The sequence below is a fragment of the Passer montanus genome, unplaced genomic scaffold (genome assembly GCF_014805655.1).
Source record: "Passer montanus isolate IOZ18808 unplaced genomic scaffold, ASM1480565v1 scaffold45, whole genome shotgun sequence".
Classification (NCBI taxonomy): Eukaryota; Metazoa; Chordata; class Aves; order Passeriformes; family Passeridae; genus Passer; species Passer montanus.
The window spans coordinates 10,099,303-10,243,481 of NW_024369373.1; the positions used below are offsets into that span (position 1 = coordinate 10,099,303).

At 39.9% G+C, this 144,179-nt stretch overlaps 4 protein-coding genes across 15 annotated transcripts in view; 1 reads left to right on the forward strand and 3 right to left on the reverse strand.

Annotated features, from left to right (window-relative positions):
• Positions 1 to 2,477: 2,477 nt before the first annotated feature.
• On the forward strand, positions 2,478 to 16,169 carry BRD7 (bromodomain containing 7). The gene is made up of 17 exons (XM_039721419.1): positions 2,478 to 2,601; positions 2,916 to 3,124; positions 3,533 to 3,662; positions 4,117 to 4,174; positions 5,302 to 5,446; positions 6,617 to 6,727; positions 7,061 to 7,245; positions 7,971 to 8,094; positions 8,701 to 8,776; positions 9,290 to 9,397; positions 10,095 to 10,227; positions 10,995 to 11,106; positions 12,219 to 12,275; positions 13,103 to 13,214; positions 13,356 to 13,499; positions 14,586 to 14,729; positions 15,668 to 16,169. The coding sequence occupies exons 1-17, from the start codon at positions 2,553 to 2,555 to the stop codon at positions 15,730 to 15,732; spliced, it is 1,962 nt and encodes a 653-aa protein (XP_039577353.1). The 5' UTR covers positions 2,478 to 2,552; the 3' UTR covers positions 15,733 to 16,169.
• A 1,182-nt stretch (positions 16,170 to 17,351) lies between these two features.
• On the reverse strand, positions 17,352 to 75,804 carry ADCY7 (adenylate cyclase 7). 11 transcript variants are annotated; one of them, XM_039721193.1, is made up of 30 exons: positions 63,007 to 63,125; positions 62,325 to 62,530; positions 61,812 to 61,899; positions 58,045 to 58,197; positions 49,911 to 50,445; positions 48,225 to 48,425; positions 45,962 to 46,123; positions 45,052 to 45,201; positions 42,629 to 42,777; positions 42,197 to 42,308; positions 39,743 to 39,870; positions 39,377 to 39,535; positions 35,898 to 36,030; positions 34,482 to 34,667; positions 33,434 to 33,477; positions 32,721 to 32,801; positions 31,755 to 31,827; positions 30,854 to 30,951; positions 30,147 to 30,231; positions 28,431 to 28,568; positions 27,231 to 27,293; positions 26,520 to 26,558; positions 24,993 to 25,150; positions 23,799 to 23,880; positions 23,088 to 23,243; positions 22,348 to 22,494; positions 21,812 to 21,919; positions 20,886 to 21,000; positions 20,262 to 20,386; positions 19,990 to 20,136 (listed from the first exon to the last, which is right to left on the reverse strand). In XM_039721193.1, exons 5-30 carry the CDS (start codon positions 50,079 to 50,081, stop codon positions 19,990 to 19,992), a joined length of 3,210 nt encoding a protein of 1,069 aa, XP_039577127.1. In that variant the 5' UTR covers positions 50,082 to 50,445; positions 58,045 to 58,197; positions 61,812 to 61,899; positions 62,325 to 62,530; positions 63,007 to 63,125. The 11 variants fall into 11 exon arrangements, with proteins under 11 accessions (XP_039577135.1, XP_039577127.1, XP_039577131.1 ...); XM_039721197.1 differs by lacking the exons at positions 61,812 to 61,899; positions 62,325 to 62,530; positions 63,007 to 63,125 and adding exons at positions 74,178 to 74,291; positions 75,672 to 75,733; XM_039721194.1 differs by lacking the exons at positions 61,812 to 61,899; positions 62,325 to 62,530; positions 63,007 to 63,125 and adding exons at positions 74,178 to 74,352; positions 75,672 to 75,711.
• Positions 75,805 to 88,830: 13,026 nt separating this feature from the next.
• TENT4B (terminal nucleotidyltransferase 4B) lies at positions 88,831 to 127,997 on the reverse strand. Its single transcript, XM_039721351.1, is given in 13 exon segments — positions 88,831 to 89,224; positions 90,426 to 90,590; positions 91,166 to 91,353; positions 92,997 to 93,100; positions 93,224 to 93,350; positions 93,707 to 93,920; positions 95,186 to 95,314; positions 97,252 to 97,359; positions 98,362 to 98,482; positions 101,231 to 101,277; positions 106,405 to 106,528; positions 127,402 to 127,590; positions 127,592 to 127,997. Coding segments are annotated over 13 exon segments (1,950 nt in total). The 5' UTR covers positions 127,846 to 127,997; the 3' UTR covers positions 88,831 to 89,044.
• Positions 127,998 to 131,500: 3,503 nt separating this feature from the next.
• HEATR3 (HEAT repeat containing 3) overlaps positions 131,501 to 144,179 on the reverse strand; it is a 19,790-nt gene continuing 7,111 nt past the window's right edge. Inside the window, exons 8-16 of one of the 2 annotated variants that reach the window (XM_039721127.1) lie at positions 143,880 to 143,970; positions 140,743 to 140,900; positions 139,678 to 139,760; positions 139,284 to 139,420; positions 136,548 to 136,636; positions 135,599 to 135,742; positions 135,320 to 135,496; positions 134,307 to 134,446; positions 131,501 to 132,474 (exon numbers count right to left, since the gene is read on the reverse strand). In XM_039721127.1, coding sequence (XP_039577061.1) covers positions 134,327 to 134,446; positions 135,320 to 135,496; positions 135,599 to 135,742; positions 136,548 to 136,636; positions 139,284 to 139,420; positions 139,678 to 139,760; positions 140,743 to 140,900; positions 143,880 to 143,970 — 999 coding nt within the window. In that variant the 3' untranslated portion in view covers positions 131,501 to 132,474; positions 134,307 to 134,326. Of the gene's footprint in view, positions 132,475 to 134,247; positions 134,447 to 135,319; positions 135,497 to 135,598; positions 135,743 to 136,547; positions 136,637 to 139,283; positions 139,421 to 139,677; positions 139,761 to 140,742; positions 140,901 to 143,879; positions 143,971 to 144,179 lie in introns of those variants that run through there. The other variant, XM_039721126.1, reaches the window with a different exon arrangement.

The following is a 144,179-nucleotide window of genomic DNA, read 5'->3' on the forward strand; positions in this document are numbered from 1 at the left end:
GGCTATAAGGGGTTTGGAGCAGCCAGAAATACTGATCTTCTAATGGGAAAGCAGAGCTAGAGACAGGGATGGCAAAGCCAGTGTCTATTCCAGGTGTGTGTGAGCACTAACTGTTCAGAAATATCCTTCTCTGACCCGGAGGATGCTATTGAAGGACACAGCTAGAAGCTCTCAATATTGGCCAGATCTCACATTCCTCGCTTGTGTGTAATTCTCTGAGATTTTATTAAATTTAGGACAAGATTAGTCAGGAAATTTCAGAATAACAATTGAACAAATGATCTTACCATATGACATCTGAAAGAAAAACCTTAGAAAGTCTGCCAATTTTCTTGTGGGAACAGAGGATATAGCAACATTTTTTCATTCTATAAAACATGTCCTTTAAATATTTACTAGTCTTGTATTTTCTACATGTGGCCATATCCCAAGCAAAAGCCCTCTACCTCTCACTAAAGTATGCTTAAGAACATTCACTGCATATGCAATAAGAGTTTTAAAGGATCCAGATGTGAATTAGAAAAACAACCGTGTCCATTATAACTGAATTTCAAACTACTGGAGTAAGATCAAGCAGGAAAGCTGTGGTTTATTCCAGAGCACCACCCACACAATTCTCTGAGTAGGATACCAAATGACAGTAATGTAACCAGCAAAATGCAAAACAAAGCTGTCACATCTGATTACACTCCCACTGCCTGAATGGACAACAGACTAGAGATTTTTCTCGATCTTCACAACCTCTCAAAATAAACCTTGTATCACTATACAGCCATACATATCATAAATTTCTAATTAACAACTTTTTTTTTCTTTTTGGCTATAAAACATCACTTATGAGTCAACAAACTCGAGGAACACTTACAGGACTATTGTGTGGGAATAAATTAAAGCTTCTCTTTTGAAATAGGAACAGTTTATTTTTGCACTCCAGACTTCAGAGTACTGAAATTTCAAGATGCACTATTGAAGAGGTCTTGGCAGAAAACAATACCTACACAGTGCTGTTGAAACAGCAATGGCTGCAGCTTAAGCAATAGCAACAAATACACTATTAACTTTGAAAGACTATACAATCAGCGTTGCATTTAATTTTAAAAACCAGTTGCTTGCTTTGGGAACACTCTCATGCAAGGCAAATGGGCGGCTCTCAGCATTTCTAGGAGAACATAATTTCTTATTTTTTTACCAATAATGGACAATATACATACTTTCCTTAGAGTTTTACCTGATTGTAAAGCATTTCCTTTCAAAACTAGTGAGCAGGTTTAGGCACTCAGCAAGGCAGAGCCTGTCCCAGCCTGTGCAGGACAGGCACAGCCGTCACTGCTGTTTGCCAGGGCGCAGGAGAGACGTGTCCCTGGCATGGCTACAGACTCGGCACACCTCTGCCAGCCCTTCCTCGGGTGGACGCATCCTCTGCCCTTCTCACTGGAACAAATTTAGGCCCAGGTGCTCACACTCCGGAACAGCAAGCCTTTGTCCCGGGCCGAGGGTCTGTGGCCAGCCGGAGCTCTCGCCGGGCCGGCAGCGGCAGCCAGGTCGTGGCACATCGCCGGCAAACCTTGCAGACCCCTTGGCATCCAGCCGGGAACAGAGTAAACTCTGCTGTCAGAAGGACAGACTGCCACAGCCCCCGCCCGCTGCTGTCACCTTCGGCCCCTGGCGCACACATGGGGGACATTCAGTGGCACCGGGTTCTGCCGACACAGCGGGACTCAGGCTGGGTACGCGGGTGGTGGAGTCACCGTCCCTGGGGGTGTTCAGGGACAGACTGGACATGACCCTCAGTGCCAGCGTCTGTTGGCACGGTGGTGACCGGTCACAGGAGTGACTCTATGGCCGCAGAGGTCCCTTCCAGCCTCAGGGACTCTGTGACTCCGTGAATCCTGCCAGAATCTCCGAAGCGCGGCACTGCCCCGGCTTCCCAAGGTGGGATAGGAGGGGCAGGACGCGGGCCCGCCTCAGGCCGGGAGCGGGGGGCACCGCCGCGGGAGCAGCGAGGAGCTGCCGCCGGCTGCGTGAGGGGAGAGGGCGCGGAGGGCTGCGGGCAGCCGTTGGACAGGCGAGATCAGATTAGATATCAAAAAAAAAAAAAAAAAAAAAATCACTATTCGGGTGATGTGGCCTTGGAACAGGCTGCCCAGGGAGGTGGTGGAGTCACCATCCCTAGAGGTGTTAAAGGGGTGCGTGGATCTGGCTCAGAGTGATGTGGTTTAGGGGTAGTGCTGGTTTGACAGCGGGACTGGATGATTTTAAAGGTCTCTTCCAGCCCTGAACATTCTATGGTTCGGCAGGATGCCGCGAGGGCTCTGGAGAGGCGGCGCTGCCCGGGGAGCGGAGGGCGCTGCTCGCAAGGGGAAATGCCGGAGCGCGGAGCGCGGCTCGGGGACGGCGGCTCCCGATCCCGCCGCTCGCCCGCCTGTGCACAGCTGCGCCTGCGCCAGACCTCCGGCGCGCCAGGGGGCGCTGCGGTCCGCATCGCCCGCTGCGGGGCCGGGCCGGCTCCGCCTCAGCAGCGCGGCCTGTCCCGGGCGGGCCGCGCCGGGGCCATGGGGAAGAAGCACAAGAAGCACAAGTCGGACAAACATCCCTACGAGGGTGGGTCCCTGCGGGGGTGGGCGGGCAGAGGCCGTTGGCAGCGCGGCCCGGAGCGGACGCGGGCCCCGGAGCCCCCAGCGGCGGCCGCCCCGCCCCGCCGGGCCCGGCCCGGGGAGGTTTGAACGCTCCGGGCTGAGGTGCGGGGAGCCGGGCCCGCAGATGGGCGGGGGGCTCGGCTCCGCGCGGGGAGACCCAGCTGCAGGGACTGGACATGAGGAAATGGTGCCGTGAGGAAGAGGAGCGATCGCGCGGGTTACTGAGGGCGGGAGCGTGTTTTGTCTGGTACTCAGAGTCTGTTTCTCTGCTGGTTTAAGAATACGTAGAAAAGCCGTTGAAGCTGGTGCTGAAAGTTGGAGGAAACGAAGTTGCTGAGCTTTCCACTGGAAATGCTGGACTTGATTCCAGCCTCTACGAAGACAAATCTGAACATGAAAAACACAAGGACAGAAAAAGGAAAAAGAGGAAGAAAGGAGAAAAACAAGTTCCTGGCGAAGAAAAGGAGAAAAGAAGGAGAAAAGTTAAGGTATGTGTTCATGCTACTGCATTATTTAGCAAAAAAGAATGTTTGGACTTTCTCTAGGTTTCACATCAAAAGGTCAGCAGATATGACTGTAACTTGTATCCTTAAACTGGAGTACATTCAGCCTCGGTGTGTGAGGCATTCCTGTCTCATTTGTAAAGGATACACACCAGCTAGCTGTCACATTTTCTAAACAACTAATTCAGTGACAATAATGCATTGTGTGGCTGAATTATTTCAGTGTCCAGCAGATGGAGACAGTACATAAAGAATACAGAATTTTTAAGCGCTTACAAACTATTCTTATTTTCTAAACTTTGTGAATACGTTTTGAAAAATCTAGAGATCATTATGTACATTAATAATGCAGGGTTTGCAGGTGCTCTTACATTTCCATAACAATCTTTCCAGGAGGATAAAAAGAAACGAGATCGAGACCATGGAGACAGTGAGGGAGAGCAGGAAATGAAATGTCAGACCCCCGTCAGAATGGAATTGTCACCAGAGAAACCACTGACAAGCTCTTTATCCAAGCACGAGGGTAGGGAACAAAGACATTTCTTTTGCTAATTCATGTTTTCTGTAATTGACCAATGTTTTATTGTTCTTTGTTTCTGTAGCAAGTGACTTGGCATTTTGTGCCATCTGTTTTTCTCCATACTGTACAAAGTTTGGAATTAGGTTGCTGTACACTTGCTTTGCAGAGTGGTGTCTGGTACTTCTGTCAGAGTGAGCAGAATTCTTTCCTTTACACCGAATTTTCAGGGTGCATCAGTTTTGTTTGGTTGATTTGTAATACCTTGGAAGTGCAGTCCGTTGCGTCAAGTAAGGGCAATGAGAAAAGTAGTAGGGATTGTGGGGTTTGCCATGGTATTCTTTCCTTTACACCGAATTCTCAGGGTGCATCCGTTTTGTTTGGTTGATTTGTAATACCTTGGAAGTGCAGTCCGTTGTGCCTCACACTGCTTCTCCCCCTCTCCTTGTTTTTGCTCTAGAGGTGGAGCAGACCCCACTTCAGGAAGCTCTGAATCAACTCATGAGGCAGCTGCAGAGGTAATGTCTGTGCTACAGGCTTGCAGAGCTGAAGTGAAAATAACGTCCAGTAAGGGAAGGGGCACACACAAAGCTCAGTGAAAATATTATTGGTAAATATATTGCTAAGAGGCCTATCTTGGGAGTTTAAGTGCTAGTTTAAGAAAGTGTACTTAGAACTTCTCTTCAGCTTAGGCTTCTTGTGAACACCTCCACACTCAAGTTCATTGTAGTTTTAAAAAGCTTTCAAAATCAGAAAAGTTTCCCAATAATGCGATGCTTTCTTTAGAGGAAGCTTTTAAGGAAAGCACAAGAGATTATAATTAACTTGCCAAAGTTTCTTTCACCTTGAGTTCTCCTATTTTAGCATTATTTATTGTGAAAAGGAAGTATGCACTTGAAAACTTCAACCGTGTTCTCTTACTGTTTTACTAACCACATGTCTTTGGTTAAAACCATCAAGTCTGCAGTTCTTTCAAGTAGTCTCGTATTTAAGATAATCTTTCTTGACTTTAAGAGTATCTGCATCTTGTGCAAGAGTGGTTGAAAGATCTTTCCCTTTAGCTGTCTCACCAGACTGAGCTTGAAACTTTGTTTGCAAGTTTTCTCTTGCCTGTAAATTTTCAAGACCTAGGTGTGGTGTCAGTTTCAAGAAACTTAAACTATCAAAAGATGCCTGTGTTCGTTTTGGCCCCCTTTCTGTGCATACAAAAAGCAGCACTTTGATTTTGAATCCTGTTTCTTCCCTTCTGATAATTTCTGAGTAAGCAATAAATGACAAGAATATTCTTATATTCTGTATATTTCTCCTATTTTTAAATTATTTCTAATATGGTATAAAATGCCTTTGTTAAAATGTAAAACCTTTAAAAAAATTTAGGTTATTTTCATCTTCTGGGGAACACAGATAATTATCAAAATATAGAAAGAACTTCTGAAATACATTTGTAGTACTTTTTTGGTACATGGGTTTGCATGTGAGATCTTTTCAACCTTGAAAGGGAAAGATTATGCTGACACAAGCTATTTCTCTCTTTATAGTTCTGATTTCTTTTTAGCTTAGTTATTTCCTTTCTATTTAATTCCAAACTCAGTATGTTCTTTGTTATAAGTTGAAACATTAAAAAACATCTTTCATTTCTTAACAGAAAGGATCCAAGTTCTTTCTTTTCATTTCCTGTGACTGACTTTATTGCCCCTGGCTATTCCATGATCATTAAAAACCCAATGGATTTCAGTACCATGAAAGAGAAGATCAAGAACAATGGGTACCAGTCCATAGAAGAATTAAAGGTAATGTTTTGAATTTTGTTTTGACTACAGAGATGTATTGTGCTCAACTGACTTGAAGGCTAGTATTTTATGGGAATAGAAAGATGGCAAAATGAATCAGTACTTCTGCCTCAAGAAATGTTTCTTCTTGAATTTTTGTGAGCAAGTAAGTTCTGCCTGTAAAAGAGAAAACACTTCTGGTTTGTCAGTATGCACCTCAAAAAGATGCAGATGGTTTCAGGTTTTGTGCAGGATTACATGGAGTCTGTCAGTTTGTCCTTCAGCCTGTTTTAGATCTCTTACTTTCCCAGGCTAGTCTGGTCATGGAGATCAAGGAGTGAAGGCACTGTGAGCTTGGTCCTGTTGACAGCAACCACATGTCCTGGGGCTGTGGTGTTCCTAATGGATTCAAGGGCCTGGTTTGGAAGCCTCCTTGAACTTTTAAAAGATGTGGGACCTAGTTTTGTTTTGTTTTCTTCATCAGAAATACTCTGGTTCTTCACTGTGCTAGATGAGGGCCTGTGAGGTGTAATTTGTGTGTAATTAACAATTAGGTAGATGTTAGTTAATAGTATTGGTTGTATTTTCTTACACATTCTTCTTTAGATTTCCAAAACGTAGGAGAGCATTCCCTGTTGTAATAGCTGATTCTGGTTAGTTTTTAATTTTAACTTTGTAAATAAATGAGAATGTGATAAAATATATTCACCTGTAGAGGCTACAGTGAGCATAGAAGTGCAGTTTCTAGCTCACTTGAATTTCAAACAAGCATACATTTCTTCATTGTAACTAAATCTTTGGGATAATTTAACTTTGTAATAATTTAACTTTGCACTGCAGCTTTTCTTTGTCTTTGTTATGTTGCTTCACTTTGTTTTAATGCCTCCTGATTGGCCAGGAGGTGTGTAGCTGTAGTCAAGAGGGCTTCCCTGAAAGCTTTAAAAACTACAAAGACTACACTTTAGAGTATTTAGAGGATGTTTCTTGGGTTGATAAATTCAAGTCTTAAAACAGAGTTACATACTTATCCCTGTTTCCATTTTTAATAGATTTCTTAAATTCATTCATTAAAAGTATTTGTCTAATTTTTTTTTTTTACCTGAAGCTCAAGACACTCCATTTGCAACAAGAATATCAGTATAGTACACTGGAAAAATAACTTTCATTCCAAAATTATTCTTACTTGAACAGGATAACTTCAAACTGATGTGTAATAATGCAATGATTTACAACAAACCAGACACCGTTTACTACAAAGCTGCAAAAAAACTGCTGCACTCAGGGATGAAGATACTTAGCCAGGTAACAAAAAACACCAACCAAAATATTGAAAAAAGTATACTGCTTTTTTTTTGATCCCTGTTTATCCCCTTTACAGGGATCTCTTGAAAATTAATAAGACCTTGCTTGGTATTTGTCAAATGCTTGTATATTGGGATATAAATAGTACATTGTTTTAGTAATGCTGCCAGATAAGTCATTGTAGAAACAGTTGAATTTAGTATTTCACCTTCTAGACTCTGTTTGTGTTTGCTAGTGTAAGAAAGAAAGAACTCCGATAAAATTAGTCTCTATGGGTAGGTTACAAAAAAGATTCATTGAAGCAGCAAATAAAAATATTTTCATGTTATTCAGGAGAGAATTCAGAGCCTGAAACAAAGTATAGAATTCATGGCTGACCTACAGAAGACAAGGAAGCAGAAGGACAAGACAGAACTGCAACAAACTGGAGAAGAGGAAAATGGTCCTGGGAAAGACAGAGGAGAACCTATGGATGGTGACACCAAAGCATTCAAAACACCTAGCAAGGAGCACAAAAAGTGAAGTATTGTCTGAGTCATTGTAGGATACACCTTTTAAATGCTACAGAAACAAGATGACTTAGGGTCTAGGGGATGTGGGTTTCTCTCTGGTACTGCTTAGACATTTTACACTTACATAAAGCATCCTTATCTACTAAAACCAAATAAGTTTAGAATTGTTTATGATGCAATCATTTTTGAGTGTAGGTAACCATGTACTGTTCATCTGCAATTATTTTCTGGTTTAGTGTCCATTTCACAGACACTGTGTAGTTTTGCAGGTTTGCAAACATGTGCTTTTAAACATTTTGGTACAAAAAGCTACATAGCCAATTTTGATTTCTTTTTGTTTGTTTACATAGTAGTTGTATTTGAAACATACAGCTACCTAGCTACAGAAAGTGTACTTTCTGAAATAGCTATTCATCTCTAGAAATACCACATATGAAGATGGTAAATATTTAGGTAGGTAAATGCTGGATACTAAAATTAAGAGTATCTTAGTTTTGTGGGAGACCTTTACAGTTATTAACTGTAAAAGTTTACTGGTGTAAACCTTTGTCACATGCCTTCCCCAGCTGTATTGCATACAGTCGTATTCAATAGCACTCTTTTTTGTTGTTAGTTGTTTTGTCTGCAAAACCAGGTACAGAGTAGGCTACGACTATTGTCACAGTGTCCTGTTGTGTTATTTAGCCAGTTGGTGTCCAGCTAGTCCCTGAGTTGTGTGGGTACATTCACAGGAAGGATAAAGAGCTGCTTGAAGACAAGTTACGAAGCACTAGCTTGGAAAGGGAGCAGGAGCAGATTGATCGGATTGTTAAGGAGTCCGGAGGGAAGTTAACCAGGCGCCTTGCAAACAGCCAGGTAAGCTCTGGGGGCTTTGGTAGCTCCTTTCCCTTTTCCATAAATCAGGTTTCCTTGGCCTCTTATACCAGTTGAAACCTCATATCTGTTTCTACTGCAGCTTACACCATTGATCATCTATGTAACATCATAAGGTTAAAAAAAAAGTGCTATTTGAATGCATGCTGAATTTTATCAGCAGAGCAAGTTGAGCTAAAATTTTCAATAAAGTAATAGAAGAGGATGAATAGTAGAAAGCTCAAGAAAATAAATCTGACCTGCAAAATCTCATAGTTCTGAAACAGACACATACCTGATCAAAGGTTATTAATATTACAGGAGAAGAAACTCAGATTGGTAGTACTATGCCTGTTTAATTTTCTACATTTTTTGTCACTTGGCCTCTGCAGAAACATTAATATTTATTATAATATCTTAATTCTTTGTGCCTATACCAATAATAAAATTATCTAGTGAAAGTAAAAATTTAGAGCAGCACTCGATTCTGAGTGACTAATTTCCGTTCTTATTCCTGCAGATAGGACAGTTTCATTAAATGTTTTCATTAGTTTAAGGACCAGGAATTTCAAGTACTGTGCAAATTAAAATAGTCTAATCTTATTTCAGTGTGAATTTGAAAGAAGAAAACCAGATGGTACAACAACTCTGGGCCTTCTTAATCCTGTTGACCTCGCTGCAGGAGGTAAGTTGGCATGGTTCAGGTAACAAGTGACTTCCACGTACCTGGCAGCTTTGCAGGAGCAGATGAGCAAATCCTGGCCAAGAACTGAATGCCTCTTTCCAGTCTGATAAAGATCTGGATTGGAAAAGCTGCAGCTGAGGGATCACGTAGATGGGCCTCAGCTGTGGCTGTTGTTAGCAGCAGCTGGTGGGAGCCCTCAGTGCTGTTGCTTCTCTGATTTGTGTCAGCTGTTTGTGGAAGCTGCAAAAGAACACTTTTGCTGCTGGAGAATTTCCTGGGATCCTCTTATTTGTGGTCCATCTATGTACAGAGTGCAGTGTCTGCTGACCCAGAAGGTCACAAGATGTTTTAGAATTGGGAACTGTCTGGGTCCCAGATCATTAGCATGAAGCATTTGGATAGGAAAGCACACTTTGAGAGCCATGTCCTATTTGAGTTCTTAGCTGTGAGTATGACTAAATGAATTAGTCATCTTCCTATGCCTTCTCTGTATTTTGATATGTCCTATTGCAGAACCAGGTTACTGCCCTGTGAAGCTGGGAATGACAGCAGGAAGGCTTCAGTCAGGAGTCAATACATTACAGGGGTTCAAAGAAGACAAAAGAAATAAGGTTACTCCAGGTAAGTGCTGATTTTTTTTAAATACAAATCCTTCTTCTTATATAAACAAAGTGTATCTTGTTACTAGCACACAAATTTGGAACTAACAATTTCTAAAGGAAAAGCACATTATTAGGCATCCTTGCCCATGGCAGGGTGTTGTATTTAGTTGTTGTTTTTGCACTGGGTGTTTGGTAATTTGCACTGATCACATGGTTTGACCCATTCTCCCCTTTTCCCCCTTTACAGCCCAGGGACTGGAACTAGATGATCTTTAAGGTCTCTCCCAACCCAAACCATTCTATGATTCTTTATATCAATTAGACAATTAAACAGCACATCACAGAGTGCTGCTTAAGTTACACACAGAAAAGGGGCAAGTTATTTACTTTTTTATCTACTCTGAGGAGAGAAACGATTGTGGTGGCTTTAAAAGAGCAGGGGTGAGCCTGAGAACCTTTTTCCAGCATCAGACTCTTCATGTAGTGCTAGGCACACAGTGGTGTTAATGACATATTTGCAAATACAAATGCATTTGATTTAGATCTTACTATATATTGTTACATTGTGAACAGATGGTGTTCTGTGAAGGCTTGTTTTCACCTTAAGAAATACATTCCTTTAAAGTTTCTTCTTGGGGGTTGTTTTAGAGCCCCTTCTCATTTCTATCTGAAGCATCCAAAGCAGGGTAGTAATTAGTGCTGTTGTTATTCATTAGTGACATACTTGAATTATGGACCCTTCAGTTCCTATGCACCAACATATGATTCGACATTTGCCAACATAAGCAAAGAAGATTCTGACCTAATCTACTCAACTTATGGGGAAGACTCTAATCAAGGATCTTCCAGGTAATCCAGCAGGCAGGATGCACAGCACAGCTCCCATGGCAGGCAGTTATGTGAAACTCTGCAGGATGGGCTGGCTTTGCTCTGGAGTGATGGCCCCGCTGTCTTTACAGCTCACAGGGGTTTGTTTGTGTAAGAAACAAATACTTCAGTAGAAGAACCTGCCTCTAAAGTAAAATTAGAGGAAGAATTGTGATGCTGCTGATTCCTAGGAGTACACACACTGTCTAAACTTAGATATATTTATAACTTAAGGACTCATGGTTAAAGCCAGAAGAATTTTGAGTTGTACAAATGTTTATAGAAACTGGTGGAGTTTTTTTCACATTAATTACTGCCTTGAATGAGATAGAGCTTTAAAATTATTATTAAAAATAATTCTGTTGGTCTGTTATTCTTGATTGTAAAAATTTCAAAGCTCTTTTGTTTTATGAGAGTGTCACAAGGAGCAGGCACAGTGATACAAATTTTTGGGAAAGGGAGGAATACTTTAGTACAGTGTAAATGTGAAGGGCCTGTGCAAGTTTGCTTTCGTGTTGATGCAGCTGCCTCAGACACTACACTTTTCCAAGTGTTCCAGTGTCCCATTCAGAATGGATTCCTCAGCTGCAGAAGGCAGGCATGATTAAACTGAAGCAGTCCATTTGGATCAGATACTGTGCTATTTCTTGTGTTTTCTGTGCTGTACATATTGGTTTGACCTTACGTAACATTTTTACATTAAATGTTTGATATGAAAGTAGTTACCTGAACTATCTTTATTCTTTCAGTATTCAAGATTTTTTTATGAAATCCCAGGATTATCCTCTCCTAATGGCTGATAGTTTGCTGGATGTTCTGACTAAAGGAGGACATTCTAGAGCTCTCAGAGAACTAGAAATGGTAAGGGTGGATTTGTGTCCTATCTGGCCTTTGGTTTTAGCACACAAGCTCTAAAGCAAGAGAAAGATGATGCTGATCCTATTGATGGGCTTCCTTTCAATTGATAGAATTGGAAAGTAAAGACTGATCTTTGCCTTCAGTAGCAGGCTTTTCTGGAAAGCAATTATTATATTGTTAATTAGTGGAATATATTGTACATAGAATAGAATTACCCATTCTTAGTCCGTTATCCCATTCCCATTATCACTAACTCCTGTTTCAAGACCAATAAGTAGTTGTTTAAAATTGAGGTAATCATTGACAGACTTTTTTTTTTCCATGAAAATGTTATCACATTCCTAGCTGCCACTGTTTAGTTCAGGTGAATTAATATGTAATTTTTCCATTTACTTGGTACCACGCTTTTAAACTCACACATATGCTATGCAAAAATACTGAGCAGTCACTTTAAATTCTTAGGAAATTCCAGTCCTGTCCATGCTAAACATAACTAGAATCAAAGAGTCTCATTGGATAACCTTAATTGACAATCCAAGAATTATTTGAGAATCTCCTCAGAACAGTTTCTGTTAACTAAAAGTCTTGCTTTGAGTTTCAAATCAATGCCAGCTATTGAAATAAACAGATTGTAGCCTTAATGGGTCAAATATTACCTAAATTAATACTAGAAATAGTCCATGGACCTTTTTGCCTCAGCTCACACCTTTCCTCAGCATTACACATTTAGCTCTTTTCTTGTACCCAGTAGTGGCACTGACTGTCAGGGTCTGGCCTCTTACTCTGGGCAGTATGGAGAGAAATACAATTGCATACAGAAACAGAAAACATTTCAGCCTCTAATAACCACCCTTCCTCTTCTTCCTGCATCAGTCTCTGATGTGACATTGCTGTGAACTTTGCAAAGAGAAATAAAACCTGAGCTGAAAAAATGTATTCAGTAAACATTAGTACCCCAAGAAAGACCCTAAAAATAGCTGCATTATAACTTGCTTTACAGTGAAAGCACATTAGGACATTGCATACTTACCTAGAATATGGCGTCTTGTAAGATTTTACTTTGAATTTTAAAGAGTAATTTTAAAACTTTCTTTAAAAATCCTTTCTTTATTCAGCCATGTGAGGAAGCTGAAGGCCCACAGGAAAGAAGTGATGCAATGAAAGATGTAAAGGTAAAATTTTTCTTTATTAACTAACTTCTCCAACCAACCTGTCCAAGCTCACAGTTATAAAACGGCCTAAAATTTCATGGCTGTACTGAGACTTTGACAAGCTGTAAATCTTGTGAAAATGGTGTCCTTTTGTAGGCATGAGGAGATTAAGGTACTCCAAAAAATTAAGTCTTAACTATATGTTAAGAGAACTGGAAGAAAATGCTTATGTATTTTTGTTTGTGGCTGTTCAGAACTACAGCTTTGTTTCTATTTTAATGTGGTTTCATTTAACATGAATTTGTAATGTCAATGTAAGATGCCACACAATATGTAGCAGTCTTTGAGAAGTTCTCACTTTGTGCCCTTATAGGCAATACATTATAGATGTCAAATCATTCCACCCAAACTTTGCTCAATTAGAGAAAGCACTTCTAAGGCCAGGGGTGCTCTCCTGAAAAATTTCTTCATCTGCAGCCAGTGCCCAGATTCCTTTTGAATTTTGGCCTCATATCTTTGATAAAATCCCCTTTAGGTGAGCTGAAGGAATTCTTAAACTGCTTTTTAATTAGGATGTTGGTCTTAAGTTACCACATCGTTTGTGTATATCCCCAATGATTTTGGCAGATGCTGGTTTCTATTTGCATATGAAATAGAATGAGTAAACAATAACTGTAGAACAGTACAGTTATACAGGGTGTCTTTTCAGCTTTCCCTCTGTATGTTCACTTACTTTTGTAGAGCAGGCTAACCTTACCTTTGCGTTCTGATCTTCCCCAGACAATTTTGTTGTTTCAAGGCTGAGCTAAGGATTATTTACATTATTACTTGCTGGGTTTTTTTTTCAGAGTATGGAAATTGATATTGCTGCCAGGTTGGAGGCTGCTAATAGCGACAGACTTACAGCTCTGAAAGCAGTTACAAACTTTGGCATGCCTATAGAAGAGTTTGATTCTGAGGGTGAGTTTTTGTGGCAGTAAAAGTTCTGATATATGTCTGTAAGTCCTTTAGTTTCTCAGTCCCTTACAATATTTTGTATCATAAAGTAAGTAAATAGACTTAGATCTTACTAGTCAGGACTTTCTTTTTTGCTTTAAACAGAGGCTGAAATCTTCCAGAGGAAACTTGATGAAACAACAAAGCTGCTCAGAGAACTCCAGGATGCTCAAAATGAACGACTGAGTACAAAACCACCCCCTAATATGATTTGTCTTCTGGGTCCATCTTACAGAGAAATACACTTGGGTAAACACACTTTTTTCTGATCATTCTTGCAGAATTGATGAAGTCCCAACTGGTATCAACTCCAATTAAAAAAATAATCCCAAGGGCTATAGTGTAGATTATATGCTCTGTTAGGCCTAGAGGAGTAACTTAAACTTCTTTGGATGTAAAGCCAGATGAAACTCTTGAATAGTAATTTACAAGTATTTTCTCTTTATTCCTAAATGTCCCTAGAACTGATTAAAGCTTCTGTGTGCCATGGGGCAGACAATAGCCAAATAGCAATAACTCCATGAGTTTTGCAGTGTCTTTGAACAGGTCTGCTTAAGTATTACCAAGTCATTATTGCAAGGCCAGCTTTGGTCCAGGATGGATCTGGTGATCAGTCTGTTGAGTTACACTAATTAATACCAGTCATACATTCTTTAGTTATTTGAGCAAACCTGCTTGTCTCACAGATCAACTACACAGCTTTTGTTAATGGCAGCCCTCTAAGATATGACCGTGTGCAGGGTGCCTGTTTGGCAAGTAAAACTGACTTGTGCAAGACTATTCATGGTCTAAACTAAACCACATTGATGTGATTAGATAAATTCCCCATTACTGAAGTAATATGACCAAGTCAGTACCACATCAAGTCTAAACCAGACCAAATACTATCTTTTTTTATGGTTCACTACTTATGGCTTCCTTCTTGAGGGAAAACCACATTTGTAGCAACAAGAACAGTCTCTCTTTATATCCGAAGCTTTGTGCTGAATCCCAAAATCCAGCTATTACTAACACCAGTGCTGTGTGGGTGCCATCAGCCCTCTCCCAGCTGCTGCATGTGTGGCCCAAGTTTCATTAACTTACTCTTTAACTTCTGGTGTTTCCTGATGGCAGCAGGCCTTGGGCAGCAGCTGTTCATTCCTCCTGTTCCTCTTACTTTGTTTCTTGGTTCCCAGGATGTCCTTATGGCTGCACGCAGCACAAGACAGCTCTTCTGTTCTAGAAATATTCTTTAACATAGTTGCCTTTGTACTAAATAAGTGAACTGTTTGCAGGGTGATTCAGCAGTTTGGTGTCTATATATAGCATATAAACACATCCTCCTATCTTTTCCAGCGGAGAGAGTAACCAATAACCTGAAAGAACTTGCCCAGCAAGTGACTCCAGGTGACATCGTCAGTACCTACGGAATCCGGAAAGCAATGGGAATCTCGGTCCCTCTACCTGAGACAGAAGACAGCTGGGTAGATTTGACAGAGGGTGAGTATATGAAAACATCTTGTAGCATCTGTTCAACTGGAACAAAACCACATCTGCAAATCCTTAGACTGGCTTGTGGTAAAACTTTGCAGTAGTGTGGTTCCAATTTTCATTTCTTCTCTCCTTTTTAAATTCTGTTTCAAATGGAAAGTTGCTGCCTTTGGTCTCAGTCCAAAATGAATCTTTTGTGTGTATGGAACTTTGGTTCAGCTACATGGTTACTTTACAATCCATCTTACAGCACTGCCAGATTTTAAATCTCAGTAATTCATTTAATTTTGATTTTTCCATTTTGCGTGAGGTTGCAAGAGAGGAGTTAAAATTCCTCACTTGCTAAAATGAGTACATCGTGATTCCTTCTTCTCCAGGTTTTTGGCTGTGCAGGCCTTTTGCTTAGTTTGGCAAGCTGTCATGCTTTGGAACTTGACAGTGAGTTCAACTTACCCTCTCCAGCCAAAAGCAGCGGCTGTTTTTGCTGGATTAGGGAGTCTGGACAGTGGAGTCTCAGTGCCAGACCCTGTCCTCCCCCATTTGTAACATGCACAGCAAAAGAGCACCCAGAATTAGGGTAGGGCAGGAAGAATTTCCTCTCATAAAACATAATTCACACAACAAATTTAGTCAATCTGTGGCTTACGAAAGTCTTCATTAAATAACTGAAAGAGCAGGATTAATTCAGGAACTCATTCCTGTTTTTTAAGGAAACAGCTCAAGAAATTTCAAAATTATTGAGCCTTTTCTTTTCCATAACATTACACAGAGGCTTTGCAACAGAACCAAATGAAACATAGGATTTTCTGGGACTGTTGAAGAGCAAACAGCTAACACAGGACTGTCTGCATAAATAGCAAATGACCTGATGCATGCTCTGCTGTATATGCATGTCTTCACTTGAGCATTTTGTGGTCAGTAACTTGCTGTCTGTTGTAAACTTTCAGACTTTGAAGAGCCTAAAAAGACCATCACTGTCTCTGAAAATGAGTGTGGTGCAGTTACAAGCTGAAGATTGTGTTCAGTTTACAGCTGTTTGTTTGATTCTGTTTAAGAACCAGGTAAAAGTCCTTCAGGTGCATTCACCATGTGTGTTTCTTGTGTGTTAAACTACTTTTGTTTATTAAATTTTGGAGCTGATGGCTTTTGAAGGGTTTGTATTAGTTACTTCTGCTGTGTAAATGCACTAAATTATTCTTTTTGCATTCTCTAATATTTTTAAGCTCCTCTGCCGCATTTAAGTTTTCCTAAATTACCAAGTGTCTGGAAAAGTCAAAGCATAATGAAAATGTGCCTATATATGGTGTAGGGACTCAACCAAAAGTTTCTAGAAGCAATGTAGAGACTTGTCTCTGAGTCTGGTTAGTGCAAACATCATTAGTGTTTGAACATGCAGCTCCCCCTTTTTAAAATGGACATGAGGAAGAGAAATAAACTTTTTATACAAAACTGATGCAGTGTGATGAATTAACAAAAGCTCAGCTTTGTGACACGTTGAATGTGGATTGATCTCCTCTTAGAGAAACCTTGCTGTGTACTTAGAGTATCTTAAAACTGGAGGGCAAGCTCAGACCCATGACCAACATTGTCAGCAAGTGCAAGTACCCTATGGTTGTGGTACAGTCATCTCAGACACTCGGGCAGTTCTTCATATTATGCAGAGATCTTAGCAGATACTGCCTGGGTATTCTAGGCTTGTTTGTCAGAAAGCCTTCTCCCATTAAGACAGTTCCCTGTTCACCAAAGGTGCAGAGCACCAGCACAGCCCTCAGGCACAGAGACCTCGAGCATGGCCTGGGTGCAGGTGCAGCCAGTGGCACACCCAAGCAGCCTTTCCCTGTGCTCCCCATTTGCCCTCACACCATCACACAGTGCTGCACCTGGCTTCTACCATAGGCATCCTTCATTGTTATTAAATGTTGCTTTTTTAAATCCCTGATTCCAGTATAACCCTGGAGTCAGGAGGAACAAGCTGTAGGGTTCCAGCCATTGCTGATGTGTGCAGTGGCAGGGAACTGAACTAAGAGGTAACTTACAGGCCAAACAGCATTGTGAATTCCACCCTCTGCCCTCAGTCTTCTGGCCAACATCATCCTTGCTTCCTCTCTTCCTTCCTTCCTCTGAAAATGCTGCACAAAGATTTCACAATTACTAAAATACATAGCAAAATTTTTAACTGTCACCCTGGCTTTTTCTCCAGTAGTTTCATTTGTCCCAGAAGAATTAACAGTCACACTGGAGTTTTTTCAGTTCTAGGTAATAGCAGCTGAATTATTACTCCAGGGAATGAATTCTTCCATTACTATATAAATCATTTTCATGCCACAAGAAAAAGACAAGATTCAGGGCAAATGTGCCAGCCAAATCCTTACTGGCTCCTTCCATAGCATCTTATTGCCCATCACTCACCTTCTAGATGGGGCAAGAGGTGGCTGCCAGTGACAGAAGTATTTCTCATCAGCTGTTGAACACGTGGATGTCACTCTAAGCATTTTCTACTGGCAACGTTTTTTAAAAAGATAAATACTGAGTTTAGTTTATGAGTAAAAACAGTTCCGTTAAGTCTGCAGCACTATAAAAAATATACCTCCTTTTCATGGGTATCTCCATCAAAATAATTGCAAAACCAGACATGTTTCAATAAGCTTTTTATTTCATAGTAAAAACAAAGTTTGTTCTTTAAACCAGATTCCTAGTTCCAGATGTTATTAGCTCTTCAAATTAGATACAGTGCCATTTTTTCCATTTAAGAAAAAAAAATAATGCTGCAAGGAAGATCTTTCCAACAAGATTGTTAAGTTTCACAGTTCAATCTCAGAAGGACTGCTGAAAACAATTATTTCAATACAGTTGCTTGTTAAGTTGAACTTATTCTGTGGTTGAATATAGCTCTCATACAGTTCCAGTTCTGGTGAGAAATTAGTCATCCTCTTTTTCATTACACACAGTTTCTAACTTCCCCAAGAAGGCTGTGCACAGCACACCAAGTGAGCATTCTTTTTAAACCTGCAACCAAACCCAACTCCTTCCCCCTTTGGAAGCTGCAGCTCTTCCTGCCACTTCTGCAAATGAGGTTGAGTCAAAGTTACACCCAAATAAGTTACCAGCCTGACAGGCAACATCATGTAAACAAAAGCATTTCAAAATGCTGTTACAGACAGCAAATGTTCTTTCATTGATAACTTACATCTACAGTCTCCTAGTTCTGTGAACAGAAGCACTTCAGAGCCAGCTCTATTTATAGGCATAATGCACTTTTCAAAATAGATTCATGAGACAAATGGTCACTTTACCTAACATGACATCAAAGACTGCTGAAAGGAGCCTCTGACACATGCATGGTCCTGTAAAACAATAAATATCTCTAAAGAAATGCTTGCTGAGCACCTGTAACTACAAATACACAACATACAAGAGTAGCAAAAGCTGTTTGAAGGTTTATTCAACTACAACACTGACTTCACTAACACAACAGCGAGTATGTCACTTCCTTCTTCAGCAGAGCCCATGAACTTACCACCTCAAATTCAGGTTTTCTTACATGCTGTTTTCTCTTGGAGACCTACTACACACACAGATTTGATCTACAAAATTGACAAAGACTACAAGTACAATTTTTAATCCACAGTTGGACAATATTTATGTTTGTTCCTGTCTTGAAATATAGTCACTTCCTCTTCTAAAGAAATTACACAGTAATTAGAAAGCGGCAGTGAAGCACAGGACTGCTTGAACACCTGTCCAGGATGGGCTGGTAGTAAACCCAGAAGCATTAGGAAATGCTGTTTGTGGAGGAGTAAGGCTCAACCAAATAGGTGTTGTACTCACTAATGACTGTGCTGTCCAGCCCTAACGTGGTATATGGGGAAAGGGGGAACCCATCCTTAGTAAGGGGCAGAACAGGGCACAAGATGCTAGCCTTACAAACTACTGTCATCTGCACCAACGGCAAATAAATTAAGAGATTGCAGTAAGTAAAAAATACCAATGTGGAAATCAGCAAAGGACACTAACAGCTTAAAAACCTTAGTAATAAAACTAATTTACACCATGTCCACAATGATCTTATGAATGCTCTACTCATCTTTCCAGTATTTGGGGCTCTGCTGAAACATTTAATTATGAACACATTTTTTCCATATGTCCTTTTGTAACCTTCAAACCCAGTTTATGAAAAAAACTGCACTGCCTTTGAAAGGCATAGTGACCAGCCAGTGGCTAGTCAAACTGTAGAAATAAGAACAGGAAAAAAAAAAAAAAACCCACCACAGACACAGTTCTGTTTATACAGTATCTGCTACTGTTTCTAATACTATTTTAGTAATTCTGTTCTTCAACTTCCCAGCAATTCAGAACAGATTTTTTTTTTCTTCCTTAAGTGCCCTCAAGAACACAGCACAGAATCAGAATTCCTGCTGGGATCAGCAACACCAACTGCTGCCAGAGCCTGATCCCTGTGCTCCTCACCATCACTTGTACTTTTTGAAATATAAAGTAAAAAATTTAAGACTTACCATGACAGAACAAAATGCACATACAGATACTAATTACAGAGAAATACAACGGAGAACATGTAATATAATGTAAACATGCTGAACTAGATTAAAGTTATTTCTGACCAGCTCTTGGTCATGAAAACATCTGCATAACACAGGGTACTGCTGTGGAGGAGGCGAGGGTGGTGAAGTGACCCCATACTGTGCAATTCAGGTTTCTTCCCAAAAGAGCTCAGCACAGTTAACATGTGACACACTTGAGTTGCCTTGCATTCCTCTTCCCATCATTCAGCTGTCCTCTGCTGTGCAGTCTGTTCAGCATTAAAGCCGGATATGCAGTGCCCTCAGTTTCAGCACACGTGTCAGGACAAACACAATACTGTAAGCAGGTGTGTGTCAAGCAGGCAATGAATGTTTTAGCATGGGAATGAGTTCTACAGTGCATCCACACTGGCTGCCACCAGAGCTGTTAAGACTCCCAGTGCAGGTAAGGAAAGCAACTAACTGAGAATGCCTCATGGCAGTTCCAGGTAAATCCTCAAATTACTTCAGGAAAAAGTAGTCTTTTTCAGACTGACATTTGTATATCTTCTAGGAATGTCTCAGAATTCTTCTTTATTTAAAAAAAAAAATCTCTCATCTTGAGATGTAGAAGAGATAAGAACAGTATATACATGTTTTTAGAATAAAGTCCTTCACATAAGGAGGGAAATTCTACGTCTTCACAGAAGGGAGGCAGATCTAAGTCTATTTTGATTAACTCCATTGTAGCCTCAGTTCAGTCCCATGCCTTGGAATTTGGCTGTCTCAGTGCAAACAAAGTAAGTCCTCAGTTCTCCCTTGCCTTTGACATTAATGAGTCCCCTACATTCACATGAGTATCCCAGCTCCTGTAGTATTTTGCTTGTTTCTTCAGTGACCTTTGTGTGAAAAGAATAAGAAACTCTTGTGAAATTCTTCTGATTATTCACATTAAAGCAAAATTGCACAACCAATTAGAAATAATGCTTTGGACATTGCAAGGCTCATAGGCTCATAGTTTTACCTGGATCTTGCCAAGCTCCCCTGTGCTCTCCATTCGGCTGGCAACGTTAACAGTGTTGCCCCAAATGTCATACTGAGGCTTCCTGGCACCAATCACACCAGCAATCACAGGGCCATGATTGATCCCTGCAGAAACACAAGCAGCTGTCATTACTGAGGTAGAAAGAGATGTGATTGTGTTAGCTGTAGCTTCAGGGATAAAAAAAACATCCCAAAACTTAACTCTGCAGCACCTGTCTAGCAATCAGTATTAGTGCTGTTCTATAAATATTCATACTGAGGCTCAGGAAATGTGAAGTGACTCACTCATTGCAAAAGGGGAAGTCTAGGGCACAAAGAAAATTCTTCCTCTTCTACTTTTAATATATAGAAATGAGCACTGTAATGACAATACTGTCTTTAGTCCACAGTCACCAACAGGGTACTTCACTCTTCATCTGGATCTTTCATTTCCTCCAAAGTCATCCAGGGATGAGAAGAAGCCCATCCGTGGAGGAGCTTGGCCTGCCTGAAAAGCTGACCAGACAATACTGCCTGTGGCTATTCAGCACTTGGACCTACCTCATCCTGCCTGTTTGTCCCTGCGTGAGCTGTGCAGTTCACATTCCCCACACACAGAACTCACCAACACGCAGGCGGAAGTTGTTGAAGGAATGTCGGTTGATGCCATCCAGTTTACTCATCAGGGCAATTCCATACTCCACCATAATCCCAATGTGAGCGTGCTGCCTTTCCCTGTCCTGTGCAAGTCATAACACATATTAATGACCAAACACATAACACATTAACACATATTAATGACCAAATTACAACACGAAAGGCTGTGTCAGGCTGCTACTCCAAAGCAGTCCTAGAAGTGACTGGAGTGTTTATAGGGATGAGACCACTCATCCTTGTAAATGCAGAACTGCAGAATTTCAAAACTCCATTAAATACATCTGGGATGTATATGAGACAACAAGCATGAAACGATTAAATTTTATAACAAATTATTGTCTGTCCTTTATGGTTTCACCCTCAATTTTACATATTTTGGGTATATAATTATTATATGCATATATTAGTATATGCATCTTAATGTCTTACACAAACCTGCTATACTGAAAATGAGCCAGAGAAATTAGTGTTAATTCTTCCAGGTAACAGTTTAAGACCTAATGTGGCACTTGAGGATTCTCTTTCTGTGCCAGTTCTCAGGTATCAGAAAAAGCTGACTGTCCAGTTCTGAGATGGCCTTTTCTTTGGCTGCCATTCTTTGTTAACTCCCCTGTTATTAGAGTCCTTCTGTTATGCATCTAGCAATGTTAAACTACTGGAATCAAAGATGAAAGATATAAAAAGTATTCTGGGATTACAGACTGAATAACTTAATTCAGAAATAAAATGGAACTAAGTGATAGTGAAATCAGCAGGGGACAATACAATTTTGTCATCATTTTCCACATTTCAGGAAGTCACTGTTCATTATATACTTTTTTGTATCATATTTTGTAACTTTAAGCACACCTATGCACCCACAGAATACTGAAGGCAGATTCAGAGCCAACATACCTGGTTGTTCTCCTGGCCTGGTGTTACACTGAGACCAGCTGCTGCCATGTAAGTGCTTCCAATTGTTTTTATTTTTTCAACACCACTAAATTTAGGCTTCAACAAGAGCTGTTTGAATGGAAAGAAAATAAAAACTTGACACTTTAATACCATATTTCAGTGTAGTATTTAACCAGAAATCTTATACTGTCTACCATAAGCATTAAACATCTCTAGCAATACTATCACTCACATGAAGATTACTGAGGATTAGTTTCACAATTTTGCTCTAACCACTCATAGGAGAAATGAAAGCACTGAAGTACTGAAATAAAGTCCTTAAAGTCAGGACTTTCAAACCATACTTCTAATGGATTAGATGAAGTACTTGAAAATCCCAACCAGACAGGAAAATATCCTTCAAGATTGCAGGGCTGAAGCCAGAATATTACTACAGCATAAAAATGGTTTTCCCCCCTCTAATGCTCACAGATCTGTGGAACATTTATTTTGCAGTAAATATGTAATCCAGTGAGTTTTTGACAGAAGTTAATTACCTCATCAAAATCAGCAATGATTTCATTTAACAGCCTCAAGCATTCCAAGCCTTCTTTATTGACATCACATTCGGTGTAAAACACCTTAAAATCTGGTACTGATGCAAACATGACACAGACACAGTCGTAGGATTGATGGTACCAGTCCTAAAGGAAAGCAATAAACCCACACGTTGTCAGCAGCCACACTCCCCCACAGGTACTCACACTCATGATACTTGTTGTAACCAGAAATCAAATTACAGCTTTCCTATGAAGTCAACCACATCTCTTATTCTATCAGAAACATTAACAAAATGGATTTGCCTAAGGAAAAGCTGAGATTCCTTAAAGATACCTTAAACATTTCAATCTACTTGGACATTGTCACTCTTCTGAGAGTTCTCTCTGATGACTTGCTGGCAGAATGAGATTTCTTTAAAAAATCATTATTAATGAACTTCTCTCTGGGAGATACTATCTGCTCCTCAACTCATTTCCTAAAAATTATGACCTATCCTCTCTGACAAAATACAGTCTTTGGAAAGCAGTAAATCTCATTTAAATATTTGCCAAACTAAAACTTTTCATTTTTTTGAGGGCATCTGGTTAACAGGTTCTTGGGTTGACAAAGGTGTTGGAATAAAAACAAGAGGCAAAGACTGCAGAAGTTTACAGTCTGTGCTCTTTTTCACATCATGTGTAATATATATCACAAAAATCCAATTTGCTGTCCTTCACATAGGAGAGGCTCAACACACCTCATTTCGTTTCTCTCCAATGAAATATGCAGCAACATGTGCTGGAAGTACATTTTCCAGCAAAAGCCTGTTAACATTCTCCATAGTTTCAAATTGTTCATGTTCTTTTTTAAACTTATTCTTCCACAGACAATCCAGTCGACAGTAATAGTCAATCTGCAAAGAGATCAAATGTGATAAATTAAATCCATAAAATAACTCACTGAAAAATATTAGGCAATTTTCTCAAGAAGTGTAGTAGCAACAGTTTCTTCAAGTCCTTTTGAGTCTATGTAGTTATGAAAAATATGCTTTGAGAGCAAAGGTCAGAAAAATATGAAGCAGCCACTAAGACAAAATGTCATTTGATACCATCAGGTGTATTTACCAAAATGACACTTTAGTAATATAATTATTTTTATCTTGAATTGCTATGTTGATTTAGAATGAATACTGATATATAAATACAGATAGCTCAAAACTGGAAGAACCAGGATGTTCTCACATCTGTGATGCAAACAATGTTGAAAACTAGAAATATGTCCCCATTCTTTCACAGTAATAATTCTTTCATTACCAAAAACTAATTACAAGTGTGTTATCTGCAAGACCAGAATATTAAAAAAAGATAAAAATATATACTAGTGTAAAGCACAATTTCAACTTTTGCATTTTATCTAAGTCAAGTTGCTGCAAGTAAAGGAACTAGGTGATTGTGTTTTAAATACATACCTGTTTTGCAAGTAAAACTAGGGTTATGTAAAACAGAACCAGATATAAATTAGTCATTATCCTTGGCTCTTTGATGAAAAACCTGAAAATAAGAAAGCAATACAAAGTCATCTGTATGCTTTAAGAAAATCTGCACTCTGGGGGGTTGTGGTGGGAGGTGAGGGGAAGAGGGTGTCTGCCCAGACTTGCACCACAGTGTCACTGCTCATTTGTGCACAGCTCCTGCCCAAGCAACGACAAAGGACGATCAGCCAGTCCAACTCATGGAATGATGCATTTCACACCACAACACACTGGCTGTTGAAACCTTGTTCAGTAGCTGTTGTAGTGAGATGCTCAAGTAAACAGGGCTTTATCTTAATGGAGCCATCTAATTTCCACCAGACTGAGTTTCAGCTCCCACCCCACACCACCCTACAAAAACACAGCCAACAAAACATTGAGATAGGAAAACAGACTCTTATTTGTGGAAGGAAAGACAATAACAAATTAAAAACCTGAATTCCTAAGACAAAGACAGCAATTAAATCATATCTGTATCTGAATCACCATTCATATTTCATAGTAAGATCAGTCTTACCACACCTATTACTTTTTACAAATGCAAATTAAATTCTCATCACATGAATGATTAAGTTCACTCAAGGTTTTTTAAGGTGTACTGACAGGTTACAGCCCCTGTAAAATAAATTTATTTTAAATTTTCAGCGCTGAGATTATGCTGAGGAATCTGAGAAAGACTTGAAAATTAACAGTAAAGACTTTGCATGTGATTTCTCTTCAGTATTTTCAGTTTCTGCAATTAGATCAGGTAAATTGCTGTTACTTTTCAAAATACCTGTAAGAGTTCATCATCCTATTGACACCAAGCTTGAGCCTCAGAATTTAGCAAGGCTTTTCTTCATAACATAAGATCAACCTTACATTAATATTCTACTCCCTAGTCCTTAATGTAGTCCAAGGCTTCTAGGGATCTCAGAAGCCACATTACAGATTTTTTCCAGAGAACATATACTTTGTTTAAAAAGTGTATGTAAAAAAAGTGACATAGTCTAATAGGATTTCCATGTTATTAACTTTACAGAAAGGTTTGCAGTGTCTGGCTTATGTGATTTTGATATTTCAATATTCCAGTACAAAAATCTAATACCTCCTTAAATGAAACATAAAAGGATGAGAAACTTTACAGTGCACCTGGTACTGTTGCCATAGTTGTCTTTGTGCTGAAGGGTATTAAAAATGATGAGGTAGACAGTCACAGCAATGGAGAGGAGGAGCACTTTGAGTTCGAAGCTCATTTGAAGAAACACCGAGCAGGCAATGAACCCCAATATACAGCAGTAAGCATAATACTGTAAAAGAGGAAGGTAAAGGTAAAGAGCCTTTGCATTATTCAGAACTTATGTCTAAGAAATGTTCAAACCACAGCAAATGCTCTGAGTTCATGGTCACTGCAATTTAAAGCAAAAAAATTGCAATGACTTAAAGCTTTATTTTTAATGGCACTAAAAGGATGAACTTAATATTGATTTTCATTTACTTTTAGAATTTGTTATGGGTAAACAAAAATATTTAAACAAAAGAAAATCAACATAAGTAAACAATGCCAGATAGAAACTGAAGTGTCGAAAATGTATCTCCTGAAGTTTATTAATTTAAGCAATTATTTATTCAAACTTCAAGAGTAACCTAAAGTAGGTTCATAGTCCATAGAACCAGCAAGTGCAGTGCTCTAATCCTATTCTGACTGCTTTCCCATTGTAACCTAGAGCAGATTCCCCATTCCCAGCTCCCACAGCAGTAACACGTGGACACTGACTGGTTATCCAGCCTGAGGCACAGCTCCTTAGAAGAACTGTGATTGATGCTAATAAGCATTATCAAGCTATGGCCACTGTCCCCACTGTGGAATTACTGAGCAGGGGAGCCCCAGCTCAGGCAGGGTGTCCAAGGCCAGCCTGCAGCTGGCAGCACCAAACACGGTACCAAGTGTGTGCTGCAGACAGGACTGCTGCCTGCAGCCACGGGCACAGCTGTGAGGGGCTCAGCTGGCTGCTTCAGTCTACAAGCAGCTCCAAAATTATCTCAGCTTCGGCTCCTCAAGCATTCATTTCACTTTATGCACAAAGCACTGTTTTCCCACCTGTAATAGCACAGGCCTACCACAGAACTGTGAGATTCTTGGCTAAATAATTAACATTTCTACTGAAGTGAATGAAGCCAGAACAATTTATGAGGCAGGTCCTAATCAGAGCCCATATATCACACATTATACCAACTCTGTCAGCCCAAAGACACTGAGTCTACCTCCAAAAGATATTGAACACTCTACCTCAAGCCAAACCTCTGAAAAAGGAACCACTATGTAGAGAATGGCAAGAGAGGTCTGTCAGCCACTTAAGCCCTTTCACTCTGTAAACATTTTACTGGGACACTTGTAAGTTCAGCTCTCATTTTTTGGACTGAAACATTATCATCACCCTGTTTTGCTGGTTTTTTCCTTAAAGATTTAGACCTACTTCTAAGTCTGAAATTTCTAAAAATTGCAAAGCCATACTTAGTGCAACAACAGCAGCTGAATTATCTTGATTTCATGAACAATTTTTCTGCGTCAAATATCTAAAAAAAGCTTCCTTGCATACATCAATAGAACCTGCCATTTGTCAGTAATATACACCACATTCAAAGATCAGGCCTAAGTAAAATGCATTCACTACTTACAGTTTCCTCTACGCAGGAATGAGTTGTGTTTCCAAAAGCCTGATTTACAAACATGCAAGAACAAAAAATTACCAGGTGAGCACAATGTGCATTTCATATGTGTAACTTATCATTTTTCATAAGCATCTGAATGAAAGGCTCCTCACACAACTTGCTGCACATAATTCAAAAATATGTCCGTCATCTAAAGGTGACAAAGGAGCATCCCAAACATTTGGATGAACTCAAAATAGAACACTACTCTGGCATTAAAGACATAAAAAGTGAAACCCTGAGAAATACTCTTGTGTCACTAGTAAGTGCTGAATTTACGCTTACAGAAATGCTAGAGAATACCTTTCAAATATTCTGAGAGACCAAAATAAACCAAAACTTCAGTTTTATACATGAATACCCCAGACTTCTGAACATCCCTAAAGGATGCACAAGAAAGCTATATACAGAAATACAAAATATTCCTTAAAACTGCCTTGTGTCATGAACAAGTCTTCATGTTCAACAATTAAAAAAACCCATAACCCTATCTTTATAAATAAGAAGAAAAAAATATAAAAATGTTGCCATCCATCATGACATCATCCTACACGACAGAAGTTGGCCTTTGATGATCCTTGTGGGTGCCTTCCAATTCAGGATGTGCTATGATTCAATACCCACCATCCAAGACTCATTTCATTTCAATCCTAGAAATTAGGATGGTACTCTACTCACATAGGTGGTAGCACTCAGGTCATTTGATCCAGTAAAGTTGGCAGGTTTGCTCTTTTCAGTAGTCTTGATTTATTTGAGAGGAAGAAAAAAAAAAAAAAAACAAAACAAAACAAAACACATCAATAAAACCATCATACAAACTTATTAGCAGGTAATCACTGATTTTTTCCCCTATGTATTTTAAAAAGAGTGTTGATCTGGTTGTCTTTTCACTGCTGCTGAATAAATGTTGAAATACAAATGCATCCCATGTAGTTGTATTAAACATATATGCACACACAAGCTGCAAGAAGGTTAGAATTTACTTATTTTCTAACTGGGGGTAAAGGTTTACATTATGGCTATGTTAATTTAGCAGCTACCTGGCACAAATATGTGGTTTTGTCTCACCCCCCAGTTTCACAGCTGCTGTTCCTGTTTCCTTTCAGTCTGTCTCTGGTGGTGTTCACATGACACCACTGTGAGCCAATTCAAGGACCTAAGCCAGCAGAAAAAACACCCTATGAAAGAAAATTAAGCATTTTCTGCAGTATTGCTTTCAGAAGGAACTCCCCATGGAATCAGAAGAACGGCAAGGCAAAGGAACACATGGGAACAGGAGGACATCAGTTTTAGTAGTTAACTATCAGCTAAGTGGAACTGATTACACACAGAGCTTGTTTAAATAAAAAACCAGCACAGTTATTCAAAAGCACATGCCCCAGGTGCAATATAATATTCAAACTAAATTTAAAAGACAGATGCCATTTCCACTTCACTCCAGCTGTACCTATCCCCAGTGCCTTTGCTTTTAGAAGAGAGCCAAGCTGTATTCTTCCCCCACCCACATTACTATCAGTGAGTGCAAATACGAGCTTCAAGTGCTGCCTGCCACTGCCAAACATTTCAAACCACTTTAAAACAGGAAAATATCTTAGTGAGGAGGGTTACAATCAAGAGCAGTTATAAGTGCCATCTTGAAAACAAGAAAAGTTTGTAGAACTGAAGTCTATCAAGTGTACTTTCAGTTCCACAAACTAGGACCTTTTATTTTTAATAAAATTTTACTTGGCATCATGCACTATCCCTGTGCAAATCAACTCGTGTTGCAAATCAGGCATTAGAAAAAGCAGCAAAAACTGGTACTTGATAAAAAGAAAGCAGGAAGTTATTGTGAAACTCACAGTTTAAGTAAGTTCATTAATTAATGTGATTACCTACCAAATTAAAAATGGCTATAATCAGCAAGGCAGCTATAGTGATGACTGCTAAAGGCAGCCTGAGTAAAGGCATTGTTTCCACCTTCTCTGAGACAGCACACAGACGGCGCAGGAGAGGCCACTGATCTGAGCAGCACTTCTGTAAACACAATTAATTAGTTTCAGTAACAGATAACACTTTGATACAGGGGAAGAAATATTTCTAAATATAAAGTTGACCTTTGTTCTGCAGGAGAGTGTTGAGAGCCTTCTCTGGAATTCTAATTTAGAACTTTGAATCTCCTTGTTCTGAGTCAATGTCTAACACCTTTCCCCAACTGAAAACAGAAACAATGCTTCCTTTCTTCAAAGGAGCTGGATGCTAAAATTTTCTGAATTCATGCTTTAAAAATACAGAATTATGGTTTGAAAATTCTAGAGAAAAGTTAATAAAAATGCAGCAAATTTTTTTTTATTTTTTTAGTTATAGAGCTATAATGTTATATTTGGAACTACATTTTTAGATTAATAAAACAAAACCAACCCTAGGCAGTCCCCATTCCCCCTATGTCCTCCAGTTGTTGCTATAGACAAAAAAAAAAATCCAGTAAAGCATATAATTTTAATGACTGCAAGCATTATTACATTATTTGCCTACTCCAAAACACTCCCAAGCATAAAACTCAAGTCTCATGTAAGTGCAGTCCTGGAATTTTCTGTTTTCTCCATATGTTTCTACACATGTAGAACAAACACATGAATGCATATACACGCACACCTCTCTCTCTCTACAGGCATGTATACAAAAATTCTTGTTTATACGTATATAAATACCATACATACATAAAATCCATAAATCTGTCTAACCATACAATTAAATGAGTCATAGATCTTTATCCCATGTTCTGAGTGCAATTTTTTCCTTTCTTTTTCTTTCCCCCTTGCACAGCTTGACCGTGGCTCTGTAAGAGACTCTTTCCCTTGGAGAGCTCCATCCCCTCACTGGGTGCTGCACGTCCTTGCTCTGGCACAGTGCAGGTTTCATGAGTGCAAGTAATATTCTAGAATCCCTTCCCTAAAATCCCTTCCCTCTCCCCACTCTACTCCCTGGCACTTCTTGAGCTGAAAAGCACTTTTTTTTTTTCTCTGTGTCATTGAACTCTCCATCACTAGGGGCTCTCTCTGTCACTATATATTTTTAAACAGTAATTGCATGTGTTTAATAATGCAAAGAAAAAGGAACTACAAGTGCAAAGTGTCCCAATTGATGTAATGGTGAATTTGGAATTCTAACAGCCATGAAATTGTTGCCAATAAATTATTCATATGTTTGTAATTTTCATTACACTTCATAAATTATTATGAAAACTGATCTTCTGCTCCAACTTATTTCAATATTGTTTCCAGCAGAGAGAATAACAGTATTTACAACCAAAATTACTATTAATGACAAACATAAAAATACATTTTAGAAAACCAACCCCATGTCCTCCCTCCTAACCATCTATTCTTGTACTCAAATAATTCTGAATTATTATTTAAATAATTATGAATCTGAGAATTTTCAGACATGAAAAGCTGTTTCAGGCAATGGAATCTTCTGGTAATCTGAGGTTCAAGGCTCCTGTAACTCCTACTGAAATTACTAAAATTTCCTCAGCCTAAAAGACAGACCAAGTTGCTGAAATATATCCATCCACTTTTGAAAACAGGAAGTGTTTTTTAAAAGTAAACTTACCAGACACTTCTCAGCAAAGCACACAAACAAAACAAGCGCAATGATGACTGCAACAACTCCAAAGGAAATTCCCAGTTCTGCAGTTCTAAACAGAAGAAGAAAGCACTAAAAAAACCAAGTTTAAATATGATTTTTCTTCAAATAGCCCTGAATAACCGTAGCATCACACAGGTTATGGTTGCTCTGTTGCACAATCGCTGCTTTGAGATTCTGCTCCTGATGGCCTGAGCCACTGCCTGTGCATAAACCACATGGAAACTGCACTGCAACAGCCACAAAAAACAAACGTGCCATACACTTCAGAATTATCCATCATCTGCTTTCTTGGGACTGTGACGAGCAGCTCAAAGTTGCCTCCCTGTAGCTCTACAGAAAAGGATCACTGAGCACAGTTTAACAGCTAAATCCCATTTTCCTACTGCTCAATGTCCTTACAGCCTTACAATGTTCTCATAAAACTGACCTCCTCCCTGTATGTACTAAGCAAACAAAATATTAAAGAAATATTTGTATTTTATTTTCATACTAATATCTTAGCTCTTATGCCAACAACATTATGTAATCCTTTATCATAGGGTAAATTAATGTATGTTTCTTAAATTTAACCCTTCAGGAACTCCAAAAAGTTCTGAAAAGAGCCTTCACATGCACTTCACTTTAGCTGTTGGTTCATTTGAATTATAAATAATTAAAATACCAGCACTTACTTTGGCATGATAAGCATCTGGATCACAAATATACAGAGGAACACAAAACTGGCACACACAAAGTAACTCTTGAGTTTCAGAATGGGAATGGTGCGATACTGAAACACAGAGAGAACAAAGCATCAGGGTCATTTCAGGGGTGTTTTTTCTTCTTTTTATTACATTCTTGTGATGACACATATATAAAAGTTCATACTGTATTATTAAAAATATATTAAACAGAACAAAAGAAGACCACCACCAAAAAAAAAAACCCCAGTCACTTGAACATCTTTCAAGAAAAACTGCCCAAGCCAAAGGATAATTTCCAAATTTCCAGCCTAGAGGAAAATCCAGGCAGTATGCAAAACAGCTCTCCACAGATTCCCATGGTCAAAATCCTTATCAAGAAAGGACATACACAGAAGTAAACCTAAAGTGTACGTACAGATCCACACCAGTAACTACATCCACAGCACAGTAAATTTAACAGCAGTTATTCAAACAGAAAAACTACAGTGCACCTAACAAATATCAGCGTTGATATCTACAATAATACAGCCACAGCAAACAAAGTGTTTTCATTATGGATACAGAATTTTTTTTTCTTTCCTTCTTTAAATCTCATTACTTTTAAGGGAAGTAGTTTATATAAAAATTATCAAACTCCCACTAACTGCCTTATGGCAAGAATTTGACCACAGATTAGAGACAATCTTGTTTAAGCTCAGAATTTGTGTTCTCAGGGAATAATGACCAGTTTAAACACTCCTGAAATCTACTTTCCATTAGTTACCAAAAACCTCCAGGACGTGCAGTCACCTCCAGAATCCAGTTTCAGAATGCAAAGTTTCAAACATACTCTTATGCTGCTCTGAAGGGCAAATCAAAGACCAGGAAGGATTATTGTGCTCTTACCAACCTCTTTTTCAAGGCCAGGTTCTGCAAAGATCAGCGAGAATCCACAGAAGTCATCTGACCTGCCACACCACGGACTGCAGCCAGAGAGAGACAGGGGTTACCAGGAGCACACAGGGCCAAGGACAGGACACAAAATCATCCCTGCACCTGAGGCCCCACAGGGATCTTAACACACTGATGCTTCTGCAAGGGCTCGATGTTTCATGGCAGAACAAAGCAGTAAGAACAATGTTTTTACTCATCTGACAGGCAGATCCACAACACTCACAGACAGCAACATCTGCCAGCTACATGAAAAATGCAGCTCCAAACCTTCCTGAAGGCTGATGAATAGGAAAGTGTAACAGCAGATGTTAGAAAAGGCTCACAGCCTCCAAAAACTTCCCTTAAATAATATCAGACTCCTATTAGGAATACCTGAGGTACAGCCTTCCTAGCATTTAGATGGAAGAAAGAGTTTTTCTTCAATTCGGTGTTTTAAAAATTTGTTAGGAATTTAAGTATTGTATTTTAAATAAAAACAAAACAAAAAAAAGAAAACCCAAACCACCACCACTGCCTGTTTGCCTGCTTTTAAATGCAAATGCACTGCCAAAGGAATTACCCATCCAGACAGACCATTTGCCTTCAGTGGACCAGGCACTAAAGCAACTTTATTACCCACAAAACTGTTTTGATTTTATATGTAGGTTTTTTTGTTCAGGACAGCACCCCATCTCAAGATAGTTCTTGTTTTAATAAAGAAAACATTGAACAGCAAGAGTGATCACTGGCTTCCTGCAAAATAATGCAGTAACACTCATATTCAAATTAAAAAATAAAACAGAAACTAAATAAAAACAAAGATAAAAAAAGGGCAAGACAAAAATCCTGATAACTGTATACATGTATTTTATATCTAGGCTTAAATTGAGAATGCAGGTTAATCTTAAAGAAAAGATGAAGAACAAATTAAAATACTACATACGTAGTTGAACTGAGGCCTTCAATGGTTGACATCATTTCATCATAAATATCTTCCTCCATCCTTCCCTTCTGAGATGAATTTCTGAGGATGAAAAGAAGTCTGTGTGACAAATGCTACTCAGAAACATGTAATGTGTACAGAGTACACTTTCTCAGCACACAGTGGGGCAAGCCTCCAGGCAAAAGTTAAACCAGAATGCTCCAAACTGATTAAAAAACACACCCATGAGCACTTTAGTAAACATTTCTCTAGTCACCCAAATCATGCATTTTTCAAGACAGTATTTTGACAAACTGAGGGAATGTTCCAAAAGCAAAAATCAGTTCCTCATTTAACTCAGTACTACTGGTACCATTGATAATTCTTATCACATTGTAATGACAAACATTAATGACACTAACTGAATCCATAACTTTCCACTTTAGGGCTCTCCCTTCCCAATTCCCTCCCACCCTGCTGCAGCCCAGCAAGCAAAATGCAATCTGAGTGACTGGGGGGACAGTGAGACAAGAAGCTCCTTTTAGAGTCTGCTAAAAATAACAAACATAAGCTGAGAAATCTTCCAAAGGCCAAAGATTTAGCTTAACCTTTCTAAGGCAGGACTACCATACACACAGTGATTAATCAACCAAATGATCACATCCTTACAGCACACTGAACTGCAAGAGGAGCACCAAAAACAAAGGAAAAAGAAAAAAAAGTACTTGACAAACCTATCAGAAGTTCTCTGGCGCCCAGTAGAACACAAAGGTATTTCCTAAATAAAATATAAATTCAGAATAAATTACACATTCTTTGAATAGCAAACAACTATAGGAAACAAACATCAAGAAACTGCCCAAACAATTTTTTATTCAGAAATAAAAGAAATCAAGAACCATTCTCAAACAGAAATGTTTCTAAAAATCAATCCTTTCCACCAACGTTTGCTGCTTTAACAGTGAGTGTTTTCTGACAAAAAAAAAAGGTTGTTGGAAAATAATTAAACATCTTCCCTCACATCTTCCTTCTCAGATATTCCCTCTCATTTTTCTCTACAAAACAAAATAACTAAGCAAGCACCAGCACAGGCAATCAGACTGGAAACTACTTTGGATGGATGGATGGATGGATGGATGGATGGATGGATGGATGGATGGATGCAGACTGGAAACTACTGCCACACGATGGATGGATGGATGGATGGATGGATGGATGGATGGATGGATGGATGCTTAAATTAAAATTTCCTACAGCTGTGGCTCCAGGACAACATCTGAAAGCGTGCACACCTCCTACTTCCAGCCTTCAGGAAGAGGAGATGGAAGGAAAAATTAGTTTTCTTATATTAAAAATCTTAAAAACCTTAAGAATTCTTGATCTTAAAAATTCTTTACTGATAAAATCCAGTTGCTGAGAGAGCATGTAGAGGGACTTACTTATTTTCTATATATTTCAACTAAGTATTGAGTATATCTATCTGGGTTTTTTTACGAAACCACATCCACAGTCAGGATTTCAAGATGGAAAAATAATAGGGAAAATATAGTTTTGTTATGAGGATATACTACGAATACAGTATGCTAGAGAGATTGGCAGTCTGAGAGTGGTGAAGGTCTGACAGAAGGAGGTGTCGCACAGACACCCCCTCAGCTGTGCACACACTGAGCGCCAAGGGTAAGAGCAGAGGCGCAGCCACTAAAGTCAGGTGAAGAGTTTCAGAGTGCAGCTGCTGGCTGCCCATGGCCCTCGCTGGCTGCCCGTGGCCCTTTTCTGTCTGACCTTCCTGCGGCGGCCCTGCGAGCCCGAGGAGTCGCTGCTGACGCTCTCGCGGTGGCTCAGGTGCGCGAAGGGCCGCGCCGCGCCCCAGGACTCCAGGTACCGCGTCATCCGCACGGACGCGCGCATCTTCAGCCCGTCGTTCACTCGGGTTTTGGGGAGGTGATTGTTTGAGAGGCATTGCTTGGACTAACAGAAAGAAAACACGCTCATGTACAAAACAAATTCAGACAAATTACAAAATACCGAAGCGCTGTGCGTTGAGTAGTTTAAGACTACAAAAATCTCGCAGTTTTGTAGGGCTCTGAACACATCAGCAACATGTCAGCCAACCTCAATTCGTTTATCTCATTTAATTAAGGTGAGCTAAAGCAAATCACAGCACACACAATTAATTGCTTCAGCTGCCTTTACCAGACTTGGCTTGCAACACTGCAACAGTCAAACGTCCAGGTTTATGTACAGTGACGCAAGGGCTCACAGGATCTATGAACAGATAGAGTTCCCTTGAAGTCAGCACTAAAGCAGGGAAAAAGGTGCCAAACTCCTGAGCTGGGGTGTATCAAAACAGTGGTTAGAAGGTCCCACAAATTACAGACTCCACATTAGATTATATCTCTGTGTCACAGGTGCTGAGGCAGGCAGTACAGACACTGCATACAGCAATACCTTTGCAGAACTACAGGGTAGCTAAAACTACAGAATAAACCAAGACATCAATGACTGATAACTCTCTAACATTTCACAAGTATCTTCAAGGGAGCAGAGACCTTTTTAATAGGCACAGGTCCTCATTCTGAAAATATGTGCTGGGTGGGAGTTCTTGCTAATTAAAAGTGCTGTTCCTTCCTGTAGAGATCAGGAAGGAAAGAAGTTTCTCATCTGCATTCTTTTTTCATTTGAAACATTTTCCTCATCAACCACAAGCCAGTTCAAAATAGCAATACTCAAGTGTTTGTAGTTACCAAGCTCTAAAGGAGAAACGCATAGTTGCTAAATTCACACCCTGAACAGAAGGTGAATCTTACTTTTCAGATAGTGAGGAAGATGTCTGACGCTATTTTACAAAGAATATTTTAGGTGGAAGTGACCACATAGTACAGGTATTCTTTCATTCCTTCATCCTCATCTTTTGACCTGGGTTTTTGAGACAATTTTGAGTCAAATATGTGTTTTTACTCTAAGTGGGTCACATAAGAGGTTTCAGCATAACACCTTATTACCTTCAATGTAATAGGCATGTCATAAAAAAGCAGGATGTGCTTTCAGATCTGAACTCTCAAATCCAAGCTACTCAGGTGACTCACACCATGCTCTAATTCTGTTCCTGAATGAAAAAGCTCTATGCACCACAGAAACTTATGTACTTATGTGTGTATACAGTTGAATAAATATACGTGTTTAAAAACAAATACATACCCTTGGATCGACCACTAAGTACGTTTTGATATTCATGGATTCAAGGTAAGGATCCCTCAGGTGTCCATTCCCTTCTTCCACTTCATAAGCTTTGCCTAGGTGATTTAATGTTGCTTCAGTGATGTGCACACGGCTGAGAACAGGAGAAAGAACAAGAGACCCAAACACTCACAGAAAGGTCACATTAAGCATTTCATTTACATTTCAATGGCCGCTGCTGACATTTCTGCTTTTCAGACATCCCCTGCTTTGGCAGCCAACTGAAAAATCCTGCCAGTGCTTAAAATTATATTTGCAATCTCTTACTATAGTACATCATTCATAGCAAATGTCCTAAAAAACACTTCCCGTAATGAGATAGTATTGGTATAAAATTAAATTGGAATGAGCAGGGAAGTAAATGAAACAAGAAGAAATGTGATCAAAGGAAATCTGATGACTCACAAGACAGGCAGGCTCACAGGCAGGTTGGGAGAGCTGCGGGGAAAACTCATGAACAAAACCCAAGCAAGGACTGCTTTGTGCTAGAAATGCATGAGGGTGGGGGAGACACAGAGTCTGGGAAAAGAAAGCTGGGGAAGGTTTTTTGTTAACTCTGAGGAGAATTCTGAAAGTCTGCCTTTTCTGACTGAAACAATCCGAGGAAAAGGCAACACAGCAACAACAGCAATGCACTTCTGAGGAGAGCAGCCCCTATTTTTCTGTACCTATTCACACTTCCCCTTAAATGTTATTTCACTTAGTATCTTAAATTGTGTATTTCCACATAAGTTATGAGAAGTATCTTTCCATATAATTTCTCAACAAGAGACTGGAGGGAGTTCATAAAATTGCATTTCTTAAGTTCTACTTTTTCATTGTTCATCTTCCCATGCTTTTCTTACTTTTCTTTGGCACAGAGGGGTTAGACACTGTCCTAGAATCCATTAGCTCAGGGCTGGGAAAAGCACAATTCCAGAATGGAAACTGGCAGTGTGCAGCACTGCTGCCTAACTACAGAGAGCAAGGGAATCACTGCTCGATCCAGCTCTCCTTCCTAAAGATGGACATAGGTTTGCATGAAGGTAATGTGTCCAAGACCTGAAAACTACTGGCTGTAGCTTCTAAGAAGGAAGAATAAAAACTTCCTCAGTACTTTTCAAGACAACAGTAACAGCGAAATTGCAGAGGGAGCCTGCTTTTATCTGTGTACTGGTAATTTTCTCAAAAACAGTTTAATTGTTACCCTGACTATATACTTTTGCAATTAATCTGAATCGTCAAATCTGAAATTTTAAAGTTTGCTCTAAAGCATAATTTTCTTCCACAGAGAATGGGGCTGTTCACTACCCACCATTTTGCATTTTTCCAAGCTTCCTCTCCCTCAAATCACACACTGCGTAGGACATTTCTGATCTTACTGCAAACTTCTCTTCCAGTTAGATGCCAGTGATCTCTCAGCAGTTACTAATTGCTCCCTGGATTCCAGGATAAGCACACAACCAAGAGCTGCTCTCCCAGGCAAGCTGGAGCACGCACTGCTGCCCTTGCCATGCCAGGACAGTACACCCAGCACAGCATGCCCAGTTTCCTGTGCTGACAGCAGAATAACACGTGCTGAGCTTTCAGGCATTTACACATCAGACAGAATTGGCCATAAATGCATTTTTAGTTTTATGCTACTCCTTTCTGTTTCAGCAATGTATTACGCTGTTACGAATGTAAGTAATTTTTAAAATCACAAGGAGGATGAACAAGATTACTCTGACACTGGACAGAAAATACTTCAAAAGCTAGAAGTTTTCCTGCGTCACTTAAAAAGTCTTTAGAATTCCTTCATTTACAGAAACTTAAAATAGATATGCTTCCTATTTTAAACAAAACCTCTGGCTGGCTCCTGATGACAGAACTGCTTCCAAAGAAGCAGGAATAGCTAACATTGGAATGAGGAATCTCCAACAAATAATTCCTTGCAGAGCAGGGAAAAAAATACAACGTAACATTTGCATGGCTAATAATACCCCTTCCACCCTGTCAGGCTCAGTCTTCCACAAGTGGAAGATGTTTCCTCTGGCCAGTTTTGAAACCCAAGATGAGTGAGCACTACACAGCTATACCTAGAGGAAGTAATAAGAAAAGTGTTTCCAGATCAGCATGACAGACTAAACCAGTTTAATTCCTCACCAGCTTATCAACTATAAACCTGACAGCCATACAGGAATAATCACAGTTTTCAAGATTAGGCAAAGGTCCTAAACGTGACTAACAAAGTGTGGTTTTGTCATGCTGTTTGTTTTACCAACAAAAGAAACTTTACAACTCTGTATTCTTGTTTAATCATGCTGAATCAACACACTAAACCCTTCAGCCCCGCTGGTGGTGTAACTGTTAACCTAGCTCCGAGTTTTCTTTCTGTTTCAGTCACCAATGCAAAAAAGTATTTTGATATTCATAACCCCCTTTATCAAGATAAATCACTTTAATTTTTAAGTTACAAGCATATACCTAAAAGTTGTCTGAGGTACAGAAATAATAAGAAAAGCTATAGCTTTTCATGCCCTGCATGTCACTGGTTTGAAACACTTACCGAAAGAAACCAATTTGTACAGACTACCATGACCAAAAAAAAAACAAAAACAAAAAAACCCACCATGGTCTGATTTGGAAATGAAAAAATAAAGTCTTATAACAGCCTTTCTCGTGTAAACTACCAAAATAAGAAAGAAAAAAAAAGAAGGTTTCTTAGATGAATTCTAATCCTTAAATTTAACTTAGAAAGCAGGAAAAGAATATACTTTCCTAAACAAGGAAAATGCAAATATTGGTGTTTTCAAAAAACATTTATATTTGTTCTGTTCAATGAGCATCTTAAAAAGGCTACAAGAGACCAACCTCAGCCCCAATGCTTGCATCACTGAGCAGCACATGGCAAGTTATATTCCTGCTCAGCCTCAACCCTCCCATTCAGCACCACTCCCTTCCCTTCCCTTCCTTTTGCCCATGGCAACCGCACAACAAACAACAGCTCCAGACTCTCCTTGCGGGAATACTCCCCATCAGGATGCATTTTAATTTCTGAGCTGCTTGTAGGGTTTGAGTGCTGGGGGTGGTGAACATAGAGCTGATATAAATCAAGTGGAGCTGATCAATGCATTAGCAGAAACACTGAATGAAGACAGCTTGGCCTTGTTGACCTAAGGAGCACAACTGTTCTCTAACTAAACTCACAAACGTAGAATTATCCCTGTACAGCATGGATTAACTAAGTCAACACAACACACATGTTTCTCCCATGATGGGAAGTCAAGAAGCAGCCTCTTGCCTAAGAATAGAATTTTATAGCTCATTGAAAACGCAATCAGAAAATATGAGCATTTTACAGCTCTGCTAAGTACACAGTGGTGGAAATCTGTCGTATTTGCAGCACGCCAGGTGAGGATGTGTGCCACGGCACAGCGACAGACCCCGGGCCGTGCCCGCCCGGCTCGGCCCCGGCTCACCCCGGCACTCCGGCGGACTCCATGCGGTTGGCCAGGGACACGTCGTGGGACCACACGTCGTACTGCCACTTCCTGAGGCCGATCACCCCGCACAGCACGTTCCCGGAGTGGATCCCAACCCTCATGTTGATGTCCACGCCCGTGGCTTCTCTCACCTGCCTGGGGAGCATCAGGGGTTAGAGCAGACTTGTCATTTCATCTCCTCCTGCTGTTTCATCATGGGGCAAAACTTATCAAAACTATGCAAGTACAGCTAATAAATACACTTTGAATGTTGACAAGAAAACTAATTACTTAATTCAATATCTCAAATCTGAATATCTACACAGTATCTATATTTTAAACAGCCTTCTGTGTGACACTTACTTTATCGCTTCGCACATGTCGAGCCCCATTTTAACACAGTTCCTGGCATGAACCGGTAAGGACACAGGCAGGCCTGACACACAGTAGTAACAGTCTCCCAGGATTTTTATTCTCATGCATTCATTCTCCTGCAAAATTACACCAAATATTTTTAACAGGAAAAAATGAACTACAAGTAGGCTAGCAGCTCCAAAGGTTCTGGTTTGAGAAAGTCAGGCTTTGTTCAATCCATGTTGAAACATAACTTACTTATTTTGCCCCACATCTGAATGCCTGGACAGAACAAAAATGACCACTTCAAACATTTCTGAAATAACATTATCTTGTTAGTTTCTCTCCTTTTTCTTGGAACTGTGTGAAATTGAAAAAAATTATAAATAAAATAAAACTGTCACAGAATTTACCATCTAAAAGATGAAATCTACTTATCAATCTTTTAATCTTCATCTGAATTATGGGCAGTTTTCCTCTATTTTTATATGGCAGCCTCATAAGTAACAGTGTGAGGTGTCAGAAAACTTCCCAGTACTGAGAAAAAACTTAGAAATTCAGATGCCCAACCTGGTAGTTGTGCAGATGCAAAATGGGTTTGTTTTTGTTATTTCAAACATGACTGAAGAGGAAGCTGGTACAACTACAGTTTGCTATTGCTAATAAAAGAAACACGATACTAAATGGTAGCAAAATATTTTTCCTAACTGTGCTACAGAGGATACTGCTGCCAGTGACTGGCAGGAGAGAGCAAAAAGTCTCTGATACTGTCTTTTGTGAACACTTTACTGAAGAATTTTGACTGCAAAGGTTGCAAGGAAGCCAGGACTAATTCTGCAAGGCTGTGTAACGTTTGACTGATGAGCAGAGATGGCTTCATTTGGGCCAGCCGATAGCTCCAGCTGTTCAACACTACCTGCTGTGGGAACACAGTTCCTAAATCAACTCCAAAATCAGCCCAAATATGCGGCAATTTCCCAAACTGAGCTGTTCTCCCTCATCAGTTAAAGCCTTTAGGGAACATCCATCATTCTCTACATCTTAATCCATCCCAGTGGGTTCTGAGCAGTGTCACAAGTGACAAGCTCAGAGGGATCAGCAGGGAAAGCCAGCCCTGGATTAGAGCTGCTGCACTTCAGCATCCAGCTCAGTGTCCAGCTTAGCCATCCATTTTTATTAGGTAAACTGGAGCTTGCAATATTTGTACATTATGGAAAAGATGACAGAATACTCCCTGGCAGAACAAAAATAGCACAAAAAGCAGGAACTTCTTCTCACAGTTCAACCACAGAGTTGCAAAAGACCTTGACTCACTAAATCCAGACATTTCAGTGCAATTTGCATAAGTGAGAAATTAAAACTCATCACTCAAAATCTAGATTTTCCTATTTTTGTATCTGCAAAACAGTTACAAAACCTTACCAAATGTGTTTAACCTCAGCTTCTGCTTCACCATTAAAAGAAATTTTGCCATTTGGCAATTAAGATGACATAACTTACTCTGTCTTTATAGCTGCTTCACAACAATACAATTGCAATAGATATAGTATAACTTATTTGTCACTACCTAAACTCAACAACTGAATTCAGATAAATGCAAAAAATTAGTCGTGCCATGAAACCACGATATTTCAATGCCATGTAGTCAAAAATATTTTTAGCATCTTAGTCTTAGCATCAGGTTTTAATCAGTGGTATACTTAAGAATTTATTCAATGATATCCACAAGGGTTTAATTACAGCAATTTCACTCCTCTGCTACATTAATGATTTTAGAGTTTCCAACTTTTTCTGACAAATTTTTAGGATTTCACAAGCACAACACACAAACATGTAGGTGATACAGTCCCTGTAATGTGAGAGATAAAAACCTGAGTTTGTGATTACTGCTGCAAAAAATTAACCTTGAGCAGCACCTGGAAGTGGTAACAATTCCTGCCAGGCTGAGGGGTCAGTATTGAGGGTATGCCTTAACAGGGACCATTTTAAACTACTCCCCAATTTTACACTTTTTGTAAGTAGCCATTAGTAAAGGGAAGCTTTATTTAGTTCGCTCCTGAGCTAAAGAACTCTCTGCCTGATGCCTCTGAGTTTATGAATTTAATAAGTGTGTGTCTGAGAGTTCTCCATTTGTGGAGTTAAACCTTTGAGCTGAACACAGCAAAGCTCCTCAGTGGAGTTTGCACACAGAACCTCCCACAGCCCTGCTGCAATCACTTACCATCATCAGACAATTTCCTAAATGATACAGATAAACCTCCACACCCAAGAACTGGAATTACAGTAGCAACTTGCTACATTTCCCATTTTTGATTTACATTTTGTTTTAATGTTATTTTGCCAGTTAGCTTTAATGCAAAGGAAGTCTTGCCTCCCTGACTTGAGGGCTAACACCCCCACTATCCTGTTGTGCAAAAAAACTTTTTCTAAAGGCCTTTAGCCTACAGGATACTGTAAACCCACCTTTGCAATCTGATCAAACTTTCCAAAGAGTTCATTCAGCATCACTACAAGTTCCTTAGGAGAGCAGTCACTGGCAAGGCGAGTGAATCCTACAATGTCTGCATAAAGAATGCTAGACAAGAGCAAAAGGAAAAAGCAGGGAAAGTGAAATATGAAGATACATCAATTCCACAGTCAGCATAACTATTGAAATGCTTTTAACAGAAAACACCTCTCTCCTCTTTGGGAAACAACTCCAGCAAAAAAGGTTCAAGTATCTCTCCTGATTTAAAAGACAGCACATCAGTGCAGCACACGTTATCTTCCCATAGCAGGAAAGAAGCTCACTTCAGCCTCAAAGTCTGCCTTCAAATTTTCATTTCACCAGACCATATGTATTGATAAGAATCAGAAGTATATAACAATACAATTATTTCTAGGGTTTCCACTTACCTAACATTTTGATGCCTCTTTACATACAGGCTGTGGAAGTTATTGTCATGCATCTGCCTGTTATCATTAGTTTCCTTCAGCCGCTCAATGATTGCCAGCTTCATTTCCATAGAGATATGAGCAGGCAGGATGGATAAAAGCAAATTTTCCTAAAAAGTGGGAGGAGGAATAATTGTGCAAAATTATTAACACAGGAAGTCTGAAACTGAAGAATTCTACTGACTGTAAGAAGGCATAAAAAAACCAAAACAAAAATTCCTTTATTCAAATAGTTTGAGTAACGCACGTCAGGTTTTCCAGAAAATATTTTTACATTGCTGTTCTCCAATTGTTGATTCCACAATTATGCTGCATATTTTTTCTTTTGTTCCATGTGGCCTAGGTGTGACATTCCATTGTAACCGTGAAACACACACCAAAAAAATGTCAGTATTCAGTACTACATTTTCTGGATAAATCGCATTTTATTTTGTGCCCTCATGTCTGTGTTATGTTGGCATTGATTCTTTAATTCTTTATTTTATTTCTTCTTTATTATTAATTTATTATTAATTCTTCTTTAAAAGCTTATGTTTTGCACCTAACAATCTGTTCAGTATTAAAAATATCTGCAAATTCTCAAATACTGGAAAAGCAACAACAGATACAAAAGTGTCAGCTGCATGCTGCTACAGTTAACCTGAAGATGCTCCACTGAAATGAAGCCTTTTGAACTGAACGAGCAAGAGAAACAGACCCATCCAAACCCACTCCCATTGTTTGACTGCTCAGGGCACCGTTTTACACCGGCACTCAGTCGAAAGCCCATTCTTCAAAAAAGACCCTGGTAAGTTGCTGGGCAGAAGAGGATGACAAAAAGAATACTTTGAGTGAGGAAGGGCTCTCCCACCGCAGAGATGGAAGAGGAAGTGTTATGTGGAGCAGCTACAAGCAGGAACTTTTTCAGACGACATCAACAGCAAGATTAACACATTGTGCAGCCAAGTAAAACACTAAATGCTGTCCCCTGGGACCAAGTCCTGTCCCCTTTCCCTGGCTACCCAACGCAGCAGTGAGCTGCCAGGGTCATTTAACCAGTGCCTGCCCCAGGGAGAAATACCCTGGGATCACAGTGGGAAGAGACAGTTCTTGAGCACCAAGTACTCGTCTAGGCAAGGTGTGGGCTGCAGTTTAACTTGAGACTGATCCCAGAACTAGAAACACCTCCCTTGCCTCACCTACTGTCTTGGTACTGGGAGAGTCATCCCTGGGAAAGAACTGAAACTGACAGCCGAATCCCAGGGAATGTAACGGGGCCTTTGGGAGGCTGACATATCAGGCAGGTTTCAAGGAGCAGTGAGGAACCCTGAACTTCAGTTCTCACATCTCTTTCACAGAGAAGTGGGTGGCAGAAAGGATACTCAGAATTACCTGACAAATTGCAGCATGGATGAAAAGAAAGCCCTGCATAGACTTAAGCACATTTACACTTCAAACAAGCAACCACTAAAAAAAAACAATCCCAAAACCAAAATCCTGAACACCCATGGAAGTGAGCACATTGCCCAGGAAATTGGAGCACACTGCCTGCGTAAGAAGATCAGAGGCTTCCCTGGAGGCTGCGTGGGGAAATTCTGGCAGGGCTCTCATGCAGATTTGTCATCTCATCTCACACGATTAGCATCAGAGAACAGACCGCACTAGCAGTGTGGCATTTTCTTCCCAGTTTCATCAGGTCAGTCACTTTTCAGCCCCTTCTTTTTTATCTAATAACTGGTGGGCAGAGAACACGATACACATCAGCCTTGTAGAGCACTTCTTTTTATACCAGGAAAGGTGCCCCAGTTTCAGCTCTGGTATCTCCCAACAAACCTTCCTCAGTAAGAAATCCATGCTTGTTTATTATTTGAATACCACTGGAGTTTATGGAAATAAATATTTTAATCTATTATGTGATTTTTTTTTTCCTTCACATCCATTTTTCTCCTTCTAGCAAAGGAGAAACAGTTGGTGAGACAATAAAATATAAGAACAAATAATACCTTAGAATTCAATGCAAAAAAATGTGACCAAGGGAACTATAAAACTAACTGCGAAAATTACCTTACAAGAAATTTCAGGGCATTAGGGGTATGTTCTTTTAAGTTATCTTAGGCCAGTCCCAGGAACAGTTTATTCTAGGAAAAAAAGGAACTAAAAATTACTGGCAATTACATTCCTGTTACAAATACTGTGATTTTCATGTAGACAAGCCCCAGAAAGCAGCTTCCTCCCTTTAACTTCCTTCTTTTGTTACAAATGGCACAACTTTTATTTTTGACACTAGGAGGGTATCTCAAAGATTGGACCAAGCCTTTCAACATGGATTAGTCACCAACCTTATGAATTTATGCAGACTTTGGCAATGAAAACAAGCAATTTTTAACATGAAGTAGCTCACTCACTTGCTGCCTCTTCTCAATCTTCAGTTTCATTCGGACCTGAATGCACTTTAAGGTGTATCTGTACAAATCCCACGAAGCAACCTGCATTTGGCGTTTGTGAAACGCACCCATGAAGTTGCCACAAAGGAAAATTACAGCATTGGCAAGGAGCTGCACAAGAAGAAAAATATTTACCTACTGCAGGGCAGTAGTCATTGATACTTCATTCACACACATATTAGTCCCACAAAACACAGTAAATCCCAGACCATGTCTCATTTCCTCTTACCCCATCCCATAACAAATCCTTGTTGCTATTACCCAGGATGGACCTGGCAGATGCAATCCAACTTTCACAGTCACAATAACAAAACAGAAAATGTTATCATTTGACATTTCTTTGCAGGCACCAGTGTTTGGTTTGAGGAGAACCAGTGCACAAACTCCTGCATCAGCAGGCTGTGTGGAGCCTGGCACACGCCTGCCCGGACTGAGCTGGGCTGCTGCTGTGAACACACCCTGTTAATGAGTGCTGGGAGCCCTGGACACAGCAGGCTGCACTCCCAGCCCCTCTGACAGCCCAGGGCCCTTTTGATCCACCCTGTGGGCAGTACCTGATGAAGGCAGGTACACCCACCTGAAGGAGCACAGTTGGGAAGAGTGACTGTGACTAAGCTAGGCATATTTTTAACAGCTTAGTTTAAAAATTAATTTAAACAACCCTGCTTTTTCCACTTAGGTCAGAAAAACAAAATTGCACTATAGATTTAAAAATTTGCTATTTTACAAAGAGACCAAGGGTTTTTGGGCCCAAGCTCCTAATCCACAAACTTGAAACATCAATGGAACTTTTCTTAATAGAGTAGTTATGCCAAAAGCAAAGGGTAGCTTGACTAGAGTATTTCATTATGTAACCAAGTTATTTCCTTACCTGAAATGGAATGGGTTCCTTATTTCCTTGAGAAGTCACACTTACCACGGTTAAAACAACAATATGGGAGAGAGCAGAAACAACACTAATTATGACAGCACCTCTCATCCCAAAGGGTAGCATGGTATAAACTGTGAAGATTATGAACAGAAAGAATGGCACCTTTGGAAAGAAAAATAAAAAAATAAAAAATAATCACACATACATGTTATTAGCTAAATGCCAAGATTCACTAAGAAACAGGAGCAAAGCACTAGGATTCTTACTCAATTTCAGGCTGAACAATTAGATACTAATGTTTCAAAATTAACAGTTAAAACCATAAGGACAGTGGTAGTTTAAGAGTTTTGAGCAAATAACAGCTATAGGTTCATAGACAAGATGGGTTAATGTGACATATCACCTACAATTTTTTCACTTGTCCTTCCCCTTTATCCTGAACTTATCCTTTACAGCTGGAGATGCACTTTGTACCCACACATCAGGAACAGTGTGTTGCAAGGCTAGCAATACTGAATAGAATCAGATTTCTCACCTGTTGGAAGATATTTTTCTAATTTTAACATCACCTAGTCACATGTGTATGTTTGCTTCATGTTTGATAAAAACCAAAAATCTAACCAATACTTCCTGGTCCTCCCACAGGAGAATAACCTTTATTACCACTAACCACACACTTAGCTGTACACATTTTATAAAATGCAGAACTGAACTGCTCCAGATCAGTGGGAAGGGTTTTAAAACTTAAATTCATATTTATAGACTTGTTACAATTGTCAGCTTATATATATGGAAATTAACAGCCCTGATCAGAGGAATATATTGCAGCATTCCTGGCTCAGTTCCATCTCATCACAGCAACTAAATTGTGCCATTCCAGACAAGAGCTTCCTTCGAGGAAGTCTCAAGGTCCAGTCTGCCCTTAAATATTTTCCCAGAATAGATAGTTTGACTGGGACAGCAATAATCAGACAAACAGGTAAATAAAATTTTTCATTCAATGAAAATATTTTTCTGTGTATATCTTACTACTTTAGCTGGAGTAAAAACATTTTTTCTGCCTTATTTTCAACCTCCATCTCACAATGTTCTGAATGCTCTGTGACAGTTTTATAAGCACAAGCAAAGGCTATACCTGCATTTAAACAGCAGCTTTAATTAATGATAAATTCATAAAATAAGGTGAAAGTCTGAAATAAATCTATTCACTTTCAGAGTAGGGCATCCTTATATTTTAGACTTAAAATAGATATGAATGAATTATTACCACATGACAACACCACATTGGCTTGCAGCACTGAAAGCAGCAAAACCAAATCTTACTTTGTTACATATTTGCATTTATAGTTAAGAACAACAATACATGTGGGGGGATGTTTCTATGGGAATAGGCACTTCCTCAGGCTAAAAAATACTGAGCAACAACTCTAAATGTAGAGTGCTGGATCCAGGCCATAATGCAAATGAGATTTTCGTTGTTTAACTGATAATTTATAGCTTTATTCAAATAAAGAAGGGAAGGGGCAGAGTTCATAAAACGAGATAAAAAGTAATTTTTATGGTTGTTTAACTGATAATTTATAGCTTTCTTTATTCAAATAAAGAAGGGAAGGGGCAGAGTTCATAAAACGAGATAAAAAGTAATTTTTATTTAATTAAAACTCTTCTGCTTGCATTATGAGATCTTAGGAGGAGTTTCCTACAAATTATGACATTTTTGGCTTCATGAAATCACCCATCTTCTGATCAGAGATAGCAAGCAACAAAGTTTAGCCACACCCAGCAATGCCAGGATGTGTCATTAATCCTTATTGTTCACTTCACCTCTCCCACTGACTTAAAAACCTGCTCCCTAGGGCACACCCAGCTCTGGAGTACTTTATACGTTTCTTGAACACCTTTTTGACCCAAATAAATTAACAAAGCAAGTATTATTAAGAAAAAAAATCAGATATGAATTCATAGTAATTAAGATTTGGTAAAAATCCTACATAAAAATCCAATTCAATTACAACTTAAAGATGCAATTCCCACATAGGTTTATGCAATTATCCAATTTTTTCACTGAAATGTATTTTCACTATAATCCAGAATACCAACTAAAATTTACTGCAACAAATCAGTCAAGCCAGTTTCCAAAAGTCAACCTAAATCTCAGAAGATTTATTGCAGTTACAACATTCTGGAAGACTAAAGCACACAAGCCCATCCACAGCTGACCACCAGCCCTGCGTGGGTACCTGCATGAACACAGCATACACACCTGCTCCCACAGCTGATAGTCACCTCCTGCTTCAAAGAGGGAAACGTAGCCCACCGTGAGGAAGCAGAGCCAGGCCACGGCCCCAAAGAGCGCCAGCCACCTGCGGAACAGGGACTCCATGCACAGCAGCAGGTACATGACGGCAAACACGGCCAGCTCCGCGCACACCGCCGCCACGAAGGCAAGGTGGGAATGAGCCTCCTGCAAGGGCAAACACAGGGAATCAGCTTCCTGCAAAGGGAAAACCGGGTTACAGCTGGTGCAAATGTCCCTTCAGGAAAGTGAAAGGTGCATCTATACAGCCCTGGGAACAGCGTGGATACCTCTGAAATAAGTTAACCTGGGTTTTTAAGTAGACTAACTGTGGCAGCACAAACACTTCCTGATATTCACACATACAGAGCTAATATGATAAATACTATTATAGATACTCCTTCTACCCCAGTTCCACCATTATTATTTTCCAAACTAGCTTAAAAGACAGACTCCAAACCCCTAAGTTCTAACTACACTGTATCTATAATGCAGATATACCCAAAGAAATGGATTTAGAGCTCAAACTTCGCTAAAGAGGAGTAACAGTGCTCTAAGTTTCACAGAAGACAAATTGTTAAAAATAATGTTGCTATTTTTTTCCCCTTCCTAAGAAATAAAAGGTAAAAGAGATACAAGTGCAATTGGTAACATTTGATTTGCTGCTAAAGAGGGACTTGAAGACCCTTTATCATGAAGCACAGTGTTTGGAAAGCAGAGTTAAAAGGCAATGAAGGATTATAATAGCTACTTCACTACCTTTTTACAACATTACCTTTAAATCAAGTCCCTTTCCTACCAGCTGCCAACTGGGCTTGCAAAACACCAAATTTCTTTTCAGAAAATCAAATTATACTACATAACAAAAAAATCTTTAAGCTGCATCTTTTGTATGCCTATAGGATCACCACTCTTTGCTAACTAAACATTGATTTCACCAATCACCCATTGTACTGGGAGGTTCTACTATCTTTTTACAACATTATCTTTAAATCAACTCCTTTTCTTACCAGCTCCCAGCTGGGGCTTGTAAAACACCAAATTTCTTTACAGAAAATCAAATTACACTACGTAACAAAAAAAAATCTTTAACCTGCATCTTTTGTATGCCTATAGGATCACCACTCTTTGCTAACTAAACATTGATTTCACCAATCACCCATTGTACTGGGAGGTTCCTGTTGTGTTTTCATTAACTAAAAAATGAAAAAGATTTTTAAAAAGGAAATTAACATCTACAAATCTTTTAAGAAAAAAATCACCTCAGGAATAACCTGATGAAAAACAAGCAAGTCACCATAATATGAGAAATGCAAGACATTTTAACTGCTGTTCTTGTTCCTTCCTTGGCCCTTTTTGTACTTAATATCATAGCTAGCATTCAATAGAGATCAGGATTTGTTCCTAATGTATAGAAAGGAAAAACAATCCTTATAGTAATTGTGCAGGTGCCTAACAATCTCTCCTCGCTTCCCATCCTTTCAAAAACATACACAGTCATACATGCACATTCACTTGATATCTTTCAGCACTGCAACTTTGACACCATGTGGCTCAAAATAATGTATAGCCAAAAAGGTTTATTGTGCTGTCAGAGTGACTCCTTATCCTCTCTGCAAACACTGAACACACACACACAAGAAGTTTACTCACAGCAGTAACAAAGAAGATTATGATTAGAGTAGTCCAGAGGAGGATGGCAATGAAGAGCAGCAGCAGCAGGAGGGGATGCTGCTGGCTGGTGTAGCGGTACTTCTCGTAGAGCGGGTCGGAGATGCGGCCGTCATCGCTCTCGTTGAAGAAGTATTTCCCTTTAGCTGGCATCTTCTCCCAGCCTGGCTGCTACTTCTCTCAGTTCCCAGTGCACACAATGACACAGCTGAAGCCACTGCTTCAAAGAGAGGTTCTGTCGTTTTGCTGCTGCCTCTGTGTCTTCAGGCACACCGAGTAACCCACGTTCCCTGATTTTACTTCTCATGAGCATCAACTTCAGATTTCCAATGCAATCAAAAGCAAGAATTAGCCTCCCCAAACCCACAGGCAATTCATCATCAGCACTAAGCATGAAGCTCCAGATCAACTCGCATTGGTGCAGACAGGTGTTTTTGGCATTAGGTTTTTTTAATTATTACTTTGCAAGTCTCAAACTCCTTTCCATAAGCTTGAATCTCACTTCCTGGGATGAATCCTGCAGAGAGACAGGATTAGTAAATTCATAGTTAATCATACACAGTGTTCCCCAGGGGGGAGAGAATAAAAAGAGTTGATTCCTTAAACTTTCCTTGAACTTTCTACCTGCATGCTGTGAGCAGTGAGCAAGGGCTGTGTGCTGCTGGTGGGTGGGAGCCCAGGAGCCTCGTGCGTGGGCAGCGGAGCCCGGCAGTGCTCACCAAGAGCTGCTCTGCTCACCTTGCCCTGGCAGCTCAAACATTTCCATACACAGTGTACTAGATGGGGATTTTCCTTTTGAGCAAATGGCACAGCTCCTGGGAGTGTGTTGTGTAACTGAATGCTCACAACTCTTTGGAAGTTGTGTGCATCTGTGTGTGTGTAATCTTCAATCACAATACACTTGGCATTCTTTCTCAAAGTATGCATCTTAAAAATTAAGAAATCCTATTTTATTAATTTCACACTTTAATGAAGGCATAGAAAAATGAGAAAAGAATATAGCTGTCCAAGGCCAAAATGCATTAAACTATTTTTTTGTTAAAGATACTTAACATCTAGTTCTGTACATTTCATTCCACTTTAAGTAATACTGTTTCCAAGACAATACATGTGTTCTGCTAGCAATGAACATTAAGGAATAAACTGTATTGTTTATTTCGAATTACCAGTGTTTTTCAAATAGGTTCATTCATATAGTTCATTCAGTGCCAAGGCCATAAGAAAGAAGCACAGGGATGTGATGGAGGGAAGCATGAAAAACAGGATTTTGTAAGTCTTATTAAAACTTGATAACAGGACCACAGCTTCTTTGCCACTTGACTGCCATCACCATGGTGCCCAAGGCCACTGCTCCAGGGAGAAATAACCCACTAAACCTCACTTCTTTTTTCTCCTCAGAAAAGCCAAATTCCAGCCAGTTACTTTCAAAAACCAGATGCTCAACTGCACACACACATTCAGACTGCTTTCACACTAAAAGCAGGAAAAATTTTCAGAAACCATAGTGAGCAATTCTGCCTCTGGTAAACAGAGCCAAACACTAACATCCTCTCCAATTATTGATGATCAAATAGGCAAAACCAGATATATCAACAGTGACACTGGAACATAAAAAAAAGTGTACTTCTGCAAAATGAGAAACTAGAACTTTCCTGAGTACCCCACAAACTTGGATTAATCACAAAAAAACCCCATACTGCATCACTCTTATTCAGTAATATCCAGAATAAACTGGCATATGTATTTGGAGAGGGAACTTTATTCTTCCAGTTAGCAGAATCCATTTTCAAAAAATAACTATTAATTGCTAAGCAGCAATACATTCACAATTATGTGGAACAAATTATCCTATCTTGGGCTACTTAATATTAAAATCCAGGAAAAATTACTTCACAGCTGGCTTTCTGTAACTTCTCCTGACTATGTCAATGAAAAAACAGTATCAAGAACTGTCTATTCTACAGGATCATACTTTGTGGCTGTGGTTCAGTTATCTGATGCTCAAAAAATGAAAAATGGGTGCAGTGTCAGCTTGGAACTCTCTCTGAATATTATTGAAGAGTTTTACAGGACATCAGATTGAAGAGACATGTCTTTTCAATAGCCTAACCCATTTTAATTAAAAAGAGATTGATATCTCATTGATTTGTTTCTTCCTGGCTGATCTCTGTAGATACGAACTGCAAGTAATTATGAATAACCCCTGGGTCATACCATTTTCCTCTCAGAACTTTACTAGGCAAAGAAACTCCCCAACAGTACTTTATTGATTTACCCAGAATCCATAATGCACCACATAAATGTTACTTCGAGGTGAATAATTCAACTCCGAATTAGTTTCAATTTCCATCCCATGTCCCACTGCCACTACCACCTCCCTTCTTAACAGTCTCCACTTTTTGTGTCTTTCCTCTTTTGAATTTTTTCCAACAACCTTCTGGAATTGTACAAGGTAGATTTGAGAGAGAGAAAAAGATTCTATCATGGGTGGTATCACACAGTTGAAAAAAGACCAACTCAACATGTTCCTGTTTATACATTTAAGCATCATGTGAGCACTGTGCACCACAGCATCACATTTACTCTTTTTGGTCATTGTTACTTGAAGATTTCTTGTTATGACACACCAAGAGAGGTGTAACCCTGAAACAGCAGCAGGCCACAAAAACCAAAGAACACTCCCAGAAGCCCCAGTGGCAAACACACTACGCCAAATGGGGACTGGATCTGGGCTGGTGCCATAAAGCCACAGAGCTCTGATCAGCAGCTTATCACAAAAAGCCTAATTTCTTTAGAAGCCTTAATTGTGTTTGGATGGAAAAAAAAGGAATTGTCACCCAGGTCAGGATATAGAAGAAGCAACCCTGGCAATGTGAGTTAGAAACTGCACTGAGAGTCTACAGGAGCAGCCACCAAACACACGAATATGATTAGTCACATCTGTGTGAGCTCCATAGCCACTTGCAAGCCAATAAACATGAAGAATTTTTGCCCAGTGAATATGTAAGAACACTGGACATGTGAGAGGTATAAAAAAACTGGACAACAGAATACCTTCCAGAGCATGAACTCTTGGGATGGCTTCTTTCACTCTCTGCACCCTCCTGCCCACCCTCTCACTCACACACCAGGATGGACAGACAGCCAGTGATCACATCTTATTCCTTCTCTCGGGAGAATTATTCACAGCAGCTCCTGACTGAGTTGAAGCCCTTCCAAACAGAATCCAAGTATGCTGGAGTTCTGTTTTTAATTTCAAAGTCCCTGATATATGCACAAGTGAACACAGCCACAGTCACCCCCTGGATAATCTAGAAAGTATTTTTTCTCTTAGTTGTTCATTTGCCAAGAACTCAAGACTTGATCACCCAGAGCTGCCTGATTACCAAAGAGCAGTGTCTGAAATACTAAAACAAACCCTAATAGCAAGAACCAAATGAATCAATATAAATTGCCTTATTCCTCTTAATAACTTCTGTATAAGAGCAAGCAGAACCACTTTTTTCATCTTTAACTACTACAGCACCAGACAGAAAGTACAGTTTTGGTTTCCATTCCATCTTTTGTTTCACACAAATAACAACAGTGTTTCTGAAATTACTTTAGCAATTTTGATGACAAGAATGATGGCTGACCATAATTACCCATTAGCAGATACTAAAAGGGAATCAGGAATTTATAAACATGCAATAGAATAATTGAAGGAGATTAGTGGATGAATTATGAATCTCAAGCAAAAATAATCTCTAGTCTAGTCATCACTAGTTCAGTCTAGGAAATGAACTTTAGCAATCCAAACAGACACCACAGGAAATACCATTCACGTTAAAGACAACACTTCTTCCTTTTAGACTTTGCTTTCAAATGCTGGCCTGCAGCCACCTTAGCTTCTTCACCCACACAAAAGTACTGAGTGGAGAACAGCTGTGTTTTTAATGACCTGTCTGCTAGCAGTGAGTTTCTTTCAAAGGCAAACCTTTTTTTATACATATTTTGGAGTTTTCATGTGAAATTTCACCTTCCTCAGTTACTTTTAATTGTTGAAAGGCCTCTTTTGCAATACAGAAAAAAACCACTTACTTATATTCACCTTCTATTTTCTCACAAAAAGTGAGCATACCCACTCCAACATGTCAGCACTCAGAACTATATTTACGTTAAAAAGTCAAATCAACACAAAAAGTCTGTCATTTAAAAAAAATACCCCATGACATATCAGAGCAATCAGTGACATTACATCTCTTAGGGTTTGCCCTTGAACTTTGAAAGCCACAACAACGATAGTGTTAAATGTGCTGCAAAGAAAGCAGTGAAACTGAACTTATTAATTCACATTCTTATTTCAGTAGATTGCTTCTTCCATAATGTTTGTTCTCCAATGCTATTTAAAGTAGGGATAAGTAACAAGTTGTTTGATTTGGAAACAGTTTTTCAGTCTCTTGTACAAGTGGAAGATGTGAAATAACAGAGGCTGTGGTTTCATATGCACAGACAGCCAGCTCTGGCCAGCCAGAGCAGGAGGAGGAGGACTCACCCACCCAGAGCCCCCATCCTGCACCAGGCACTGCCCCAGGCTCCTGCTGGGCTCCCTGCAGAGCCCACTCACCAAACACAGCATGGAAAGCCAGATTGGGCAGGTCACTTCCTCGTCAGGGTGGGGGAGTGCAGCAGGTAGCAGAGGTACAGACAGGCTCCACAGCTGGCCCGGGGTTTGGAAAGGAAAAGCAAACCACAAGTAGGAAAGCAAGCACAGCAGTGAGCTCTTAAACTGACTCATCACTTCTCACAGGTCCACAGCCTAAGGAACAGAATACAAAGAATACCACTGCTAAAGCTGGGGGCAGGGGGAGGGTGCTTGTTGCTCATTTTTAAATACCCCTATCATTACAGGATGTGCTTTGAAGAAAAAGATTACAGTCACAGAAAGAAATTTCTGTGCTACTGATTCAGGTAGGACAGAAAATGGTGAGAGAATATGGTTCAGAAAACCTATTGGTAATTTAAGACAAGCTCACAAACTAAGTCAGTAAAACAGAATAAGAGTACATATAACCAGACTGCTGCAATTGAACTACACAGGAGAGTTTACTACTGTTCTAAGGTACTTTTTATTGTGAAAACACATAATGGTTCAGCCAACAAATCTATTAAGCCTTATAATTAAGTGCTGGGTCTGGCTCAGCAGGACGGGGGAGGAAGCAGCCCTTTTATAACACTGGTTCTCATAAGCAGCAAACTCCAGGGTGTAAAAAGATACATCACACCAGAAGGGAATTGAGCTGTGCTTTGCATCTTTCAAAACCAAGGTGTGTGATTATTTCTTGACTTCCCGACCCCCTGTCACATCTTACAGATAGACTTTTTGACTTTAGCTGATCTAAAATTGAACTTACCACTGCAAAAGTCAATATTCCCCTTACACTTTCAGTTTTCAGACCTATTTAAAATTCATGTCTTTGAACACAGTGTCCTCAGAAGCCAGAGCAGTTTTTCACTGAGTAATTTCAGTTTAGTTATATCAAAAGCAGAGTGCTTGTGCCATTACTGAAAGTAATGAAACCTGTAAAATTGATCTATAAAAACTTCAGAAAAAACCCTGAAACACAGAACATTAAACTTCAACAACATACTGAAACATATTTTTGGATAAGACAGGAACAGGAGCAGAATCTCTGTCTTAGTCCCAGTAATTTCTACAAGAATATCCCTGATTTTCACAGAAAGTAAAACTCCGGACATTTTCAGAGGATCTGTTTTTTAGGAAAGAAAAAAAAAAGTGCATCACGCTAGGTAATACTGAGCCTTTACTGAAATCAGCAATAAAACAAAAATTCAAAAAAGGTGTGCTTGAACACTTTTTTTTTTTCCAGGCATTATCTTATTTAGGTTACAGAATTACAATAAAGAGCAAACAAAAAGCTCAGGCTGACAAGATTTCTAAGCTCAATATAATTAACTACATGTAGAATGAATTCTCTGTCACCTGTGTTGCAAAATTTTGAATATGCCTCAGATAATCTCTTTCAATAAAGCAGTCAAGAAGCAGAGATGTGGCAGAGTCAGACTACCAGGGTGTAACTGGGCTCTTCTGTCACTAGATATAACAGATGTGCAAAAAGTAAAAAACTACAAAATATTTTTAAAAATCACTGTAAACAAGAGTATAATGGGCATCACACATTACTCTCATTTTTTTTCCTGTCCCACAAAGTTATTTAAGGGGAATGTTCAGTTCAACACAGAAATGAGTCTTGCCCACATCTAGGGTAAATAGTGTATTTGCACAGAGCAGGTGCAATCACAATATGGCAGGGAGAAGGCAGGAAAAAGATAACACCTGCCCTGAGTAAGATAAAAAATCACTTCCCATTTCAGTTGAGTCCATCTCAAACCAGTACAACAGGGAAGAAGGCTCCTCTCCCTCCTACCTACAATATTCCCACCCCACTGAATGAACAGAAATACAAACTGGCAGCTGAAATTCAAACAATGCATTGATATCAACAACTTTGCTTTCCTTGATTTTTCTTTGTCCCAGCATCAAATTTTTACAGATCCAAGTATTGTTTTTAAAGGTTTTTATGAAATATGGTTGTTTCTAGCTGAATTTCTGCTTACTCAGCTCTTCCCTAAGCAATCTCACTTTGGAAGTAAAACTCAGCCTAAGGCTGAGAGATGGACACAGAAAGAATGTGACTGTGCCTTAGTACCTGGAGCAGTGCACTGCAGGCTGGTACTGCAGCACAAATATTTTTGTTAATGTATAAAATTCACTTTACTAAAGCAAAGTCTTCATGCTATTTAAGGAAGAAGAGGGAAGCTAAGGAGACAGATTAAATCCAATCCACCTTTATTTAATGACTAGTACTTCAAGACTAAGTCCTACCAAATACCTGCTTTAAAAATCTTATTTCTCTATGCTATTTATTACAGGAGAATTTTAACGTTCCCCAGACTAACCATGCAACATTTGTTACACCACCACATCCGTACTTCACAGCCAAAAAAACTAAAAGTAACACTTGCAATAAGGAAGTTCCCTCCCTTGGAGGTTAAATACTAAAAACACCACCAAAGAGACAGACATTTCTGATGGAAGCATTGTTTCTAGAGTCATACCCTACCTCAGGACTCAAAGCTGTCAAACACCCACAATTATTTTTTAAAAGTTTTCCAAAATGCAGTACCTGGTTTCAGAAAGGTCCTTTGTGGAGTCATTCTGAAATAACACAATGATAAAGGACTGAAAACCTCAGAAATCTTGTATTTTCAGTCTCACTTGATAGCAAGACACCAAAAATTTGTTAGGACTTGTATACGTATTTTTCATTGATCCAGACAAAGGGCACAGGAGCCAAACATTCACAAGGGCTTGGTAAGCTGCTTTGGGTCACAAAGAGGGAACCACGAGAAGCAGTGAGAGCTTTCCAGTGACAACCAACATGCTTCATGGAATTTTGTATCCACACTAAGTTTTGATTGCCTACTAAGATACTAAAATGTCTGAACAGAGATCTAATCACTATCACTCCTCTTGTTTCATCTTATCTTTCATCTTGCCATTTCCAAAGGTTTGTTTGACAGCCAGCCCTGCCAAACCATTCCCAATGCCAACAGGCCACTGGAAACTTGCACCATGCAAAGCACTGACTCACCAGGGGAAACGGGGCTATCTCGCCTGGCACAGCTAAAACAAAGCAGATACTTGTAAATTAAATTCTCCTGAAGCAGCTTTTATCCTTTGGATTTGCTGATACTAAAGCCAGCTAATGAGTATTAAAGCAGAACTAGTTAATTCCAATCTTGAAATAATACCACGGACACGGCAAATCTTCAGGATGTGCCAAAAGTCACTTCTCAAAACAGCCTGCAGCCAGTGCCTCACAGCTGCATAGGGTTTACAAAGAACCTTCCAAACTGAGGCATCACTGACACCGAGTGAAGGTTGCAGTGCTCAGTGCCCAGCCAGCCCCCAGGGCTGGGTGTTCACCCACCTCAGCAGCTCTGAGAAAGCATTTTCACCTGCACTGCAGTGCTGAGCTGTGCACAGCAGATTACTCCATGCTATTATTTACTGGGACCACTGATAAGAAACACATGCTGGTTGTTTGCTTACCATTACAGGCCACAGGATTCATTGGCAAAATCCATGTTTCTCCACTCCACCATGGTCTGTTCCTTCATTTTGAAATTCCTACAGGAGAGTGAGTGCAGCCCACTCAGATTAAATCCTTGACACTAGATCTTTTGATGTACCACACACAGGAACCTGCAACAAGACAGGGAATCTTTACTCCAAGGACCAGTATAGGCATTAAAAATGATTTATTTCTTCCCTTCATAGTTCAAGGAAAAAAAATCTACTCCATTTCCATCATACATTTTAGGAACCTTTACTCAGACTATCAGTAGAAGAAAAGGTATTTAACAGTATTGTTACATGCTGCAGCACAGATAGAACCTGATTGAAACAATCATAGCTGGAAATGCCTGAGAAGAAGGCTCAAGACTGATGAGAGGCATTGTCTTTATGCTAAGTGATCCTAACGTTTTTCAAGCAAGGCCTGCATGGCAGCAAAGGGAACTCTGCTAAAAATAGGATAAGAATATTTTACTAACTTTCACAGCATCATAGATAATGAAAGCCCTACTTTTACAGTAAGTTATGTTACACATAAGAGCAAATATCAGCAATTAAAAAAATAAAAACACTCCATGAAGATTAACTTAAATTAAAAACTATATAATTTAAAACAACTTAAAATATTGCAGGCCACCAAATATGACAATATGGCTGGAAAACAGCTGGGAAAAATCCTAAAAGCACACCAACAAAGCATTCCTTCCCTGGAGGTTGCAACTCAAGATAAAGGCTTGTCTACTGCTAGTGTGGAAATGAAGAGGTTCTGACACCGAGTTTGCTTGTCTTGGAGTACCAAGGGCAAAAGTGCATATTCCTGGGATGCTGTGAACAGAAAATTGTGTCTCCAGTTAGGCAGATGACAAGACATGGTTAGGTATCCTCCTTGAGCCCAGTGCACCAGGTGTCCGAGAGAGGAATTCATATCACACATAACCACTCCTGGCTTTGTCTCACTCTCTTCCTGCTTTATCCTCTTCATACACATCAGGAGCCCTGGCTCCTCACTGTTCCTTGTTGGAATCCAGTGCACACTCACCAGGGGCACAAACCAAGAAGAGCAGTAAATGGTTACACAGAAATGTTGAAACAACGACCCAAAGAGAGGCCCAGAGCAGGAAATCAGAATTAAGATGGCACTGAGGAGTCTGATCAAGTTCAATAGCTGTGCTGGGAAGAGACAAGTATCAGCATCTACCTCATCTACCAATGCTCACCCCAAAGCTCTGTCCCCAGGGACCCACTCTGGAAAGCAGAAGGCAAAGGAAACTGCCAAATAATCTGGCACAAAATCAGAGAAGATGCAAAGTATTCTATCACAACAAGAACTGAAGTAAATCTACTGCCATTTTCTGTTAATTTTTTGCTAAAATATACAAACTACAAAATAGGCACTCCACTGTCACAGTGGGTTAAATGTCCAGCTCATACCTAAGTCCTGGGACAGCTGTGGCCATTTCCATTAGATTTTGGCCAGGAGTTAGCTGTACCTAGCCAAGCCCTACATGCATCAGCATTCATAAAAGTTGGGTGAAAGATGGAAAAGATTGTTATGTAAAAGGTCAAAACCCTGACAAAGCCTTTTGGGAGCCTTGGAGAGAGATGAGAAGAAAAGCCACAAGATATCTCAGAGAGTTCATCTGAAAAGGCAGATATGAATCTGCTGTGTCTGTGCAAGCGTAAAAGCAGATAAAAATAAGACTTTGTTAAACCTGTTACATTACAATTTGGAATGCCTAACTAAGCTGCTGCTTTACTTTCACTGTGTCACGTATCCAGTGCTAAGGGTGAGTGTCTGATAATCACGAGAGACGCCTCGTGCTCCTTTGAAATGGACCAGTGGCATCTGGAGAGCAGCACATGAGGAGGATGCTGAACAGTTAGAGTATAACAGAAATGTCACAGTGTCTTTTAGAAAAATAAACTGTGACAGTTTTTAAAAATCACTCCATGTTTATGAAGGTGCTTAGTTGCAATTCATACTGACAACACACCTAACAGAATTACAATGCAATTTAGAGAATTAATGTAATGTCTATACCAAGCTGACAAAGTTTCACTGACTAACTTTTCTTTTTATTTTTAAAAGCTATGCCTAAAAACATTATTTTTTCCAGAGTCCCTGATAAATAGTTATATGCAATATTCCTTTTAGTTACAGAGGGATAAAGTTGCTGCTCCCTAGAAGTGTCTTCAGGATCAGGTCCTGGGGATATCCCTGTCCTTCACAGACTTTATAAACAAAGATAATGCACAGGAGAAATACTTCACATCAAAATGTGAAGGCAAGAGTTTAAAAAGAAAAAGGTTCTCTCTGTATTTGTAACTGAAGTTCCTCAGAGACACAGAGAGCAGTCTGCTGATAAGCAGCAAGTTTCCGGCAGTAAAGTGATACACAAAGTACTTGGAGCCAATTTTTGATCTGCAAGACAGACAAGCCTCTCTGCATTCAACACTCACCACAGGCGCCTATTTCCCTAGCAACAGTTTGTGGGGAGCTTTCATTTTGACTGAAGAACATTTAACCAGTTACATTATGAGCCCTGCACCTTGCTGCTACAGCAGCAGTTGCTTTTCACACCTACCAAATTGTTCTTTGTGCAGCATTGAGCTGCTGGATCAATGCTGCACCTGCAGCACAGATTTGCTTTACCGTGTTTTGGTGGTGTGGGGCTTTTTTGTTTTTTAACTATCTGAACTTTATCAAGCTCAAACAAGTCAAAAGTGGAAAAAAAACCCCCAAACCTCACAGTATTCGAAAAAAGGTAACTTAGTTACTTTGTAACACCCCTATTATTTTCCAGATGTTTCCTTTTTTTAAGTTTGGAGTATTGGAGTGCAAAGAAGTACACAACAACAGTTGTGCATGCAACAAGTACAGTCCTTGGTTAATGCTAGGGAGACTTAAATCAACCAAAGAAAAATACATAGAAATACACAGTTTGGTACATAGAAAATGTACCAAACTAATAATGCAACATCAAATATTCACCATCAGATCAAATGGCATAATGAGATTTTCTTAAAAGTGCCAAAAATTGAGAAATTACAATCTAGGAAGTAACCACTCAAAACTAAGAAAAAGCAATATCTTTCAACGAAAATGTAATTGAACTACACAATTCACCCATCCCAAGTTCATCTTCAGATGGTGAGGAAGGAAAGAACGAATTTTCAGGTATACTATGCCCCAACAGAATACAAACTACCAATGGACATAACCATAGCCTGTAGATCCAATCTGCTGGCAGTTTCTTAAAGATAACCATGATTCAAAGAGCTCACACTCTGCACAGAGCCCCAAGGAGAAAGCCAGCAGTTACACACAAGGAAAGTGCTCTACCAAAGCCCATGCTATCAAGCACCTCAGGAGCAGATCTGGGAAGAGCAGCCAAAGCTGAGTTCACTGGTCAATTCTTCCCTGGTAGCTCAGGGAGATCCTGTAGAAGCACAAATCACCCATTTAATTAGTGTCAGCTGCTCAAAATTCTGATTACTTCTAACTGTCACTGAGGTTGTTCAGGACAATTTAAGAGCAGGCCTGAGAGTCAACTATTGCCAAAAGCACAAGAACATTATTTCAATAACCACATCCTGTAGTTAAAACACAATAAATTCCAGAGCTATTTTTCTCCCTTGTAATTCATATTCCATCTTGTGAACATACAAATTCTCCAAACCTTCTGAAGCCCTTAGCCCCTGTGTGAGAAGGACAACTAATTTGTTTAAAGGAAAAAACTCACATTCATATATTTCCTCTCTCCTATGGATTTTCTGCTGACAGACTCCAAGAGTGTGGTATCCCCTTTCTTCTCTTCTAAAGGAGCTGACCTAATACCAATATCCAACCACAAAAAGTCAAAAAAAAAAAAAATTAATACTTACAAGACATTTTAGGAATATAGTAGTCCCAAGCTTAAAGATACGGATAATTTTGGACTATAACAATTTATTACAGCAAACATCTTTGCTGGGACTGAAATATTTGCTGGACTTTATTCTCATACTTCCAGAAACATATAATTCCTGGAGGAGAATGTCTGTTCAGCTGTGGCAGGAAACAATGCTCGGCTTTAAATATCACATAAAATAATAATTAAATTATTGCATAATAGCATTATATTTTCAAAAATAAATATATAATTAGATGAGAATGCATAATGTTAAGGATAGCAGAATGCCCATGCTTCAGCTCCCACTGACAGACATGGTGGTTACAAAAACAACCCAGCAACCAGTGCTGTAAATTCACTTACAGAAACTCGGGGGGATCTCTTAACGCCAGTTTTTCAGTAGCAAATGGAATCAGCGCCTCTGAGCAATGGTGTGACACAACAGGGGATGGAATCACGAGGTTCCTTTCATTCCCTTCACATGGCTGAAGCACCAGCACTGTTTCTGGGCTGAAGCTGACACTGCCTGATTGCCGAGGCACAGCTCCATACCTGCCCGAGCAGCAAACCTGACACCACAGGGGAGGTGTCTGGGACGTGCTCAGCTGCAAACATCTTCACACTTATTCATAAATCACCATCCTCCCTACACACAGAGTTTAGGTCAGTTTAATGAACAGAAACAGGAAGTTCTGCTGTTCATTTTTAAAAATAAACCCACAGGTCCTGGCGCTGGTTCCACAACAGGGGTGTCTACAGTAATATTTGCTCAACAAGTTTCTCCTCCTCTACCCCCCCACCCTTATTCCTATCTTGTTGCCACACCATTCTTTCAGTAAGTGCATGTTACTGTTTCTAGGACGACAGATCAACACAAAAATAACCATTTGTGTCTCCTAGGTTTTGTTCCTTTCTGCCCAAGAGGCATACAGGATCAGTGATGGTGTGCAGCAGCTTCGAGGGCAGCTCAGCCAGCACAGCTGAGAGCAGTCGGCTGCAGAGCAGAGGCAGAACAACGAGGTGACAGCAGGAATGTGCTCCTTACCCTAAGTCAGAAGGAGGAACTGTGCTCCCATATGTGCCCCAAGATGAGGAACGGCCCAGAGAGATGCCAGGCAAGAGCCAGGAACAGAAGAGATCGGCTCCTCAGGGGAAAACAGACCTCTCAATGCCTTTGGCACCAAGCAAGTAGTCAGGGTGGTCCGAAATTCTCTATTTTAACACATGACAAAAGCCATTAACAGTTCAGTTATGCACAGTGTGTGACCTGCAGGAAATATTCAAGACTGTAAAAAACAGGCAAGATAAATATAAGCAAGCAGGGGAGACTCACTCCAGTCAGATTGGCTCACCCCACCTCTGCAAACTGAATGAGGAGATCCAAGATGCTTTCCCAGAGCGGGCAGGAGAGTTGTAATTGCATCATTTTTCTAGATGAGCAGTGTCAACAATTTCGGCTCTGAGTCAGTGCTGAGCCCGTCAATGCCCTGTGGAGGTCCCTGGGGCACGCTGCTATTAGGAGTGATGACTTTCACAACAGGCTGCTGAGCAGGATCCAAACACAAATATACTCATGAAAGAAAAAAGAGCTGCTACTTTATTTTTTCAGTAAGAGCAAGAACACACTGCCAGTACTTTGGGCAACTTCCAGCAGCCAAATTACTGTTAATGTCCAGAACACTTTCCACTTTTGTCTGGGAGCTTCCAGGATGAGTAAATAAGACCTCATGTACTCTTATTTCTATCAACATTTCACAGAATGAAAAAGCCAGAAATAAATCAGACTTGCTAGAATCACCCTGGGAGCACCACTCACATCTTTTGACTGCCAGGTTTATGCTTCCATCTGTAAACATACTTCAAGTTTGCTACCTAAAAATCCAGTCATTTCACTCAGAGAAAAAAAAAGATGCTCCTCCCTTCCAACTTACAGTTTCTGTTGCATGGTAAGATATACACCAAAAGGAAAAGCTTAGCTCTCTCTTTTAGACAGAGGCGAGTTAAGCACACAAACAGAAAATATATCAATCATTTGTGACTAATTTGCAGTTTCTAATATGTTTTTTATCTTGCACACCTTCCAGAGGCTAATCTCTAAACCAAGTATTTTTTGCATTTGATTACCAGCCTCAAAAGACATATGAGCTCACAGTGGGAAATAAAAAGCCAAACATTTACATTTTTAGAGTGTTGCTGATGTAACACAATCTGCAAATATTTACAAATCTAAACCCCACACACTACCACTTCATTTATTTTTGTTGGTTTTAAATTAATTTCGACAAATGAAGCAGAAACCACTAAAATACAATATAATACACAATATGACAAACCCCATATTTATCACTGAGTCACACCACTTCATCCAGGAATTAATGTCCAAGTGTTTCAGGGTAAGAAAAATCATGAGCTGTATGCAACCCTTCAGTGACCTTACCTGTGTCTGAAACAGGCAAATCTACATTTCTAGGTACCCCATGTATTACATACTGACGTAAAAATGCTGTAACATTCATTTAAATCATAAAACAATGGTTTACACCCAAACTTGTACTACTTGATCACCATGCTAAGCCTAAGCATACAGGCCTAAAACAAGGGAGAGAAGGAATAAAATGTAAGTGAAAGTGTCTGGTAGGTATTTTTGTTTAAATCCACTCAATGTGACTGTTAGCAGTTACTCTATTCAGGCATGTATACATAGGACTACACCAATAATTTCATCACTGTCTAATTGCTTTATATACCTATGAGTATATACAAGCCAAAGAAACCCCAGATGACAAAATAAGTTGGAATTAATTATAAGCCAACAGTCAAAACCTGGCGTTTTTACAAAAAGACACTGAAAGTGTTCAGTGACAAGCCTAGAAAAAGGCTTTCTATGTCTTTCACACAAACTCCCAGCTTTAGATGGAGTTCAAAACAGGTGTGTGGGGGAGACAGCAGATCTGCAAGAATTTGCAAAAGTTCAAGTGACATTCAAAGAAAACCAGTGGGGTACAAGAAAAACTTGTGCCATTAGGAAACATACTGTACACTGTCAGCTGCAGACGTCAAGCACAAATTAAAAAACCATTAAGACAAGTTTTTATATTTAGACACTAGCTGGTGTCTAAATATGATGAACGTGGAAACCAACACTCACTGAACTCTCCACCCACAGCACTGACTTATGAAATCCCGATTTCCTAGAGAGGATGACAAAAAAAAGAAGTAAAATAAAGTAAAATCAAAGCTGCTCATCAAACAAACTACATATAAGAGAGACTTTACATGTACTATGAACACTAGATATCCATTTTACCAACATCATGGCTGGAAACAAATTGTACTGTGAACATAAAGCAAGGACTCAAATCAGCCACAACAAAAAAAAACCCTTAAGATTTTGAAAAAAAAATGTGTGCATGGCAGTAAATGTAGTAAGTAATACATCAATTTTTCTAAGTGGTGTTAGATTTTATCAATTTCCTTTAACGTTTCCTCCTTTGGCTGGGATGAATCAGGACGTGAGCACAAGCTGCGGTTCCCAGGGGACGCTGACAGGGCCATGCATGAGTGACTCCCCAGAGCCAGACCAGACAGCAGTGGGGCTCCCCCCTGCAGCCAGGGAGCAGCTCTTGGCTCCCCCTCTGAGCCCTTGAGTGATTGTCCCAGTTTGCCCTGGTTTTATGACCCTACAGAAAGGATCAAGAGGAGGTCAGACTGAGGAGCAGGGATGATTCAGTGAATGACGCATCAAGGAACTCAGACTGAGGGTCAAGAAATCCCAAAGAAGAAAAGGCAGATTTTCATTCTGGCAGAAGTCAAACAAAAGAACAGCCAGGAAGTTCATCAATAAAGGCAGATTTTTGTGTCAGTACTCTGACTGAGCAGGCAGCATGTCTAGTTCTGGCCAGAAATCAGTCTCTTGCACAAGCAAGCTACAGTACAAACCCAAGGTAGCTGCATCAATACAAAACCCTGTGGCACAGTCCAGAAACAGAGCATATAATCTTCACCACATATTTCTTCAACTACTGTGCTTGAAATTACTGGGAAATAGATGTAAAAAACTAAAGGTCCTAAGAAAACGTTGAGAAGTTTGTTGACTTCTCTGTTAAGACAGGAAGGAAGTTATAAGAATGTTTAAGCCCACTGACACAGCATTAGTGTTTTATCAGAATATTAATGTTAGCAGACTTTTTAGTGAACCCTAAATCACAAAATTGTGGTTTAAACAAAGCTTTTAGCATTTGACTGCAGAAAAGAACTCACCGTGGGCTAAAAGGAGATAAAAATTCATAAGACAAATGAGAAACCAGCCTGAAATTAGTTCTGAAAGCCTTCTTTTTGTAAACAATTCATAACCAAAAGCTATGCAAGGAAAGTGCAGTGACCTCACAAGTTACCATCATGTTATTAAAAACTCACTGCTGCCTATGTTCCATGCTGCTAGCCATATAGCAACATAGAAAGGAAAAAATAATTAATGGTTTATAGGAATACAATCACCCCAAGCAGGTTAGAACTAGAGAAAACTGTATCTTGACATCATTCTGACTCAAGTTTTACTTCCAATTAAAAGGCACACAATACAGTTTGTGTGCTACAAATGACTGTCCAAATTATCAAAGACTTTTTAAAAGGCTACCATGGCAAAGAAAACTGCCTACCTAGTTAAACAAATTATCAGTAGATCAATTAATACATCAGGATTAAGAGCATGTGAAATTTCCCATAGTAAATGTCAATATACAAACTCACAGCCTCCTGTAAAGAAAAGCAGAATAAGTCCCACATTTACTTTATGTTGGATAACAATACACACAGGTAATAAGTAAGGCATTTTAACTTGCCTCCTGACAACATTTTGTGCAGCCACTCTCTCAGGTTATTGTCTAGAAACAAGTGTGGCCATAATTACCATGTTGCCCCCCTGATGTAAGAATGTACCTTTATGTTAGAAGATATTTGTGCAGCCTGTGTGCACTGCTGGAGGAGGTGGGGAAGCTCTGCTCTGTAATCACAAATTCCTCGTGGCTGTCACAGGAGCTGACACATATCTGAATATGCCTGGACATCACTAAAGCTCTTTAAGCTAACAGTCCTTCATGTGACAAGGGGACACAGGAGGGCTGGCTGAATGGCACTGCACTGAGGAAGGAGCAGCCTCAGCCTCCTCTGCTGAATAAGACACCAGCAAAGATCATCCACAATCACCTGGCTGTTTCCTAGCAGAACAGGTGGTTGGTGCATTTAAAAACCAGTTTTTCAGGTCTGAACTCAAATTGTGTGGTAACCATGCAACAGACCACCCGAGGGTCTGTAGCTGGCCAGAGGGTCACAGCAGCACAGGAACAGGAATCAAAGGCTGCTTGGATCCTTCTCACAGAGCAAAGGAAAGCCCATGCTGGGGGTGTAGAGTACAGGAACAGGGATATGGGAACCCTGGGAAGCATTGACCAAATCCCAAAGAACACTTCAAAGAGGGCAGATTCAGCAAACAGCATGCTATATGATTTGTTTTGCACTGACAGGCAATCACTAGCATTACCTGGAAAGCTTCTTTAAAAATTCCCCCCACTAACTAGCTCTGGGTCTTTGTGACTGTCAGCTACCTCATGCCTCCAAGAGTTAAGTATTTCTAGCTGATGGGACTCCAGAAAAGTTTGTTTATTCCAAAAAGAGAGCTGATTTTAATGTCCAGGGCACTTGTTCCCAAGGTCCAGGCTCAGTGAGTGGGTGCAGAGGGGCAGCACCCAGAACCCTGAGGTGCTTAAAGCAATTGCACATGGGGTGGACACAAAGACAGCTGGCTTGCAAAGAAGGCACAAATCAGGGTGATACCATCACTAAGCTGCACACAAAAAGAGAACTTATTAAAATTCAACCATGAGGCTGGAAAGAGTGGTGGAGTTGTTCCCCACTCAGAACTGGCACACTTCCCCTGCCCACTGCCAGGCCACTGCTCTGACAGCACAGTTCAGGTTTCAGCAATTTAAAAGTATTTCTGGACAACCTGATTTCCAATGTGTTAGGCAGCTGCCTTCAGAAATGCTTTTAAGATACACAAGGTTCAGAAGACATACACTGCCTTCTTCCTTCGGGTATCTCCAGAGTCCCCTCCCATCAAGGGCACCAACCCAAGCCTGGCTCTGGATCAGGGCAAGCTCTTCCCAAGTCCCAGTATCTTCATGCAATAATAATAATACAATATAACTAGGTCTCCTCTGCCTGCAACCCATCCCATTTCTGTGAGGGCAGTGCACAGTTAAAGAAATCCTTCCTTCTCCCCCCAATCTCATTTTTTTCACATGTTGAAAATCCTTCCATTTCTAACGAGAACATTTTTATAGCACGTAAAATCTGCAACAACTGATTCATGGCTTCCCAATTCCCAGAGTTCCCATCCTTTCTACAACCAACACTTCTCAGACTTAACAGCAAGCAGTAAGTTTAGTTGTTGGGAGTTTTTTTGGCCATTGCTTCTTAAAAAAATTGTCTGTTTGTAAATGCACAAGCCCAAAGAATGATGCCTGGGATACTGATACACAGAATATGATGGAGCTGCCATTCAGAAATAAAAAAAGAAACAAGCACAATATTTTGGATTCTGTGGCCTTCAGAACTGATGCTTTAGTTTTCTTTATCTATACCAATAGATATGTATCTTTACATATATACATTTTATTGCCAGCAGAGAGCTCCAGGAAAAGCCTAACCATGAACAATCTAGTTTAAAACAAGTACAGGAGAATCCATTTCCAAATACAGCTGCTGCACAAAAGTAGGACAGAAATTAATTCAACATGTAAAACAAGTGTTTAATGCTACTCTGATAAACCAGTTTAGCTACAACTACATCCAAATTCCCTGTGTAAACATGCTTGACAAATGGTTATGGAATACAGAGTTAATATAAGAAATGAGCAACTCTTATTTCTTGCTTAAATTTGTCCAGAATTTTGAAAAGCAAAACTTCCCCCTTAGTACTCCAAATATACTATTAATGAAATGCAATTTAATCTCCTTTATCTAAAAAGATCGTTAAATAATTGGTCTGCACCTGACCAGAAGCAATTAACACCCACATGCAGCTCTGCTCAGCCTGGCAACCTGTGTCACTGAATCGTGTTCCACCACTCCACAAGTGAGCTCTGAACGTGCAAGCAATCAACACATCAGCTCACTGGGGAAAATAAAACAGCCTGTGTGGGATTTCACCTTTTGTGGCACTGTAAAAACTGCATCAAACTGTCTTCACCAAGTAACTACACTGGGTTTTCCTATTTCTTTGAAAGCTAATCATGGTGTTATCAAATCAAGTTCTCACTTTCTCAGAGCAACTCCTAGCCTTGAGTACCTTCCAGTGTGAATTTTGTGTTATTATCTAATGTGCAGCAACACTGCACAGTCCCAAGCAAACCACAATATACATCAGCTTAACTGCTGCTGTAGCACTGCAAAGCATCTTCTGCCTCATTTTAAAAGGGCAGCATCCTGAGGGAGGAGGGGGCTTGTAATTGTTACAATTAACAACCTAAAAATAAAAAGTAAAAACTACTACATTCAAAACAGGATACTCCTCAGGAACTTGACAAAAAAAAGAGATGATTTTTAAAAAGTACCACAGTGAAATACTTTTATGTTCATTTCCTGCTGTACAAGTAAAACAGAGGAACAGAGCTCACTCTCAAGAAATACTGAAATTGGGATAACAATTCAACTGGCAATACCTTCAAGCAAAACAAAGTCCAGGTCAATTTTCCAGCATGTTTCAGAAGTATACCTTACAACTTGGATAACCAGGAGCCCAATTACACAGTACAGCCACCACTGCCGAGGAGGGAATTGTCCCTGCCTGACTCTCTAGAAGTTCAACAATATGTTCTGGCCACTTCCTCTAGCCTGGTTGTTCTGTTCCTACAGAGGAAAAAAAAGTCATACTTAAAAAATGCTTATTCTATGAAAAAAACCTGTGTTTTGTCCATTTGGCTTCATGAATCATCTCTGCAGCAGGTCAGATGAGCACCAGTGCTGACTGCAGGGTGGGGTGGAAGCACAGGGGCAGGAAGTGAACAGAGCTGCTGGCTTTTACTGACAGCTGCTCCTTGAGCCAGCCTAGCTGCACCCTCAAAATCACAGCCTTCTGTGCACTTACTTGTGTGTTCATAGTCAAAGTCATATATGTCTAGGAAAAAAACCACTTTTTTTACCCAAGCATCGTTAGTCAGTTTTACATAACAAGTGAGCAGAAAGGGATTTAAAGTTGCCAGAATGCCCCCAAAAGAGGCTGTGCCCTCCTGTATATACACAGGACATTACTGGAAAAAAAAAGAAAAATCATTAACAAGGTGGATAGTCCATAAGAGAGCAAAATGAGGCCCAAAACCCCCAAAACTCAATCTGCTCCCAAGAACACAAAGTGGCTGGTATTTATGTCAAATCTAGAGGAAGATAAATTTTAACCTCAAAACCCAGTTCCTGATTATAATGTATTAGTAATGCCAACATGTATCTAACACATTTTCTGTTATATTTGTTTATTCCAACAAAAATGTATCTCGCAAATATACAAATGTTTGATTCCTTAGCATTGACATACCTGTCACCTTCACAGCTGAAACTGCCAGCAAAGGAGGAGCAGCAGGTCAGACAGAGTCAGGAAGTGAAAAAGTTCTGATAGCAGTACCCCAACTTCCTTTCAAATGAGAAAATTAAAACCAAAATTCTCTTCTGGTACTGTAGCTTATTTTTTTGATTTATTCCCACAGGTGCTACATAGGAATAAGAGGGGAAAAGAGAAAGCCACACAGAAAAGCTCCAGCACAAAGTTCATCCTCTCTCAACTTGACCCCATCTGGGTTTTCCCCACAGCTGACTAAGCCTGAGCTTGTTTGAGTAAGCAGGTCCTGCCTGAAATACCACAGCAGATGGGCTCAGGTTGACCTGAGCCAGGTACTAAAAATATCTGGCATTTAAGTGATCAGGGCTTTATCACCCATTTCCATTAATTTCAGCTGAGTTTAAATAAACCTCAATGAGCTCAGTCTGTCCCCATCCATCTTTGTGAGATCCTTCTCAGCTGAACTCCTTGTCCAGCCCTTCCATGTGCTCTGTCATCCTACTGGAATGCTTGTTCCCTCACCATTTTGGTTACTTGGATGGAAAACAGTATTCAAGTAATTAGTCACTGCTAGATGGTTTGATCATCAACTAGTTCTTTCAAAGAACCCCCAGAATGAATGTATATTTTTATATAAATAAAGCAGAAAATGTCCCAGATGGGACATTAAGTAAATAAGTAAACATTGACTAAAATCCAGGCTATATTATAAATGAAGAGCATCTTACTACAATATTTCAATTCAAGTCATTGAAATGCTAACTTAATCATAACAAAAATTCAGAGTGAAAAGTAACAACATAAACCCAAAATTATACAGTCACAGGTAAACTATTTCTACATTTGTCTACCTATAAAACACTTACTGTGTTGTCTCCTTCCTTGAAATAAAGCATGCAGTCTCAAGACCTGACAACTTTATTAAAGCCCTTTAAAGCATTTTTGTATTGATTCTGCAACTAAGCTTGTGGCTGTATAACAAGGCATTTACAAGGCAGCATTATTTAAAAAAAATTACTGCTATTCTTGCTGAACACCTCAAAAAATAGATTCCTTTTGTTGTGGGCTGAATGACAACTTGCGTGACAAACAGCACTTGTCTGTGCATCCCACAGCACAGAAGGTGGGACAAAGCCCTGCCGCTGCCCTTTGGCGACGCAGGACACCGGAGAATGAGCCTGAAATTCCTCTCCCTCACTTCTCTGTGCCAGAAGGCGCCAGCAGCAACCTGAGCAGAGCAAACAGACACTGCCTGAGCGCAGCACACAGGAGCACTTGAGGGAGAAGCTGCCAGAAACAGCCAGCTCTGCTCGAAGAAACTTGTCCCCTTCTCTCACTTGCACCGGTTGCAGCTTGGTGTTCTTTGTTATTTCGTGTTAAACTAGAATCATTGCTTATTCACTTCAGTGCTGTGCCCACAGACAGAAGTTAAACACACCCTGTTGGTTCCTTCTCTCTAATTACAGACCAGAAGCCACTTTTAATGCTGAAAAGAGGATTACAGAACAGCTGTTAAGAGAGGAACGTTTTGGCCATTAGCTGTGAAGGAAGCTCTTAGGAAAAGCTGTGCATACAGCCCTGCTGCCACAGGAGAGCCAGCTTTGACTTTGTTCTTCTTTAAAGCACCAACAGACCTGAAGCCTCTGAACTGCAGATCTGTGCTGGAGAAATCAAACCAGCAGCTTGGCTGCTACAGAGGAGGAGGTTTGTTTATTTTTTATAAAAGTGCTACTGAAAAGAGACTACACAAAACAAAGCTGTTTGAAGGGCACATTTTGATACATGCCATAATTCCAAGGTACTGAGGTAAAGCAATGCTTTGGCTGGAAAAGGAACAGCAGCCCCAGTTTCCATTTAAATTCTGCTGTTTATCTTTGAGTAACCTAGACAGAATTATTCCACCTTTTACACAAACAATTTTATTAACTGAAGAGGTAACGTTCAGCAGTAACAGTAGCAACTTTGTGTGCAGGAAATATTATATCACTACAGCATATTTGTGCTATCATATGTTACTATTAAGCAAAGAAAAACACTTCCAAAGGAAAGATCCAATGTATGGCTTGTCCCCCTGCCTGCACATATGGACTACCCTGCTGCTCAGCACCACGAGACAGAGCCTGGATCCTGTCTGAGGAGCCTCAGGAAGATAGGATGGTGTCAGATGTGAAAGACAAACGACAACAGTTATTTAAAGTGATTTCCAAGTCTCTGGAGATAACAAAGATAATTATTTTTATTATGAAATAAGAGTGTTGTAAAACTCCTAATTTTTTAAGGCAGCAATTTTTTCCAGATGAAAATGTTCTGGTTTGTTAGAGTAGGAGGGAATCCAAGATCTATGTCTTTACTGTTCTCAAAATGCAAAATATAAAACTCAATTTTTTTGCAAACAGAAGACAGAATCTTGGTAAAGTCTGCTGTAACGCCTGAGGAAGAAGTTGCACTTCCTTATTGTAACACAAGATGATCTGAGTGCACGGCGCTTACAAACTATTTCACACTGTAACATCCTGTCGATTTAGCAAACAATCATCATGAAACTCTGCAGATGCTAGTTGAACAGATTATCCCCCTCTTTATATAAGGTGCTCAGCCTTTGAAAGAACATTTAACATTTGAGGTTAACTCTTCTTAATGGCGTTTAGAGACTGCACTTCACAATTTGAATATTGACGGGGCTTAACTAGGAAGGAGAGAGAGATCTTGGGCTCAGGCAGGTCCCGGCTTTCACCTGGAGAGCCTCGCTGGTCGGGGCAGGTCTGAAAGGCTCCGGGGGTGCGGGGGGATGGAGCTGCTCTGAGCTCCGCTCTGGGTCACGGAGAGCAGCGGGGACAGCACCGCACACCCGCTGCTCCTGCACAGCCCAGCCCGACCTCCCAGACAGCAAAACTCCTCGATTTACACAAAAAGAGTGGGTATTTCTGTACAGAAAAATCCCAAGTGACACTTGCAATACAGAAGCTTGCAGATGCTGAGTGCATTGTATTAATCTGGAACAAATCCAAGTAGTCTGGATCCTTTTTTTTTCAGAAAGATAAAACGCAGCTTCAGCACAAACTATAAAAGTGAGGGAACAATAACTGGGTGAAGTATTTCACCCTATATTTTACAGACGTCATAATAAGTTAGAACAAGTAATTTTGATAAATTCTGTCACGTTATAACATTAAACCCAAGTCAAAGATGGAACACAAGAATAAATCCAAGATTTCAATTTAGAGATTTTATTATAATTCCACGGAGAATACTGTCTTTTTCTAGTTTTTTTAATCTAAGCACTGGCAATTAGACAAACACCCACCTTGGCATGAAACAGCGATCATCATCCCTAGGCTTACACCTTAAACTAATTACCTCTGCACCAGCACCTGCTCTTTCACTTAGCACAAGCCGTGAGGACACAAATACCCACGTACATTAGGGAATGAAGTCTCTCCCTTGTTTACTCTTAACGGCCTTGGCATTAGCTTCATTACGAAAAATTTAAGAACTTTAATGACTGCTTTACAAGAACCCCCAATGACCCTAATTGCTGTTACTAATGGCTTCTGGAAGCAAAATTAACATGCCATAATGGCCATCAGAAATCCGTATTGGCTTACTGTTTTCAGAGCTGTGTTCCACATACCCTCCGTTCTGTTCCACACTTCTGGTCAGGGGAAGCTGTCAAGGTGTGGTGTCTTTGGCAAACACACCTCAACACATTCTTTTTCCACCTACAGGGGATCATAAAAATCCTTCCAGATCAGGACTTAAGCATTTGAAATATCAGGATACCTAAACAAACAAACAAAAAATGTATTTACTCTTGACCCAGACAAAAGCATTAAACCCTTCTGGAGTTTTTCTCTTGTTCTCCTGGAATCCTGCATGCTTAAAAATAGTACTGGAAATTATTCTTATTAGTCCTCAAAATAAATAATAACTATTATTTCTTTATAGTAATTTTCCTTTTTAGGCATAAAGACATCATGTAAACAAGTTCACCTGCTTTTGGTTTTTGTTGTGTTTATTTTTTTTTGTTTTGTTTGTTTCTTTGTTTGTTTGTTTTGTGAGTTCCTTATAGAAGTTCCCAGGTCACTCTTTACAGCCTATTTTCTGCTATGAAGAAATTTTCATATTGCAGTGCCTAGATGCTTTATTTCCTATAATAAATCTCAACTACATCAGAATCAAATCTAAAGTTTTTGGGTACATTTGTGTAGATTTTCCCAACCTTGTATTTGCACAGCACTTATCACAGCATGCTCTTGGGCCACAACCAAGCATGTCAGGCTGTCAGTAATATAAATAAAATATAAGACATATGACAGGAGAAAAACAGACTTCTGTGCTGAACCAAATTCGAATATTACACTGCATATTTACTTTGCGCGTCCAAAAAGGGTTTCAAAGTGTCTCTGCCCAGTTCTCAGCACTGGTGCTGACCACATCCTTACTGCTTATGATGGAGGTTTAAAGACTTGAGTATAGTCCTGTGTCCCTGGTGACATGTCCCTGTCCCAGGATATCCTTCACCTGCCACAGGCAAACACCAGATCCCAGCAACAGTGACCCAACACTGTACTACATGTTTTCAAGTGCTTTAACCCCTTTACTAACATTCGTTATAAAAGTGCCATAACGCACCCCGTGGAGATTAGAAATAACTTACCTACTCAGCAGGAAAACAAGACACAAATCAAACTTCTGTAAAAAGACACAAACCAAACTTCAGCTGATACTTCAAGCTCTCGCTGGTGCTTAAGCACCTCCTTCAGCAGTGTAAAGCCCTATTTTGTTAAAAAGCGCAAGCCAAAAAGCAACTGACATGTCCTCTATTAAAACCGAGCCAGCTTTTGGCTTTCGAGCGCCAAAGACCACCCCCAACTTCTCCATTCACGTGCCAATACTCAGGCCCCGCAGCTTCACCAAACCCGCCTTTCCTGAGCGAAATAAACTTGGAGAAAAGGTTTATGAGCCTCAACATCTGTTCGCAGTACCCGAGTGCACGAGTGGTGTCACACGAGGTAGTAAATAACCATTACACGGGAAACCTACGGAGCCTTCCCCTCCTGCTGCCCGACCCCCGAGCCCTCCCTCCCGGGCGCTCTCACCTGCGGCCGGCGGCACAGAGCAGGCAGCGGGGCTGGGGCTGGGCCGGGCTCTGCTCTTCTTCTTCTTCTTCTTCCTCCTCCTCCTCCTCCTGCTGCCGCCGCCCGAGGTGTCTCTGGGGCCCGCGGAGCCTCCCCGGCGCGGCGAGGGCGGGACCGCGGCGGCATCGCCCCTCCTGCCTCGGCCTCCTCCCGCGCCGGGGGCCGGCCCGAGGGCTCCCTGCCACCCTCAGGGGCTCCCCCGTCGTGAGGGGTTCCCCCACCGTGAGGGCCTCCCCCCTCAGCTCTGCAGCGCCCCGTCCCGCACGGCTCGGGGGGTCCGTGGGTCCCCGCATCAGCGTTCACGCTGTACAGCGGTGGAAACAAAATTCTGCCCAGGACTCTGAAAAATACAAAAGTTTACAGCCAGTTTTTTACATCTGGCCACTGCCGTGCTGGTTCTGGCAGGGCTCCCCACCTGGTCACAGGCAGGTGGCACCCGGGAACCAGGGACCTGACCGGGCTGCACATGAGGGACCTGTCTGTGCCATCCCACAGCACCTCTGCTCCATTGTGTCCCCAGGCTGCACATGAGGGACCTGTCCATGCCATCCCACGGCACCTCTGCTCCATTGTGTCCCCAGGCTGCACATGAGGGACCTGTCCATGCTGTCCCACAGCACCTCTGCTCCATTGTGTCCCCAGGCTGCACATGAGGGACCTGTCCATGCTGTCCCACAGCACCTCTGCTCCACTGGGTCCCCCAGACTGCTCCCTGGGAGTCTCACCGGGCTGGCAGTCATTCCTCAGAGCATCAAGCCACCAACATATGGCCACTAATTCAGATGGAGCCCGGCTCTACCACACCTCAAGTCCAACGCAAAGCTCACTGGAGGCAGCAGAAAGAAATGCTGATTTCCATGGATTTTCTGATTGAGCTTATCTGAGCTGTTAGTCACTGGCAGCCCATGGCAGGCAGGTGTGTGCCTGGCTACCTGCAGCTACAGCCGTGTGTTAGTCATCCATGGCCGCACCATGAGTGCAGCAATACCTCAGTCACTAAACACGGGGTGTGTTTGTGCCCTGCCAGCCAGCTGCTGCTTTCCCCTCTCGGCAGGCCCGAGTGATGTGCTGCAGCTGACTCGCGGAGGGAGCAGCAGCTCAGTGCGCGCATCACAAGCACAGCAGCTTTCTGTGGCTCTCTCAGCTCCTCTTACGATATTGCTGGGGAAATAGGAAAGGCTGTGTTGTCTGAGGATGATTTTAAGTTGAATTTTGGGGAGGAATTTAAATCCAGTTTCAGCAATGTGAGACAACAAATAAGGAATACAGCTGGAGAAGTGGTTACGTACCTGAGGCACAGGACTGAGCAGCAAGAGAGCTGGACTCTGCTCCTCTGAACCCTGCCCTGCAACACTTCCATGTGAAATCTTGGGCAGGGTACCTAATCATACCTTGGTCTTCCCGTTCCTGTTTTGGACCTAGTGTCCAAAAGCACTCGGAAATTAGAGGAGCATTCAGATGGAAGCAGTGCACAGGCTGTTCACACCATTTCTTAGGGGAAAAGAGAAGGATCTTCCAGTAAAATGATTGTTTAAAAGAATTGTCTTCACTGGAAGTTGGATTAGATAATAAGATTTTAAAAACTGCAGGAAATGGAAAATACATTGTTCTGCTGAGATCATAAATGGAGTAGTTTCAGAACAGATGGACTCAATTTATCACTTCATCAGAATTTTGTGGACCTTCCGAGTACACAGATTAACGTCATTTCTGTATATCCACAAGAAGTATTCGCTATCCCAGACTAAGATCTAAAATTCCTGCATGATTCAACACGACTGACTGACGTTGTAGGGGTTTTTAAATTGCAGCAGCTTCAAAGCACTCCAAGTGCTTTATGTACACTGTTGTGCAGATTACACTTAAAATATCAGCAATTACTGTAACATATTTGGGGGGGGGGGAAGGAAAAAAAACCCCAAATATTTGGAAACTAATATCCAGTTCACTGCCTCCTGCACGTGTCATATTCAGAGTTCCCCCGTTCTTTTTTGTGCTGCTGAGGTTTCTCAGGCCGGCAGCCGAGGCACACAGGGCTGGCTCTCAGGGCAGATGCTACCACCCCTTGCTGGAGAGCAGCTGGCACTGCTGGCAGCCTGCGAGCGCCGCCGCCCAGCACAAGGCTCTGTCCCGGGTGAGCAAAGTGACGGCGTCTCACCTGTCCTTTCAGTGGCTTCTTTGCCCTTGTAAATTAATCCAAAATAAATTTCCTATGCAAATGTGGGAGCTGTAAATGTCGGATACTGTGGAAATTTAGCCCTTCATTGGAGGTCCTCCTGAAATGTCCAAATTTGAGTACAGCAATTCTTAGGGTTGTATTTGCTTCTGTTAAAGTTTTCTTCACAGACAAGCAATCATTATTATTTTCAAGTTCCTGCTTATAAAAATATCCAACAGCTCTACAATGACATGTGCATATTGAATGTATAAAGTCAGAGTATTAAACATACAAATCTAATCTTCCTCAAGATTGAACTGGATAACAATATCACCAATAGTTTTAGAGATTTTGTTAAAATGCAACACATTTGCTGATAAAAATGTAATAAAATTTTTAGTTTTCTGTGTAAGTTATTTGTAGATAGGATGCTTAAAACAAATGTAGCTGCAAAGTGAGTTATGGAGCATCACAGGAGCCTGTTTTGTACAATTCAGATGTGTACTTCAATGTACACTGCCACAGTACCCAGGGCCATGAATCACTATGAGACAGAGAAAAATCACTATTTTAAAAAGAAGCAGAGATAGAAAATAGTCAACTTCAAGTCTAAGTCTCATGTGAGGGGTTTACATTTTTCTCTTAGTAAGTTACCATGGGTTGAACCTACCTTCATTTTTTGCGTGCACTATTCATAGTAGTAAAGAGGATGACAGCATTCGGTTCTAAATAATTTTACTTGCAAAATGTTTCAACACTCAGATTTTCAGTGTTCCCATAAATGAGTCAGTTAGGACTCACAGAGTGGTTGCTGACCAGATAAATATGTGACAAAAGCAAATCAGGAATATAACCTCAGAAAATATTATTTTAAACCTTTAGGAAAAATTTGAAAATTAATATAGAGCAAACTCTTTTGTTGGTTAGACATAAAGTATCACAATATGTGGAGTTGTACTTGTGAAATTAGCAGGTAGACTTTTAATATATTCACTCATTTCAAATACTCCTTTGAGGTCCTGCAACACTACAGCATGGGTAGGGTAGCACACTTTACCATGCTTCCTTTAACTAGTTCCTCAAATACCCAGAAACCGTGACCAAGACAACCATAATTTCTGCTTTTCGTCACTAGTTTCATGATTCTGATTCAGAAAGACAGAAATGTAATGTTTTTAATGAGCTCTACAGTAGGAAGTATTTATTAGAATATTGTTTGTTTGTTTGTTTTGGATGAGATTTAGCATCTATTTACCAATGTGCATCCGCACACACTCCACTCTCTTCAGCCACTGATCAATTTAGAGAATGAGACAAACAACTGGAGTAAATTATTTGCTATTTCCTGTAAAGATATCTAATAATAGAACAATCCCAACCTGCTAGACACGCCATGCTTAGGAAGGATGTAGTAAGACACTGTTTAGAGCTGCTGCATTGCTGTCACCCTTATTTTCAGGGCAACATTAGAATTAATTGCTGAAGACCCTTAGGTTTATGCTGCTAAATGCATGAGCACCTCACTGCATCGGCCTGGCCAAAGAGAAGGCAGAGTTTCACTGCTGTTACGTGGTTTGCACTTTTGGTTTTTGGATCAATTGACCAAACTTTGGGGAATAGTTTGCTGCTTTCTCTAAACAGAGCAATAGATGTCATACACGTGTCTTTGGGGACATGAAAAGCTATTCAGGTCTCTTGTTATTTGTTTTAAAGTTGTCAAAGACTCTTGGCTGACTTGGAAGGAGGATCATGCTTTCTAGCACTCCAGTCTTCATTAAAGTTAGTGGGACAACAAAGAAAGAAAGACTCCAAAGAAATCTTCAAGCTCACAGCACTGGGAAATGATAATTAGGGAAGGTACCAAGAGTGCAAGTGTGTGACTGAGGAGCTTATGCAGAGTTTCCCAGAGGAACTGAAGGACTTAGGAATACAATTCCCACCACTTGCAGCTCCAGAACCTGGGCTAGGAAGTTTTGTTTGAATACTTGGATTAACAACCAAAAAAACCACCTGCATCTCCTCTCCTGTTCATGCTTAAGATTCTATCTCCAGAACGAGAAAACACATTATTCCTTGAAAAATCTGTGGTTGGCTAATTGCTTAAATCTTTTTACCTGACTTGCAGGTGTGATTTGTACTGAACCAAGGGCTATAGATCACCCTGGACTTCAAATCTTTCTGTATACTCAAGCTGACCTGTAATAAAATTGAGTATTTTCTTCTAGAAATTTAATTACTCTCAACAATGACAGAGGACCCAATCTGTGCCTTCCTAGAAAACTGTTAGATGGTCTTTATTGAGGAGTCACTGTTTTTATTAATTGGTAAGTTACACAAGAAAGGAAAATAAATGAAAAGAAGGCCATTTCCCTATCAGGGGCTCTAACGCTGCAGGTGGAGCTTGTCACAGAATGGAAGATGTTATTGATTGAAAGAACACAGAAAAGAACAGATCGTTTTATGCTCACAGTAAATGATAAAACTATTTAGCTAACTGTTTTCAATTTGCACTTTCAGTATCTCTGCATTAGTATTACTTCTCTACTGGAAAGAAAAGAAGAATACTTTGGAAAAATCAGTAAGGAACAAATGGACCATGCGTGTGATTAGGAGAAAATGCTCTTACGTAAATTGGAATACAATTGTAGAACACAAAGTTCTAAAAGAATCTACTAGGAAACATGGATTTAAAAAACAATAACAACAACAAAACCAACAAACCTAAACCCACCCAACCCTGTTACAAATCAATTTTAAATGTGTGTGGACAAACTTCATCTGATTAAATCAATGTAGCTCTATTTATAGTGAAACCAATGAAGCAAAAATTATTTCTATCACTTGAGGATGTAGCCTTTTATATTATCTCACTGAGCTTACTGAAGTAGCTTACTTCTTGGAGATTAGTTTATTTGGATCACAATGGGGATTTTAAAAGAGAGAATACAAAGCAAAAACATAGCTCTACCTTTGTTTTCCTCTATGCTGAGAAACAGAGTGTGTTTTCCTCCAAGCAGTTGGTATTTTCAAACAAACCAATATGATAACTGCCCCAAACCTGAGAGGGACTAAAGTGGAAAATACTTTCTTAATATCCTGAAATCACAGAGTCCTGCTTGTTATAGTGAAATCAGTGGAAGAACTCCCCTTGCATTCAACAAAACCAGGCTGTGGTAATTCTTAGAGCAAGGCAGAAGAGTGACCTCAAATTTCCAACAGCGAAGGTTTCTCTCCTTTGCAATAAAATCTTAGAATTTGTTGATATAGTAACATTAAAATTATGTTCATACTGCATCTTCACTACACTTGTTTTGAGTACAACACATTATTAACTGAAATCAGATGGGCAGTGATGGTTTAATTTAATGAGGTAAGGATTGCCTGGTGCTTTAGCATGTCCACATGATAGTTGGTTGTACTGGCATTAGAATAATTTTTTTCAATGTGGATAAAGTACTGAACTGGGAAAAAAACCTGGCTAGCTTCTAACAGGACTGTATCTCAAATGGATACTCTGTGTTCTTTAAAAAGGATCCATCCAGTTCATAAAAATTAATCTCAAGTGAGGCCAGCAGCCACTTTGGGATACAGGACAGCTGTGATGTGATGTGCAGGCCAGATGAGGCACAAGGGTAGGAAAAGCCTGTAAAAACTGAGACACTGATGAAGAAGTTATAAAAGAAATTAAAATAAATAACTTTACAATAATGACATCTGAGAAACATTAATCAGTCCTAATTTATGTCCTTTTAGTGTTTCACCATCTCATCACGATTGTCTGTTGTAGTTTTCCCTCACTAAACAGCACCAGAATATTAAGACTTTCACAAATCTACAAAGACAGTAATTATAGTTCACAGCTACTGGGTTTTTGTGGACAGGTTTTTATGTCTAAGTGTGATAATTAGCAAAATAATTATATAATTACAAAATAATTACAGAAACTATAGAACTGCATTATTTCATGACTTGTTATTCTTTTCTATAGCTTTTACTTTAAGAGTACTCCTCTAAAATTGTAACATAAAATATCACTTTATTCAATAGAAATTAAGTGCAGTAATGCATTTGAAGATTTAGGTGTTGTTTTGGTTTGTCTTTTAAAAATCAGACTGTCCATGCTAGGTAAAATTACCAGACCAGATCTCTCTGTAACTGCAAAGGTTGGATTTATTCTTTTTCACATTAATGCCCCAGCTTCCAGATTCCCAGCATCTGTATTTGCCTGTACTCCCCAAGGAGTTCATTCTGTTTCTGACAGACCATCATGTGCCTTTGCTCTGAAGAGCTCAGAAGTGCTGACTTGTTAAAGCTCTTGGTGTAGGAGAGCAGGTCCAGGGCAGTGTGGTCTCTGCCCTGTGCACAACAGAAAAGGCCAGGGCTGCTCTTCCTTGGAGCCAGCATTGCTCTTACCCCCTTGGCTTTCCACCCCACTAACACTGTCCCAATATCTTTTTGCAAGAAATTTCAGTTCTCTCAGTTCTACCCTTAGCTCAGTGGGATTCTGTGGGCAGTTACCACTACCTGAAGGTGCTACTGTCTGCGTTCAAAAACCTTTATAAAGCCAGAGCCTTCAAACGACCTTTTGTAGCTGGAGTTGGTGGTTTAAACACCGCACAGAAATTATACAGGGTGGCACACACTGCAGGTCAGACATACTTGAAATTGTCAGCAATTATGCTTTATGACATTGTCTTGATGGATATAAGTTGATATCATAACATTGGGCTAGTAAGACACTTTGGGATGAAAAGAATCTTATAGAAATAAGTACATTGTTTTATAAGTTATTCCTCCCATGCATCATGAAAAATTTTGAAAAGGAAAAGCAAACATGCATTAAAGGAAGACAATATGAAAGATTTCTACCTGCTGTTGGGTTTGCCATTGATTTTTCTGACTGAGAATGTCTTTTCATAGTTACTGATTACCAGGCAACCACAAAGGAGCTTGATTCAAGATCCACTTTAGTGAAGAGGGACAAAACCCCAGCCCAGCCTTAATCAGCCTCCTGTTTATTTTAAGACTGAACAACAGTCCTGTTTGGAAATAGGTCACAGGAGGAGGGAAATGCAAACAGCAACCATTAATGCACATTTCACCTAAACCACATCATGTTATTTTTTTAAAAAAAAATATTTCTTCACACTCCTGGTGCAATAATATGTTGTGTACAGACCAGGAAGATGTATTTGTTTGGGGATTTTGGTGTTTTTTTAAGATGGGAGCTTTAAATTCAGATCAGATATTTTTGTGTTACATTGCCAGGCAGCATAAGCGAGCAATCTGAACCAGGATTATTTTCAGATTTTGCTGTCACCAAATCTAGCCCAACAAATGAACTTTAGACCTGGGAAAATGCAGCCGAGAGGGCAGATTAGCTTCACCAGCAGCTATTCAGAAGCATTTGATTGCTTAATGATCTTTAAACTCAAGAGTCAAACATTGCTTCATACAGAAGCAAAGGTCTTTTCATATACCCGCACAAGAGCATTTTATTTATTTTAAACAAGCACAGCACTCACCAAATCTACACTCACGGTTCCTCAGATTTCTCTACCACCACACAAATGCATTCTTTACAAGCCAGCCCTTGCAGTCAAGTGTTTTTTTTTCTGGCAGAGTTTTGCACTATGGGAAAGCAGGACTTCATTATACAGACTCACTAAACAAGTCAGCCTCACATCCAACATTAGATGGTCAAATAATTTACATGGAAACTAGCTTCAAATATGGCTATGTGAGGGCTAAGGGGTCATATTCCTACTTCAGCCTGCTCAGTCAAAGGGGTTTTGGCCTATTTTCCTTTAAAGAGCTGCAGCAGCAGCAGGAAATACCCTTCTTAAAGCACTAATGATCTGCATCCCCTTTGTGCTTCACTATAACCCGTTGGACAGCTTTTGGAAAATGTCACATTTAGCACCAAAAAACAAAGGGTGGGCTCAGAATTGAAAAAGGATTAGGAAACTCAATGCAGCAAGTTTCAAATGCCAAGAGCTATTTAGACCTGCTACAGAGCAGAGACACCTTCAAGAGATTCTCTGCTGAGGTCACTGGGTATCCCTGAGCAAAGGGACCCACCAGAATCCCCAGGGCACCTCACTTCCATGCACCTTGGAAGCAGAAAGATGGCATTCCTCCAAATGGCTTTTATGCAGAGGATACCCAAGATTTTTCATCTTCCTCTACTTATAGGTGGATTTAAATGATTTTCAGGATCCCATCAGCTTTCAACAATTAACTTGCAGCAAAATAAAATTCACATCCTTTTTCTTGCCCAGTTTCATCCATATCCTGCACTGCTACAGGAAGGAGCAAATGGGAACAGGCCACCTCTGAGCTGCCTGTTGCCAAGAGAAAGGCCATGGCACAGCAGGGCCAAGATGCCCAACAAAGGCACCACACTTCTCTCTTACAAGTTTTTGCAGTCCACAGATTAATCAAATTATCATGGTGGGCCAGCCACTAAATACACAAAGAATTAAAATCAAAGCTTTCAAAAAATAACGGATCTAAATTTTAGAGTTATCTGAAATGCACATTAATTTGATCTAGCACTACCATGCCCAAGTAACAGCCACTTTCTGGCTCTTTCCTTTCTATTTTCTTTTCAAGCAGATATTTGACAGAAACTTTGGGCTTGTAAAGACGCAATAAAGCCATTTCAATTTGAATTCCTGTGTTACTCAGGACATGAAATAACTTGCAAAGGATTCCTGGTGTCAGATATTTCTTTCCCTGGGATCATCTCAAACATCCTAACAAATCAACTTTGAAGGTTAGTTCATTAGGCTTCAGAGAAAATTACTACAGGGAAGAGCCTAAGAGATCTTTGGCACAGGAAAATCTACAACCATGAAGAAATTAAGCACCATGAGAACAGCAAATCTGTTTTCAATCTGTAGATGAAATCATGAATAATGTATCTGTCAGAACTGCTAGTAAATAACTTGTGGAAATACAGTCAAGACACACATTTAGGTCACTGATCCTAGAAAACATTTTTGAGGAAAACTTTTGAAACCACTACAGATTAGGTAAAATATAAAGCTCTCAAAATCTGCACTTTCAAGACAAACAGTTTTAAGACATACTAAACTTCATTCTTAGAAAATTATTTTGCACTGTTAAGCAAAAGAACCAAGTTCTAGGAATCAGCAGAATAATCACTTTTTGTCCTTTAACAGTAACTGGAATAATTAATTACCTATTTAGAGGTTGTAACAAAAAAATTAAATATACTCCCTTCTTGAGTAATTACACACTTTATCTCCTATGACTTTTACTCTTTAGGAAATAAAGTTGGAGTCAAACATTCTGTTTTAAGATCTATCATGAGTTTTAGCATCCATCAAGATGTGAAATGGCTGGCTGCATTTATTTACAACACATTTTCCAGGTAAGAGTATTTTCTAACCATCTGCTCACATTATATTTAGGATATACTCATGATGCTTCCAGATATAAAATGGAAAAGGCCCATTTTGAAAGTACATTTAAAAAGTTGTCACCAGGCACTGGACTGCAATTACTTTCTAAAGATTTAGTTCTAGGAAAACAAGTTTGGTTTTAGTATTTAAAAACCTGAGCTGTAAATTCTGACAAAACAGAAATCAAGCTGTGTCTCATGAACAGGAAGATTTACTTACATTTCAGCTTCTTATCTGCCACAAGGGAGAAGACTGTCAATTAAAAAATACATACATTTTTAACCATAAACACCATTTGATATTAAAAGAGCCTCAGCAAACCAATTTAATGCCAAACAGGAAGATATACAAACATTTCAGCTTATTTATTTATCTATTTCCAATAGTGTGCAGTGGACTACCAGACGGAAAACTACCAGAACCTGCAGTATGTGCACGTCTCCCAGGGAAGGACAAGAACACACTTCAGTAACATCAGCTGTGCTTCAGGAACTGCTGAACATGGATTTTAGCTGGAAGTAAATCCAATTAACTCTTGAATAGTTCTATCAAACCCCCTCAGCATGACAGCTTTGAGCAGCTGCTGCCCTGCAGCTGCAACACCACCCTGCAGCCAATTTCAGAAAAAAAAGAACCTGGGTCCTTCTGTAAGTTTCCTATGTATTTGAGGATGAAAATTAGACAAAAAACATACATTAAGAAATCTGTACACATGTATCACCTTCCTTTCATTCTCAGGCTTACAGAGTCTGTTCCAGCTTTCCTGAAAGGAAAACCAGCAGAGACCAGGGCCACCTGAACAAGATCAGCTTCCAAACTCCAGGACGCAGCTGGGGAAGAATCCTGATCCTACCAAAAAATGTTACTCGAGTAACTCTTTCCACAGTGCTGTGAAGGGGAAGAGAGGGTGTCAAGAATGGTGATAAACTGCAGTAGTTAGATTAAACATTTATTTTTTTTCATATATTCACAAAATCTTCACAAAAGTATTGAAACTCAAAAAGGAATTAGACTTGAGTCAAATACAGAGATGAAATGTACAAGACAAATGAGCAGGCAAACTAAAAGGTCTTGAAAGTATTTTACTTCAGATTGAAAAACGAACAGTTCAACTGTTCCGTTTAAATAAAGTTTTGCAAGATATACAGTATTTTATGAATACAATGCTGGTCATTTGAGGCAATGTAAAATGCCTCAATTTTTCCTTCATGCTTTTTTTTTTTTTTTTTTTTTTTTTTTTTTTTTTTTTTCTTTTAGAAAGATACTGTTTACCAAAAAGAAACTTGAGCAGTCCAGGAAAAGCTTTTTTCCATTAAATTTATGAAAACCATAAATTGAGGCAAACCTAAGATTCCCAATGGAATCAAGATTATCTTCCCGCTACCACCACCTTAAAATTATCACATGCTTATTGGAACACTAATATCTGCACCCTAGGAGTACATTTGCTTTCAACAATGAGGGTGATTCTTTTAAAAACACTTCAGTGTGGTAAATGCGATACAGATCTTTGCAAGTATTAAGTTTTGGAACAGTTTTGCTAATAGCAGCTAACAATACTGGATTAATATAATTTATAAATAATTGTTCCCTAAGCGGTGAACATAAGTCTACACATTCACAATAATCTAAAACAAAATAAATAGTGACTATGCATAATGTGGTACAACTTTCACTAGTTTCTATGAAGAAAAGCTGAACATCTTGATAAAATTATCTGATCAAATTAAAATATGACTCTAAAAATTAAAAAAAAATTGTCAAATTAACATCACTTAAGCTTAGTGTTGGAGTAAATGTTATGACTTGCTGTATTTTTGGAATATATATATATATTTTCCTTTTTGAAGTAAAACACTTTAACACATTGAAAATGTTTATTAATTTAAGTGATAACATTGGTTCTGGTCTCATTTTACTTTAAAAATCATTGCACTCATTAGTGCCCATAAAGGTCAGGTTGGTCTGTAGTATTCTGTAAATGTATATAAAAAGTTTCTCAAAGCTAACAGTACTTTTTATAAAAGCATCATCTCAGAACTGCTGCATTTAATACAGTCAGGTATGCCAAGTACAGACTCTCCTCTTTACAGAAATATGTGAAAGTAAATGCCACTTAACTCTCTACCACTGAAGTGTCCCCACTCCTGCTCCAAACTATGCCTGTGAGTGCAATTTTCCATTTCATTCGCATTCATGGCATCAAAGGTACTGCAAGCTCGACTTGTGATGTGACTGAACCACACACACGTGGAGTTTCAACGAAATGAGAACTAGGTCAATGAAGAGATATTATGAGATATGAAAGGTTTGGGTCTTTAAGGCAATATAAAGTATATTTCATTATTTGAAATTGTTTTGTTTTTAATAATTAAGTGTATATATAAAAATGCCTAAGAGGGGAGTGAGAAAAAAATACTTTAATTGTAAAATTTACTTAAAGCTTCAACAGTTATCATCTCCTACAGGAGTTAGCAAAAATATAAAAGACAAAAAAACCCAGACCTGAAAGGGGGAGGAAAGGCACAAACAAGGAGGCATGGGATTAAAGCAGCCCAGGAATGCAAACGTCTGTAACAAACTGAGTTTTGTTGTTTTGCTTTTTTTTAAACTACAAAAAAACCCAAAAAAACAAAAACAAAAAACAAAACAAAACAAAAAGAAAACAATCACCACCATCAACTGAACAAAAAAAAAAAAAAAAAAAAAAAAAAAACCCACAAAAAAAAAAAAAAACAACAAAACCAAAACCAAACCCCAAGTGGCCTTTTGTTGTTTCTTTAAAAAAAAGAAGGAAGGGTCAAGGAGAGACCACTAAGGGGAGGAAGAGAAGGATGCAACTACAAAACCCCATTGCCTGAAATGATGGCACTCTAGAAAACAAGGTGAAGGTTACTTCTCAGAGATGACAAGCTCAGTGTCTACACAAAGTACATGTACACTTTATACAAATGAAAATCTTCATTTGTCACCATAAACCTTTCTTTCAGAGGAACAGCTTTTGCAGATCAGAAGTTCTATGAGATCTTCCAAATGCCAAGAAAAGAAATTCTGAGCAATATAACTAGTAATGTCTCTTTATATGGATGTTAAGATGACAATTCAGATTATTTTCCAAACTAATCCTGAGAAAAATTTATGTTTACAATTTAAACAGCAATGTTATGTAAAAAGTATTAACAAATCCACTATTACAAATGTCAGTTTTCCTATATGGTCATCTATATATACACAATAAAATGGTAAGTATATGCAAAAATAATTAAAAAATCATGCACAAATTACTTTCACCTTTAAAGGCTGGGTTTCCCTCAAAATACAATTTTTTGCCTTTTTTTTCCTATTTTTTGTGTTTTATTTGTTTGTTACCACCCCCTAGACACACTGAGTACTATCTCTACAGGTCAGCATGAGCTGATGGGAAATACATTTATTTTACATTCAAGCTTTTATATCCTAAATGACCCTGTTGTAGCATATGACTTATCAAATGAGCAGCCTTTTTCCTCATTTAAAAAAATTAATTTTTTTCCTTTTTTTCCCTTTTTTTTTTTTTTTTGTTTTTTTTTTTTTTTTGCAGTGATCAATCTTCATGTTCCGTTCCGTGGCGAGCTGGGAAAAAAAAATGCAGTTGCTAATCTATGTCTGAACAGTCTGAAGCTCCAGAAGAGATCCAAGGAGTCACTATCAAACTATCCTGTAGCATGAGATCATTGCACACAGAAGAACAGTCATAAAGTAGGCAACTATCTACAAAGGTCTGACAGGGCTGCATCCCTCTTGTGTTTCCTCTTTTTGCCGTGGAAAAACTGATGGTGTGATTTGCTGCCTTGGTGCTGTTTGTTTGTGACTGAGGTACCATGGCTTGAGTTTGTTGGACCTTGGAAGCCTTTGTTAGAAGAGCGAAACAACCGTGCGGATCCATGCTGTGGAGGAAAGAGAACATGGTAAATCCCTGCCAGTGGGACACAGCACGGCAATCACAGCCCTGCTTCTGCACAACCAGCACGGTGGCTCCTGAGAGCAGCACACCTGGCAACTGCTGTGCCAGGAGGAGCCTGAGACACAGCACTGCAGAGCCCATCTCCCACCTGGGTGCGTGCAAACAAACGTTCACCTCTAGCCCCAAACAAGTGCAGAGTACAGCACAGCACTTGGAATTTTGGGAAGTATAAAGGTACTTTACAGAAATGTCCATAATCCAAGACAACACAGGAACATTGCTCAAATCTGATTCAGTACTGATTTTATGCCACATCTTTTCAGAGATGGGGTGTGTCAGATCATGGGCATGCACGTTCCAGCCTGGAATTAGTTCTGCCCAATAACACAAACACATGCTCATAGCATAGCCAAGGCCAGGCATGTAAATTGTCTTGTCAGAAGACAGATCACCAGCAAGTAAGAGGCATGTCTTCAGAATAATTTTCAAGGAAAATATTCCAGAAGGTTCTGGACTATGTTTCAAACATAAAAGATCTAATTTCTGAAAAAGTGTAAGAATTTAAACTGCATATATCCAGGGTATATTGTATATAGAGGCATAGAATATTCCCAGAATATTGAAGCATTCCTCAGCTTGGGAAATCTAAATGCATAAGGTCTGATAGGTGTCATCATAAGGATGTTTGGCTACAGAGGAAAATGAGGGTGAATGTTATGTATCACAAAGAATCTTCACCTCCCTTAGTGGAAGACAGATCAACAAGTATCAACAGCTAAAAGAGCAGCCAGTCAGAGTTTTAAACACACATTTTTGCTAACTGCTTTCACTGAGTGTAGGCACACCTCATTTCTCAAATTTTGCAATCAAAACTGGACTGATGTGCTTTTTGCAAAGGAGGAAATGGGTGCAACACAGCTAAATACCTCTGGCAAATTTGGTGTACAAGTCAGACCAACTTCATCTGTTTTGAAGTTGGGAAAGCCACGGTTGCAAATTCATCTGTGCAAGCTTAACAGAGAACCAGGTGGCTTTACATACAATCAGTGTTTGGAAACTTTTAATGGGGCAAAAGGGAGGTGAAAAATGCAGTGCTCCCTTTCCAGAACAAGTTACCCTTCCAGGGGGATATGTGTAATATTCAAATAATCTACACAGTTGTTGCTTTCAAACATTTCACAAACCTGAGATTTGTTCGTGTTGCTGGATGTATTGGCTGTTTGGCTATTTTGTGTTTTCCCACTTGACTGGGAGGATTCCAGTGACACTTCTTGTGACCCCACTCTGTTTGTGGTAGACTGACGACAACTCAACTGTTTAGAGGTTTTGCAAGGTGTTCCATCAGAATCCTTCAGGAAAATGTAAAGGATTAGTGAGCTTTTCTTAAGAATGAGTATTTCTAAAAGTGATTTTTCCTTTAAAAATAAAGTTAACAGTGGAAAAAACTGAAAACTTGTTTATTTTACTAGATATTAAAATTCTTTCAATCCAGAATTCTTATCAAGTAAAACAGATTTAAAGATGTATTGATGTGTGATTCTGGTTTTGAGATCTGCCTTTCATTTTTTAAGTAAAATTCCCAAACAGATCTTTTCCAAAGCTTTTGGCCTGTTTGCTTATCAAAGCATGTGGCTTAGGACTACCAGTCTGTTTTACTTTTGAAATACATTTTTCCCAGAGAAAAGAGGGCTGTGGAACTTTGTGTCTATATATTCACTTTCTACATGTATTGTGTCAAAAACACACTGCAACTTGTATGTGTACAAATTGCATAAGAATTAACATCTTATGCAAGTTAGGATTCTGGATGAATTAACTGACTAGGATTGTGAGCTCCTAAAATGTATTTTGTGACAATATAAATCAGAGGGAAAAACACCAAAGAAATATTAAAAAGCAGAGTCAGAAAACCTCCAGTACTTACTACATCACTAGAGCTGGACAGTGTGGATGATGATGATGATAAAGGACCTGATGAAGAATTTGAAGAATGTTTACTAAGTGTTTCTGAAGTTTTATTTCTAGGTTTTCCCAGTGCTTCATTCTCTTCAGAAAGATTATTGTTGCATTTGTCCAGCTGCTGAGTATCTACTATCAAGGTTACTCCATTACCTAGTAAAAACAAAACAGAAGCATCACCACACATTTAAATGCAAAAAATATGTTGCCTTGGGGTCTTTAATATAAACCCCCTACAAAATATGTGTTTCATCCTACAGGACACTCACAGACACCTGCTCACATCCACACCCTAAATCCATGCAGGCACACGTGAGTGCCTCTGTGTGTGAGCACTGCAGGCCAGCTCCTCCCAGAGCTTCCTGACAGGATCCATTAATGCACTGAGCATTGCCATGGTCTGAGATGGAAATTGGGGGCAGAAGATGTGGGAAAAGGCACTAACAAAGTTCAGATGTGCTGCTGTAGATTGTTTCATGCCACGCTTCAACAGCACTCAAATGCACAGGTTTAATTCTGTTCCTCTATGTCCAATACTCAGCAACTCCAGTTTTTCTTCTGCTGCAGCTGCTAATATCCGAAGAACCCCAAATAAGCCTCCTTGCTTTGTAGGGTTTCCTACATTGAAAACTCAAGATACAGAACTCTCATATCTCACTATGCCCTCCATTAAAAAAAAAAAAAAAAGAATTGGAACTTAAATGTGAACTAAATAAACAAAACAACCACTGTTACTGTCACCGTTACTTCCTTAACACAGGGTTCTTTTTTATGACTGCTGTTTCATCTGAAGTAAGACTCTTAGGAGGTAGAGATTTACATGATGTCCATGCACACAGGCAGCTAAAAGGGAGGTGATGGGAGCTCCTGGGACAGAGCACTGGCTGTCTGCCATTCCCAGGGACAGCAGGGCCACCAGGGCCTGCAGGCTGACAGCCCAATGGCACAGAGCACATCCAGCTGACAAATCATTCACACTAGTTCAAAAACAAGTAAAAGAAATCCCAGCCTAGCCAAAAGAACGGGTCCTTGAAACATCTTCTCTGATTAATCACTAACAAGAGAACACTTCTGACAGGAAACATTCTAAAATTAACTGGAGAGTATCAAAATTAATTCTAGTTTGAAAACTTCCAGACAGCAGATACACCTGCACCAAAAGAGGGTGGCAACTGACTGCTGAAGTCAGCAGATGGGCAATGTGAGTCCAAAAGGCATTGTCACCAAGTTCTCTGGCTAGATTTTGTGTGTTTCTATTTTTTAAAAACAAGATCATGACTGATACTACATACAGTACGTCAGACCTTAAAATGAATTTTCAGGACTTTTCCGTTTAAAAGACTTCTTCCACTTACATAGTGAATCCTGGCTTAAGTATTGCTTCCTTAAACATACAGTACGTCAGACCTTAAAATGAATATCAATAATGCAGAATTTAAGGATTCAGATTTAAACTGGCATGCCCAGTAATTCTTGTTAAAACTTTGTCCACATTTAAAGGACAAAGGAAGTGTGACAATGTGGTAATTTAAATTGGAAGTTTTTCCAAAGTCTTTTTGGAAGGCAGCACTCTTTACAGATCTCTCTACTAACCAAATCTAGTGTTGTACAATAAAGATGGGGACATTTTACTCTTGTACAAATCTAACTTTTCTGGATGAAAAGACAGGAATACTGAACAAAAAAAGGAAATTGCTACTAAGATGCACACATTGACTAATGTGAGGCAAAAGCAATCTATACAAGCAAAATCTGCAAGAAGTTTCCCCCCTCAGCCCTGCTGAGTCAAAACTCACCATTACATGAAGATTCTGTTCTGCTTTGCATTCCCCACTGCTTGGATATCCAGTCTCTGTATGTGGCCACTTCTTGTGTTACTCTAATTATTCTCCCTAATATACTGCAAACCAGGAGAAAAAAAAACCAAAAACCAAAAAACAAACAAAACCATCACCACAATTAATTTTTAGACACAGGAAAATATAAGCAATGAATGTCAGAGATTTAGACTTGGAGTCTTTACCTTTCTGTTTCGTTGTTAGGATAATATTTAGCTATTGGGGAAACTGCATGGCTCAGAACAACATAGGCATAATCAAAAGCCTGCTTCACCTGCATGGCACCATAGGAACTCCTCCCAACATCATTACCTTAAAATAAGAATATAAATAAATGAGTAAGATTGAAACTGTGGTTATCAGCTTTCAGGCAGGAGGCAGTAATGTTTTAAAAATTGTGCTTGAGTCCCAACTAACTGCAGCCACCTCTTGTAGAACAGGATTAGCATAAAGCATAAATATTTATGCTTTATGCTATATATATATATATTTATTTATTTATTTATTTAGCATAAACGGTTTAAAATATCTACAGGGATTTTGATGTAAAGAAGTCCAGACCAGCAATTCTCTGGTACAAGTACAATATATGACGAGGAAAAAAATCCTGCAGTGCATCTATTAAACATTTAATAGTACTGTTATTCCATTTTGGTTTCTGGGGATACCTGGCTGTAATGGATCCTCAATGTACAGCATTGATGGTCTGTAGCCATCCAGCATGCTTTTCTGCACTTCATCCTTGGCAACATAAGAGCCACCATCCTTTATTCGGATTCCAGTCTTCAGATAATTGAAGTGACGTCCATATAATTCAAAAAACTCTATTAAAAGAACACCATAGTTGGCATTGGGCATACAGGCATCTTCCCTGGGATGCAGCTATTAAGAAGAGAGAAAAAAATTCATTCTTTTAAAACTTCAAGCTCTTTTCTTTTTCACAGAAAATATGTCTAAACACAGTAATAAAAATAATAAAACAGATATGTCTAAATAAAGCATTTTCCCTTGATTAAGCAGTTTTGCCTCTTTAAAATAAGATGCTATGACAACTTTTATAAAATAACTACCTCTTCAAAAAAAGGCTGTCAAGCACTAATCTTTTTGCATTTGAACTTTTAGTCCAATAAGTGAACTTCCAGCATTAATGGCAGGGTTCTTGTGAAAAAGCAGGTCAGCAAAACTTACAAACCTGGGTCTGCAATACAAATACTTCTCATGTGCACAGCTATACACAGGATCCCCTCTACTGCTAAGTAAGCAGCCTGAGTGGACAAACCAGCTCAGAATTGTAACTGATATGAAACCTACCTTTTTAATTTATTTTTTTAAGTGAGGAAATAGAAGTACTGTTACTCAACATAAGTAAAAAAAGGATTAGGAGAGATTTTGGTTTTAAACTATATGCATGTTGCCCTTATTTCTTTTGCACTCAGCAGGGAACTGCAAAGGCACTCAGCAAACACCGAGCTCCGGTTCCAGGCTCAGGTTTTAGAGTAATTACAGTCTGGAAAAGTATGGACATACACTTACAAAAACAGTTATACATAACATTTAGTTCAGGAAAAACAACAGGGCTGATACAGCCAGAAATGAGCCACTTCATATTTGTCCAGTATTTCCCTCTCCCAGGCACAACAATATAGATTCAGCTCATGCATTTTGTTCTATTAGATTTAAGAGGAAGTTATAAAACATGTTTGCTTGAGATCAGCTTAGAAACCCAGAGAACCAAGATTACACTGCATTTGTTAGAGGACACACAGGGTGTGTGACCTGGAGACCAAGTGCAATAAAGGACAGCTGCAGCTAACACCAACCTTATGGAACTTGTTCCAAGCAAGTTATACAATATTCAAGTTGTTTTACTAGGAATGACACATGTCATATCATGTGTATCAAAATCATGTGTATCAGTGCCTGGCATTGGCACACCAACAGATATTCTAAACACCTTTCGTACCAAAAGTATCAGCACCAGAGAAGGAACAGAAGACAGATGGGACATATCTAATTTTAAATGAAAAGGGGGTGCAACCCCAAAAAACTGACAGCTTAAATGATTAAATTTGAGGGTTGACCAAATTCCTTCTTATGGTGATGTCCTTAGGCACCACAGTGACATTGATAAATTCCATTGAACTTACCTGAAGGAAACTGACAGCCATTAAAAAGAGACTATAAGAACCAATTCCACCTGTAAATACTTCATTAAGGTCCCTCTGCAACAGGAACTGTTTCAATACTAAAACTAGAAATGGTAACACAGGATATTTCTGAAAGAGAAAAACAAAGTTGTTACAATACTGTGATGCATGCATACAATGGAGAGCACACTGAAACCATCTGTTTTATTATATTTTGGCTCTAAGCTAACTGTAAATCTAACCTATCATTTTTGGTAACAGTGGAGAAGGGCCAGTGACCTGCCTGTGACCAACACAGGTATTTTACCTGTTGGACTCTGGTGGCAGATACTCACAACAGAAAAAAGTTATTACATCATAAAATCAGAGGTATTTGGGTTGAATATATACACTTACTTTTCTCATACAAGTGAAAAGAATAGCAAAGGAACAACTGTGGAGATACCAACATCTGTAACAAAACCTTCTTGCTACAGCTGAGAGGTAGCTCAAAGTGCACTGAGATTTCTGTCCTGCAAGTACTTCAGATGCCCAGAGTTAAAGAAAGCCCTTCAAAACTACTACACTCAGGTAACATCTTCAAACAAACAAAATACCTTTGGGTAACAGGTCCTTTAAAGGGTTTATCTGCATGGATTCCCTTAAGAGGTGTGCTGGACAAGGACCTTTGGGACAGCAGTGGAGGCTGGGCCAACCTGCACTCTGTACCCCCCTCACAGAGGAGGGGCAAAAGAGCTCAATCAGAGCATTACTTTTATCAACACAGAGCCAAAAAGTTCCTTAGTGTCACAGATGAATGTAGATCATTATGTCCATGACTGCAAAAAGATTAAAGGGAAAGAATTTTGCCAAGAACTTCTCTGTATGAGCCTTACAGTGAGTATTGGGAGCCTTATCTAACTGAAGATCCCTAACTATCTAAGTGAAGATTTTGAACTATTAAGAACTTCCAGTCACAAGCTGAAGTGTTGAATACCAGTATATACCAAAATTTAAAGATGGGATTTTTCTTGGAAAACTGCATACCCTTAATAAAGGCTCCAATTGCCTCAGATTTCCTAAATAACCTGGAGGAAGAGGAAGAGGTATTTCCAAGCCTAATACCAAATATGACATCTCAGTTAGGTACTGAAGTTATGTGGGACAAAATAACACCCAAGAGAATGCCCTGCAATGTTATCTAGAGAGTGCCTCAAGAACACCAACCAAGTCACTTGACAAGAACACGCCAAGCTTTCTCCAAGTGAAACAAAGGCCCCTCCACAGCAGCACAGCCTCCTCCTCCTCAGCACAGCCTCCTCCTGCCGTGCTCGAGGCCAGCTGTGGTGTGGCACAGCTGCACAGCCGTGGCTCAGCCTGCTGGGAAGCAGCCCTGTGGGAAAGCACCGTGTGGGAAGCCCTGCTGGGAGTGCCTCCACTCTGCTCGAGAGCTGCTGCCCTGCGCTGTGAGCCTGAGCCACCACTGCTGCTGATCCTGACCCTCATCCTGGCCCTGCCCACTGCCTGCACATCCTCACTGGCCACTTCTCTGCCACGCTGGGAGCCGACCCCAGCTACTGGCACCAGACCTGCTCTGCTCTTTGGGCTGCAGCCTCGTCCCTGCTGCCACACACAGCTCCTGCTCCATGCCCAGGGACACAGACCCCTCTCACCCCCTGAGCCAAGGCCAAAGGGTCACAAGTAACCCAGGCAACTTGATTTTCTATGCTTTCACACACAAAAACACCCTCAAGCTTTCATAAGGAGACTATCTCCCATCCTGAAATTCAGAAGTGCAGAGCTCAATGAACTGCAGTTAAAAGAGCAGAACACGTAAAAAAAGGAATAGTGCTTTTTTCTTAATCATTGTACCATTAAAACTACCCCACATTTCATTCTTGTATTTTAGTATCTTCATGCCTTTTAAGGCAATATATCTACAACTTAAGAATGTGCCTCAGCATTATCAGACAACAAAAAACAACAGAGTAAAAGTGTATCTCTAGCAAGGATACAATTAAAATAAAACAGAAAATGAAATTAAGTCATCAAATACTCAGCGGGTAGTTCTGTGAGTGTTGCCTAACCTTGATAAAATCCTTGATGAGCTGGGCTGCTTTAACCCCATTCTGTACATTAAAGCTTATATCAACTTTTACTTCAGTGAAGGAATCTGTCAGTTTAATAATAGGTACCTGCAAAAGAAAGATACAATAAGTCAATACAGATTTCCAAGACACACTTGGTTTCATTTGTAACTTAGATGCACCAGAAAACCTGAAGTTTTTTATGAATTTATAGAGAGGAGATAGTGAAATCAGGACTCCTATTTATGAACTCATTTGCCTTGCCAATCTGTTTACATAAATTTTGCTTTTCTAGCTCATAAACACTATCTTGAATTTACTGTCCTGCTGAACAGAACTTAATGCTTCACCTTCCAGGTGATTTATTTTGGATGGGTTTGGGTGAGTTGCTGTTGCAGCAGCTCAGCTCTGGTGGAGACCACAGACACCAGAGGGAGACAAACACTGGAGAAACACAGAGAAATGGTCCTGGAGACACAGAAATGACACGACTCATGTCACTGGGGTCATCACTTCCTCACCAAAATCAACTTCAGTTAAGAAGTACAAGATATGGAGAGTACTCTGATGTGTCTCCATCTGAGTGACCATCAAATAATAATAGCTATGACTTGGATACATCAATATTCTTACAACTCTTACAGGTAAGAAAGGTAGGAAATTATCATGGAATTAATATATTTTTTTCAAGACATACCACCACCTATTTAGACAAGGCTGTATACTTAGTATTTCTTTGTGAGAACTGATTATACCTGCTTACTTGCAGAAAGAAAAAATAAATTATTTACGTATGTAAAAACTCAGTCCAGAAACGGTTTAAAAACATCAATGCACAACACTGACTAGTTCAATCTCTCTTAAAAGCAATATATTGTGCATATGAAATCAGACAATTTCCACAACAGAAAAAATGCTTTTGTTATTGCACTATCAATTATTTTGTCAGTGATAAAAATCACACTAAATAAATAAGCTCTTTATGTTCTATTTCAAATTTAATACACAAAATAAGTTTCTGCTTATAAAAATGCATTCTTTTAACCAACATCTTTCTTTGATTAGAAATTTAGTTTAAAACAAGGGAACACCCTCTTCCCCCAAACTTACAGTTGCTTTATCTAAAACCTTTACTGAGTTTTCATCTGCTACATTGTGCTTTCTAAGAGCTTCTTCCAGGGTCCAAAGAGGTAATGTCTCCCATTTTCCAAACACAACTAAATCAATATCACTGAAATGGAAAAAAAAAAATTTATTCAAATTAAAAGACCAACACACTTAAAATACAAACAACTGACATCTATATATAATTTGAATAAAGCTGACAGAACATAGCTAAACCAAATAATTAATTCTGATTTTTCCAAGGAAATGGCTGGAGATGAACTCTTACACTTGGGGAAATACAGGCCATTTCAGGTTACCCAGAGTGGGGACAGATGAACATAAATCAATTAGACTGCAAAGCCTCAAATTAGTCTCCTCAGGCTACACTGTGAGCAGAGAGGGATCAGCTTCTCTGGAGTGATTCAGAGCAAGAAATGAACTTGTTGTGAATCACCACCTTTGGGCTGTATTCATCAGGAATGTCCATTTAACAGCCTGCCACCACAAGGAAAAGTCCTGTTCCCCATCCTCTATCCCCACATGCATGACCCTGTCTCCTCCCTTGCTCCAGGTCTGTTTGCCTAATCCACAGCAAATCAAAAATCTATTAATGGGTCTGGCAGAAACCTTCCTCACTGCTCCTTTAAAGGACCCACAGAACATTCTGGGTAATTTCCTGCCTCTTTGCATCTCTAAGTTGGTTTTCTGGATGATCACAGCACCAGAGGGCACAGGGTAAGCTGCTGGCCTGTGGTACCAAGAGCAGGGAGCAAGGAAAGGGAGAAGAAAACCTGGCAACTTGGACTTCAGGAAGCAACAAGCTATTAAATAAGATCAAGCCGCTAATTAAGTTCACTCTTTGAAGGGGTGTCTCCATCTTACTACACCTCCTCCCTATGCACACACAGAATCATTTCATTACACAGGAAGCTGACACCCTAATCCAATCCCTGAACTCAAATTCAAAGGCTGGCTGGTGTCACATCTGCAGCCACTGAGGGCTACTGTGAGATCCTGAGCTTCTCCCTCTCTGCTGCCCTTTGATTCCCCTGCTTGGCCAGGAGCTCAAGGAGGTGAGAGTGTACCCCCACAGTTATGCTAGCAGGGTGCTTCAGAGACATGGAAAACTGTGTAACAGAAAACACAAAAAAGTTTAGAAATACTTCCCCCTGCAACAGATTCTACAGATCTGCTGACTGACAAACACCACTGCTTTTACAATCCCAAGAAACCACATGTGCATTAGAGGAGCTGTCTCCTGAAGCAGCAGCTCAGCCACAGACCACTGGGCTGACAAGGACAGGCAGCACCAAGCCACTTTCAGAAATGTGTTCAAAACTGGCTTGCAGAGCAGGAAATGCTGCTGGACATGTATCTTCTAAACTAAATTAGTGTTAAACCCACTGCTGACAGTTAAAAACAGGAAACATTTTCCTGATGCACACCAAGAGAGAAAAAGCAGCTCTGTTGCCACCTTGAGCATGGACACTGCCTGCAAATGTACACAGAGATCCAGCAGCAAAGGCACTGTGCGCCCAAACCTTCACCAGCAGCTTAAGCTAATGGTTACAGAGCAAATCCCAACAAAGAGACACATTAAAAACACACTTCAGGCCTTTCTGAATCCCAGAGCCTAAAATCTAAACAAACTATTATTGAGAGGTAGGGAAAACCTAGGGCAAAGGGAAGCTTTGATAGAAGGCAACAGTGAATTAATGACCAACACAAAAATGATGACTATTTTAAAAGTTTGGCAAGCACTGCCACAGGAAGGTTTTTTGTGGGCTTATGTACTGTATTTGAAGCATCTGCACTTGTTCTCCCCCAAACCTCACCTGAAACAAAGATGCAAGAAAGGCAGTATATGACAACAGAAAAACATTTTTGTTATATCTGTTGCAAAACAATCAAGCAAATATAGTAAAATATCCATCAAGTGGCCAGGAATATCTCTCTAGCATTACCAGCATCAAGTCATATTTAATTAAGCCTATTTAAAATAAATTTTAGTAAGGCCAGGAATGAGGCCAAATGTGAAAACAGTGAGTATTTGTACACCTCACTTCTGGCTTTACAAACAAAAACTGAGAAATTAGACTTCCTTACAACACCTGAAACTAAAGCAGGAACTAAAGCACCTGTCAGGTTCTTTCTTTTCCAAAAAGAGATGGAACAATGATGAGGATAGCCCTCACCTGCAGTCAGTACTAGATGTCCTCCTGTTCCCAAAGTGTGGAACTCAGTTCAAAAGTTATCCTCAGATTTATGCTATTTAAATGTGTTTATCCCCTACAGCCATTTAAGCCTTTCACTCCATTTCTATTTAGTTGTCATAAATACACACAATTTCTACACAGAAGATACCAGTGTCACTGATTAAACACTATTTATGAAAACTAGCGATAAATTTGGAAAAGGCAGATGTTGACTTTGTACAGATTTCACAAAAGAAGACTGAAAGAAAAAAAAATAATTCTGTATATAACATTTTCTTTTCAGCACTAATATTAACAATGTGATGTTAAAAGTTTTGATTTAGTCATCTGTGGAGAAAAAAATTAGCTTTTCTTTTAGGGCCAATATCTTCTTTTTGTATTGAAGCCAAATCCCAACATAAGCCTTTTTTAACCACATGGTAATTCAGAACCTTCTACTGATACATGCAAGATCTATATAGACGTGTTACAGTCAATAGTCTTATTTATTGCATTTCCGTACATTTTGCAGAGAACTAATAGCTTAACACTTTCTTAGCTAACAAGTATTGACACAAGTAACACAGATCCTGGGAGAGCAGAAAAATAACCCAAGGGTTGTAGGTCCAACAAGTTTCTTTTCTTTTGTGTGGAATTTACACTGAAAAATTACTAACCTTGTAGGTAAATATAACCCAGTTTTAAAACTTCCAAATATCTGCACCTGAAACACAAGAAAAGGATATATAAGAAAACATATAGGACGAATTAAGAAATGTTTCAGGTTTCAGAAGACCAAGTTTATTAAGCTGCTTGTAAAGGCTGGCTATTGCTACCCTCCATTGGTAGATTCTGGTATTGCTAACAGGCACTGAACACTTCTGTTACAGCATACACATCTTCAATGTACTACAAACAGCTGATCCTCATTGTTTTGTCTCATAATACATTAACAACTTTGGCTTTTCTAATAAACAACTGCTTTACAATGTAAAAATTGTTCCCATGACCACATTTGTCAAAAACCCAATTTGTCAAGAACGCAAGATTTTGAAATGCTTAACGATGACAAAATATTTAAGAAAAACAGTATCAGTTTAATTTGATTTTTGTTTTCATATCTCCAAGTATACCTCTCAGTATTTAAACACTTTGAAGTTTAATGTATTTCCATTGCTTTGCATACTTTAAAAACCCCAATTCTATCATGCCCCCTTTTTTTCTGCATTACAAAGCAAGTAGCACAACTCTGTCTATTTCTGCTTAAACAACAAACAAAAGTTTCATAAAACTTCACATCCCACAGAATTACTTTATTATGCTGGATTGTTACTAGCACTGGAGGTGTAAACCATCAGGTTTCCCCTGTAAGCTGCCAAAACCACGCTCTCAGTACTTAGCCAAGCCTTGCAGGGAGGTCGGACTCATGTGCTGAGTCTCAAAGGGGGGTTGGGGAGACTTCAAAGTGAAAAATGTCTACATATTTGGGCTCATTTTCAGCCATTCTTCTGATGTGTTTCCTGGAGCCACCTTATACACACTTGAGTATTCTGCTTTAATGAGTCTCATACACCAGCTTGATTGCCACCTATTTGTATGTCAAGTGACCCATTTTTTATGTTTTTCCCCTTCAGGGTAAGAAAAAGGGGGAGACAAGAAAAGATGATGTTTTGCAAGTGCCTTAATACTTTAGTAGACTAAGAAGCAGTTTGAGCGCTTCTTCCTGATTATTTTTTATCACTTCACTCCTCTTAGCCCCTCACCCCAAGCCCAATAAAAAGTACATACACAATTTAATATTGAAAGTTCATAGCTTCTTAAACTGTCAAAGACTGTGAGAGGTGCCACAGCATGAACATCAGTATTGTACAAAAGCATAAAGGCATCACCAAGCTAAGAATGTAATAATACTAATAATAATCACTGTTTTTAATCCAGGGTAGCAATAAAAGCACCCTCTGTGAAACTGAGTTCAGTCAAACCAGGATTCATTTGGGCACCAAAACCACCAGAAAAGTGTTTTTGCACAATAAAACAGCCACTGATGGTTTGGAAAAAACTAAATGTGCTTTCACAATATCAAACAAAATAGTGTGTTCAGCTGAACAGCAAAGAGAGCCTTTACAGAATAAACAACCCTGAAAGTATTCATAAACTTACTGATACAACATATATGACCTTTACCAAAAGGAATGAGACAACATCTGCTCTTGTACAATAATCTGGAGTATGAGAAACACTGAACTATTAAAAAAGAAACCCACACCCACACTTCAACCACTCTCTCAGAAAAACTGGAAACATGAAAGAGTGGAGAAATCAGAACACAAATTTGAAAGGATTTTGATTTACTATCAATTTTGAATTTAAATAGTTGAGGCTCTGTAGCCATGCAAGTATAGAAAACATCCCAAAACAGAACACTGTTATGGCTTGAGATGTTGAGCTGTGAGCATCAGTTTTTGTGGTGTGCCAATGCTGCTGATAATGTTTTTGTTGTTTGTGGACAGAGATCTGTATTTGCACTCATAAGATAACTTCAGTCTTCACAGTACTGTAATGACTCCTACTCCTCTATGTTGTGGTTACTGTTTATCCCACACTTCTATGAACTTTTTAATATTAAATTCCAGAGTTCCTGAAGGAACTTTGATTACAGTATGTGTCCAAATACATGCTCACCAAGCACAACAGAACTTGGAAACCCACAAAAGCATGGTAAATTTCTGGTACCAAAATCCCTCTGTCAAAACAATGAAAAGTACATCCACAGCCAATTTAATTTCCCTTTAGTCTACATCTCTCAGCAGAATTTTCTGAAGTTTATCAAACTAAATAGATTTCATCTTTCTACCTTCATTCGCAGTCATAGTATTTTCATAATTTAAGTGTGTGAAATATGTAACATTCCCTTCAGATCTATGTGGTCACACAGACATGAAGCTGAGGATATCATGAGGATATCATCCTCAATCTGACTGCGTAAGTACTTACTTGTTTAGTAGCTAAATTTTACTACTGAACTTGTCAAAAATCTTTGTCTTAAGAAGTTTTCATGTAAATGTTTTGGGTTGTTTGGTTTCAACATAATTAAAGTGTTTCTTATGGTCAGAGCCCTGCTGATGCCAAGAACAGTTCTCACTTACTAGGAATGTTTCCTTCTAAGCACATTCCCTTGAGTAAGAGAGCAAATGACACAATTGCTAACTTCTATAAATAAAGTAACAGTTTAGGATACCTAGTTTTACCCCCCCTCCATCTGCTTTTTCAGCCTTTTTCTAAGTGGAACAGGGGAAGGGGAAAAAAAAGGACGTGCTCAGGCACATTCTACATGTACATTCTCCGTATGTTTAAATTCATGAAGCCGTATTTTTTCTTTTCTTAGTAACTGATTTTTATGTGTTTATATATTTTTTATGTCTTACCTATGTGTTTAGTGAGAGACTACAAGCTAAATGTGTATGTTTAACTTCCAAGTTTATTTAAACTTGTTTGGCTGTATCTACGACTCAAAATGAGCAGCTTAAACATTAACTCATCACTTTACACTACAGCTACAGCTGAGGACATTGGACCAGATAACACTCCACCTTCTCAGAGCATGTACTCAAAACTTGAATCTTAGAAGTAGCTAAACCAACACAGATTGTCAAAAGGTTAGTGATTAACTCAAAGGACTGAAAAATTACAAGAGACTGTCCAAGTTGAACACAGTTGAGTTCAGTAGTTCAGTTCCCAAGCTGATCTGGCAAAATAAGTTTTAGAAAAATAACACCACAGTAATGTTGTTGTCACCATTCAGTTCTCTTTTAGCCTCCAGAAAATGGAAGGATATACAAAAGGAGAATTCTTCCTCAACGTAACAACTGCAGACAAAGTGCAGTTGGGCTTTGAAGAACAGTTACTGACTTGAGAAAAAGGAACTGGCACGCTCTCTCTCTCTAACATTTTCAAGCACAGCAGAGACAGACAGTCCTGGCAGATTTAACTGGCACTAATTGAAAAGTGAACTTTGGTTTTTCAACTACACAGTGTGTGCTTCCTCTCAGTCATGTTACAGCTAAGCCCAGTGGTCAGCTGTCGCCTGTGGTAGGACTTGTATTTGCTTCCCCTCCTTAAATACCTGGTGGCTACAAAATCTTTCAGCAGCTTAAAGAAAGACTATTTTCTCAAGGATGCAAAGCTACACACACACACACATATATGTATGCTACATATGTATGTAAAAAGTTACTTTTAATACAAAAGACTTTTACAGATCAAGCCTGTCCTACAGAGTATTTCTGGAAGCAGTATGTTCTTGTGCCCATTCAAAGGGCTAGTGGTAACAAAGAGAGATCTCCTGATAACAAATCCATTCACTTCATTAAACTAGTTAAGTTTGCAGCACACAAACTTGCTTAGGAAATTGCAACATCTCTAGGTTGATGCCATCAGTGGTTTTGGTGAAATCCTCTCCTGCAAGGCACTGGCAGGGTGTGGTACCCACATTGTTCTCTACACTATTGCCTGTCAGACCACTCCTGCTCTGGATTGGGGTCCACCTGACTGTTTCACTGGGTTAGAGGAGAGCTGTCTAACACCTGTGGTACAGGCTGCTCCCTTACACAGTTCCCAGGGAAGGGTTACTGCATTTGCTCAAAGAGAAAATTGCCAGATATGTGGAGTAATGACTCAAAACACCTCCCTCCAGCTGTGCAAAGGCAGCAATCACCGAGTGGAGAGTGCTCCTTCCATACCATGCTCTCTGATACACTGTCCATAACAATCACCTCCTGGAAAATGTGAGAATATTTTACACACAAACCCACACATCACATACACAGAGCTTATACAGAATTCACATTCTGTCGTATTCTGCTGATTTCTAAAAAGGCATTCCAAAAAACAGGTTAAGAAGATTTGAAATGAACAGTGGATTTAAGTCACTCATGTCAAAACACTGTCTTTTACTGTGGCAGGATCAAAGAGCATTCCTTATACTAGAGATTCTGCTGTCTGAATCTGGTTTGCTATTCTGGCTAACAAGCCCTTATTTTCAGCTACTGTTATCTACAAATAGATGACTACAGCTAGAAATTTACATTCTGAAAATGAACACAATATTAGTAGAAGAATACAATTAAACTAGATCCAATTATGCCAGAAACCCAACTGTGTCCCCATAAAACCATACTGACTTATAAATGCAACTTCTCTGTCTTCTTTTTAATCTAACCTTTATAAAAAAAAACCCCCATAGCTCTGCATAGGAGAAACTCTTGTTTTGAATGAGTATGTACTAGCAAAAACCCATCTACAGTGGAAAGAGGCATTACACAGCTTAGCACACAGATCTACAGATTTGTTTCTTCCTAAACACAGACTCCCAAGTTTTTTTAATTTGTAAAATGTATCAATTTACTATAACTGCCTATTAAAAATACCATGGTCTATGTAATACGACACTGCTGGTACACCACCTTAATTTATTCAGGATCACAGGCCTTTGGACTAAAAGCCCTACTACTAAAGATAGGAGTTTCAGAAGATTTCTTTAAACACAACACATGCATACATGTATGATATGTTCCCAATCATCTTATCAAATAAATATTCATGAGACTAAACATTGCCACACCTTTATGCCTTTTCTTTGACTACAGAAGGACTGACTTGTCTTTCATCCTATGTGTGGTAGAAGATCTGTATTATTTGAGAAAGAAAGATCACCTCTCTCATTTCACCAGAAGTCTTTTTATGTTTAAGATGGAAAAATAAAACAGCATTTGCAATATTCAATATTCCATAAAGTAAATAGGCACAAAATGTTGCTTTTATATATAAACAAATAAAACAGTGTTCTACTCACATCTGCATTAGGCCAGAGCTCTTTGATAACATTTTCTATTCTGTTCACCACTTCCATCCGCATTCTCTCTTCTTCAGGTCTGGGAGACATATACTTATAAAAGTCAATGATTTCTTCATGAAGACTAAGAAAGAAATAAAAAAAGAAAGAACAAAGAGTCAGAAAAAACCCACATGCAAATGAAATATCAACTATTCTAACAAAAAATATTTTAAGCTCCTAGTTCTCAATTTCCTTAAGGGGCAATTTTAGAGCAGCATGCAATTAAAAAAAAATCCACATTCATAACACTTTGTAGCATTTATTTCCACATTAGCTTCTTATGCCAACAGGTCAATATTGCACTTGATTTGCTAAAAGCATGGAAGCAAACCTAAGTCCAAGTGCCTTCAATTCACATTGAAAGTCACACTTTATTTTAATGCCAGCATAACACAGAAATGGTTCAGTCTTCAACCATGAACGCAGCTGTAGCTCTGAGTACACACTTCACAAAAACACTTCCTAGTCAGCCCCTTGGCACCAGGCAGGGAGCTTCAGGCAGCAGTCTGTATTCAGTACCACACTTGCAAAAGTTGACAGTAATTGTGCCAGTACTAGAGCTGGAAAAACTGCTTCTTTTACTGCTTATAGAAGTCACATAAACTAAAAATGTTCTCTCCCCCCATAACCCCAGAAAATACGTAGTACACATGTAGCAGCAATTGCTCAGAGAATAACTGACTGACAGACAGTTAACCAATATATAATTTACCATATTACATGTGCTTTTCATTGTAAGTTATGTTTAGCTTGCCTGTAACGAGAGCTGAAATAAAAATGTCTTCATACAGTGCTACAAATTTCTGTGCTTCTGTAGTACCAGAAACACATCATCAACTTGACTAATAATGTAATTCCAGCCACAGAGTAACTAAATTAATTTCATTTGTTTCCTGCAATGACCATTACAGTAATAGCTAGTTATCTTTTAAGAATGTATTGTTTCTAGTTACCAAGTACAACTGCATCTTTCATTAAAGCTCTGAGGGACCACCAGAAGAGAGCAATTTATTAAGACCAAGCCCTTAGCTGAGATGGGGAATCTAATACTTCCCTACTGCATACACATGTAAATAAATCAAATGTTAATAACTGGAAGCTGTATACAGGTGTCAACAAAACTGATTAAAAAATCCGACAGCTGTGTTTAACAGAGTCAGAGCAGGCAAAGAACTCAAACCACCTGTGTTAAATTCTTCCAATATTGCAGTGGCACAAGCTTCTCTCCCTCCACCCCCGAGTTAGGGGAACAGCCACAAAAGTCTGGCAGCTCGGGGTGGCCATTGCCATTACTCCCTATACAGAAAAGGCTAAGAGAAAAACTCCTCTGACAGAGCACATCTCTTACCTCCTCCCACAGCTGCTTTCTGGCTTTTCTTTGGAAGCTTATATCCTGCAGTTAATGTGCACATTCCAAACCACCACTTACAACTTACACCACGCTGACTACTCTGCCTTCAGCTTCTCAGCCAGCTCTACTCTTCACTGCTGTTCCATCTGTTGGCATTTAAACTTTCTCACAGTTATCTTCCCAGTGCAAGCACTGGATTCAGGTGAGAAGTAGGTGATAAAGGTGATAAAGGACAAGTCGAGCACTTGAATGACCAAGTTCACTCTGTCCTCGCTGCCAGTCACATGCACTGAATTGCTAATTTGTTTCCACATGCTTGACCATTAATCTAGCTTTCAAAACCAAAAGTAACAAGGAAAATGGGTAAACCCCCAATAATTAAACTCCCGAAAACAGAAATTATTTTTCAGGTGTAATTGATGAAGTAGATTACAGGAGTCAAGTCTATCTTAGGGGCTACTCAGTAGGGAACTGATCAAGAAACACAGCCCCATTTCTGCCTCTGCTCCCCTGGACCAGCTGGAGCAGACTGGTTACATCCAAAGGCACACGAAAATACTGCCCCAGAGCAGTGTTTTCAGCAAGGACTGAATGCCCACATGCACTGTGAGCCACGAGGAGCAATACCATGCCGTCTGAGGGCACTAAACGTCATGAGATGTGCTGGGATGGTACCAAGGGAGTATCCCAGGGGAGAAATTCATGCATGGCACAGCACAAATCCATACTGTCCATCATTAGTGGGCCCAGCTGCTCCTGGGCTCATGCTTTATGGGAGTTAATTGTTGCCCTGTCCCATCAGGGAGCTCTGAAAGAACAAGGCAATCAGAAAAGAGGTCCCCAAAGTGCACAGAGAGCCAAGCCATACACACACTGCAGTTCTCAGGGCACTGCTCTTTATTAACTCCACTGACACTCTTAATCCACATAATTATATCAACTGCTGCATTCTTTAGAAGCACATAAAATAATGATGTGCTGTCAGAACCAGATGTATTTCTTTTTCTAAACATAAATAACAGATGTCTGCATTTCTTTGAATGGGATCCTTCTTATTCTGAGGTAGTCATGAAAAGCTTTGTGGCAAAACAAAAAATTAAGCTACCTGCAAACACAAACCTACATTACACATGCACAGAATGTTAGTAAACACTGCACATGTAGAAAAGAATGAAATCTGATCTTCTTCAATGACAGAAGAAAGGCTTAAGACTACTAGAAAGAGTTCTCATCAGCACTCCAGTTGGAAATAGCACAGACATATCTGTGTTTCATCTGCTGCAAGACTCCTGCTGCCAGGACCTCCTGTGCTGCACAGAGCCATGGTGTGCAGCAGGCAGGCAGAAGCTACAGGGGCTCAAGACTACACCTGGATCCATATTTCCCTGCCCAATAACAGGCTGCTGCCAAGAAATAAGGGAATGATTAATTAAAGCCAAGACAAACAAAAGCAGACACACGTGGATTTCAGAGCAGTACAACATGACTTAGAGGCGTGACTCCAATTAATGTGGAGTTAACTCATGCTGTATTGAAAATTAAAACTCAAGGTTATTCACTGTCTTAATCAACATCTATTATAGTTGCTGTTTTTCAAAACAATTTGTTAGGATTAATGGAGTCTGTTCACAAAAGTCTCTAGTGAAATTTTCTATATTTAGCCAAAATGAAGATCAAAGAGACTGAGATGTTCTTTTTGGCATCATAATAGTATTTTATTATTCAATACCATTACATTCATCAGTAATTTCAGATAAAAGTCTTTAAAAGGAGACTTGTTTATAGAAGGAAATTACACTGTAATAAACCTGATTTCACTATTGAAAGATATTTCATTTGGCTTCAGAGTCATACTGAAGCATACCCAAAACATACTTAGGATGAATGCATGGAAAGAACTCCCTGCCATGCATAAGACCATTAGTTTGCCATTTTTGTAACAGCAAATAGGAGTAAACAAGTGGGTCTTTGTCCTGTACTTCAGGAAATCTTAGCACATGGAGAAAGTAAAATAAAAAGCCCTCTTACACTTTCTTTAAATAGGTTTTAAAACAAAGTTCTACTTGCATCACACCTGTTTTCAAGTCTGGTAATCTGATTCCATCAGAATTTCAAAGCAAGAACAGAATTATAGAGAAGCCACTCAAGTTAATATCATGTCCTACTGAGTGGGACAGTGATGCATCATTAAAAAAATAAAATATGGGTGGAAGAAGTTGTAATCACAAGAATGACTTCCCATGGTAACATCTCTGAATAGCCCCAAGAGGAACACAAGACTGTGAGACTCAAGTCTTTCAGGTGAAAAGTTGCAGCTTTTGTGAGGAGCAAGTACTATGGAACATAGTGCATTACATTACTTAGTTTGATCACAGCTTACTTCATTTTGTAGCACAACTTGTGGGCTCCAAATGTAAAACTCAGGAATCTCAAGCTCCTTTATGTAAGATGTCGTCCTGGAGTATGAATCTTGTTGCACATCTGGCAATCAATTAAAAACTAATCACGTATGAACAAAACGTCATTTGTTTGATATGCAGAGCACACAGATAATGTGCCTAGCACATACACTTGATGTGTGCACTTCAGCTACCTGACACCTAAACCAGCACAACTCTCCTGCTGCAAGTCCAGAACTGGAACCAAGAGTGACACTGGGAGAGACTTCACAATGTGAAACACAAGTAGAAATAACCCAAGTGTCACTTCTCTGCACTCTGATCCAGATGCAGAATAAATGAGCAGCCCACTGTCCTCACAGACAGCCTGGAGGAAGCTTCCTGACTGAACCAGTGCCCAACAGCCACAGCTGGGTGAGACCATTCCTTCAGCCTCCATGGTCCCAAGCAACTGAGCAGCAGAGCTCAGTCCTGCTAAAGCAGAGCCCAGTCCTGCCAAAGCAGAGCCAACAGCCACAGCTGGGTGAGACCATTCCTTCAGCCCCCATGGTCCCAACAAGCAACTGAGCAGCAGAGCTCAGTCCTGCCAAAGCAGAGCCCAGTCCTGCTAAAGCAGATCCCAGTCCTGCCAAAGCAGAGTAGCCAGCAAGGTCAAGATCATTCTGACCCTTTTTGCTTAAGCACAGGATAGCAGTTAAGTGTTGTTTTGTGTCAACACTCTGTATTATACTAACTAGAATAAATGTTTTTATTTTTAAAAATTCCTGTTTTGGTCATTCTGGAATTGTGCTATACTTCACTCTCCTCTGGCTCTTTATTCCTCATTTGACAGGAGAAATTACGCAGGCATGCATGTTCTAATTTCTCTCATCAGGGCGTTACCCATGGCTTCTGCTCCAACTGTTCAAAATTCTGCTCATCCATCTCAAAGAGCTTCTCTGCCTTGGGCTTATATATTCCTTTGCACACAAAAGGCTATTTGCAATGTCACTGAAGATAATTGAAAACAGTGGATATCAACTATGCTCAAAAAATCATCTTGTGCTCATGCACTATAGTTTTGTTTTGGCAGGATTTCTGAAGAAAGTTTCATATGCAGAATGATGAAAATCTAAATTTATTAGAAACTCCATGGATGGTGGTCTGAAGCAAGCAATGAACACACAGGTGACTTTCATTTTCCCAAATTCTATGCTCTAAACTTTAAGAGTTTAAGGGATATTTGCAACATAGTCCTGCAGCACTAAATGAGCCTTTTGTATCTGAGTTTTCTTTGGATAAATAATTACTAAAGGACAGTGTTTATTTGCCCCTATCATTTAAAGTCTCCTTTTGACTAAAAAAAAAATTTTAAAAAAACTGAAGGAAACAAGAAGAAATACTGTAGAATTTCAGGATTATAACTGTCTTTGGAGAAGAATGTGAAGGAGGAACCTGAGGTATTTCAGCCACTGAAAGCATCAATACTTAAGAATCCAATCTGCATCCATCCCTTCACTCCCAAAAGGAAAGCTAGCATTGCATGGGCGAGAGAATAACTTCAGTTTGAAGCCCCCGAAGGTATTTTACTAAGAAAAAGATGGTATTGGTAAATTCTGCCAAAACTTCATAAGTTTCATGAACTAAACAAAGCTTTACCCCTACTATTCATGACCTACTTCGTTCTGAAATAGTTTTAAACAACAATTGCACTAAGGCAAAGACACAGAAAGCCTAATCCTCACTCTGACAATTGTATTATGGAATTCAACACCTTCCTAAATTAACCTTCAATTTTAACACTGCTCTTCCACAAGCAAAATATAATATTTTCTAGGTTACTATTACCATCTACATGTGCTGAACAACAAAGTAGGAACAACAGCAGACACTGTAAAGATCACAAATTATTTTCCCACCTACAAACTCAAGCAAAACCAAACATTAGAGTCCTGAAGGGAACTGTAAATATGAAGCATCTGCTGAGGTCCTTTCCCTACCACCTGGGCCTCCATAGCAGACAAATCCTTTTAATATTTGCTGGCTTAAGCTACTGAAAAAAACCACTTAACTGCATTTGCAGGTGATTTAATAGGCTCTTAAGTTTAATGATGACTGACACATCACTCCTCGTAAGAAAATAAAATTATGCATAATAAAGGAAACAATTTTCAAAAGCCTCAGAGACTTTGACTATCAATTTTTATATCCTTAGTTACTCAACCATATCAATATATTATAGGTCACATAGCAGCCATATTTTGAGACACTTATGCCCTACAAGAGCTTTAAAATCAAACATCCCAAAACATGTCCATAATAGCAACTTGACAAAACAAGGAAAGCTTAAGGAGCTGGGTTTTTGATATCACACATTTTTTCTTCAGTTCTCCCATTTGAATTACAGCTTAACAGACCATCTTTTCACAGTTTACCTAAAAAGAGACATGCAGAGAAAACAGGTATTCCACTGCCATAAGATTGCTAAGCATCACTAAAAATCAGGATATCCACTGTATAAACAGTTTCAAAGGTGCAAATGGAGAATTTCCCTTTGCAGACAGGCAGGCAAATAGGTTTGGATCTGTCCCTGCCCACTGCAGCCCAGGTGTTTGCCACCCGTGCCTGGCTTCCCAGACACAGGGCCTGTTATAACAGGATTACACAAACCAGCCTAATCCATCCAGGCAAAGTCAGCCAAGCTCCATCTCACCAGCTTTACCAGTTCAGGTAAAGCAGCCACTTCTTCTCAGAGCTGGTGGGGGTCCAAGGAGGAGCCTCACCCCCTGAGCCCCCCAAGATGGCAAAGGGTGAAAAGATGCAAGCAGAACTTCAAAGGGCACAGCTACACCCAAAAAACCACCTCTGGTAGCTTTCAGGGTTTACCCAAGAACAGCTTGCTCTTTCTAACTAACATTTGTTCTCTGCTGTGAAATTCACAAAATTGCCTTTTAGGACCAAGGGAGAGCAAAATTTCCACAAATATGTAAATTATTTAGGAACCCTGATCTTATTTCTAGGACTAAAGTCTTTTGGGATTAATCTGATCATGCTGATACTGAGTTTTGAAAACATGGAGATAGTTTGTTCACTTCCACCAATTATGGTGGATTGCTTATGCACATTCCTTCAAAAGCTGTGGGGGAAATAAAAAGCCACTAAATTTACACTACAAGACCTACACTTTCTATCCTGTGCAAATACTTGAAAGCCTATTTCTTCCTCCAATCAACACCCACTGCCCCCAAATCCCTCAAATTAATGTTGTTCTTTTCACCTATGTTCTGTATTTTACATTAACTTACGGGTTTAACTGCATCATAAAAGGCACTAAAATAGCACTGCTTTATGGAAACAGCATAGTGTAGTAGAGACATTAAAACCCTGGACAAAGAAGAAATGTGGACAGTTCTTTTTAATTATTTAAACTGGTATCTCTATCTTTCCAGTTTTTTATTTATTTCATAGACAGACCCTTTGTCTGAATCAGCATGAGTGCTCTCTTCTTTAAACTGATTTGAGCTACTTCTGACTAAAATTCCCAAGCATATTCTTTAGTCAAGAAGTAATGTAACAGACTCTTTTCCTACCAAGGTAAAAGTGAGCATTTTTAATGTGTTTATAAATTTCACTGTGTGCTTTTGCCTTCCTAAAGTACACTTGTATGTACTAGAATTCTTCCTACAGAAATTTGTCTTTCAAGAGGGGGAAAAATCCTACTGAACTTTAATTATAAATCAGATGCTTGAATTAGTCCTACCACTAAGTGATCTGAACTAATCCACTGGCTTTTAAATCCATGCCATATGCATTCTCAGTCTTGCTCTTTATTTTTGCAGCACTTCCAGCAAAAACATCAAAAGCCAACTGGAAAGACTGTTTTGAGAAATACCCTTACTTCCCACTGCCTTTTTTTTTTTTCAGTCACACTGTACATAAAAACAATCTAGCTGAATCACTGCATGTGTGGGAATAACCTTCTATTTCTTCCCTGGAAAGTATCTACATATCATCCCTCCTTCCCAACTCTGTAAGCAAGTGCTGTGAGAGTCTGTTGCTTTTCTTCCCTCAGGTGATGGAAGATGCATTTTGCTAACAGAGGAGCGAAAAAAAAAAGAGAGGAACTGTTACCTTAACTGATCTGAAAGAAAAAGTACTTACAAAACAAAAAGATGAAGCAGGAGAAAAAGGTTTTGTGCAGCAAAAACAAAGTGGGAAGAGCAGCAGTGGGAAGAAGCTGATTTATTTCATAATGTCAAGGAGTTCAACTCTAGTAATATCTAATTATCTTGAAACACACCAGTAATTCTAACATCTCCTATAAAAGACAGCCACACTGTTTCTTTAGCTCACTTGCAAAGCAGTGTTAGTCTGCTGGAACAGCTGCACATACAGACTACGCAGTTTGCAGACTCATCATTTAAAATACAGACATATTTTTTCAAAGCCTTAAAGTGCAACTATTAGCATGCACTTCGTATATTCTGGAATTACAGCTTCAGGTAAATTTCCAAACATTTAAAAACACTGAGAAGTTGAAGGTATCTTTTTCCTACAGTGGGGAATTAGGATTTCCTCAGCCTGCCAATTCCCTCTGCTTAAAAAAAGCACTCAGAAAGACCAAACAACAGTTTATAAGTTTGCTTTAAAACAAGAGTTTAACGAGTAAAAGTAACTATCAGTATCAATAGTAGTTCAATTAATATTAATTAGTTAACCTTTCCCAGTAAAACAGCAGCATTTGGGTTTGTGTTAGAGCTGTAACAAAAGCTACAACTACTAAATTACTGTAACACACCAATACCTCTGACCCCCTCTGAACCAGCACAACAGGAACGAGCAGGGAGTTTTAAAACAAATCAAGGTCTATTACATCAGTTCTGCAAATCACACCAGTGGTGCTACCATTAAACCAAACTAGAAGGAAACAGCAGCTCAGGTAATCTGCCTTTCTTCAGTCTCCATAAAGCCAGGCAGCACAGATCTTTATACAGCTCTTGTATATTGCTCCTATTTTGTTAGTGTAGTAAATATTATCACATAAACAAACAATCTGTGACCTTCTGATAACTGGCACCACATGCTATCTGGACAGAGGCGAGACTAACACACTCCCAGCAGACTGATGAGTACTGCTGGAGGATAACAGGCTTGGGAAAAAACCTCCACCTGAAAACTCTGATGGGAGCAAAAATCCTGCAGCAGACTTTTGCCACAGATACCTGCACAGCAGCAGGTCACCCAACAGGAAGCCTGGCAAGCCTTGCATAGGGTTTTCCCACAAAGAACAGAGTGGAGAAAACTCTACTTCCACACACACAGTGGGTTCTGCCTGGCCAATATTCTTGTTTATGACTTGATAAATTATTTGTCTTGAGAGATTAGTTAAATGAAAGAATGGAGAGCAATGTAATTATTAACTCCTGTCTCCTTCCATCAGAGTAGATTTACACTCTCAAATGTCCACTCCAAACAAGCCCACAGCAATCCCTAAGAAGGAAGGGACACTACCACTGTGCCAGGCTTACCCTGCTCACCTGGAAGCCAAGACAAACGGCATTTTTTGGGGTCAGGGCTCCCACTGGGGTGCTGCAGCCACACTTGGCTGCACAGATCAGTTACACACCCCGCGTGTGCCGTGCTCGCTCCAGAAACCCTCTGCACATCCATCTGTGCAGCAAAGCTGCTTTGTAACTGCTCAGTAGGCAGGGGAACCAAGAACAGAATAAAACCCTCAACACCTCTCCTTCAGGAACATGGGATCAAACTGAAAATAATTTAATATAAAAATATTAAGTCCAATAACTAGCTACAGTTGCAGTTTGTTAGTAACTTTTCAGCTCCAGAATAAGAACATTTTCAAATTAAATCTGAAGTGCCAGTATGCCATCTGGAAAGTCAATGCAGATTCCAAAGCCTTTCCAGCATCTTCTCATATTCACAGTCTTTTGGATGGTGAGGGTTTTTTTAGGGTTTTTTTGTTTGTTTCTTTTTTTTTCTTCAAGAGGAGGGATTTAGGATGGTGGGGTTTTTTTCAGGGTTTTTTTGGTTTTTTTTTTCTTCAAGAGGAGGGATTTCTGCACAGCATTTTCAAACATTCAAGGAATACAAAACTGAACCCCGAGTTACTTTGCTGCATTTCCTATATCAGAAGTGTTCAAAACTTCTTATGAAAATATCTAAAGTTATTATTTCAATTACAATTAAAACCATAAGGTTGAGTTTGTAGGTTAAATTTCTATTCCCTGAGCAAAATGAAGAACGACCTCAAGTTACCTGTTTTGAAACAAGTTTATCACCCGCTTATTACTTGTTACTTTGGTGACACTCTCCTACAGTACTAATACAAGTTTAGATGCCCTGCTGTCATTGTCAGGCAAAATTAATATCACAGATATAACTCCCCCTTTCACTTCTAAATGCTTAAAAGCAACTGCAGTGGGTGCACTTTGAAAGAGAAGGAACAATCACATCCACTATAGCAAAGGTACAAAGAATATTTCAGGTAACTTTTTATTTTGATGAATTGTTGTCTTTACAGTAGGGGTGTGCACAGTGAACTATTCACTTCAGATTAAAAAATTAAACAGTATTCGTTTTGGGATTCATGATGTAGTATTATGCTCCCTTAAAGGTATGTATTAGAAACTGTTCATATTCTGATTTGTTCTCTTGTCCTCAGATACTCTCATTTGCAAGGCAGGATGCACAGATACCAGAAACACCATGGGCTAGGAGCAGTAACACTGCAAAGTATTTTGGAGTCAACAGCCTCCATTTGCTCTGCTTATCGTCACAGGACAGAAAGCTACAAACAAAAACAATCAAAAAGAACACTACCTAAGCAGATCACTGAAAAATGTTTCCCATGGTCACCTCTATCAGCCCAGTGATAAACATGCACGCCTAAGAGCTTCCACATCACGAACTGCAAAAAATGCTTCTTCTTCTTCTTCTAACGTAGGTGACAGATCTCATCCTTCCAAGTACCTGGAGAAGCTGTTCCCTGACTAACCCTGTGGATCAAATCATGGGGTTTTATCTTCTTTATTTCCCCTAAGCTTCAGTATATCTGTATATCTGTCAGAAAACTACCAAGAAGTAGTTTAGCGGAGAAGAAAATACTAGAAAATACTGCACTGGAATACTTCCCATGAGGCCAAAATCTTAAAAAGATGTGGATCAAATCACGGGGTTTTATCTTCTTTATTTCCCCTGAAGCTTCAACTAGTATATCGGTCAGAAAACTATGAAGAAGTAGTTTAGCGGAGAAGAAAATACTAGAAAATACTGCACTGGAATACTCACCCTGAGGCCAAAATCTTAAAAAGAGTAATCCATACTGAAAGATGACTTAGTAAAAACACAACTACCTCAAGTGCTGAGCTTCGCTTGGACATGAAGAAATAAGAATCAGCACATGATGGAAAAAGGGGAACTTTTAATGGTCTGACTCAGACCTAGTATCACAAAGGTGACTACTGGAAAACACTCCAGGATGGGGCATCCCTCACTTGGCACACCTGCTCACACCACCCACAAGTGCATTGACACATTTGTGCACAGAACAACAGAAGCAGCAAATGCACTTCCATTTGAGAACTGCCAACAGAAACAAATGTAGAGTGAAAGGCTGTGCAGAGCTCTCAGAACACCCTCAAGATTAATCCAACTCACTTGCTGGAAACAGTCTCTAAAAATAATTTGAAGATTATGTGGAAGTGTCCTGTGTACCCAAAAAATGAGTAGAAGATGCAGCAGTGACCAGTTGTAAGAAAGGTGTAAGAGGGTCGCTGTGAGCTCCACGAAGTACAAAATCAATAGCAACTGAAAGAGCATGTTTCAGCATGCCTGCAGCAGGTTTGCTTCAGAGCACCAAAGGCTGAAGTGAACTATCACAGCATATAATGTTCAGTGACTTGCTACCTACAGGCAAATACCACACTGCAAAAAAAACAAGGGAGGAAGTTTGTTAATACAGTTATTGTCTTCTTTACTCCTAGGTACTTCTATGCCAGGAGCTGACACTGTTACTTACTGCCATTGAAACTTTATCTTTTACCAACTGTACGTGCCCCTCGTCCAGGTTGTAACAACAACAGCTTCAGAAGATCACTGGTTAGTTCAAATTTAGATAGAAAACAATGCACATTATGTACAAAGTAATTATAAGACAGCAAAAGAAGCAGAACTGTACTGTCCTTTCAGCCTCATCTCAAAAACTGTACCATAGGGAGCAATCTAACAGCTCGATGAGGCAAACTTCTCTTCCACCTGATGCTGGAAGTAGAGGTACATGTAAAGAAGCTGCTTACCTCAATAACAAACTAGTTCTTCAAGGCAAAAATCAACATGAAAATTTTCTCATGTGAGTAGCTGCCAAGTATGACTACTAGAGTAGTCATTCCCCATGGATGAACGAGTGTAAGATACTGAGTCTGAAGCACAATCAGAAGGCTGAGTATATAGAAGATTCTTAAACACATGAGTTGAATCACCCAATTGGAGAGTGTGACAGAACAAAGCAAAAATTAAATAAAATTAACCTTAGGACCTAATTTTTTCAGCCTGACTCAGTACTGTGACCTAAGACTGTGATCTGCAATCATGACCATTATTCAGATCAAGACAGTTCCTTCACCACACTATGTTTAACTCAATACTTGAACTGGCAACTGTGGAAAGCTTGTCAGCCAGGAGTGCCTCTGAATACATAAGAGATAAAGCCAGATGCAAGGCACAAGTCCTTCACACCACTTTCAGAAATTATATGCATACTTTAGATTAAAGCCAAAATCTTACTGAGGGATAAGGGGGAGGAATGCAAATGCACAGAAAGGAGTATACTTTTTATAACAACCCTGTTGAAATGAAACAAACAATACAAACCCTCAAAACCATAACAAAAACCACTTGCTTTTTGTAGCATACAGGAAAATATAGCTGTTCCTGAAGTAACATAGGAAGTGAACAGCTCTAAAATTAACAGTGAGAATTAAGAAAGCTTAAGAAAGTAAGTTATCACACTTCCTCAGTCTAGCTTAAACACAGCATCAAGTGGTCAGCAAGGGTCAACAAGACTTGATTAAGGACTCCCTGTCTTGAGACTATACACCGTGACTCATAACAGAAAGATCATCACCTTAGTCATCACTCAGACTACAGCACAATATTGCTGCATGCTGTATTTTAGAAGACGTTTAAAGAAAGGCTTATCTAGACTTAATATTTGTGACAGGTTAATGCAAGTTCTTTCAGGCGTTACTGCATCCATAAACAAAGTAATTGTAAGAAATCACATGATACTTTCAATGGGTGTACTTAAATGTAACTGACAGTAAATCTACACTGAGTGAAGGTGATCAGCCAATGTTGCTACTCATCTGCACACCTCTCACTTATAACAGAATACTACTCTCATTTCCCTGATTTGGACGTTCTAGAGGATTTTAATATTCGAATTTGTCCCTTGTTATAGTCTATTACTTGTAGAATCACAATACTATTTCCTCCATGCTGTCTTAGCTTCTTCAATACAGTGTTGGCTACTTCTCCAATAAGAGATCATACCAACAAGACAGAAGAGTGGAGGTGCACAAACACTGACTTAGATTTTATGTTTCTGCTACCATTGCTGTCCAGTAAAAATCCTAAGAAATGCAATGCAAAACAAAAAAATTGCACAATGCACGCAATATAGTATGGTCATGCAAAATACCACACCATAAAGCCTTCTCAAGCAATTGCAGCAACACTGTGCCTCTTTCACTGAAGATCACTTTTGAATAACCCGAGGTAGATGCCATACCATGGAGGATGCTATCATACTGTCAGAGAGGCTGATCTGGAATGAGCCCTGCCAAATAATCTTAATTGTTGTCACAGGAGGAACAAAATTAAGAAATGCTGCTGTATCCCAGCACAAGACAACCCCAGCCTCAGTCAGGCAGCCAGTTCCCCCCCACTCTGAGCTGCTGTGCTAGAGCTGCCCTCCCACCCGTGACCCACACTGAGAGCCTGGCAGCCCCAAGGGACACAATCTGTGCAGCTCAGTGTCACACAGATTTTGTGACACAGCCTTAAGGGTCAGGAAGACAAGCACCAGGGACAGGCAGGATCAGAAGAGCTGTACTGAATGCAGCAATACTGACACCTTGACTGCACGACTGTGATAGAACACAAAGGCATCACCAATACAGTTACTGGGAAGATTTATACCGGCTCTACTGATGTGTAGGAGAGAGTTGTACAAACCCAGAAACAAGAGTTCTGTTCCCTTGATTCATGTCTGTCTCCTGTTTCGATATCCTAAGTTCATAGTATTGCTGGAAAAAAAATTCCTGCTGTGTTATCTATTCATTAAAGTTACAAAATGATTAAAGTTCAAATTGTTCCTGCTATAGCTATTTGCAGCCTAGGAAAAACATCTGAAGCTCGTATCGACTTCAGCAGTTTTCCTCTCTTTTTCTTGCTTATAGAAATATTTCCTTTAGCCCCTGTTTCTAGGCAAAGGCACAGAAAGTAATACTCAAATACTCATGACATTTTGAGCACTCTTTGGCTGTTCATCCAAAAAGACAATTCAAAAAGAGAAACACTCATAATTTAAGAATTCCCAGTATGTTCAAATAATAAATTAACATTCCAACTACCCACTAAGAACAGCAATAGCATTTATTTGGTTATATGCAAATCTTATGTATTATGCAAGCTTTTCACTGGTTGTGTTGCTCTATCACTACCAGCACGACTCCCTCCCTCAGCACAACACCTAAGCTGGCTCTCGGCTGCATTCTGCTCCTGCTGCCAGTTCCAACATCCAGCAAGGAGAGCACAGGAACCACTGTTTTACATCACATACAACATAAACAAAAAGCTTTGAAGCAACAGTCATCTCTGAAATTTTGGCATATGCACGATTTTGGGAGAACATACACCACACTGAAAGATGTGTTCAGAACCCCCACATGATGTGATCAATAAAAAGAAATATTAAGTATTCCTATTTTACCCTATTCTATCATTTCAATAGCAAAGTTATGCACACAGCTTCTGAAAACCACATTTAAATTTTCCAAAATGAATTCCCAAAGTGAAAATCAGACTTAACATTTTAATTTAAAATAAATTATTAGAAATGGACAGGAACAAAGTATTATATGGAGATAGCAGAAAAAAAATTGAAGGGGAAAAAAAGAAGTAATAACATGCTCTCATGATACAGGTTTCCATCTATCTGTGTTTCCCAGGACTCACAATATGATAGCAGGCTTCCTAGAACTGACTTTATGCTAACAGTTTGATAATTAAAAAGTAAGAGCTACAACCCCAATATGGTTTAATATAACACTAACAAAGATTTAGGGTGAACAGATCCTCCTTCTTCAATGCATACTGCAGCATAAAACACACAGCAGCTCTTGGGAATCAGCAAGCACACGAGAGGGAATGACACACTCTTCCTATTACTTAATATAGACATCTCCATCTACCAAAAAAAAGTCTGCCAAACTTGTGTTCCTTATATAGCCACTCCAAGGTAAATAGGTATCCAAATCCCAAACAGAAGATATGAATTGGAGAAAACAGAACAGTTCACAAGAATACATCCACACGCTGTGCCCTTGCACACACAGAAATCAGCAGCCTCTGAAGTCCTCCTTAAACTGTTTAAACAAAACACGACGAAATGTTGGCCCTATTCCAAAATCCTGAAACCTCAAGCAATACTGTTATATAATATTCACCATATATTTCTCAAAAGGTTTCATCAAACTGCCTTTAGTCCACATCTCCATCCCTAGTAAACCTGTTTCTCTCTCCCAGCCCTTCCAAAAGAAGTAATTTTTTACTACAGGAGGCTGTGGGGAAATATCCGCTTTCACTTCCATAAAGCACAGCTGACTGCCTCCAAGAACTGCACAAGCTGTCACAAGGCTACTGCCAGGAGGGTGCTGTGGCATGACTCAGGACGAGACAGAGAGTGACAGTGGCTCTCCTCAGACGGGTACAAGCAAGGATCTGCACTCCAGTCACATCCCTGCACTTCCACCTCACAGCCGGCACGCGCAGCTTCGGAGCGAGCACAGAGTACTGCCCTAGCAGGCTCTTTCAGGAAGCAAGCAGGTTTATGTCTATGGATTTTTCCAAATAACTCCTTTTTACGTGTGATGTTCACAGTGAATTCACCTGCAGCCTATGTTTTCCAAAACACGTGTAACTGTTCTAACAGAGGGTGCATGCACACACCTTGCTGTTTCACCAAAAGTCAGAAGTCTGTGCACAAAGGTGTTTGTTTCACCTACATTAAGCTTTTGTGTCAAATAATGTAACAATAAATCAGGCAACAACCCTGCATTTCATTTAAGCACTTAAGAGTATATGACGAAAACAAACAAATTATTAGATTTCCCCCAAGTCAGGCATTCCAGGCTGGTTTTACATTTTGCTGGAGGTTCACAGACTTGCTCTGCTCACACCAGCCTCAGCTCTTTCTATTTGTGCTCCAGCCCACATGGAAATTGTGCTCCCATGGCTGATACCAGGCAAGGGCCTGAGCAAACAGAGCCAGGGACATGCAGGGTAAGTTATGACAGTCAGACAGATGCCCTAATGTGGCTCTGTGTCCTCTGGTCAGCTCACACCTGGGACAATGGGTTTGTGCCTGCCTTAATGCACTTTGCTTCTTTCAAAAATGAGACTAAAAGATCTGAGAAGCTGACAAACTTCACATGAAAAACTCATAATGGAATTTCTGTAGCAAATAATGGCTTCAAGCTATTTTCTTCCCTAAAGTACTTATGGTTTTATTTCATGGTACCCTCACAATCCTGGGCAACATGCTGAGAACCCTTATATAAAACAGCACAAGTCTGCTCAAGTCTGTGCCAACCAGTTCAGCAGCGTGGGAGTGTGTGCATGTCTGTGTGCAACCCCCTCCTGTGGGGGTCACAGGATTCTCTCCCTTGCATGGCAAAGTCTCCATCGGTACTTCAAAACGTGCATTCAGTATTTCAAAATGCAGTCTTCTATCCAATCCATGTTTCACACCACAAATTTATCTCCTTAAACTCACACACGAGCTGAGTTCTTGCCTTCAGCTGCAGATTACTGTGAAAACAGCTCCCTACAGAGTCCCAAATCCACATCTCCTTCCTGGGAACTGTGTAGCACTGGACTCTTTCCTTTGGCACAAGAATCACAGAAATCTACAATAAACAGGCCAAACTTAAGTGCAAGTCTTTATTTTTGGGTTTTGTTGCACTTAAGGCTTCTCGTTTCAGCAGTTCTTTTCTCACATTTTAGCTAGGCTCAATCTAAACATAGTAAAAGCTGTAAAATAGCCACTTTAGTATCCCAAATACTTTTTCTTTCTTTTTAATTGTGACACTACTAACATTATTTACTGCTACCCTTGGGACACATGCACAGAGAATCCCATCCAAAACCCCCAACCCACACATCTTCCTACATCCTTGAGTTTTGCTACTAACTACCCTGCCAAGGCAAACCCAGTTTAACTCTTTAAAGCTTGTATTAAGTCAACAGTAACATCATTTTCATGCTCTGAAACTTTTCATTCATATTCTGCATTATCTGCTCTTTTCTGAAATGCTGTCTGATGACAGTCCCCAGAGGATGGAAGACATGGAAGCTGACTCTGACTGGTGCAAAACAACCTGCAGGCAGCACCACACAACTGATTTACAGTGATATTTCACAAATTACCATGTTAAGGGTGCCACCACACAGCAGAGTACCTGTCATGCTAACACCTGCATTATTAAGAGAACTGCAAGTCTGAGAACTTAGACTAAGGAAAAATATTAAAGATAAGCCAGAATACAATGTACACAACAGCACCTTTTACTCCAAAAGAGCAAAAACTCCCTTGTATTGAATGTATTTCAGCACAGGAAAATGTTAGGAATAAGTGCATACTTCGGGGAAAAAAATCTATCTTGAAACCAAACCCAATACTGTTGTGGGTTATTTTTTAATTATTTTACTATCTCCTTATATGTGCACATAGCCTTAACTAAGAGAGTATATTTCTCAATAATAATTAAAAAAAAAAAACTTGGCAGAAAAAAAAAATCAAGATTTGACTGAACAGCTACTTAGCTTCTAACCAAAATCTCTATTTCAGCATGTTTACCTTACTTAAATCTTTAGACAGCTAGGTGCACACTGTTATGCATTTACATAATCTGTTCAACTTGCTAAAAATTATTGGACTGGTTTTCCAGAGAGCTGATCAATAAAATTGCACATTCAGAGCTGGTTTTGCACAGCCATCCACACAAGTGACATCCTTGCACTGGAAATGTGAATGCCACATGCCAGCTTTCAACTGTGTTTGCTAGCACATGTGGTCTCATCTTCATGAAGGTGGGACTGTTCCACAATTCTGTTGTATTCCAAAGACTCAAAGTTTAAAGTGATCAATGTAATGAAATTACAGGATGATATATAGGGAAATGCACTGAGAGCCATTACTAATTTCTCACAATTTGCACAGTAACAGTCAGGGAAGAAAAAGATACCTGTTAACACACAAGTAATGATATAACAGCAATGCTGGTATATTTTTTCCCCCATTAACTGCTAGAACACAATTTTGGAAATTTACATTGGAAGCAACGAATTTAAAATATTTACTTGAGCAACAACCTCATTTGCTAGGTTACAAACCTCTCTATCCATCCTTACTGCCCAGTGTCTGAAGATGCAGACAGATGCCTTAGAACAGACAGTTGTTAAGAGAAGCCTGCAGTGGGGAGAGAAGGCAGCACCCCAGGTCACACCACAGGTCCAGGAGGCTTCACCCAGCCTTGGCAGCAGCCACTCGGTCACACTGCAACCTTCACAGGACCTAGGCACTGTTCAGGCTTTCCTAGGAAGCTTCTGCTCCTTTTAGAAATTATTTCCACAATTTTTCATTCAAGATTGTTAGCCAACAGGCTCTAAAACTTTTTATGGCTTTTCAAAAAGGAAACTTCAGTAATTTAGGAAAAGCAATGTAGGGGTGTATTTGAGGGACACTCTACTTGCTCTGCTTTGAATAAAGGAAATAGCTGAAACAGAAGCTCAGCATCATGTAAATATATGCCACAAACTAGACAGTCAATACACGTGCAGACTAAGATATCTGAGTATGTCTTGATACTGCTTAAAAAAAACTCCACAAGGGCCTGCCACTTGGAGTTTGAAACCGATTCCACCAAAATTTAATTCTAGCAACACTTTGAATACTTAGGCAAAGTTGTTGTTGTTATTATTGTGATTAATCTCTTGCTGAAGCTTGCTCTTTTTTCACCCCATTATTATTACTATTACTCTCATGTTGAAACTTGCCCTTTTCCACCTTGTATCTTCAATACAGAAAAAAAAATTACAAATTTACAAGACAGAGAGAGAGAGCAAAGCACTTCTAAAAATGTTCCTCAGCCTCCAAGTAAATAAGTTACGAGACAGAATACAACCAGAGTCCAAAAACTAACTTAAAAAATTCAGTGCATAGTATGTTCTACACACATTACTTTTAAATCGTGTGAAGAAAGTTGCAGAAAGTTCCAAGGTACAGTGACTAAAACACTTGAAATAGTACACTTCTGCCATGTCATTTTATAAATTATTATAACCCCAGCAGTAAAGGTAACACAGGAGCTGGCAAGGAAACAGGTAGCCAGAGGTGGTAATAACTAGACTTCCAAAACGATCAGCAAATTTGAATACTGAATTTGAATTTTGACAAATCTTACAGAACAGCAATTTTGGATGGCAAAGAGGCCGTTGCTTTCCTGTGTGCGGGGACTGAAGGACCCTTAGGTACAAGCTGAGCACACAAAAACTCATGCAACTAAATCACTACTGATTTCTAAAATGAGTTCTGCCAGGCCTTCAACTCTTACCATACACCTCCGTCATCTAGACCCTGAAGGGTTCAAGGCAAAGGTTATGTTTTGAAAAGCATGAACTTTACAAAAAAATTAAAATCCAGAGACCACATGGCCTTTATCCAGGGCATTGCCCATATCAAAAGCCATCAATGTGTTCAAAAAAAGGGGAGGGCTCAAACCAGTTTTCAGGTAAACAGAAGATAGGTGATGGCCTGCCCTCCATCTCTGTGGGCCCGTGCAATGCCAAGTGATGAGATCTAAGCTAACACAAAAACACTAATGACAAAATATTCAGATCAGCATATGCATTCCATAGTCAGAGATCCATGACAACCATTAATAACCCCACAATAAAAACCACTTCACACTATACATGCGTGGAAGTTTATTCCTGAGAGCAGGTGCCTGCCTGCATGCACACCTTCTCAGTCAGGTCTCAGAAAACACACTCCCCGGGAAATTACCCAGTCTGTGCTCTTTCTTTTGTCACCAGCAGATGATTATTGTTTTTTTTTTTAAGTTCTAGTCCCTACCACGCATTTGTTCTGCAGGCAGCACAAAGGGTTCGAGGTGAGCTTGACAGCGCTGCAGAGGGCAGGCGTGCCGGCCCTGTGCCTGTCCCCCGGCCCTGTGCCTGTTCCCAACCCTGTGCCTGTGCCCCAGCCCTGTGCCCTGTCCCCAGCCCTGTGCCCTGTCCCAGCCCTGTGCCTGTGCCCCAGCCCTGTGCCCTGTCCCAGCCCTGTGCCTGTCCCCGGCCCTGTGCCTGTCCCCCGGCCCTGTGCCTGTCCCCCGGCCCTGTGCCTGTCCCCGGCCCTGTGCCTGTCCCCGGCCCTGTCCCCGTCCCCCGGTCCTGTGCCTGTCCCCGGCCCTGTGCTTGTGCCCTGTCCCCGCCGCACGTGCGTGAGCAGCGAGGGCAGCACCCGGCGCTACAGCAGCGACAACAGCGAGCACAGCGCGAAGCGGCGCTGCCAGCGGAGCGCCGTGTCCGAGGAGCCCGGCGGCAGCGGCCGGCAGCGTGTAACACGTGCACGGGCGGTGACAGCGGAGGGCCGGCGGGGCCCCGGTCCCTGCGGATAGGCGTGCCCGCCCCATCAGCATGCACACGGGCACCGCCGCCGCACGCGTGCGGCCCCGGCCCCGCGGAGCCGCCGCCCCGGCGGGCGGGACGCTGGGCGCCCAGCGGCCCCTCGGCGGCCGCTGCCCGGCCCCGGCGTGCGGCCCCGGGGCGGGGAAGGACCTCGGCCCCCGCCTCCTCCTCCTCCTTCTCCGGAGGCCGAGCGCGGCCGGGTCCGGCGCCCCCCTCGCCCGCCCCGCGGACGCTCACCCCACGACTCCCTGGCTGTAGTTCCTCTTCTTCCAGGGGGTGCCGGTGTAGAGCGGCTCGGCCAGGCCGGGCTGGGCGCGGGCGGCCGGCTCGTCGGCCGGGGCGGGGGCGCGGCCCAGCAGCAGGCTGTAGTTGAGCCCGAAGGTGCTGGCCTTGTTGTCGCGCTTCCTCTTGTTGCTGGCGGCGGCGCTCGAGCGGCAGGAAGTCGGGCGGGGGGTCGGCGCGGGGGGCGCGGTACATGCCGGGCGGGGAGGCCGGGCCGGCCGCGGCGGGGGCGCTCTGCTGCTGCTGCTGCTGCTGCTGTTGCTGCTGCTGCTCCTGCTGCTGCTGCTGCTGCTGGAAGTAGAGGTTGCGGACCCCCTGCGTGGTCTCCCAGATCTGCATCCACAGGCGGTTCGAGGGGCCGAGCTGCTCTGGCTGGAACCAGGCTATCCGGGGATCCATCAAACGGGGACCCACCCCGGCTGATCCGCTCCCCGCGCCGCGCCGGCCGCCGCCGCCGAGACCCTGTCAGCGGGTCCCAGCGCTAATGGCGGCTCCTATGGAAGGGCAGCTCCGCGCCTGCCTGCTCGCTGCTGCCGCCGTCGCTCCACAGCCCCCGCCCCTCCTGGCGAGCGCGGCGAGGCGGGGCCGGGCCGGGAGAGCCGCCGGCGCAGCGGCCGCGCTCCGAGGGCCGAGCGCTCGCTCGAGGCTCCGGGCCCGCCGCTGCCAGCGCGCCGGGCTCGGCTCGGGCACACGGAGCGGTGCGGGCAGGCCCCGAGCAGCGCTGCCCTGTCGGCACACGGACGGCTGCCGCTGCCCACCCCATCCCAAAACTCTCGTGTGGACGCGTAGGGGTAGTTCAGGGTCTTCTGCCTTTCACTGCGCACCAGAGGAGGGGCAAAGGCACTCGAGGTGCAGCCTTTTTTGTAGACGGAAAAATACATCACATACACAATACCCCAAACAGCAACAGTGAGTAGTACCAGTTCTTGTCAGATTCGGTTTTATTTTTAGTGTTTTCATACTACAGCCTTAAAACATCTTTAATATCAGCTACAAAGTTTCCAGCGTTTTACACGGAGGGCCTGGTGCTTCCCCCACTTGCAGAATTGCATGGCAGATGATTTCCCTTTAGGAAGCTGGAGGTGGAGGGTTTAGAATTAAAAAGTCGCATTCCAATTTCAAGCATTCTGTGAAGTGAACATTTTGCAAAGAAGACTTAGCACCATTTCCTGGTGACAACCAAAGTCTGAAGTTCTGGCTTCTCTCCACCATCCCAGAGCAAAACATACTGTCCTCAGCACTCCTCTGTTATGTCACTGTATGTCTGATCTGTATTGCCCAAGAGAAAATGAACCACAGCAAGAGGGTGAAATCTGGGGTCGAGTTGACAAAGTTAATTGCTTTGAAAACCTGCACCTAAAACTACTCGTGAAAGCCAAATGGAGAATTGGGAAATAACCACTATGAATAACTTTATTTTCCAAACCCCATATTCTTCAGTTATTCTGAAAATTATACGTGTAACAGGAAAAGGTAACAAGAAGAGTCTAAACAATATTCCCTGCACATCAAAAATTCAAATAAAAAAAGTTTCAATTAACAAACTTTTTTAAAAATGCAATGAAGAAAACTTTAAGTCAAATAAATGATTTTACATTACCCTTAAAAAGGTAACAGCAACAGGAAAAATAAACTATTTGTTTTCCTTTTTTAATAAAACTAATTCTGAAAAAAAATCTGTGATTTAGTCTACACTCACAGCACATAAATGTCAACAAGTTTTGTTACAGGACTGAGGTTTATTAATTTACAGGATTCCTCAGTGATAACCATAGTCCCAAGCAAATACAGCCAAGATACAATAGAGGTGGTATTGTAACACAAATGCTTTAGATTAGCAAGTATGCCATGGGGGGCATAAAAAACAAAACCCACTCTTTAATATGGTCAAATTGGGTTTTTTTTTTATCACTGCTTTGAATTTTAACACTTTTATTTACTGAAAAGGGAACTTCCCAGGGAAGGTTATCTGGAAACATCATGCATTTACTAGCTGAATCAGCCATTCTTCCATGAAGTTTTGGAAGTGCTTTTCACTCTCCATTTGAAGGGGCAGAGGAGGGAAGAGGCTAATGTAATATTCCTTAAAAGTTGAAAAAAATTCATGTCAGAGGACAAATGGGATTTTTATCATAGCAGGAACACAAAACCAGGAGAAGCTTTACTGAAAGCCCAAGACATCTTTCAGCATGGTGCAGGGATTTATTTGAGCACCTCATAACACCAGGGCTGCATCAGGACCCTCACTGTGCTGAGAACACACAGCAGCCACAACCCAACAGCAAACAGATTATTACCCTGGGATCTGACTTCAGCTCCCAAATAGTTTGATTAAAATCCATAATGTAACAGTAATGCCAGGAGCTCCTGGCACCCACATTCAAAAGAAAAAAGCAAGTTCCTATATCCTCATGTGTGCAAGCCTCAAATTAGGCTTTATGTGGTCACTGAGTTATGTCTGTATGTTTGATGCCTCTCACAGAGCAGAGAGAAGAAACTTACAGAAATTATACAGAAACAAAATGAAATTTAAGTGAATTTACTTAAATGCCTTCAATTTTTTCCCAGAAGGTACAAAAATTAACCGTTTTAAAATATCTGAAAATTAGACCGAAAACCCCCCCACCACTCAAATAAAAGCTTCTTCAAACAGAAAGGCTCACCATGTGTCAGCCCTGGTGGAAAAACTTCAAGCTCCTTCATTTGCTGTCTGAGACTCAGATTTTGCCAATTATTCTAAAGTTATATATCTTAACAGCTTGTCCAGAACAAACAATATATAGATTGTTTGCTCAAGTCACTTGTGCCAGAAAGGAACAATTACATTATTTTCAATCACCACTACCATTGCCTGAAATGGAATTTGCAACAGTAAATGCAAGGCTAGATATTTCCATCCAATCCTCAGGAATGTTTTTATTGAAAATCCCTCACTAAGGAAACAGAACTTGAGTTTATGGGCATTTTTGGTTGGTTGTTTTATGTTAATATTCCAGAAGATATTAATTTAATTTATAATACTTAAAAAGACGCAAACTAATTTTATTCGTTCTCCTACGGAGTTCTCATTTTGTAATTTTACTGCGCTCTCATTTTTTTTTTCGTAATTGTCTCTCAAAATGCAAACATCAAACCAAGCCAAGTACTAATGGCTGAAGTTATTCGTATTCCTCTAGGAAGGCAATCTTCAGAAAAAAAAAAAGCCCATACTGTGCAAAAAAATTACCTTCAACAAACACCATAACCCCCAAAAAGTTGAACTATTGACTTGACTGTGGTATACAGCCATCTTCTGCTTCTGAATGTCAAGGCATGATGTATAAACAGCAAATACATATTTAAATCTTGCCACTTGTTTCTTTTCATAGAGAGCAAGAATTAAACCACACAAGTGATAATTCCTTATTTCCACGGCTGGGAATTCGACATTTTGCAGGCAGCAAAAACTGTCAGTGATCCTGCTGCTCCTGAACAGGGCAGGGGACCCACAGCCTCCTTCACACTCTACCTGATGGCAGAGCAAGGTAAATTCAGCACCTATTTTGGTATTACAGCTCAGTCAGAGCCAGTTTGCTGTGCTCAGCATCAGGCAGGGACACAAGCAGAGCAGCAATCCATACTTTCCAAGGACTGTGGTTTTTAACTGAAGCACAGATGATGCCTTAGGGACCAGAATAAGCAACCCAATTCAGATACCTGTTTTGATAGCAGTCTTATCTGTGTGATTAGATTAACTGATGAAGATCACTTACATATATTTAGTATCTATTTACTTATGCTACACACAGTTTACATCAGTCCAATTTCTGCCATCAGAAAGATCAAGATCCGTCTTCCCCTTTGTAGGCTGTAAAGGATCTTGTCTTTGTCTGAAGCTTACCCTAGACCTATGAAATAAACCAGTTCAAAGACCCCCAAAACAGTTAATTTTCACATTATCATCACTTCTGCTGCTGCCGCCTTGATTTTCCTTAGTAGTGTCAGTTAGAACAGCTTTTGTAGCCCCAGTCTTGTACACCCTGATTTTCCTTAGTAGATTTTTCCTTCCTGTCAGTTAGAACAGCTTTTGTAGCCCCAGTCTTGTACCTTAGCTCTTTTGTGTCAGTGTATCTCACCTGGTTTTAGTCCCTGATTTTATGCTTCTTTAAATCACTCATAACTTGCTTTGTCTTCCATAGATGCATTAATATTGCATCTTTAAGTGATATGGTTTGTACTATGCACCAATCTCATTGTGAAAATATTTTTTCAAGACATTCAGCTGATCAGTGCATAGCAAAAAAATAATCTGTGCCTTCCTATTGCCAGAATAGTTTAAGATCTAAATGTCAGTCTGTTTTTTCACTTGAAGTTAAAAAAACAGGGTCTAACTGATTATATTAAGAAAACCATGTTTCTGTCTTCTGTATATTTATCTTCAACTGCCAGATTTGTATTTGTAGATTAAATGTTTCTTGTCATTATCAACCTAAAAGAAAAACCCAAAACAAAAAATAACATACTTTGGTTTTCTAATGGTCCCCAGGAAAGATTCTGGCTGCTACACTTGTAAAATGCAAATTCCTACATTTGGGACAGTGCTCTTAACTGAATGACCAAAGGACAGCTTTGGACACAAGGATCAAAGTGTCCTGGTGGACAGTAAGCTGAAGCCAGCAGGGCACCCTCACAGTGACAACAGCTAACAAATAACAGGCTGTGCTGGCAGAAGCATGGCCAGCAGGACAAGAAAACCAATTACTTGCCTCTATTCAGCACCTAGGAGATCACATCTGGAGTAGTGTGTCCAGTTTTGGGCCCTCAGTACAAGACACAGTAGAGCAGGTCAAGCAGAAGGCCACTAAGATGGTTGGAGGGTGAGAGGGCGTACAAGGAACAGCTGGGAGAGCTGGCTTTATTTGGCTTGGAGAAGAGGGAAATACAATTGCTGTTTTCAGCTGCCAAGTGGGGGTTAGGAGATGGAGCCAGGCTCTTCTTGGTCGTGTGCAGTCAAAGGACAAGAGGCACATTTTGCAGCAGGGGAAAGTCCTACAAGGCACAAGGGAAAAAGGGAAAAAAATGTGTTTCCAGTGAGAGAGGTCAAGCTCTGGAAAAGGCTGTCCAGAGTTGTAGAATTTCCTTTCTGGGAGATGTTCAAGGCCTAGTACAACCTGTCTCCCAAGTCAGCCCTGCTTTGATCAGAGGACTAGACCAAGACACCTCCAGAGATCCCTTCCAATCTAGAACATCTGCAATTCAATGCAGCACCCAGAAAATGAGAGAACTTTCCACATGGAAGTCCTTCAAGTGCTCCAAACAAATACTAATACCTTTCATCAGGCTAACAGTACACTATCCTCAGTGTACAGCAAGTATAACTAACACCAGGATTAAAATCCACACACTGTAGGGTATTATGCCATAATCCACCTTTCCTCAGCTGTTACACTGCAGACCTCTTCACTGCCTGCCTTGCCAAATCCTGGATAACCTTTCAACTGCCCCATGCTCTTTGATTCTGGCTTTCTCCAGTCCAGCCTCAATGGCCCTCGAGCCCTCCCAGTCCCACCCTCTCACTCCTTTGAGTGGCAGGCATCACATCACACATTTCTGACAGCAGTAACAGCACTTCCAGGCAGTACAGCTGCTTAAACTCATCTTTCCTTCCTCTTGCAACTGACAAAATACCCTGTCAGGGCTGCAGAAAGTCAGTCATTTGCAAGTTACCCATCAGTTCTCAAGTCTACTTTTCCATCTTAGAGACTGAAATCTAACAAACCAAGCAAATTTGGTCTTTTTAAGTTGCATGCTTTTAACATGAGAAAAATTTTGCCAAAAACTGGATGTCTGAGCTAAGGCAGCACATTGAGAGAGGAGAAAAAAATCTCCCATTTCAAAAACCAGCAAAAATGCTTTTGTGTTTAGTTGTGGGGTTTTTTCTTGAAAAATGTGTATGAGAGGATCTCATTCACAGAAACAAAACCAAAGCTTTTGATATATGGAAAATATCATACAATTTGCATAAAGCAATGATATTTTTAAAAAATATGTTCTGTATTTTACAGCTTAAAAATCTCCATCACAAATATTTGCAAAAAAGTAAAAATAAATTTACTTCGGGTAATACCTCAGTATAAAAAATACTTTGTGTTATGTTTACTACTTCCCAGAATTCAAACTTGTGCTGATGTAGAATTACAAGGAAGACTGTAAAATAGGAGACTTCATTTTCAGAAATACCTATCAAAATAAAGACAGGGTGCTGTGTCTAAGTGTAGGATCTGCTTACACTGATTTTCACAGCAAAAAGCCATCATACTGAATTTATCATAAATGAATCTGAAAAATTTCTCCTCATGAACCTCATGAAATAACAGATCCAAGTGTTGACTGGAATCTACACATCTGTCACACACTTCTTTTGGGAAGTCTGCCATAAGTGCCTGTGCAATTCTAGGAACAGGTAAGAGCAAACAGCAAATATGACCATTCTCCCACTGCTCCATTCCCTGAAACAGACCTTGAGCTTTCACTTTTTTTTTTTTTCCAATCTGTCACATGACCAAGAATATTTTCAGAATTACTTTTTCACACAAGTGTAGTTTTCTGCCAGGGTACATGAAGACATCCAGGCAATGACAGTGGTGCTATGTAGAGACCTCAGGACCTGAAGAGCACCTTCTTACCACTCCAGCAATCTCAGGGTATGCTACAGGGTTTTTTATGCTGGTATGTTCTTCATATTGCAGCAACCCAAAAGTATAAAAATACTGAACGTTATAAAATGTAGCATTAACATCAAAGCAAAACTGCTCTGCTCAGTGAAGGTTGGAAGTTGAAAAGAGTTATATTTTTTTAAAACATTACTCAGTAAGAAAAACCTTAAAAGTTCCTCGATGTTTCAAGTTGGGGTTTTCCCTAGTGTCTCCTGATATGCAATGAATCTTCTCAAATTCATCTTCACATTGTCAAGAACACACAGTTGATCTGTACTATACTGTCCTTTGCCTTCTTTTCGCATCTGTAAAACCAAAAGAACACATGGTTTACTCCTGGAGAAGTTTCTCCTACCAGATCACCTCAAGTTCACTGTAATTCTGCACAGTGGTGTTCTATGAGAACTCCAAGGGGTTCCCATGTGCACATGTGATTATTTCTGCAATTATTTCTGCAAGTCAATTTACTATAATGCACTGCTGTCTAAAACTAGCCTAATGGCACATTATTTCATCCCAAAATCTGAGACATACACTTCTTTTCTTTTAGATGGCTTTTTAGATGGAAAACCTTGCACATTTAACCTAACAAGTGAGGCACCATCAGGTATGTACTTTGTGTGGACAGTGCTTGGCTTTTGGGCTACAGAAGTCACTCCTCAGGCTGCATCTGACCAAAGAAACATCATGTGCAAGGTCATTCTCTGTTTAAGTCTAGGATGTACCTAAAATTACAATTTAAAATGCCAGCCTTGTTATTCTTGAAAATACAGGATACATTAACTGTTTTAATTAACCAAGAATGGAACAAAAACATCCAACTGCTACTGCAAGTTAAAAACCAAAGATATCAATGTAACTTCAGAAAGGACTTTTCTTCCACCTCCAGAGACATCTGCAGGATTTTTTGTACAACTGTTTCAGAACAATACAGTGATTTGGACATCAGTAATACTGATGGTGTAATGCAGATGTTGCAATTCAGGTGCTGCACTGTTACCTTGACACATCCATGAATTTTAAGGTACTTGCTTTCCTCTAAAGTGGAGTATCGTAAAATCAAATGCTTTTTTTCTGTCACCTTATAAATTAAGTATACCTTCTAGGAGCCCAAAACTCAACCTTTAACCCACTTTGTGTGCTGAGACCCTGAGCAGCAGGCTGCCCTTGATGCCTACCCTCATTCTGAACACTGGCTGAAATTCCTTCAGTGTTGGAAGCAACCTGATCTGTAACGCTGCCCTTTCTGCTTCTTCACCATCTGCAAATACATCAAAAAGTGCATCCAAGGCTTCCCCTGCTACCACAAGAGAAGATTCCTTCATAGCAACCTCAAGAAGAAATTTTCCAATCATCTGCAATAACAAAGAAGAATTGATTTTTCCAGCAACGTTAAAGAAAATTGAAAGAAACATCAAAATTCTTTTAAGCTTGCAATGCAAAGTTTGCTTTTTCACCTTCAGTGTTTCAGCTGTATCTTGTCCTTTTGCCAGGACACTGCCAGAAATTCCAAGGATGCTCACCACATTCACTCTAACACTGGCATTGCTGCTTTGAATACCAGCCTCACATAAAGCCAATAGCTGCTCGGGAGTCATACACTGGTCAGCAAGGGGAAAGGAGGGAAAGAAGGAAGACACACATGGTTACATTTTCATGGAAATTTTGAAATATGACATTTAGACACTGTACTTTTACAGAACACAGGCAAATTCTTCACAGAGTCCTAGATTATGAAAATGCAAGTAATAAGAAATTTCAATTCCCTCTCAGCTTGGTTCTTCCAGAACATATCCAAGGCTGACATGAAGTTGAAGGAAAAGTTCTGAGATTTTCACAAATTTATCTAGCTCAACAGCTGCTTCCAACTCATTACAACTTAGAGTATAAAAGCTCAGTTTTCAGTTTAAGGCCAGAAAGGATTAGCAGACTATCTAGTCTTGTGTCTTCTATACCCAAATCATTATGTTTCATTCCTGTAGTCACCTCACTAATTCATATCCAACCAAGATTCAAAGACCACCAGCTAGGTGACATCAGGAATTAAAGAAGACAGATTTCTAGGTGCTAATTTTCTATATATTTTTCATTATAACTATCTTCTAAAGATATCTGTGGCTTATTGCTATTCTGGTTTTGAAATACCTTTTATCTGTTTACACGTTGAGGAGGAGATACATAAAAAAATATTCCTGTAAGGTCCATGAAAAATACGGTTAATGCTATTAATCTGTTCTTCCAGTGTTCACAGCTGCTGAAATTTTGAACTAAATTTATATTGTTCTTCCAGTGTTCACAACTGCTGAAATTTTGAACTAAATTTATATTGTTTTGTTCCAAAAACTTTCCAGCCCAATCTCACAGGAATTTGAACCTACCAGAGCATTTGAGTTTGAAAGCTTTTACCTGGGAGATGTTCTTTGATGCCATTGTTTGTAGAAGAGCCCTCAAAGCACTGGTTACAGCTTCCAGGAATTCTGTGTCTGTAGGGAATTCTGTCAAAGAATAGAATCCAGAGCCAAAAGTTAAACAGAAACATGAGGGACACAGGAAACAAAGAAATACAAATTCCTTAATCTCTTAATTGTTCCTCCAGGTACTACCACAACAGGAAAAGCTAGATTTTCAGAGACTGGTCTCTGTAGGTTGTAACCATAGTGATTTTTTTGAATTCAGCATTGACTGCATCTGGAAGTTAGGACACAGCTGGGCCTCCTTTCCAGCACATCCCTGGTTGAGACCTAAGGGACAGTGCCAGCCAATGTCACCAGAACAGCAGCTGAGAACTGGTATCACATGGAGGCCCTAACACAGGAACTGAGAAAACTGCAGAAGCTGACTGCATCCTTCACCTCCTTTCTTCTGCCTCCTTAAGCAAGCTTTTCAGACACCCAGAACACTGGACTCTTTCCAATTCATATAAAGAGCATGTTTTCCGGTGGTTTAATAACATTCCAGGAATGTATGACTCAAACACTGCATTATTCTTGTTTAACTACAAACTCATCAGTAGCAGCCATCACCTTCAATCTGTGTTCTGCATTTCTTGAGGCTTTTCATTTTCCTCTAATGGGTTTATTTTCTGCACCACTCCAGATGCAGAACTTCTTGATTTATGTGCATCTCCTCCCTTCTCATGTAAACAATCAGATCTTTATGCCTCTCTTTAACTCTGTAAACCACAGAATTCCTTCTAACCACATGTTGGTATGTTATCAGCTCTATCTGGCAGTTTTCATTACACAGCATTTAAACATGCAAAAACGGGCTTGTGCCAATTAATTAATTTTAGCATCCTTAGCTGTCTTCAGATAGCAACTTCTCCAGCTTCATCTGAGAGCTTTATATTACAAAGCATAAGATGTAGACCCAAAATATTGGAAGTTCTCTCTTCAAGCATGAGACATATTTTATGTGAACTTCCTTGGATATGTTTTCATAGATATTTTCATTTCTGCATTTTAGTTTTCCACACACTGCACTCAGTAATAATGCTCCCATAGACTAATCACGTCTTTAAAGACACTGAGAAAAAAGTGTGTTTTGCAGGCAGATGCATTTTCAAGCACTAATGCAGTGTCATTTTATACACCACAGCAGAGCACTACATAAGCTCCATCTATGGCTACAAATGGAGACACTTGAAGGAAGGGAAGGAAACGAAACTTCTCGAGCTTCTAAAAGATGAGAAATGACAAAGCCACACACACATATGCCAGACTTAACAGAACTGTCTTAGGGAAAATGTTTTCTGACAGTTTGGAGAATTGGCAGCTTTTCCAGGCTCTAAGAATCTCTCTTATTTTTTTAATACCCATCACCACTGACCTTAAAAATAGATTATCAGAACAGTCTGAAGGATACAGCCTGTCAGGGACCCACATCCTCAGTTTGGAAACAGGTGGGCTTTTCTTAAACTTTTTTTTTTCCAATCTCAGTTCAGCTTCTCTCATGTCAGTAAAAGAGAGGTCATAGCATAAATGATCCACCAGGATTATGGAAATGATGCTGCTCTCATGTACAGGGATCCCAGAGAGCAGCTGGGAATGCTACCTGCTGTAGCCATGATCCAGTAACACTGTACTAGCAGATGTATGGGGAGACCTTCACAGTGTGTCTATGAAATAATGCACCCTGGAGGAACTACAGTGAAAACATTCTAGTGTTTATCACAGGATCTGTGAGGCTGGGAAAGACCTCTGAGATCAGTCCAACCTGTGACTGATCACTGCCATGTCAGCCAGACCCTGGCACTGAGTGCCACGTCCAGTCTGTCCTTAAACATCTCCAGGGATGGTGACTCCACAGCCTCCCTGGGCAGCCCACTCCACTGTCCAAATACAGATCTAATACATACATATATACACACATATATACAAATATATATACATATATATACATACACTCACACATATATATATTTTTTCTAAAATAGTATTTTTAGAAGAATTAAATTTATTACCTTCTCTGTTGAAATTGAACCACAACCAGAACAGGAAGCTGAGTAGCTTTAACACTTAGTTGTAACAACTTTGCATACTTTCTCACTACAAGTATAATTCCAATAAAGATAAGCCATCATAAGCATAAAACACGTCCTGGGGACAAGGTGGCTGCTCTCTTTTCAAATGTAATAAGCATGAACATTACATGGAGATTTTTGTACCAATTTTTGCCATAATGTGGTAAGACTACTAGGAAAAATGATGTGAAACACTGTGCTAGACATGTTTTGTTTTCACATCTCCTTAGGCTAGTTAGGTCATTTAAAAAGAAAATGTCCCATCTTCTTCATCCTGTCTGATTGCTGAAAAACTGTTATTACCACAAATACAATCAAGCAAACAGTTCTGGTCTCCCAACAAGGCAGTATTAATCCCCTCAGGGGCTTTCTGTGTAGGCCCAAACATGAAGCAGATTCTTGCACTACGAGCAGACTTGCTGGAGGTGCAGTTTGGATAAACATATCTTAACAGGATACACTGTCATGTCAGTACATTGCCAACATTCAGTATCCTGATCTTGAAGGACCAGAGGGATAAAGTTAGTAATAAACAGCACTGGAACATAACATCCATGGCTATCTTATATCTAGATGATCAGCAAAGGGGGCCAGCAATTCCCCTTTACTAATCATCTTACCTGTTTTAGAAAAGATCAGCTGTGAGAGATGCTGTGCAAGGGACTGAAGTGCTGAAGCTCCCCCAAGACAATCCACATCTGACACCAACAAAATGCTCTGAAGACACGTTAAAGCTCTACACTGCACTGCATTCAGTCTGAAACAAACAAAAAACACACTGAGCAGGTATTTTTGAACACACCTGTTGAAATATAAAGAAGAATCTTGAATTGAATAAGGCTGTGATCTAGTATGCAGTTCACAAAAACATTTGTATCTCTTTATTCAATATCATATATCAGATCTGCCAGTTTCCAGAACTTAAGAGCAGCTCAAAGATGAAAAATCCTTCTAAGAGGTTTAAAACAAATGAATATACAGGAAAAATAGCAAGAGAGACAATGAAATGCCTACTTTTTAATTAATGGCTTCCAAGACGGATTGTGCATACAGATGTCTAGAGCAACACTGTTCGGAAAAGCAGTTTTTTCCAGAATCTGTGGAGGGGAAAAAGAAAGGTTTATCAATAAAGTCCTTTTCTCCTTTTTTTTGTTATAGTGTGTTCAGAGGGAAGAGTGACGTTATCTTAACGTCAAACAGATAGTTCAAATGACATATTTCAAGGTTTTCCAGATAGCAAATATCTTGCCTGCTAAAAATGCCAGAATTTTCCTCTATCACTTAAATGATATAATTATACACTGGGTTTAGCATGAAGTATTTTGTGTTCAACTGTACTAACAACAGGTGATTTTCTAGGTCTCTGCTATTCTTTCTTAGATCTTTCTTCTTATAGATTGTGCTACAGGATTTTCAGATAGCTGCAAGTCTGGAAGGCCTTGCCATGAAACTCTGGCTATTAAGTACAAAAAGCCTTCCAAGTTTTCACCTCACACCTTGATGTCTTAGCTCAGAATTCTACAATGCTGCTGAGCTAACACAGTAACCGATTCAAATAATAAACTTCACTGTTACAACCCCAAATAAAAATGAGCAAAACAACCCTGAAACAAAAACATCTGATTTCCTGTCCGTGCCAAAACTGTATTTCAGACATTTTGTATAAAACAGGGGGAGAGGAACTTGCACTTTTTCAGTGCTGACTGTTGCTATTCATTAATGTTACTTCCACCTCATTTAGCTAATACAGAAATCTGGCTGTCACACTTCATCTAAGTTTCCTTTCTTTCTGTGGGTAATCTTTTTCATGTCCAAATCGAGGAATAACAACCTTTGTATTTGGGGGGGAAAATATTTTAAAAAGACCTACCAGATTTCTGATTTCTATTCTCATTTACATGACCAAATTACTTATTTGCAATGATGCACCACCTCTAGGCAAAAAAAGTGAGGCCAAACTTAAAATAATACTCCCTTCCTCCAGGTGGATGGGAATAATTTGTTTGCCTAACCTGGGATACAAAGCAGGAACAAGGAAAAGGCTGTAACATATATTGGAAATAATACAGAAGACAACACCTTCTTTGGAATGAGGTTGTTGAGAAATGCTGAGTTAACTTCATCAGAGAGGCACAGGGGTGACAGCAGCAGCCCACTCCCCTCGTTGTATGAGTTTTCCATGAACAAGTCACTCTCATCACTGCTGGAGAGCTCTTCCCACTCATCATCAGAGGGATCTGAGAACACAAGACAGATTTGTAAATGTAACAGCCCTCATGCAACAGCTATCCTACTTCTCAGCTGAAACTGGCTTCTCCAAACATCCTGGTTTACAAATCTTGAAGTTCTTGGGCTCTAACAAACTCCTCACAAACCAAATGCCATTAAGCAACAGTTCTAAATATTTTATTAAAAATATTTTATACTCACTGAGGCACAAATATTCTTATGCGAGGTTCTTCATACATGGGCATATTCATCTCTGATATTAACCATGTGTTGTTTTAAAAGATCAAAAAAAGGTATAGAAGAAACGTTTCATGAAGATTTACAAATATTTTCACTTGGATTGTACCACTTAATTTTCTGAGGCTGATTCAAGCATGCAAACACACAAGTTTAACTTAACTTGTTTACTAATTGCAGTCAGTTTAAGGCAATTGTTTCCTGTGGCAATACTGAAGGCACAGACAGATGTCCTCTGTCTGGGCAGTAACTGGGCTGGATGAAGATGTTATTGTCTCCACAGCAAGGTCAGTTAAAACAAAATGATGACAGCAAAAAAAGCCAAGTAATCTCTGACAGTCATTTCAAGCAACACATTTCACATAAATTAAACTAGGTTTATAATCTTAAACCTGAACTAGGTCATACTTACAGACTTTTTCTACTAGCAGATCTTTAAGGGAGATATGGTGAGAGGAGTCCAAGTTCTATTACCAACAGGCTACTGTGTGAATAATCTGTCCACAGCTGAAGGGGGACTTTGGCTGACAAGCACAAACTAAAATCACCCTCATTTATATTTGAACTCTTATATCTACATCCACAGAGTTCACATTCATTTAGCTGAAGTTTCTTTAAATCTGGTTACATTTTAACTAATGTTTACCCAAGTCCTAAGTCTACAGGTTGGACTGATCCTCCTTTCCAACAGATGAAAGCTCTGTGTACATAGGTCAGGGTATTTAACTATTGTGACAAAAAAAAAAAAAAAACAAAAAAACCCACCTATCGTATGCACCCCCAAGTAATTTTATTTGACAACACAGATTCTCATGAGATTTATGTCCTGTAGTAACTACAGGAACAGCCATGCACTTCTGTGGCAAAAGGTAAATTCACTAAAAATACAGCAACAAATATCCAAATGAATGCATTTCACTTTTACTGTCTAAGTTTAAGAATTTATTTGAAGACAATGTTTATGGTTAATTAGATGTAAAGGTTTGTAAATATGTCAAGCAACTTGACCACACAGGCATCTTATGGTAATATCCAGTTAATTCTACAGCCATAACTTGCTGGTGTTAATAGCCTTTGCATGAGAAAATGGCTGTATTTCATGCTTTACCAAGCCATGGCAGCAAGAAACAAGAAAACAAAGCAAGACATTCTGCTTTCAGTCTCTTGTCTCTTCTAAAAAATTCTTTTTGCATCTTTAGAAAACAAAGAAAGCAAGAAACATCCCTTGAAAACTAACTGATAACAACACCAGCTGACAATGCAATTCAGCAATAACAAAGACAGCAGTCCTCATAAGTCGGCAGCGAGCGACCAGGGCAGAGCAGGAACTGGGACCTCGAACACTGGCCCATAACTATGATCAGGTTTCTTCCAATGTTCTGGGAACAGAGGCATTTCCAGCAGCAATCCCATCTTCCCTAGCACTGGTGACCCAAGAACTACAGACTGGAGAGCAGTGCTGGAGTCTCCTGCTTCTTGCCCAGGTGCCCCTCAAAGGGGAGCACTCTGCTCCTTCCAAGCACTGGCCAGTGCTCACTACAACACATCCCTCGCCAGCCTGGTACTGCTCTCAGCTCTGTTGCAAGCTGAGTGTTTTCATGAACTCAGCATCATGGCTAAAGCTATTTTAGTCCTCAAATAATTTGAAAATTAAATGAACAGCTGCCTCTGGATTCCTCCTAATTTCTAGAGACTGCCTGCCCACGAATGGGTAAAGTATTGTAGCAAAATACAACACAATCTTACATTACACTGAGTGAATGGCAGAACATGCAGCTTATCCACAAGAGATTTTCCAATTAAAGGGGAAAGCTTATGAATTACAGCTCATTAGATGAGAAATGCAGTTATGAAAGGAGCTTCATACACTAGGTGCAGAATTTCCTTGTGCTGTAAGACAAAAAAAAAGTTACCATTTGGAATGACTGGGTATTACTGTGGATTTTATAAGAACCTGAACACATTACTCAGTTACTTTCTACAAAATTACTCCTACATCAGGCTAAAGCTACAATAGCAGTCAAAGTTTTCAGGTTTTGGAGGATTTAGGGGATTAGTTTTGTTTGTTTGTTGGCTTTATGAAATAGAATTTGATAATCTCTCATTTGTTTTTCAGAAGATTAGAAGAAAAACTATCAACACAGAGCTTCAGAGTTCATAAAAGATACAGAATATCTATATCCTACTCTCCTCCAAATAACAGCCTCTCTTTCTCCTCCTCAAGGCTCATAAAGGCAGAACTCTGGAAGCCAAGATCTACATTGTTGCCACAGTTTCATGCAAAAGCTGTCCCTATTCCTAATTTTGCAACACTTGTAGTATCAAAACTAAATCAAAGCTAAAAGATCATCTGCTTTACAAAATTTGATGCCCTCATCCTGCAATCAGATTCATACACATCAGAAGAAGTCAGACCTCACTCTAACTGAACAAAGATTTTGCTGCAACACTTTAAGAAATATCTCTCTGGCATGAGAGCTTTTTGTTTGTTCTTAAATGTTGGCAAACAAATGCAGTATCACGCAAAAAAAAAAAAAAATTAAGCAACATAAGTCACTTAAACGAAGGAAAAATAATTAAATTAGTAATAGAAATGACAACCTATTTTGCTGCCAGATGAGGATATCAGGGACAATATGCCCAGGGGCGTTTGCCCTTAGAAACCCAGATGAGCAAAGACCAAATTAAAGGTGACCTATTGAGAAACAAAACACACCACAACACTTGCAATGAACGAGACTCCTACAAACCTTCACTGCAGCACATGTTAACAATGATTTCCAGAGCAGTCTGCTGGGCCGTCAGTAAAGCTGTCACTTCTTTCAGTTCCCACTTATCAGACTAAAAAATTAAAAACATGAACCAAATTTGAATTTGGAAAACAACATTTAAGTGCTATTTAAAGTATCCAAGCTGTCAGTTAAAAATACAGTCCCAGCCATTTCCTCTGTCTCAGTCTACACCCAAACTCAAAAAAAAAACCCAAACACAAACCCAAGCAGTGTTATCTACCATCTTTTTGTTGGATGTTCCAGAGCAAATTTCATTCT

Bases quoted from the DNA above. Each gene is read 5' to 3' on its own strand.
- BRD7 (XM_039721419.1), top strand. From the start codon at position 2,553: ATGGGGAAGAAGCACAAGAAGCACAAGTCGGACAAACATCCCTACGAG. The intron at 10,228-10,994 runs GTAATCCAGCAG...TTATTCTTTCAG, and splicing joins TCTAATCAAGGATCTTCCAG to TATTCAAGATTTTTTTATGA. The intron at 13,215-13,355 runs GTGAGTTTTTGT...TGCTTTAAACAG, and splicing joins AGAAGAGTTTGATTCTGAGG to AGGCTGAAATCTTCCAGAGG.
- ADCY7 (XM_039721201.1), bottom strand. From the start codon at position 50,081: ATGCCAGCTAAAGGGAAATACTTCTTCAACGAGAGCGATGACGGCCGC. The intron at 34,668-35,897 runs GTATGTATTTGT...TCTTTCTGTTAG, and splicing joins ACTTAGTGGTCGATCCAAGG to TCCAAGCAATGCCTCTCAAA. The intron at 20,387-20,885 runs GTGAGTTCTGTG...GTGTTTCTGCAG, and splicing joins CAACTTCCGCCTGCGTGTTG to GGATCAATCATGGCCCTGTG.